The sequence below is a fragment of the Bos indicus genome, chromosome 29, assembly GCF_029378745.1.
Source record: "Bos indicus isolate NIAB-ARS_2022 breed Sahiwal x Tharparkar chromosome 29, NIAB-ARS_B.indTharparkar_mat_pri_1.0, whole genome shotgun sequence".
In the NCBI taxonomy this organism is placed as follows: domain Eukaryota; kingdom Metazoa; phylum Chordata; class Mammalia; order Artiodactyla; family Bovidae; genus Bos; species Bos indicus.
Window position 1 is genome coordinate 9,844,333 of NC_091788.1, and position 140,680 is coordinate 9,985,012.

At 38.2% G+C, this 140,680-nt stretch overlaps 1 protein-coding gene across 18 annotated transcripts; it reads left to right on the forward strand.

The window, feature by feature from the left end:
* Positions 1 to 16,029: 16,029 nt before the first annotated feature.
* On the forward strand, positions 16,030 to 119,501 carry PICALM (phosphatidylinositol binding clathrin assembly protein). 18 transcript variants are annotated; one of them, XM_070782965.1, is made up of 23 exons: positions 16,030 to 16,259; positions 48,754 to 48,896; positions 51,991 to 52,066; positions 55,868 to 55,970; positions 63,340 to 63,433; positions 70,318 to 70,429; positions 71,650 to 71,756; positions 73,869 to 73,910; positions 77,279 to 77,364; positions 79,072 to 79,195; positions 79,470 to 79,606; positions 82,045 to 82,148; positions 87,136 to 87,285; positions 90,043 to 90,123; positions 92,783 to 92,890; positions 94,520 to 94,651; positions 94,747 to 94,777; positions 94,957 to 95,056; positions 98,228 to 98,251; positions 99,604 to 99,663; positions 101,172 to 101,276; positions 116,650 to 116,752; positions 118,004 to 119,501. In XM_070782965.1, exons 1-22 carry the CDS (start codon positions 16,130 to 16,132, stop codon positions 116,740 to 116,742), a joined length of 2,142 nt encoding a protein of 713 aa, XP_070639066.1. In that variant the 5' UTR covers positions 16,030 to 16,129; the 3' UTR covers positions 116,743 to 116,752; positions 118,004 to 119,501. The 18 variants fall into 18 exon arrangements, with proteins under 18 accessions (XP_070639066.1, XP_070639067.1, XP_070639069.1 ...); XM_070782966.1 differs by having other exon boundaries at positions 94,535 to 94,651; XM_070782976.1 differs by lacking the exon at positions 16,030 to 16,259 and adding an exon at positions 16,947 to 17,701.
* Positions 119,502 to 140,680: the final 21,179 nt, after the last annotated feature.

Here is a 140,680-nt window from a genome sequence, read left to right on the forward strand (position 1 = left end):
CTTCCGGAGTTCACTCAGACTCACGTCCATCGAGTCAGTGATGCCATCCAGCCATCTCATCCTCTGTCGTCCCCTTCTCCTCTTGCTCCCAATCCCTCCCAGCATCAGAGTCTTTTCCAATGAGTCAACTCTTCGCATGAGGTGGCCAAAGTACTGGAGTTTCAGCTTCAGCATCATTCCTTCCAAAGAAATCCCAGGGCTGACCTCCTTCTGAATGGACTGGTTGGATCTCCTTGCAGTCCAAGGGATGCTCAAGAGTCTTCTCCAACACCACAGTTCAAAAGCATCAATTCTTCGGCACTCAGCCTTCTTCACAGTCCAACTCTCACACCCATACATGACCACTGGAAAAACCATAGCCTTGACTAGACGAACCTTTGTTGGCAAAGTAATGTCTCTGCTTTTGAATATGCTATCTAGGTTGGTCATAACTTTCCTTCCAAGGAGTAAGTGTCTTTTAATTTCATGGCTGCAGTCACCATCTGCAGTGATTTTGGAGCCCAGAAAAATAAAGTCTGACACTGTTTTCACTGTTTCCCTATCTATTTCCCATGAAGTGATGGGACTGGATGCCATGATCTTCGTTTTCTGAATGTTGAGCTTTAAGCCAACTTTTTCACTCTCCACTTTCACTTTCATCAAGAGGCTTTTTAGTAACTCTTCACTTTCTTCCATAAGGGTGGTGTCATCTGCATATCTGATTTCTCCTGGCAATCTTGATTCCAGCTTGTGCTTCTTCCAGTCCAGCGTTTCTCATGATGTACTCTGCATAGAAGTTAAATAAGCAGGGTGACAATATACAGCCTTGACGTACTCCTTTTCCTATTTGGAACCAGTCTGTTGTTCCATGTCCAGTTCTAACTGTTGCTTTCTGACCTGTATACAGATTTCTCAAGAGGCAGGTCAGGTGGTCTGGTATTCCCATCTCTTTCAGAATTTCCCACAGTTTATTGTGATCCACACAGTCAAAGGCTTTGGCATAGTCAATAAAGCAGAAATAGATGTTTTTCTGGAACGCTCTTGCTTTTTCCATGATCCAGCGGATGTTGGCAATTTGATCTCTGGTTCCTCTGCCTTTTCGAAAACCAGCTTGAACATCAGGAAGTTCACAGCAAAATGGTGCAGCCACTCTGGGAGACAGTCGGCAGTTTCTCACAAAACTAAACATACTAATGCCATGTGACCCAGCAGTTGTGCTCCTTGATATTTACCCAAATGAACCAAAAACTTGTGTCTACACAAAAACCTCTATACAGATATTTATAGAGCTTTGTTTATAATTACCAAAACTGGAATCCACCAAGACGTCTTTCGGAAGGTGAATGGAAAAATACACTGTAGTTCATCTAGACCACGGGATATTACTCAGCACTAAAAACAAAGGAGCTATCGAGCCACAAAAAGACATAGAGGAAACTTAAATGCCTATTACTAAGTGGAAGAAGCAAATCTGAAAAGGTGACCCACTGTATGATTCCAACTACATGACATTCTGGAAAAGGCGAAACTACAGATAAAAAGATAACCTCTGGTTGACAGAGTTTAGGGAGGAGGAAGAGGTCAAAAGGGAGAGCACAAAAATGCTTAGGGCAGAAACTACTTATTATGATACTACAATGGTGGATACTTGTTATTATCATTTGTCCAAACCTATAGAATGTCAGACTTTATATTTTTGGGTTCCAAAATCACTGCAGATGGTGATTGCAGCCATGAAATTAAAAGACACTTACTCCTTGGAAGGAAAGTTATGATCAACCTAGATAGTATATTGAAAACCAGAGATATTACTTTGCCAACAAAGGTCCGTCTAGTCAAGGCTATGGTTTTTCCAGTGGTCATGTATGGATGTGAGAGTTGGACTGTGAAGAAAGCTGAGCGCCGAAGAATTGATGCTTTTGAACTGTGGTGTTGGAGAAGACTCTTGAGCATCCCTTGGACTGCAAGGAGATCCAACCAGTCCATTCTAAAGGAGATCAGTCCTGAGTGTTCATTGGAAGGAATGATGCTGAAGCTGAAACTCCAATACTTTGGCCACCTTATGCGAAGAGTTGACTCATTGGAAAAGACTCTGATGCTGGGAGGGATTAAGGGCAGGAGGAGAAGGGGACGACAGAGGATGAGATGGCTGGATGGCATCACCAACTCAATGGACATGAGTTTGGGTAAACTCTGGGAGTTGGTGATGGACAGGGAGGCCTGGCATGCTGCGATTCATAGGGTCGCAAAGAGTCGAACACAACTGAGTGACTGAACTGAACTGATAGAATGCACACCACCAAGAGTGAACCTTAATGTAAACTTCGGACTTTGGATAATAATAATGTGTTGGTGTAGGTTCATTGATTGTCACAAATAGTAATAGTGGATGTTAATAAGCGGGAGAGGTTGGACATATATAGGACCAGGGGTGTATGCAAATTCTCTGCCTCTCCACTCCATTGTCTTTATTTATTTATTTGGCTGTGCTAGGTCTTAGTTGTGGCACGTGGGATATTTTTCACCTGTGCCTGGAAACTCTTAGCTGTGGCCTGGGGAATCCAGTTCCCTGACCAAGAATGGAAACCAAGGCCCCTGCATTGGGAACATAGAGTCTTAGCCACTGGACTACCTGGGAAGCCCCTCCATTCCATTTTGCTGTGAACCTAAAACTGCTCTTAAAATATGTTTTATGAATTAAAAAATAATTATATTCAAATTGAATGCATTTCTCTCCCTGCCAACTTCCTCTTCCTCCAAGATCATCCTTTTCAGTAAATGGAATCATGATGTATCCAGCTAAACTGTATCAGGAAATTAGGAATCAACCTTTACTTTGGGTTCTCTCGTGTATTTCATGCAATCTATTTATCAGATTTTATGCATTTTATTAATGCTTCCTATCTCTAGGATCTATATCCTTCTTCCCCTCTCTAATACCTCTACTACAGTGCCCTTTACCCACTGACCAGTTTTCCCTTGCTCTACCCTTGGGTTAAGTATTATGAACAAGTACAACTATTTTTACAAGATTTTTGTTTTCTCAGTCAGGCCCAATGCAGACCATAAAATGTAAAACTTAGCTGTTCAGAACTTTTTTTGATAACTTCTCTCATAATGAGGCTTTCATTAAATTAAAAACCAAAACATCACACAGGTAGAGAATGAGAAAGTAGATGGAATAATGGTTTATGGGCCTGGGACATCTTTTAATGTATCTGTTGAGTTTAAAAAATGAAAGGGACACAGAGGTTGATTAGATGTTGATGCCATCCTGGACTCAGAATTTGTCAAAGCACTCCCATTTGCCTTCAGGACAATATCCAGATTCCTAAGCACAGCATACAAGGTGTTTCATGACAGGGCTCCTGTCTTCATTTCCACTTCATCTGCCCCTATTCTGCATTCACCTAAGTTGTTCAGGTCAAAATTTAGAAAGCATCCTTGTATTATCTTTTTCCCTTGAGTCGCTGTCCTCAAATTCTCTCCCTACTATTTGATCCACCAGCAAATTCTGTTGATCCTACATTAGAAATATACCTAAATCTATCTACAGTTCATTTCTCTGCCTTCCACTCTAATCTAAGTCACTGTCACTGACTATTCTTCTTGTCTCTAGCAATTCCTTCCTAACCACTTTCCCCGCTTCTATCTTGCTCAAAATTCCATTCTCCAAACAGCAAGATTGGACATAAAAAAGATATATATTTTGAGATCATGCTATTCCTCTGTTCAAACCCTCTGATAACTTCTCATCTCACTTAGAATAAAATCCAAATTCCTGCCAAAGCTCTGTATTAGTTTCCTATTGCTGCTTTAACAAAATTAACACAAACTCAGTGACTTACATAACAGAAATGTATTACATTGTCTTATTTTAGACCTTATTCAATTTGTTGTCGTATTTTATTTATTCGTTCATTTGTTTATTTTTTAGGCTGCTTCAAGTAGCATGTGGGATCTTAGTTCCCAGACTGGGAACCAAACCCACAGTCCCCTGCAGTGGAAGCACAGAATCCTAGCCACTGAACCACCAGGGAATTCCCTGTTGTCTTATTTTAGACCTGTAACTTCCAGAATTCACTTCAAGCTGTCAATAGGGGTGGTTCCTTACAGACGTGCTAGAGAGAACCCATTCCTTCTTTCTTCCAGCTTCTAGAGGTAACTGGCATTCCTTGGCTTGTGATCACATCACTCCAAATTCTGTTTGTGTTGTCACATAGCCTTCATCTCCTTCTGACTTCCTGCTTCCCTGTGGGTGCTGTGATTACCTCGGACCCCATCCTTAGCTTATTCATATCTGCTACGTCCTTTTTACCATGTTAGATAACAAATACACAGGTTCTGGGAATGAGGACATAGACATCTTTGTCAGGGAGGGGTTATGACTTAGTCTGCCACATTCTATACAGAAACCATGAAAAAAACCATTCATCAATAAAATCTGGATTTGTTAAAATTTCTGTTAGTGGGGAGCACCACAGTAATAGAGTCCCAATAACATCTCAAAGGGGGTGACAAGGGAAAGATATTTACAGAATTGGGAAGGGGGCTGGTATTAATCATAGGGTGTCTTGGTGGTGGATATTAGGAGCCTGGGCAGAAATTGGTTAGAATTTGTAAGCTAACTGAATTACTAGAATCTATGAATCTGTGCAGAGTTACAGTCAAACCACTTCATATGTGGTCTTATATTGTAACAAACAGCGTAAACAAGCTAGTGTTAAACAGTAGGAGCTTAAATAGCTTTTGTTACATATCATGGAATGGTACAGTAGATCATTTCAGTTTGCACTTCATTTCACTTTGCACATAATGATCATTCTTGCCTCATTTCTCAGTCCTCCTTATTTTGATCAGTTTTCACCCTAAACTGGGAGAAAGCCTTTTATTTTTCTGGGGATGGGATCAACGCAGATCTGCATTGCTATTTTGTAAGTTGCAATTATGTATTGAATTTTTCACCAGTCATATCGACCTCTACAAGCATCAGAGTTTTTTGTTCTTTTTGCTGGTTGATCATTTGTAAATGATCAATGTAAAGCCTAATGCAGCAATGGCTGTGCAGCAGCATTTAAGACACTGAAGATCATATATCTGGTAACTGCAATGCAGATAGACACTAAGACAAAGATTGTTAGTTTGAAAGGCGTTTCAAATCCATAGTCTTAGATTTTGATGTGACATAATCTATTTGGATGTGTGCTAAGTCGCTTCAATCGTGTCCGACGGTGCGACCCCATGGACTGTGTAACCCCCAAGGCTCCTCTGTCCATGGGATTCTCCAGGCAATAATACTGAAGTGGGTTGCCATGCTCTCCTCCAGGGGATCTTCCCAACCCAGGGATCGAATCTGCGTCTCTTATGTCTCCTACATTGGCAGGCAGGTTCTTTACCACTAACGCCACCTGGGAATCCAATCTATTTGGCTTCCTTACATAAGGAAGGAAGATCTATTTGGATCTTCCTTACATAATCAAGTTTCTTTTTTCCTTTAATATGGGTAGGGTTTATTCAACCTTACCAGTATATTAGGAATGTAAGTCTTAGGAATACCAGTAGTCAAGGCCACAGATGTCCATTAACTATCTAGGACCTTAATCTAGAAGTTGGGGGAGAAAATAGCTGACAAGATAAACATGCAAAGCCAAGGGGATACATGCACAAAGAATAATATGGTGACCAATGGGGTCTTGTTCCAGTTGTCTTGGCTGGAAGCAGCCAACTTCATGCAGTTATCAGGTTGTTCCAAGGATCTAGGGTTGTTTGTCATGGGATAGCTACCTCTAGATGTTACTTAGATTCCTCAACATACTTTATGAAGCCGTTCATAGTCTAGTCATATCTCTGAGATCATTTCCTAAATCTTTTTTCTTTTCTTCACTCTTTCTTCAGTGGCCACACTGGCCTTACTGTTCCACAAACAAGTTAATCTTGTTCCTGTCTGAGGGCCATTGTTTTCACTGCTCCCTGCACACAAAGTGATCTGCCCAATATTTGCACTGCTGATCCCACAATTCACTCAAGTCACCATCTTAGAAAGACTTTCCCTTGTCATCCAGCTTAAGGTCCTCTTCCCCTGTCCTTCTTGATTCATTTTGCTTAATTTTTCCTCATAGCATTCTTCTCTCCCTGTATCTGTTTCATATTTATTTGTTCGTTGTGTGTCCCACTTGAATATACACACAGTCAAGAAGGCAGAAAGAACACTTTCCCACTTTGTTCACTGATGTGTTTTCAGTGCCTAGAACACTATTCAGCATATATATGTGCTTAGTAACCACTTGATGATTGAATGAATAAATAAAAACCTCACATACACTTAATGTTTCAGCCATATATAACAATTTGTAATTCCCAAATGGCTCATTCTCTTGCATTTGTGGTTTTCCTCTGCCTGGAATAACTTTTCCTTTATTCCCTCACAATTTCTAATCACCTTCAAGACTGTTTACATGTCACTGTCTCTGATAAACCTTTATTGATCCCACCAGGAAGAACTAGGTGTCATCTTTCTTTGTTCTTATAGTACTGTAGGCTTACTTCTATCATACTACTTAATACAGTGAGTTGACTCTTGAAGAAGGCAAGAGTTACCCTCTGCCTTCCACCCCACTGCCAAGCTGAAAATCCAAGTATAACTTTCCAGTCAAACCTCTGCACTGTAGATTCACACCACCAAAGATTGTGTAGCCCTGTAGGTGTGTTGATCGAAAAAAATCTAGGTATAAGCGGCCTTGTGAAGTTGAAATCCATGTTGTTCAAAGGTCAATTGTACATTACACTAACATTTTGTCTAATCTATGTCTACCAGACCACCTGATCTGCCTCTTGAGAAATTTGTATGCAGGTCAGGAAGCAACAGTTAGAACTGGACATGGAACAACACACTGGTTCCAAATAGGAAAAGGAGTACGTCAAGGCTATATATTGTCACCCTGCTTATTTAACTTATATGCAGAGTACATCATGAGAAACACTGGACTGGAAGAAGCACAAGCTGGAATCAAGATTGCCGGGAGAAATATCACCACCCTTATGGCAGAAAGTGAAGAGGAACTCAAAAGCCTCTTGATGAAAGTGAAAGTGGAGAGTGAAAAAGTTGGCTTAAAACTCAACATTTAGAAAATGAAGATCATGGCATCCGGTCCTATCACTTCATGGGAAATAGATGGGGAAACAGTGGAAACAGTGTCAGACTTTATTTTTCTGGGCTCCAAAATCACTGCAGATGGTGACTGCAGCCATGAAATTAAAAGACACTTACTCCTTGGAAGGAAAGTTATGACCAACCTAGATAGCATATTCAAAAGCAGAGACATTACTTTGCCAACAAAGGTCCGTCTAGTCAAGGCTATGGTTTTTCCAGTGGTCATGTATGGATGTGAGAGTTGGACTGTGAAGGAGGCTTGAGCCCCGAAGAATTGATGCTTTTGAACTGTGATGTTGGAGAAGACTCTTGAGAGTCCCTTGGACTGCAAGGAGATCCAACCAGTCCATTCAGAAGGAGGTCAGCCCTGGGATTTCTTTGGAGGGAATGATGCTGAAGCTGAAACTCCAGTACTTTGGCCACCTCATGCGAAGAGTTGACTCATTGGAAAAGACTCTGATGCTGGGAGGAATTGGGGGCAAGAGGAGAAGGGGATGACAGAGGATGAGATGGCTGCATGGCATCACTGACTCGATGGACGTGAGTCTGAGTGAACTCTGGGAGTTGGTGATGGACAGGGAGGCCTGGCGTGCTGCGGTCCATGGGGTTGCAAAGAGTTGGACACAACTGAGCGACTGATTTGATCTGATGTCTGTATCCTGAGACTCTAGTAGAGGGCTTTGCTCATAGCAAATTCTGAGTAAATGTTTATTGAATGAGTTTATTTCCTGAGTAACAACTGTGTGTCAAGCACTGTACTAGTTTTTTATGTACATTTCATTTATTTTTAAAAATCTTTATTGGTGTATAGTTTATTTACAATGTGTTAGTTTCAGGTGTACAGCAAAGTACATCTCTTATACATAAACACATATCCACTCTTTTTAAAGATTCTTCTCCTGTATAGGCTATTACACAGTGTTGAGTAGAGTTCCCTGTGCTATACAGTATATCCTTAATAGTTATCTGTTTTATATATAGTAGTGTGTACACGTCAATTCCAATCTTCCAATTCATCCCTCCCTATCCCTTACCCACTGGTAACCACAAATTTATTTTCTACATGTATAACTCTATTTCTGTTTTGTAGATAAGTTCATTTGTGCATACATGCAATGGAATATTACTCTGCCATAAAAAAAGGATGAAATAATGCCATTTATGGAAACATGGATGGACCTAGAGATTGTCATCCTGAGTGAAGTAAGTCAAACAGAGAGAGACAAATATATCGCTTATACGTGGAATCTAAAAAAGGCTACATATGTACATTATTTTAATCCTGACAAGAAATCTGTAAGATATCTGCTATGATTCCTGTTTTATATATGAGGAAGCTGAGTAACTTGCCCAAGTTTTGAACTTAAGTGTGTCTGACTCCAAATCTGATATTTCTACCATTGCCTCAAATGAATGAATAAATCTCCTTAATTTTATTGACACTTACTGGTCAAAATTTTAATATACTAATTTTATTATTAACATTGAAACTCTGATCTATTTTTGCATCTACAGCATGCAACATGATCAGTGTTGCATGCTATAATACAGTTTTACTTTATTCAGCCTCTTTAGATTACAGAGAAGAATGGACCCCAGGTACCTCAACAGCTCAAGTATCCTATTTTCATTCTGCTTCACGATTAGAGTTTTTGATGATGATTCAGGGTAAAGGTTTGGTTAGTCTTCCCTTTTAACAGAAGGATTATATTTAATAGCTAGTCCACATGTCATTTTCAAGAGGTATAAAAGGTCCCAATACACTGTAGTTCATATTGAGATTATATAATTAACGTACCTGGAAGAAAGGAGAATGTGGCAGGAGTGGGTTAAAGATATAGTAAAAGACCCTCAGATACGTAGAGGAACCTGGTGGTCACCCTTATTACTGTCTTTTCTGCATGCTACGTGAAGCAGTGTGTCCTAAAATTTTAATAAAACTTTAGAAGTACATAAAATAGTATCATGAGAAGCTCAAGCAGTGAGATGCCAGCCTCTAAAGTAAGACAGACCTGATATTTAACCCTTGCTTTCCCACCTAATAAAAGTGAGAAAGTGAAAGGTGCTCAGTCCTGTCCGACTCTTAGCAACCTCTTGGACTATACAGTCCACGGAATTCTCCAGACCAGAATACTGGAGTGGGTAGTCTTTCTCTTCTCCAGGGGATCTTCCCAATTCAGCGATTGAACCCAGGTCTCCCACATTGCAGGCAGATTCTTCACCAGCTGAACCACAAGGGTGCTTAACTTTTCCTAAGCAACAATCTCTTTATCAGTAAAATGGAGAGAAGAGTATTTGGTAGGGTAGTTAATTACTACTGTGATTTTGTTGTTGTTCAGTTGTGTCCGACTCTTTGCGACCTCATGGACTGCAGCACGCCAGGCTTCCCTCACCTCTCCCGGATTTTGCCCAAGTTCATGTTCACACTGCATCAGTGATGCCATCCAACCATCTCATCCTCCTTTCTCCTTCTGCCCTCAATCTTTCCCAGCATCAGGGACTTTTCCAATGAGTCGTCTGTTCACATCAGATGACCAGAACACTGGAGCTTCAGCTTCAGCATCAGTCCGTCCAGTGAATATTCAGGGATGATCTCCCTTAAGACTGACTGGTTTGATCTCCTTGCTATCTAAGGGACTACTATAAAACACAGCATCAAAATTTTAGAGGCGTAATTTAATAAAGTAAGTAAAATCCAACACAGGTGTTCCTGCTCATGCAGTTCTGTGGGGCAGGATTCCTCTAAAGATTAACTTGGGGCCCCAGGCTTCTATTTTTCCATTTTGACTTCCTCTAGATTCTTTGAAATCTTCATTCCGCTGGTAGGTAAATAAAGAGAATATGATGCACTTGCAGGAAGTTTTAGAGGTTTTGTGGGTTGAACCATAAATGGCTTTCGTTGTTTCTGTCCACACTCCACTGTGTATCAGGGCAGTCACATGACCCCAGCTAATTACAAAGGAGATTGGGAATCATATTACGTGTGCTCAGCAGAAAAGGAAACAGACTTTGGGGGAATTCAAAGGTGTCTCTGCTACTTTCCATCATGAGGTTGTTTCAGGGTTTCACTGAGAAAAAAAAATGTAATGTGCTTAGCACAGGCTAAGGAATCAACACAGTAGCATGTAATTATTAATATCACAAGGATGTAGGCTGAGAGCCTGAATAAGGAAGTCAGGTTGGAAGTGAAGTCCTTGCTTGGAGGTTCTAGCCAGAGAACTCAGTCACATTCAAAGAAAAGTACTTACTTTTGTGTAAGGTTATATAAGATTATAATCTTTAACTGATTCAGCAGCATCAGGAAGCATAAACATAAAAAGGCAAGGGGTGAAGAGGTTGCCAAGGTGTTCATGTCAGCTTAGCTAACAGAATGTCAAAAGATTATAATTTAGTTTACTGTTAATGTCTAAGAAGAGTGGGAACAGGGAACTGGTAGATTCTTTGGATTTGGGAACAGGCTTAACTGAAATAATGAAGGGTAAAAATTCTGGTTAATCTTCTCTTCCATATTCTTTTTCTCCTTCACTTTCTTACTTTAAAAGTTATAGACCTCATAAAGATTCTTTAGGTACAGCGTATTTTCTTCTCCCCACTTATTTTTCTCCTCTGTTGTTATCTAAAATAGTGTAAGAATCCTGAGAACGGAGACCATGTTTGCCTCACACATTATTATATCTTAGCATCTAGCAATGCCTAGCACAGATAGGCCAGCAAGTATTTGTTGAATGAACTTAATCTATATGGTAGTAACTTCAGTCTCAGTGAAAGGATCTAGATAAAGTAAAGGGAAAGACAATGAGGTTTGTTGTTGTTGGAATATAGTTGCTTTACAATGTTGTGTGAGTTTCTGCTATTGTTAAGTCACTTCAGTTGTGTCTGACTCTGTGCGACCCCATAGCTGGCAGCCCACCAGGCTCCCCTGACCCTGGGATTCTCCAGGCAAGACCACTGGAGTGGGTTGCCATTTCTTTCTCCAATGCATGAAAGTGAAAAGTGAAAGTGAAGTCGTTCAGTCATGCCTGACTCTAGCGACCCCATGGACTGCAGCCTACCAGGCTCCTCCGTCCATGGGATTTTCTAGGCAAAAGTACTGGAGTAGGGTGAGTTTCTACTATACAGCAAAGTGAATCAACTATATGGATACATATATCCAATCTTTTTTAGATTTCCTTCCCATTTAGGTCATCACAGAGCGCTGAGCAGAATTCCCTGTGCTATACATTAGGCTCTCATTAGTATTCTATTTTATACACAGTAATGCGTATATAAGACAATGAGTTTTTAAATCTTGCTTCTATCTTAAATCTTGCTTCACTTGAGTATTTGTGGAATTCTGAGACTTTTAAGATTCTTTTTAAGCAATAGAGTAAAATTGCATAAACATTTAAACTCTCAGACTTTTTCTCTCCTTGTATTAAGTGGCACAAAACTTTTTAGAGTTATAGTTGTTGTTGTTGTTTATTTGCTCAGTTGTGTCCAACTCTTTGCGACCCCATGGACTGGGTAGCCTGCCAGGCTCCTCTGTCCATTGGGTTTTCCAAGCAAGAATAGTGGAGTGGGGAGCCATTTCCTTCCTTTGGGGATCTTCCTGGACCAGGGATTGAACTTGAGTATCCTGAATTGGCAGGCAGATTCTTTACCACTGAGTCACCAGGAAACCCAGAGTTATAGTAATGAGAGTTAAATGAAAAAATTCATGTAGTGTTCCTAGCACACAAAAAGCATTCAAAAAACTGTTTCTCCCTCCTCTGTCCCTCATACCTCTCTACAATATACTTTATAATTTAGGGAACCTTAGGAAATATCATGTTCTATTCAAATTCTTCCTTTCTTCTGTTTTTGGTTCTGTTCATTTATAATGAAAGCACAAAGACTTTCAAGTTGATGATCAAAGTTGAGTTATTAGTTCCCAAAGAATTAATGGGTTCTCTGTTAGAACAGTGCTCAGCACCCAGAACAGTGCCTTACACACAACAGCTGTTCAATACATATTTTTTGAAAGAGTGAATGAATTAATACAGTGCTGAAATATGGATGATGCTCCATATGGATAATGATAGGATGGACATAACTACGTTTCCCTGCTGCCCATAATACATAATTATTGTCCATAACCTGACAATTATGCTCTAAGTGTGAAAAAATGGGCAGGTTTTATTAAGTGAGAGGTTTGGAGTGGTGTTTCCCAATGGGCGACTTCAGAATGTTTTCATTCATTCATTCAACCAGCATTTGACTATGTCTACTATGTGTCGGGCTTCCCAGTTGGCTCAGTGGTAAAGAATTGGGCTGCCAATGCAGGAGACGCAAGAAATGTGGGTTCGATCCCCCTGGGTCAGGAAGATCCCCTGGAGGAGGAAATGGCAATTCACTCTAGTATTCTTGCCTAGAAAATCCCGTGGACAGAGGAGCCAGGTGAGCTACATACAGTTCATGGCATTGCAACAAGAGTCAGACATGACTGAGTGACTAAAACAAACCTAAAAACCTACTATGCATCAGCCACAATGCTACCAAGAAGGTATCTCTGCCAGCACCCCTGCTAGTATAATCAGTGCTCAGTTACTCAGTGGCTAGTGCAATAAAAATTAAAATTCGATAGCAGAAGGATGTACAGAATACTACATGAGCAACAAAAGGAAACTGCTGAGTGCATGGCATATCCAAGTATGACCAGTAGTGTGATACTGGCTGGAGTGCATGTGGAGGCCTGGAAAGACATGACGCTCAATGAGCAGCAGTTACGCAGGGGCTACTGATCATGAAGGGCCTGTATGCCAGGCTGAGAGCCCTGAATTTTTATCCTGTAGAGTAGCGACAAGGATTATATAGAAGGGTTTTCATGAAAAGAAAAGATAATCAGATTTTAGGTTCAGAATGATCTGGATTGGAGAGTTGAGGTATGAGAGAGATAAATCAGCTAGAATGGTCTACGTGGGAAAGAGATCATAGGTTGGAACTAAGGCGACAGAAGTGGTGTAGGAGACAGAAGATGAGTTAGAGGGAACGGAAGTAGCTAGATGAGAAATAAGAGAGGAGAGAGCTGAGAACGAATCACAGTTTTCTGGCTTGGTCTTCAGGCCAGGTGGTGAGGCCATTAACAGAAACAAGGAATACAGGAGATCACTATGGATTCAGGATGTAAAATGGGCAAGGGCAAGAGAAATTCAGCTCTGGCCATAGTGGGTTTGAGGCACCCGTGGGACTTCAGGGAGAGCTATTTCTTGACTAGAACAAGGAAAGTGGAACATACAGAAAAGCATATAAGAAAGAGTAGGTCAATAATTCCTATTCTTATAGCACTTCTCCACCATCTATATCGCTTCATATAGTCCACAATTCTACATCTCTCCAATGATCACTAATTATTTACATATTTGGAAATTTCTAAAATATATCCTTGAAAAAGAGTATGGTGATATTTCTAATAGAAGCTAGTTTATTAGTAAAGGGAATATGTCCACAGTTATTTGAATAAAGGCGCTTTGTACGAATCTCTTTGGTAGAAGTAATGGTGAAATATTTTGCTAGGATGTCACTCATAGTGTGCAAAACATAAGTGTTGCCTTCTGTGTGTTTAGGAATAACTTCTAGATTTTCCCTAAAGATGAAATATTTATCTACTGATTTAGCTCCTGTTGACCTCACTGTGGGAGAAGGCAATGGCAACTTACTCCAGTACTCTTGCCTTGAAAATCCCATGGGAGGAGCTTCGTAGGCTGCAGTCCATGGGGCCGCTAAGAGTCGGACAGGACTGAGGGACTTCCCTTTCACTTTTCACTTTCATGCGTTGGAGAAAGAAATGGCAACCCACTCCAGTGTTCCTGCCTGGAGAATCCCAGAGATGGGGGAGCCTGGTGGGCTGCCGTCTGTGGGGTCGCACAGAGTCGGACACGACTGAAGCGACTTAGCAGCAGACCTCACTGTTGGTGTACCAGCACAGAGGCCATCCAGTAACTTATTAAATAGAACCCGGAGAAGAATAGCAAGGATGTCTTGAAAATTGGGTAACTCCATGGCCCAATGGACACAGGGCAGCAAACTGGGCACCAAAGCACAGGCGGACTGCAGATGCAGTGAAGGAAGTCATTACAGTTTTGAGAAATTTGGGTTGGCTCGACAAAGATGAAGCCTGCTGGTTTAAGTACTTTATGTTCTTGGCAAAAGCACAGTGCTGCAGAATTTCACCAGCCATCATGAAATAAAAGAGGGGAAAGGGAATGAGAAGAGACCACAAAATTCATGATGACACACAAAATGTTAACTATCTATTAGCTTTGCATCTTCTGAGAGTCACCAGACTGAAGCACAGTATTCCGGACTTGGCTGGCAGATGGTGTACACAGACTCTCGAGTATGTTAGCATTTCACATGAAACTAGCAAGACTACAAAGGACTACATGGTGCATTAACGTTCACAGAGGTTTCAAAATTTATCCTTAGTGTTGCAAGTGGGGCCCTAATAACATTTTAAGACTTTAAGAGGTCTGGATCTCATGTAACAGATTCACAGGATATAGTAACTCTTCTAAATGCCCACAGGACGGTTTCAGTGTCTTCTTTCCCTAAAAATCTGGTTTATGCAAGAGAAAAGAGGCCAAAGAGAACAAAGACTAACCAGGGGCAGATGCCAGGTGATGATGTCTGGGTTCTCTGAATGGGACGTCTCCATTTACCACCTCTCACTTCCTTCTATGGTCTGGACCTTTAATCACCACAGCAGTCAGCCCTTGTAGGGTCAAGCTAATCTCTGGTGACATCATCCTACTACTTCCCTTTTGAAATTCCAGTGAAGCTATGTGTTTCCTGTCGTATTTGACGCCCCAAGAGAACCCTGGTCCATTAGTATTCAAATATAGACTGGCATCAACGCGTCGCGTTTTCAGAGAAGCGATAAACAAAAACAGGTGGTATTTCCAAGCGTCTCAAGAAAAAGGGTGGGGAAAGAAAAAAAAGAAACAAAACACAAAACCCAACCTTCCTGGGTCAGGAAGCAGGGAGAGCTTCAGTGCCCACTGAAGGGAGAGACCTGAGAATGGGTCGACGGAAGCCTTGCCCTTAAAGTCAGGAGAATGGCTTCGGAGGGGCGGCGGGGGGCATCACTGAACACCCCGTTCTGATTCTACAACGAAAAAAAGCCCCGGGAGCTCCGACACCCGCTTCCTCAGGGAGGGGCTGAGGAGGCGGCCGCACCTCCTCTTTGTCACACCGTCGCTTCCGACCCAACGCTGGGACACCCCGGAGGCAGGCGAGGGGCGCAGCCGCACGCCCCGCCTCCTCTCCGTGAGCCCGCCCCTCTTTGTGACCCCGCCCCCTCACAGTGACCCCGCCCCCTCCCTGTGACCCCCCCCCCCCCCCCCCCCCGCGAGCCCGGCCTCGGGCGACCTGTTGGCAGGGAGCGTCACGTGACGCGGCGGGCCGCGCACTCCCCCTCCCCCCTCCCCCGCGGGCGGGCCTCCTGTTGCGCCCGCCGGGCGGGTTCCACCACGTAACGCGCGGGCGCCGCCCCGCTCTGCCCTCGCCGAGCGAGGGAGGGCGGGTGCCGAAGAGGACGGAGAAGGGAGAAAGGGGGCGGGAGGAGGAGGAGGAGGACGAGGAGGAGGAGGAGGAGGGGCGGCGCCCGCGTCACGTGACCCGGGGCAGCCCGGAAAGCTCCGAGGAGGAGCCTGGCGCCGCCATTTTCCTGCAGCCGTCTGTGCCTCTCGCCCTGCCGGGCTCCAGCTGACCAGGGGAGGGCTGGGCTGAAACTGAGGCGGGGGCCGGCGGAGTAGACGACGCCGCGCCTGACCCCGTGGCGGACCGGAGCCGGCTCTTTCCGGTCCGGGTGGCGGCGCGCGGCCCTGAGCCCCGCCCCGGGCCGGCAGGCGGAGGAGGAGGGGGGCCGGTGCGGGGTTAAGGGGGTGCGGTGGGGGCGGGGGGCGGTGGGGGGCCCTCCGGCGCTTGGGGGTGCCAGTTCCCCACCGGCTGCCGAGCGGGAGGGCTGGCGGAGGAGCCGCAGAGATGTCCGGCCAGAGCCTGACGGACCGGATCACCGCCGCCCAGCACAGTGTCACCGGCTCCGCCGTGTCCAAGACAGTATGCAAGGCCACGACCCACGAGATCATGGGGCCCAAGAAGAAGCACCTGGACTGTGAGTGACGGCCCCCGCGCGTCTCACGCTGCCTCTTCCCTCAGCTGCGGTCTCCTCGGGGCCCGGCGGGTCCTGGGTTCCCCTCCCGGAGCCGTGTTCTCTCTCTTTCTCGCCTCCATCACACCTGCCCTCACGGCTTCCGTTCCCGGTCTGGACCGTGCCTGACTAGCCCGTCGCCCCCCCGGGTCCCCGGGGCCCCGCCGCAGCCGGCCGCCCGCCCCCCACCTCGCCCCTCGCCCCTCGCCCCCCGGCCGCCTCCGGTCCTGGCGCAGCCCTCTGTCCTCTGTCCTGTCTCCGCACCCAGCCGCCCGCTCCCCGGCGTCTCCCCGCCGCCGGCTCCCGGCCTCAGCGCCCCATTGTTCCCGCAGCAGCCTCCTCGGGGTTTCCGTGAGCGCCCGGACCCCCCCGTTTCTCCGCAGCCCCCGAGGGCTACCTTCCCCCCGAAGGGACAGTCCCCACTCTCTGCTCCGCCAGCCTCTCCCGTCCCTTCCCTCCCCCCCGCTTTCTCATCCACCTTTCCTCCTTCTCTCGGGTTACCTTTCTTCGCCTCCGTAGCTTAAGTTCCCCTCGTCTCATTGTAAATATTATAACTCAGTCCCCGACTCCCCCCCCCCCCCCCCCGCCTTCCCCTGGACTATTTTTCTTTTTAGAATCGTGAAAGTAAAGGGATTCCGTTGGTGTGGGGACAGCATTGTGGGAAATTCGGGATTTTTAATCACCCCTGGTGGAATTTAGCCATTGTGTTTTCTTGCTTCGGACTGGAATAAGTTGTGAATGTCAGGCGCACCCCCCGTCCCTTTTTTTTTTTTTTGGTCTGATGGGGATACAGAAAAATGTTTGCTGATTTTGGTGTCAGTTCTAGTAAAGCTGTTAAACCTGGCGGTTTCAGTTTAAACGCTTTAGTGAAGCGTAGACTATTGGAATTCAAAGTGGATAAGTAATCAAACCCACAAATAACATACGTCTTTTAAAAAACTGGTGAAAAGTATTTGGTGATGCTTGAGTTTGGACTCCGCTCTATTTTATGCTGGTTGTCTTTTGGGACACTAGCTTTTCTTACACGGCATAACATTACACCGTTCACTGACAAATACAGTTACTCCAGATAACTCCTCCCAACTTTTTCCAAACCTGGAAGCCACCTGTAATATCCTTTTTTATTCCACTCCTTTACCTCAAGGTACAAAGATCAGTGGATTACTCAATCTTTGACACGGTGGAGCTTTGACCTGAAACTTTAAGGGAAACATGGGCGAAAAGGCATAGTTAAGAAATAAGTTCCTTTTTTTTTTAATGGCTCTTGGACACAGAAGCCTGACTGACTTTTATCCTCGATGAAAGTTACTTTGCTTTACTGTTTGAAGCAAGAGTGAGCATGTCCTGAGAGAGAATTCACTGACGGGAGTCCTGTTTTGATTTCTCGCTTGGACTTTGGCCCTAAGGTTTGCGCTTTTATTTAAAAAAAATGCACAAAATGTGAATTCTTCCAAGACGCTTTGCTCGTGAAGTACTGTTAGAACAAGTTATTGCTACAGACAAACCCATTATTCATTGTGACTTGTTCCTTCCTTGTGGAAAAGTTTAAAAAAACATTATTACTGCTCGGTGGTTCTTTCTGATGTGCGGTTCTTGCAGGTTGCTTGTTAAACCATCAATCCTAGACTGTTTTAAGGAATTCAGAATGTTATTTGGTGACACTTTCGTAAACGGAAAATTGTTTAAAATGCATTATGAAGCCGTAAGTGCTTTTTTGATTATCTGATATTTGGAATAGACATTTTTACTGTTCACTTCTCTTCAAATAACTACTTGGATTTCTCTATTCAATCTATGGTTGCCCTAACAATTCTTTTGTGAGGTTGGTTTCTGTTGCTTTTCAGTGTTAAAGAAACTACTTGTGACTTTGTGAACTGTTACCCTCGTCTCTCATTTCAAAATGATAAATTATAACAAGAATAGATACCGGTTTTAAAAGTCCTTTTAAAGATTTTTGTCTTATTTCAAATGTTGCAGTTCTAACACATTGTGGAAAAGGTCAGAAAATAGGCTAGGTAAGTTTAGGAGAGTGAGACTTGCTTGTGGTTTTATGAATGTGAAATGTTGGCCTTTTCTCTTATAACGGAAGCTACTGCAGAATCGAACTGGGATTACGTTTGGTATGGGTAATGGCACATTTGTAGTTCTTTTTCTCCACCACCGCTGTGTTTATACATTCCTACTTGTTTAGAACTTGAATATTGCTGATAATGTTTGATTTTTTTTTTTTTTTAATCTGTGTAGATAAGGTGCCACTACTCTTATTTCTTTCAAATGAAGTTTTAAAAATACACTAATACTGTCTTCCCTATATTGTTTAAAACACTTATATAACCAGTTCCATTAATAAAGTACACTTAACTAAAGTTTGACCAATGAGTGGCTTTTCTAAACACCCTCTTGCCTTACACACTTTAACATAGTTTGAGGAAATTCAAAAGGCTTTCACAAACACTTTTGGGTTTTGACATCATGGACTTTTTTTCCCCCCAAACTTTAAACTTTTTATTTCGTATTGGAGTATAGCCGATTAACATATGTAATTAAAAATTATGGTAGTTTCAGGTGAATAGTGAAGGGACTCAGCCATATGACACCATGGACCTTTAGGGCTTTAATGCAGATATAATTTTTCTTCTTTTAGGAATTTTTCTAGTGAAGGCTTAGTTCTGTTGTTGCACCTTTTAATATCCTGAGAAACTGTTGCCTAATTAGTTGAGCCTAATGAAAATGGTTTCATTTTTTAAATGTTAGTAGTTAATAAAAATATGCTTAGAACTGGTTTTTTTTTTTCCTCTAAGCCTTTAGAGTGTGGAGGTGGTTTCTGTGCACCTTGCCAAGGTCTGTCCATATTAGGAAATGATTATTGTAATCCATGAATTATGGCCTAATGCATACTGCATTGTATATATGTTTAAGAAAGAGCTTTTGCTTTGCTTATAGAGGTCAATAGATAATAATGTTAACTAGTGTCCACAGTGGGAAAAGAGTTGTCAAACCTCTGAAACACATTTTTAAAAATAAACATGATTTGCATTTAATTCCAGGCCTCTAATGTCCATAATCAAGGTAGGAGAATAGCAGCCCTTGTACCTGAAGGACTTCTGTTTGCCAGGCACTTATTAACCATTATCTAATTTAATCCTCGCTCATAGCTATGGGATAGGCAAGTCATAGGCATAGAAGGTTGTCTCTTACTCCATTTAAAGAGATGGATGTAGAATGCTGAACACATTGATTGAAGTACACAGAACAATTTTATAATTTACAATTTCTTAAAAACATTCTTAGCAGATTTCACAGCCTTCACTCTGCTTTTGACAAGAACACTTTTCTTTTTTCTATACTAGTTTTCTTTCCTTGGGCATTTATGTTGTAACATGTTTCACTGAAATGAAATACTATGTTAACAGATCTAATGTCTACACTTTTATATCCATGTTTTTCGCGGTTAATTTCAAGAGGCATTTCATCCTAGCCACCATCTGCCTTCCATTTTGCACAACAAAATCAAAATCACATTCTTATTAAGTATTCATTGTAAGCGTATCTCTAAGGTAGATACAGTGTGGGTATTTGTGTGTTGTGTACTGGATTTAGACTCAGCCTAATTTTAATTGTGAAATTTGTGCATGCTTTTAAAGTAAGAATTTGTGAATGCTTTGAATTTATAGAAGGTGTAATTTGTATTTGGGTTAGTGGTTTTTATAACATTGAAAATACATATAAAATATTGACATGCAGCTGAATAATGGTCTTTTAAAGCAAATTATTGGTTGATTTTTAATGTCTTAATGATATTCAGTGGGTACTTAGGTTTTGTATTATCAAGAAGATGTCTGGTAACTGAAATCTAATCTGCAAGAAAATACATGCGAAGAAGGTAGTAAGTGGAAGATCTGCCTTTGATGGCTCTTGTTTAGAAATTAGGAAGCTGAGGCTTTCCAAATGGACAGTTATTTTGTATTTATGTTTGGGCTTACTGTTCTTTCTCATAAGAATCACCATAAGAATTGTGGTTTATATTTTCATTTTCATTATATGACTTATTCTGTCCCTTATTCCTTTAATAGTTCTGAAATACAAAAAATGGTGATTGAGTCATCAAAGTGGTAATAGTAAGATTTGACTACTTCTGTCAATGCAGGAGGTGTACAGTAGAACTCCACAAATATAAGTTTTTTCCTCCTCGATATATTTAGTTCTATTTCTGGATAGTATGTATTCTAAAAGAGAAACCCAGAAAAGAATCTGATCTCTAGCCATTTCAGTACCTGCCTTATTTGTAATTAGCAAATTAATTATAAAATATCTTTGTAAAATAATTAGGCATCACTGGTGGACTTGTTATTTTAAGAAATAATGTTTAGATTTTATTCATCTATTTTTTATTCGTGTACCAGTGCTTTTTATGTTTGTATATTCTGTGTATCTGAATAATTTTTAAGGTGTCTTTGAATTTAATTTTGACTCATTTGATTATCTCTCCTTTGATTTGTAGAATACTTGTATTTAATTATATGTTTTTTTTATTAGCTTTTGAAAGCTCTTCTACTTAATCCTTTAGTTTTTTGGCTGTGCTGAAGGCTTGTGAGATCTTAGTTTCTCAACCAGGGATTGAACCTGTACCTCCTACAGTGGACGCGTGGAATCCTTACCACTGGATAGCTAGAGAATTCCCTAGATGTTTTAAAAATACATTAATACAATTTATTTGAAATAGTCAGAATTGCTTTAATTTAAATAAAATAGTTTATTTTGATTGATTATCACTTAGAATACTTAATGTGAAAGTTCACCTTTGTAATACATGGAAATCTCTTTTGTTCTGTGTTTTTTTTTTTTTTTCAGTTTCAAAGTGCCTAGTTCCATGATTTCACCCTTAAAATCAAAGAAGTAAGAAAAATAAAGATTTCTTGGCCAGAGGTTACAGCCCTACCAAGGAGAAGTAGGGTTAGATTTTCAAAGTAAAGGCTTACTATTTGCTCTTCCTGTTCTTTTGGTGGCTGAAGTGGCATTTCCGTTACTTTGTGTTCTGTCTCAGTATGTTCCCTGTTAAATGGCTTTATATATTTCTCTAGAGAATTGAAGTTTTGGATTTAACCTTTTAGAATTTTGTATATTCATTGTGTGTGTGTATATATATATAGTACTTTTCATGGAGAATTGTTTGTGGACAGTTAGAATTTACTAATGATATTCCTTGAAAAGGGTATTTTGATGACCCTAAACCTTTGTGTTAAAAATTACTTTCAGGATTGTAGTTTGCCAGATTATAAGAATACCAAGGGTTTTTGAAGTTACATTAGAATATAGTAGCAGTACTCATAGCTAGGCATGTGCTTTGTGCTTATGCCTGGATTGTGTTTATATTTATTTAACAAATGTTTATTTGTGCGTACTTTGTGCTGGGCACGCACATTACTGAACACTTTGTATTTATTAACTTGTTTATTCCTTTCAATAACTTTGTGAGAGAGATTTGTATTATTATTACCATTTTGCTGAAGAGGGAACTAAGGCATTGAGTTTAGTAATTTGCCCAAGGTTGCATAGAACTGGGATTTGAACCCAAGTGGTCTGGCATCAGGTCTGGGTTTCACCTTAGTGTGACTTTTTATGTAATGCTTTTCTATTCCAGGAAATGGATAAGCCATATTTATTTACTCAAGGCAATGTTTTTCTTTTTCCTGGCCATGCATGTGGGATCTTAAGTTTCCCAACCAGGGATCAAACCCATGTCCCCTAATGTGGAATCACAGAGTCTTAACCACTGGACTGCCAGGGAAGTCCCTTGCAGTGTTTTTTGCAGTGTGGTCCTCTGCCTCCTGGGAGTCCCCAAGACCTTTTCAGCATATTTGTGAGGTCAAAACTGTATACATATGCTGAGACATTGTTTAGCTTTCCCATTTTCATTCTTCCACTATTGCACAGTGGAGTTTCCTGGAGGCTATGTGATAGTGCAACAAGTTGAATGTAGTAGCAGATAGAAGAATCTGTTTTTTATTAACCCAGATAGTAAAGAGTTTTGGAAAAATTATGAAGCAGTGCTACTGTTCTAAATTTTGGTTTTGGAAAATAGTTATTTTTTATGAAAAATGTTAACATGATGAGTTTTATTATTTTAAAATGAATTAATCTTTAAAAATTTCTGAGTTTTAATTTCTAACCCTCACAATAAATATCAGAGAAAAACCACATAAAAGCTCTTTGGAGTCCTTAATTTTTAAGATTGTAAATGTTCTGAGACAGAAAAAAAAATGCAACTTGAAGGAAGAGTGTATGTTAAGGAAAAGAAACTGAGTAACTAGATTTAAGTGGTCCTTGCAATTCTCAGAGTAATTTTGCATTTGATTTGATGGGTAACAGTGACCCAGTCATTGTTAAGACTGAGCAAGAGATGTGACATAATCCTTTGATTATGCCATACTGTTGAGTAGAGTGGAAAGAATGTGATGTGTGACTTTCAAAGGAGACTGCACTGGGGCAAAGAGTTCTAACAGTCATAATGTAATTTTTCCTAAAAGACCTTGATAAAGTCCGTCTTTAGTTGACACTCTCGATCCTCTTTTTCCTCACTTTTTGGTTTTGTTGTATTTTGTTTTAAATATAGCTGAGCTGTTTATTTTTCAGCTAAGCAGGTTGGGTACCAGTTGTGCCAAAGTAAGTTCTTGACTCCAAAACTGTTAGCCATCCTTTGCAGATACCATTCCTAGGACACAAAATATCTTTGCGCTCTGTGTCAAAACAGATCCATCCTTCCTCTTTAACCTTCTTTAAACTAACTTGCTTTTGTTAAAGTTCATGTTTTAAATCACCTCTTTCATAAGGACACTACTGAACAACTCCCCCTGGTTATTCTGATTCTCTGTATATTTTGGGTTCATGCGTATTTTAATTGTGAATAGAAACTGTTCTTTTTTGTACTGTTGTATATCTCTTCTCACAGTACCTAATCAGTGGTGCTTTGGGTACTCATTAAATACTGAATGCACGCTATCTCCTGTCACAGCTCAGGCTGTTGAATGAACCACTTATGGACATAGTAGCATCGAGATCTATTCCAGTAGATATTTTAACAGTGTTTTTATGGGCATTATCTTAGTTCCAGTGAATGATAATCACTTGGTTACAAAATTATATATAAAGTCGTTCAGTAGCATTGATAAAAAACATATCAAATTGCTGTATTTCATGGGACCCATGAGGAATTGAGGTTTAGTTTTGTTTCAGTATTTTGTGATTTTCTCAAAGTGGTGGTATAGTAAAGAAAAAAATTTCATGGTTACAGCTACTCAGTTTGAAAGCTCTTTTAAAATGCATGACTTTGAGGATGTGGTCTTAAAAGAAGAAATTAATTTTAAGAATTATATTTGAAATATGTATCAGAGTTGCTTCCTTGTACAGCTCCAGGAGGTGCTGATCACATTATAATCTATGTGGAGGCTGCTTCCTGTATATAACTGTATCGCAACTTCACTTTAGATATAGGAAAGGTTGCAGTACACGTTAAGTAGATAATGTCAGAATGCAAAAGAGATGACTGTTTTAGAATGGAGGTTGGAGTGATAATAGTGATGGCTGTGATAGTAAGACCACTAAATCTAGATCATCAATCAGTTGATTCCAGGGGCTGGTACGAATTGCTGAAAGTCTTCTCTGAATGCTTGGAATTCCAGGAGTGATTTCTGAAATGGTGCTGGTATTTATAGTCATAAACTTGGTACTTGAAAGCTTGCTAGGGGCCCTGATTTACTCAGGGGAAATTTTTTCCAGGTAGTGATTGAAGTGCTTTTCCAAACTTCTATCCTCACTTAAAGAGAGCAGGTGTACTTTACAAGTGACTTCATAGGGTCTACTTAGTTGCTGTATTTTAACGTATGGTGGTGGTTTAGTTGCTCAGTCCTATCCGACTCTTTCGTAACCCCATGGACTGTAGCCCGCCAGGCTCCTCTGTCCGTGGGATTTTCCAGGCAAGAATATTAGTGTGGGCTGCCATTCCCTTCTCCATAGCAACTTCCCAACCCAGGGATTGAACCTGAATCTCCTGCATTGGTAGGAGGATTCTTTACTACTGAGCCACCAGGGAAGCCCCATTTTAATGTATTGGTTCATCCAACAAGTTCAGCCTACCCAATACATTTTTCTGCTAATTATAGGTCTTTATAGGTCTCCTCATGTGATTTATAAGCTCTAAGAAAAAGCGTCATGATGTGTGTGTGTGTATTAAGATTTTTATGTGCTGGTAATAGAGTTGGACTGTGAAGAAAGCTGAGCGCTGAAGAATTGATGCTTTTGAACTGTGGTGTTGGAGAAGACTCTTGAGAGTCCCTTGGACTGCAAGGAGAGCCAACCAGTCCATTCTGAAGGAGATCAGTCCTGGGTGTTCATTGGAAGGACTGATGCTGAAGCTGAAACTCCAATACTTTGGCCATCTCATGCGAAGAGTTGACTCATTGGAAAAGACTGATGCTGGGAGGGATTGGGGGCAGGAGAAGAAGGGGACGACAGAGAATGAGATGGCTGGATAGCACATCGCTGACTCGATGGACATGAGTTCGGGTGAACTCCGGGAGTTGGTGATGGACAGGCCTGGCGTGCTGCGATTCATGGGGTCGCGAAGAGTCGGACACAACTGAGTGACTGAACTGAACTTAATAGAGTTCGTTATCTTGTGAAAGCTTGAGAAATACAGAAGTAACATTTTAAATACATCTCCTGTGCAGAAATATTACTTTAGTTCATGCATATATCAAAAGTAATTACAGTGATATTCACTCTGGAAAGGGTTTGCAGACCTTTTTGTTGTATTTGAAACAATTCTTTACAGAAATTTGATTTCATGCACGGTATTGAACAATTTGAGATTTTGTCATTTAAGTCATACAGAGCTATTGTGAAAAGGGGGATTGTGAGGTAAAGGGATTCTTTTATGCAAAATTTTTGGGAAGTGCTGCACCTCATGGCATGTGGTATTTTAGTTTTCCAACCAGCGGTCAAACCTGCTCCCCGTGCAGTGGAAGTTGGGAGTCTTAACCACTAGACTGCCAGGGACGTCTCTTGTATGCAAGTTTTAAATTGAGATGTAGTTCACATAACATCCGATATTCACAATGTTGTGTGTAACCTTTACCACTATCTAATTCCAGAATATTTTCTACCACCTCAAAAAGAAAATAGCTATCTGTTCGCAGTCAGCTCCCCAATCTCACCACCCTCTTTCACTGGCAACCAGTAATCTGCTTTCTATCTATGGATTTTCCTTATCTGGACATTTCATATAAACAGAATCATACAATTCTTGGCCTTTCATGTCAGGTTTCTTTCACTTAGCATAAAACTTACCAGGTTTGTGGATGTTGTAGCATGTAACAATACTTCATTTTTTCTAGAACCCCTAATAATATTCCCTTTATGGATAGACCACATTTTGTTCTTTCGTCCATTGATGGACATTTGGGCTGTTTACCCCTTTAAATCCACCAAGGATAGTATTGCTATGAACATCTGTATAAAAATGTTTGTGTTAACACGTGTTTTCAGTTCTCTTGGGTATGTACCAAAGAGAAGAATTTCTGATAGTTAAATGTTTAACTTTTTGAGGGTTTACCAGGTTGTTTTCCACAGCAGCTGTACCATTTTATATTCCCAAGAGCAATGTATAAAGGTTTCAGTTTCTCTGTATACTTTCTAACACTTATTATTTTCAGGGTATTTAAAATTTAATTAAATTTTTTTCATTGTAGTCATCCTAGTTAAATACATACATACGTGTGTTTATGTGTGTATAATGATTTTGCTTGAAGTGAAGTGAAAGTTGCTCAGTCGTGTCCGACTCTTTGTGATCCCATGGACTATACAGTCGTTGGAATTCTCCAGGCCAGAATACTGGAGTGGGTTGCCTTTCCCTTCTCCAGGGGATCTTCCCAACCCAGGGATTGAACCCAGGTCTCCTGCATTGGCAGCAGATTCTTTACCAGCTGAGCCACAAGGGAAGCCCGAGAATACTGGAGTGGGTAGCCTATCCCTTCTCCAGTGGATCTTTCCGACCCAGGAATCAAACCTGGGTCTCCTGCATGGAAGGTGGATTCTTTACCAACTGAGCTATTAGGGAAGCTGGTAATGATTTTGCTTAACATTTTCCAAATGACTAGTGATGTTAAACATCTTTTTAATGATGTTGAGCTTACTGTCCATTTGTATATTTTTGAAAATATGTCTATTCAGATCCTTTGCCCATTTGAAATTTGGCTCTTTATTTATTTGGAAGCCCAGAAGAGTTGTTTGGTATTCTGGAGAGTAGGTCCTTATGTGACTTCTATGACTGTTTTTTCCCATCCTGCGTTTTACCTTTCTACTTTTTTGATAGTAATCCCTCTACACCCTGCCCTTTTAAAAATTAATTGAAGTATAGTTGATTTACAATATTTTATTAGTTTCAGGTATGCAGTATAGTGATTCATAATATTTTTATAAATGATGTGCAAACCTTTTTAATTTTGAAGTTCAGTTTTTTGTATTTTCTGTTATTTGTGCTTTTGCTATTTCATCTTAAGAAACCGTTGACTAGTCCAAGGTTATGCAGATTAAGGCCCTAACTACTCCTGAGAGTTTTATGTTTTTTAGCTCTTTTAGGTTTGATCAGTTTTGAGTTAATTTTTATATATGGTGTGTGGCGGCAAGGTGATAGTAAGGAAAATGGAGGATATTTGAGTTTTTCCCCTTCTTTTGAGGTTGACATGGGGTACAACTCTGCTTCTTCTGTGTGACATAGAAGTAGAGACTAATGAGGGACAAAAAATTTTCCTTAATGCATTCTCCAGTACTGGTATAATTCATTGACTGTGGAAAATTAATGTCAAACATTTTTAATTGGGTAGAGCACTTAATCTAATCCAACAAACTTTTTTTTTTTTTTAACGTTTTCAGGGTAGTTTAAATGTGTGAAGAGATAACACATAGTTGGATGAGGATCAATAAGCAGTTACTTTTGTTGACACAGAATGGTGTGTATGATTCCATAATATCTTACACTTACCCATAATGACACTTTTCATGTGATGCAACGCTCTATAGCTTCTATAATTATAAATTTATAATTGCATGTCTTCTTTACTGTGCTAAATAGAGCATATAGCAAGTTTGTAATGAAAAGATGCTTAAAGAATGAAGGAGGGATATCATTTTCTTGGGGGATTGCTAATGTGTTACCAAACAATGTTTTAGGTTTTTTCTGTGAAGGAAGAGAAAGATTGTTGTAGGGGTAATGTCTTCACTATGAGTAGTAGTTGTTCGGTTAACCTTTTTTCTGTTTTCATAATGAAGCTACTTTTTATTCTTTATGGTTTGAGAACATGAGGAATTATGGATGTTAAGAAGTAGACTTCCGGAGTTAGATTATATAAAATTAGGGTAGTTTGACACACTTAAAATATTTATTCCAGGACCTATTTAATATTGATATATTTGACTTCAAATGTTTCTTATGCTTTTTTTTTCCCCCTATTATGAATTTTATTTGCTAACGTATGATTGTTGTGAGTGTATTCCTGGCAGCCTTTGACTTTAGACTCTGTGTTATCTGCAGTAGTTCACTTGACCGCAGAATGCTGTAAATGCTTTCCTTGCTACCTGCTTGTGTGTCTTGTTGTAAGACATTGGCAGAACATGTAAAGTGCAAAGGAAGATAGTTAGAAATGAAATATATAACTTTAATAGGCTATATAATGAATGAACTGGATGTTGACCTTGATTGACTTGTTGAAATCCAAATTAATTTTTTGGAAAGATAAATCTTAATTCATTTGTGTACCCACAGACTCAAGAACTGAGCATTTTGTTTGACTTTATGTTTCTTGGAGAAGGCCTTGAATGGAAAAAGAATTATATGAGCAGATTTTTTTTTTTTAATTTCATATATTTTAGTAAAATTATCTAGTAAACTATATTATGATCTTTTGCTTGTTCTATGAGCAAGACTATGGGGTGAAGGTTCAGAGATTGAGTTGTGTTGAGTTGCACAGTGCCAGCAAAAACCCTGGTTAGAAAGAAGCATTAAGTGGGTGGAGTGGTAAAGAAAAGTGATTGAAGTCTAGGAAATATTGGAAAAATGAATGACACTTGGTCATTACCCTAAAAGGAACATGAGAGCTAATGGTGAAAATGTGTAAACAAATAACTAATACATTGAGATAAATGCGTAATATTATTTACATAAAGTATGAGAATATGGGATGGAGTAATTAATTTTGAAGGAGTTAGTGACAGCTTCGTAGAGGAGGTAACAGATATTTTAAGGATGAACAGAGATTTGCCAGACGGACAGAGAAATTCCTTCTAAATAGATTAGCACATGCAGTGACACAAAGGCAAGAAAGAGCATTTTGGTGTGTTTGGTGAAAACTGTGAGTAGTGAGTGTCATATGGTGGAAGGTAAACTGTTAATGAGAATAGGGGGTGATGAGGTTGGAGAGAGAGCCCTTAAGTGTCTTGAAACGGACAGGAGTTACCTTGATAAACTGGTCTCTTCTGCCCAGATCTTCATTTTAGACTCCCTTTCCTTCTGTTAGCTGCTCTCACAGTTTTCCATGCCAGTGTCAGAGAACTGCAGAAGTACTGAATGTTGTTATATGTGGTCGTTTGGGTCGCTGAATGAATAGAACCAGGTACACTGATTGAATGACTTTTGTGGGCTTGTCTGCAGGTAGAAGTTTTTTTGTTTCAACTTTATGAATGAACTTAAACACAAACTATCTTATTATCTGATGACAGTCAGTGTGAATAGGAAAAGTTTGCTAAGATTCTTGGGGGCATGTTTGATTTATGTGATTTAACAATTGATAGCAATTTGTTACATAGGATACATTATTAGTTTCTTTAGCTTTTTAAAGGTCAATTTCTCACGAACAAGACTTTATTAGTCTAATGGAAATTAATACTCATTAGCAATTACGTGTTGTCTACTAGTATAAACAAGCTACTGTGTTGAGATTATTGAGAAATCTAAAAGTGAAATTATTTGTTTGATCATGTCCTTGGTCTAGTAAGGAAGACGACATATACAGATAGTTACATTATGGGGCAACAGTGTAAGATAAGCTCAGAATAGATGTCATTGAAAATTAGAGGGGAGAGAGATAATTGCTTTTGATAAAGGAGGAGAAATGGACCTTAAATGGCAATTAGGAGGGGTAGGCATTTCAGGTGGAGGAAAGAGCATGAGCAAACTTTGTAGGTAGCAAACCTGGAACTGTGTTTGGGAAACAAAGGAATCTAGATGGTAAACAGGAATCTACCTTCCTTGTAGATGATAAATGGGCTGCTTTGAGGCCAGAGGAAGGACAGGTCAGGCTTGAGGGGAAGTATAGTTGGAACAACTGTCTGGGATGAGATTGTGGAGAGAATATGGATTTTAATCCTGTGACCTTTAGATATTTCTCATTTCCTGGCTTCCCTGGTGGCTCAGAGGATAAAGCATCTGCCTGCAATGCAGAAGACCCAGGTTTGATCCCTGGGTGGGGAAGATCCCCTGGAGGAGGGCATGGCAACCCACTCCAGTATTCTTGCCTGGAGAATCCCATGGACAGAGGAGCCTGACAGGCTGCAGTCCACGGGGTCGCAAAGAGTCAGACATGACTGAGTGACTTCACTTTCTTTCTTTCACTTTGGGCTACTGTAGGTAAAGTGATGAATTTGTGAATTAATGCCTTAAACCTTATTTTTATCCCTTATTTTTATTTCATAGAACTATAGAAATCTAAGCATTATTTTTGTTTCAAAGATTCTTTGTTTGATGGAGAGACTATTTCTTGAAGTATATGTATACTGTGAATATATATTGTGGATGGAGGTTGCATCCTGGAACTTATATTAGGCCAACACTGCATCCATTTTTGTGATTGTAGCTGCTTACTCTTTTTTGTTCGGCAACCATCTGTGTACTTGGGACCACCACTAAGAGAAGATCAGGGAGTTTCCTGGCTGTGAGGTTAGGACTCTGCACACTAATTGCTGAGGACCCAGGTTCAATCCCTGGTCAGGGATCAGTCAAAAAAAACCACAAAGTTTGCTTTTATTTGCAGGTACATGTATGTATAGTTGCTCTTGAGCTAACTTTTCAAATACAGCATGAGCTATCTTTATTTTTGGCAATATTTTCACCTTTTGTGACTTTAAGCAACTTATTGGTATCATTTAGAATAATCCTTAGTTGTATACAATCTAAATTACATTAGGAAACTTGTAATATTTATTGTGCTGCCATCCATGGGGACACAAAGAGTTGGATATGACTGGGTGACTGAACAACAACAACAGTATTTATTGTACCTTTTTAAGTGCAGTTTGCCTATCTTCACATAGCAGTTTTGAAAAGGGAGGGGCAAGATTTTGGAAGTGTGTACCATTTTTATCAGGAGAGTAGAAAACAAAACATCTCACTAATTGTAGTTCCTAGCTTTGTTTCAGGTGAGATACTGAGAAGTTGGTCTAGTTTTGATTTATAAGGCCACTGTGAAGATAAATACAAAATTGAATGGATTGCTCTACATGAATTTGTTTTTAAGAACTGAATATCCAAGAGGGTTACAGGATAGCTGCATTTGATCTTTTGAAGATCTGGCTTGTTCTTTACATGAAAGACATTATCTTCTGTTTTCAAATCTGGGAGATACAATTACATTATCCTTATTCCCATTTGTACATTTGTTTTTAGAAGTAAAACCACTCTTTAATAATCACTGAGAAGTTAAGGTTTAACAGGCAGTATTTCCTTTTTTATTTTTCTTTTCTCAACATTAGCTTTTATAACTTTTCTTCACAGAACTGTATAGTTGTATATTAGTTAGCAGGTTTGGAATTAGTGTTAGGTGTTAGTTTAGTATGAGGTTTTAGATTTGGTATAGGATAAACCCTCCTTTATTTTTGTTTTGCATATTCTTGCAAAAGGTTGTTTCGAATTGGTGACCTGGAGTGGACAAAGGCATTGTTTTCAGGTGACTTGGGTAGCACATCCCAGAGACACTGCATGAACATAGCTGAGTGGCAGAAACAAGAAGGATAAGTACTGACGTAAAAGTTAGTTATAGAAAAAGAAATGAATTATAGAGTTGCAACTGGCAGCTAAGTTAGAAAGGTATTTATAAAGCAGCTCAGGCGCCTGAGACACTCCTTGACTGATTGCAGAAAGAAAACCGCTTCTTCCTATCAGGAGGTGGAAACGATTTTAAGAGTAGCTTAAGCTGCTTCTTATCTTTATGCTTGTAGACTTAACCTAAAAATGCTTTTTCTTTTATTTTCCTCATCAGTTAGGTTTTCCTAACTTAGCCAGTGACCAACCAAGAAGGTGTTGTAGCTTTTGAGGCCCTTTATAAACATAGTTTACTTGCTCTCCTATTATTTAGAATTAGTAATGATTACATCTCTGGGGCCGAAACCTTGGCTTTTTAACCTTGCATATAAATGAAGGCTTGTAGTAGTTAAGGCATTTTGAGATGGGAATACCAAAAATCTTGAAACCTGTTTCTTGTGAACTTGGGTTGAATATTATGATTCCTTCGGTATACCCTGTCAACTTCAGTTTATTGCAGTCAGAATGAAAATGAGGATGCCAATGCACAGAATATACATACCAGATAAGAAGTGGTTACTGTCTGTACTAGAAATTAGGTTTGTGAGGGCTAAAGAGAAATGTGTGAATTTTAGAATAATTGGAGTAGGTGATGACAAGACTTGAACCATGTAGAATGAACAGAAAGAGAATTCAGAGAAAATATGTATATGTCTTCATCTATCCTCTAGTGGAAAGATTACTGTTTTAAATAATCAGCTATTGGTTTGTGTTAACTTAAGGTAGGCAGGTATTTAAAGTTTTTCAGTGGAGATAACAGCATCCCTTGTCTTGTCAAAGTGTTAGTTGTTCTGTCGTGTTGGACTCTTTGCCACTCTGTGGACTGTAGCCCACCAGGCTCCTCTGTCCATGGAATTCTCCAGGCAAGAATACTGGAGTGGGTAGCCATTCCTTTCTCCTGGGGATATTCCAGACCCAAGGGTTGAACCTAGGTCTCTTGCATTGCAGGCAGATTCTTTACTGTCTGAGCTACCAGGGGAAGCTCTTTGCCTTGTCAAAGGCACCAGTAATACAGAATTAAAGGACTGAGAATTGAAAGAACTTTTTGGCAAACCCAATATGAAGAAATCCCCACATATAAAGATTTTGCCACTCTTAAGATTGAGTGCAAGTATCTGGTTAACATTTCTCAGTGGGAAGAGGTTGGGCTTTATAAATTTTTTGAAGGTTTTGTAAGACACCTTTTGGAGGTGGTTTCATAGTACTATTGGAGAAGGAAATGGCAACCCACTCCAGTGTTCTTACCTGGAGAATCCCAGGGACGGGGGAGCCTTGGTGGGCTGCTGTCTATGGGGTCGCACACAGTCGGACATGACTGAAGCGACTTAGCAGCAGCAGCAGCAGCAGCAGCATAGTACTATATTGGAAAAGTGATGGAGGAATAGTCTACTAAAGTTGACTAATAAAATATGATACTAAATAAAATAAGTGATATCTAATATTTCATGGTGCTTTAAAGTTGTAAAGTATTCTGAATATGTTGTCTTACAATATATTCTTGTGAAAATTAATGACTGCTATCCCTGTTTTTAAAACAGAGAACTTGAAACTGGGTGAGTAATTAACATGCCTTGAAGTTATAAAGGTGTAGAATAGTGACTCTAGAATTTGGTTCTAGAGCCGCTAGTTATTCTGAGTCACTTCATCCTGTAATAGTATAATCCTAGCACATGGAAATGGATTTGACCAAGCACGGAAGTGTTGGAGAGACAGTCTAGAGCAGAATTTTAGTGATGGGGGAATTAGCATCCTCATGATTACTGTTCAAAGCAGATTGGAAACAAATTGGATATCTTAGGACAGACTGTCAAATAAGTGTGCGTCAGAGAAGGATTCTTAATAGGGAAAAATGAACTTCAAAGAAATAAAAAGAACTAAAAACCCCACACCCCCTTCTCCCCACCTGCCAATCAACCCTTCTGGAAGGTAGCCAGTATAGCAGTGAAAGGGAAAGCTAATGTTCTCCAGTATTTGTCAAATTTAGGCAAGGATTATGCTCTAAAAGTAGCAGTCTTCACAGTAGTAGTGTTTTAGTTGGGTAGAAGGCTATTTGGGGAGTCCTTGTCACTATAGCGGAATGAAGCAGGGCAAAGACTAAGAGTTTTGCCAAGAAAATGCACTGGTCATAACAAACACCCTCTTCCAATAACACAAGAGAAGACTCTATACATGGACATCACCAGATGGTCAATACCGAAATCAGATTGATTATATTCTTTGCAGCCAAAGATGGAGAAGCTCTATACAGTGAACAAAAACAAGACCAGGAGCTGACTGTGGCTCAGACCATGAACTCTTTATTGCCAAATTCAGACTTAAATTGAAGAAAGTAGGGAAAACCACTAGACCATTCAGGTATGACCTAAATCAAATCCCTTATGATTATACAGTGGAAGTGAGAAATAGATTTAAGGGCCTAGATATGATAGATAGAGTGCTTGATGAACTATGTAATGAGGTTCGTGACATTGTAGGGGAGACAGGGATCAAGACCATCCCCATGGAAAAGAAATGCAAAAAAGCAAAATGGCTGTCTGGGGAGGCCTTACAAATAGCTGTGAAAGGAAGAGAAGCGAAAAGCAAAGGAGAAAAGGAAAGATATAAGCATCTGAATGCAGAGTTCCAAAGAATAGCAAGAAGAGATAAGAAAGCCTTCTTCAGCGATCAATGCAAAGAAATAGAGGAAAACAACAGAATGGGAAAGACTAGGGATCTCTTCAAGAAAATCAGAGATACCAAAGGAACATTTCGTGCAAAGATGGGCTCTATAAAGGACAGAAATGGTATGGATCTAACAGAAGCAGAAGATACTAAGAAGAGGTGGCAAGAATACACAGAAGGACTGTACAAAAAAGATCTTCACAACCCAGATAATCACGATGGTGTGATCACTGACCTAGAGCCAGACATCCTGGAATGTGAAGTCAAGTGGGCCTTAGAAAGCATCACTACGAACAAAGCTAGTGGAGGTGATGGAATTCCAGTTGAGCTATTCCAAATCCTGAAAGATGATGCTGTGAAAGTGCTGCACTCAATATGCCAGCAAATTTGGAAAACTCAGCAGTGGCCACAGGACTGGAAAAGGTCAGTTTTCATTCCAATCCCAAAGAAAGGCAATGCCAAAGAATGCTCAAACTACCGCACAATTGCACTCATCTCACACGCTAGTAAAGTAATGCTCAAAATTCTCCAAGCCAGGCTTCAGCAATACATGAACTGTGAACTTCCAGATGTTCAAGCTGGTTTTAGAAAAGGCAGAGGAACCAGAGATCAAATTGCCAATATCCACTGGATCATGGAAAAAGCAAGAGAGTTCCAGAAAAACATCTATTTCTGCTTTATTGACTATGCCAAAGCCTTTGACTGTGTGGATCACAATCAACTGTGGAAAATTCTGAAAGAGATGGGAATACCAGACCACCTGATCTGCCTCTTGAGAAATTTGTATGCAGGTCAGGAAGCAACAGTTAGAACTGGACATGGAACAACACACTGGTTTCAAATAGGAAAAGGAGTTCGTCAAGGCTGTATATTGTCACCCTGCTTATTTAGCTTATATGCAGAGTACATCATGAGAAACGCTGGGCTGGAAGAAACACAAGCTGGAATCAAGATTGCTGGGAGAAATATCAATCACCTCAGATATGCATATGATACCACCCTTATGGCAGAAAGTGAAGAGGAACTCAAAAGCCTCTTGATGAAAGTGAAAGTGGAGAGTGAAAAAGTTGCCTTAAAGCTCAACATTCAGAAAACGAAGATCATGGCATCTGGTCCCATCACTTCATGGGAAATAGATGGGGAAACAGTGTCAGACTTTATTTTTCTGGGCTCCAAAATCACTGCAGTTGGTGACTGCAGCCACGAAATTAAAAGGCGCTTACTCCTTGGAAGAAAAGTTATGACCAACCTAGATAGCATATTCAAAAGCAGAGACATTACTTTGCCAACAAAGGTTCATCTAGTCAAGGCTATGGTTTTTCCTGTGGTCATGTATGGATGTGAGAGTTGGACTGTGAAGAAGGCTGAGTGCAAAAGAATGGATGCTTTTGAACTGTGGTGTTGGAGAAGACTCTTGAGCATCCCTTGGACTGCAAGGAGATCCAACCAGTCCATTCAGAAGGAGGTCAGCCCTGGGATTTCTTTGGAGGGAATGATGCTAAAGCTGAAACTCCAGTACTTTGGCTACCTCATGCGAAGAGTTGACTCATTGGAAAAGACTCTGATGCTGCGACGGATTGGGGGCAAGAGGAAAAGGGGACGACAGAGGATGAGATGGCTGGATGGCATCACTGACTCGATGGACGTGAGTCTGATCAACTCCAGGAGTTGGTGATGGACAGGGAGGCCTGGCGTGCTGCGATTCATGGGATTGCAAAGAGTCGGACATGACTGAGCGACTGATCTGATCTGATCTTATCTGTCACTATAGCAAAAGAGAAATTGGTGCAGGGTTGGTATTGTGAAATGAAGGGAGAAAGGGGATTAAATTTTCCTGCTGCTTGTCTGGACCATTTTAAGGTTTATATCATCTTAACAATCAAGTGAAAGATACATTCTTTCAAATTTGAGGAGTTCCTCAGATACCCATTCAGAAACAGAATGTGAGTATTGAAAACTATTTGTGATATTGCTGCTAAGTTACTTCAGTCGACTCTGTGTGACCCCATAAATGGCAGCCCACCAGCCTCCCCCGTCCCTGGGATTCTCCAGGCAAGAACACTGGAGTGGGTTGCCATTTCCTTCTTCAATATTTGTGATATTATCTGTACCTAAATACAGATACTTGCATGAAAGAACAAACTTTTTATTCTTACTCTTTTATTATTAGTGTTTTTGAAGTTGGTACATAAAAGCAGAACTAAATAAAAACGTACTGTAATTACTATGTACAATATATGTTGTGTTAAATCCATTGTTTCCAAATACTGTAGTAGTAGAGGTCAGTTTATCAAAGTGTCTTATATTGAGAAATACTTAAAGTCTATATTTAGGGGAAATAAATCCATGATTAACTGTTCAATGTGCAGAATAAGTTATGATTATGTCAAATTTTAATAGAACTATCTTCAAAACACTGATTTTTGCTTTAAAATACTTAGGTTAATGACTTTTAAACATAGAGTGATTCAGATACCTTTATTTTGGATTAACTTCCCTATTCTCTTGCATAGTTCTGAGAAAAATGTTTTCAGATCAACAAACATTTAAACTGGTGGGGTTTTTTAATTCTTTAATATTACTGAAGCATAGTTTACATGGGATTTTTAAGTTGAAAAAATAATATCTTCAATTTTAGCAGTTTTATAAAGTAGATTTGAATCTCAGAATATATTATGCTTTGTATGAAATTCATTTGTCATGAACTTTTCAGATTCTTTTTTTTAATATGAGAAATGGGCAAACATGGGTTTATAGTGAATTTTATAAAAACAGCTGTATGGTTATGAAATGTATGAAAATGGAGATCTTTTGGCTGAAATGTTCCTAGTAATCACTAGGAAAAATACTTTGTCCTTAGTTTAGAGTGATTTATTAATAATGTATTATTTCCTCACATTTTTCACTTACAGAGCATTATTTCAAAACTTAAAGGCATGTAGATGGGCTGTTATTTGGTGGTTACTATTTTGGGTTGTATCTGTCATTACTGTTTATATCAGTTAGAAAAAAGATTTTTCAGAAATGGCTTTTACTCTAAGAAGGGTGCCTGCTTCATGAACTGTAGTAGATGACTGGTGCTGCTTTGACTCACTGAAGGGGAACATACTGCTCTGCTTTAATTTTGAAGTGTGTGAATAAATGAGATTCCCACCGTCTCTTACTGAACTATCTGGGTAATGCTAGAGGCTTTTGCAGGATCAACAAGGTTGCTGTTCATCAAGACTTAGGTTTGGCAAGGGTGAAGCAGACAGGTGATGGAATGAATGCCTCCGTACTTATGTGTTACGTGGATGATGGTAAATGATCATGGCAGTCAGTTCCATAGGCCTCCAAGCCACTGGAGTAACACTGTCATTGTTACTGTAATTTTCAGTAGTCTTTATCCAAGGCTCCTGATTATCGTATAAATAACAGCCTCCGCCTAATACTTGGCCCATTCTTTTTAAGGGCTAAGAAATCCTTTGCACTCACCATTTGACATGCTTTTGTTCGTTTATTGATTGTTTCTCTCACTAGTATATAGTGGCAGAAACTTTGTCCACTATTGTGTATTTCTTAAATATTTGGCATATTATGCAATGAGGGTTGTTGCTGTTCAGTTGCCCAGCCATGTCCAACTCTTTGCGACCCCATGCAATGAGTATTATAGAAGAAATGAGATTTCTGTTCATACTGAGGTTTGCAAAGTTGTGGGAAGATGGAATATAAAGATTCTATTGTTCTAATTGCATTGGAGACATGAAACTTGTGTTTTCTGGATGAGGTAGATTCTGGCACAGAGGCTAACTACAATTTATTATTCTCTCTGTCTAGACAGATTTAAATTCTTAAGAGAAGCCATTAAAATTCTTTTGGATTCCTACTTTCTAGAAGTGGGCTTGGCTGTTACTGAGTAACATTAATCTAGCTGTGGGGAGGACTTTTTGCCTCCTCGTCTCTCCTCTCTGGATCTTAGAGTGGGGAAACGGACTTTTGTTTCACCTGTAAATCTACAAGTATTTATCCCATCATATCAATGCATGTACAAAATAGCATGCCACACATGTGAACAATAAAAGCAAAAAAAGATTACTGAATTTATTTTAACAAATCGAAGAATGAATCTTGATCACTTAAAAATGGTGGGACAGTCTTGTAACAGTTGAGATTATATTTCTGTTTTTTAAACATAAGATATTTTTGGACATAGAGGTGAAAATTTCTAGTATTTACAGTTTCCCAGAGAAGAAATCTGAGAATCATTTACATAGAGGTTTTTGTTGGGGATGAGAGGACAAAATAGACTGGAAGCATGTTTGTGTAGGAAGGCTAGGACCAGAATTTAGCCCTCAAAGAAAGAAAAATGCAAATACATTGGGGGTAGATGATGATAGTGTGTTAATTCCTTAGCTGCATGTAGACTTATTAGGTCACTTATAACCAGGGTGACATATAATTTATATTCCAAACTGGGGCACTGTTGAGAGTGAAAGTATATGCTGTCTGAATGGAACACTGGGACAACGGGTGTAAACCAAGACTGTTTCAGGAAAACGAGGACATTTGCTCACCCGCTGGTAATAACATACTTTTCTCCAGACTTAGTCCCAGTTATTTGAACTTCTCCATGTAATTTGTTTTCTCCTTTAGTGAACTCTAACGTGCATTCACAGAGTCTCTTACGCTTTGGTTCCTTTTACCTGGTCTCGGTGGAATGAAAGAATTCTTTGCATATTTTCTGCAGTCCTGGACTGTTCTGACTTACAGCATTGGTAGAGGTAAGTACAGAGCTTGTTCTGTGTTGTTAGCTAACCTTTTATTCTGCTTAGGAAATCAGCTTTTGTGTGTTTCTGATCCAGTGTTTGAGTGTTTTGAGAGCTGTGGTATGTCTCCTTAACTGGATTGATGAACTGTTATCAAGTTGTTAGAATGTAGTGAAAAAAAGAGTTTGTAATTTTGGCATTTACTCTTAAATTGCTTGGTACATATTTAATAACATATTGTTTTCTTTTCTATAGGTGGGATTGTAATTCTGAAATTTCAGATCTTCAGAGAAGGGAAGGAGAACACCTTGTGCTTATACCACGGACATGTAATTTTTTTTTATGTTGGAACACTGTAATGCTTTTGTTTTCCTATTCAACTTAAATAAAAATTTTTATTCTTATATTAAGTGATGTGTTTTTATTCTATTAAGTAACTTCTTATTGTTATCTTACATTGTGTGGAAAATTAGACATTGTAATAGTACCTCTGAGATAGTGCTTACCAAAATGCGATTCTCCTCACCTATGAAATCTTATTTGAAATCTGGGTTGGGACTAAAGTTATCTAGGTTTGGAAACTGCCTGAAATCCTAAACAGTCTAAAAATTAAGGTGTTTGTTTATAGCTAAACTTGGAGCCATGACTGTTCTTGTGTGTGTGTGTGCTCACTCGCCCACTTGTGTTCAGTTCTTTGTGACCCGGTCCGTAGACTGTAGCCCACCAGGCTCCTTTGTCCATGGAATTTTCCAGACAGGGATACTGGAGTGGGTTGCCATTTCCTCCTTCAGGGGATCTTCCTGACCCAGGGATCAAACCCGTACCTCTTGCATCTCCTGCATTGGCAGGTGGATTATTGACCCTCGTGCCACCTGGAAAGCCCCATGTCTGTTCTTAACAGAGGCCTATTGTTTCTCTGTACAGTCTGCCATCTAGTGGTAGGAATGCAGAGTACACCACAACAACATGGTTTTCAGACTTTTCCTGTTACAAATGCTTTACATAGGAGGCTGAAGCATTTTCATAGGGGTGAAACGACTATTTCAGTTGAAAAAGAAGGTAGTGGCTTTGAATTCTGAGAGTGTTCCAAGACCATGTTTTTCTATATAATGCTTTCATGACTTGAACTTTCTTCTGTTCTTGTTGTGAGATTTTTATGTATTCATAACAAGTTGATGTCATAAAGAGACAAATGCCTAAATAATAATAGATAATTTTAAGAGACAGTAGTTTGAGCTGATTTGAAAAATATGCTTTGTGTGTGATTAAAATTTTAAGGCAACTGTTTGATGATGGCATTAACAAAAACAATTTATTTTAAACTTTATGGACAGTTTAGCAAACTTGGCTTGTATAATCGGTGATACAAGAGGTAAATTTCAGCAAAGTATTAATGTAGAGTACCTTAGGGTTGGCTTTGTTTACCTAGCTCCATCTGAATTCTTTCTTCTCTTAGATATACCTTTGTTAGTTCTACTTCTTTCCTTTGCTACAGATGTACAGGAGACCAGTCCTTTCTATTTTTTAAAGTGTTCTAAAGATGCTAGTAAAGTAATGCTCAAAATTCTCCAAGCCAGGCTTCAGCAATACGTGAACCGTGAACTTCCTGATGTTCAAGCTGGTTTTCGAAAAGGCAGAGGAACCAGAGATCAAATTGCCAACATCTGCTGGATCATGGAAAAAGCAAGAGAATTCCAGAAAAACATCTATTTCTGCTTTATTGACTATGCCAAAGCCTTTGACTGTGTGGATCACAATCAACTGTGGAAAATTCTGAAAGAGATGGGAAACCAGACCACCTGACCTGCCTCTTGAGAAACCTGTATGCAGGTCAGGAAGCAACAGTTAGAACTGGACATGGAACAACACACTGGTTCCAAATAGGAAAAGGAGTCCGTCAAGGCTGTATATTGTCACTCTGCTTATTTAGCTTATATGCAGAGTACATCATGAGAAATGCTGGACTGGAAGAAACACAAGCTGGAATCAAGATTGCCAGGAGAAATATCAATCACCTCAGATATGCATATGATACCACCCTTATGGCAGAAAGTGAAGAGGAACTCAAAAGCCTCTTGATGAAAGTGAAAGAGGAGAGTGAAAAAGATGCCTTAAAGCTCAACATTCAGAAAACGAAGATCATGGCATCTGGTCCCATCACTTCATGGGAAATAGATGGGGAAACAGTGTCAGACTTTATTTTTTTGGGCTCCAAAATCACTGCAGATGGTGACTGCAACCATGAAATTAAAAGAGGCTTACTTCTTGGAAGGAAAGTTATAACCAAACTAGATAGCATATTCAAAAGCAGAGACATTACTTTGCCAACAAAGGTCCATCTAGTCAAGGCTATGGTTTTTCCAGTGGTCATGTATGGATGTGAGGGTTGGACTGTGAAGAAAGCTGAGTGCCAAAGAATTGGTGCTTTTAAACTCTGGTGTTGGAGAAGACTCTTGGAGAGTCCCTTGGACTGCAAGGAGGTCCAACCAGTCCATTCTAAAGGAGATCAGTCCTGGGTGTTCTTTGGAAGGAATGATGCTGAAGCTGAAACTCCAGTACTTTGGCCACCTCATGCGAAGAGTTGACTCATTGGAAAAGACCCTGATGCTGGGAGGGATTGGGAGCAGGAGGAGAAGGGGAAAACAGAGGATGAGATGGCTGGATGGCATCACCGACTCAATGGATGTGAGTTTGAGTGAACTCCAGGAGTTGGTGATGGACAGGGAGGCCTGGTGTGCTGCGATTCATGGGGTCGCAAAGAGTCAGACACGACTGAGTTAGTGTCTGAAATGAACTGAAAGATACTCAACACTTCTTGAATCTTGTTACATTTTTTATTCCTCTTTCTAAAAAAGTTGATTTCTTTTGGTGGTCTTCATAAGCACCTGAAATTGCACTCATGAAGGTGTTTTCAGGTTAATATATCTTCTTCAAAAATTTTGTTTAAAATTGAGAGCTAGATGATGCGAGAATTTGTGAGGATTTATAGCAGCTTTTCTGTTGAATAGTTTTTAAGGGGGGCAAAACCTCTTATATGATTTTAAAAAAAACAGTTGAAAGAAAAACTTACTACTCAATAACCAGATTAAATATAACTATACTATCATGCTCTTAATATAGCTGTCAGTTCTGTTCAGTCGCTCAGTCGTGTCCGACTCTTTGCAGTCCCATGAACCACAGCACTCCAGGCCTCCCTGTCCATCACCAACTCCCGGAGGTTACGCAAACCCATGTCCACTGAGTTGGTGATGTACTGATATATAATTATCAAACTATCAAGTCATCTTTACATTTTAGTTTTCGCCAGTATGAATCTTAATTTTCACCAGTGTGAGTCCTTAGTCCATTTATTTTTGCAGAAAACACACTGGCAGAAATAGCACACCTAGTTGTGCCAACAGGCTGATTTCTCCCTGCAGCTGCAACTTGTTTTTTTTTTTGTTTGTTTTTTTCAGTAAGATGGGAGTTTGCCTTACTTTCTTTGTTGGTTCTGGAGTTTCCTCAAGACTCACCTACATTGGTGTGAGACTGAACTTGTATTCAGAGTACTGGTCTACCTCTGCAACAGGGGCTACCAGATTTCCAGCTGTTATACTTGCAGCTCTTGTGCTTATACCACCTCTTCCTCATCCTTGAGGAAATAAAGGAAGAAATCAATGCTGTCTTTTCTGCCAGTGATCATGATATGCTCTAAAGGGTCTGGAATTAGTTACAGTACATGTTTGCTGTGTGATGTGAGAGGTCCTTACTGAAATTTGTGAAAATATGGAAATAATAGTGATATAGTTCCTTTACATACTGGTTTTAACTAGCCGTTATACATGTAACTTAGTTGCTGAGTGATTTTGAAAGTGTTCAGTTCTTTTGGCATCACCCCATATTTGGGCAAATATGCTATACATCAGAAAATAGAGTATATCTGACATCTTAATGTTACTCTGCATTATTCTTTAACATGGTTTTGGTATAATATACTGTGAGCGTTTTCCCCACTCAGCTTTTTTTCTTTTCTGTGTATTTGTTGGCCTCATAGTATTTCACTACCAGACTGCTGTCATTTAATGAGCTAGTATTCCTCCATTATTGAACGTGTCCACTCACATTGTGACTTAGGCACCTTAGCTTCATAGTACCCTTATCAAAACTTTTGGGATATCATTGTCATTTCTTTTTAGTGCTTTGAATGCGTCTTTCTCTCCTCTTTCGAGTTAACTCAATCCTTATTATTTGTACTGAGTATTCTATATTATGTGAGTCTTTCCCTAGTTTTAATTTTAAATCCAGTTAAAATGTTGGTTAGATTTCTTAAGGTATAAATCAGTCTGTAAAGGTTGTATTTTTGAATTAATGTGAAAGTCTAACACATTTCTCACAGAGGATCCCAGAAACTTTAAAGAAAATAGCTACATCTTAATTTGGACCATATTTTGTGACCGTTTACACAAAAAATTGAATGATGTAAGATGGTTCATCATTCTGTTTCCCAGACATCTTTTGGCTGAGGTCTGATTTCAACTTGCATGTTTTCTAAATACTTTCAGACTTTTCCTAAGTGAAAAAAACTGTGCTGATACTTTATAGCAAAAGTTCAGAAGCTTTTCTTTATCCTCTCATTGCTGTTTCTTGGTGAATATTTGTTTGTACTCCTACCCAGGAAAAGTTTCGAAGATCTGATCAGCGAAGCAACATATGATGAACCACTTAATTTGCCTTCCAAATTGAGTGTGTCTCCAGTTTTCTAGATGATTGAAGAGATCAATCTTATGCTACTAAAATAATTTCTGAAGGCAGTTGCAAAAGGAGTGTCTTTCGAAATGACCCCTTTGAAAGAGACAGTAATATGTGGCTAAATGATTGTGATGCATTGTGCTTTTTTAAAAAGACTAGCTTTAGGCAAGCTCTTTTATTAGAAAATCTACTTTGGGTATCAGTGTAGTTTTGATATAGCCTAGTGAGTGCCTGTTTAGATGAGAACTTGAGGCTTTTACATTCTGCTAATGGTGCATGTCACTGACTGGGTTGCCTGACTTGTGGAAATCTACCCTTCGACAAGTCAATACTGATCTGTGGCTATCTGGTAACTGGCTATTTCTTAATTTTTGTACTTTACTGAACATGTCCTGGTGAATACAAAAATATATATTTGCATTTCACTGCTTTTCTTATTATTTTTAAATTAGCTAGAAATTTAGAACCTGCATTAAATTGGCTAGTTGGGTATTTGCTTTGTATATGTTTCCAAGCATCCTTATGTTTTACAAAAAATGTAATTCTGTTACTAAGTCTGGTATTTAGTAGTGAGCTCCTGTGACCTTACCTATGGGTCAGTACGTTACCTGTGTTAATGCAGTAAACATTTATTTTATCTACCCCAGACCTTGTTTGTTGGAGAGGCATATTAAATAATAAAATAGAGCATTTTGTTTTAAAGGTTTAGATTGGTTCCTTCTGCTGTCTCTGTGTGGAAAAATGCTCTTCATTTCCATAGTAGGCCTGTTTTCCTCTGCTCTTAAATACTAGAAATCCTCATGAATTCTCACCTATACTTAAAGTAGAGAACCAATATGCCATATAGTTTTTTTTTTTTTTTTTTTTTGAGTGTGGAGTTTAGGATTTGTTACTGATGTAATATTAAAGAAGGTTTTACATTTTTTATATTCTCAAGGTAAACAGCTAAATGAAAATATGAGTTTCTACTTTGGAAGCCTTTTGATGGTAAAGGAAGTTTACTTTCAAGTTTGTGCTTTTTAAGAAATGAAATCTGAATTGAGAATGAGAAAAGCAGTAGCTATCAAGGTTTCCATGATATGCTTGATATTTGTTTGAAACAATTGGCTTTTGGTTGATTAGAGGTGTGGAAAACATTTTCCTTCCTGAATTGTTGGGGCTCAAGCTTAGAAGCATTTTCAGGTTACTACTATAGTAGAAACATTGTTCAGAGGAAAAATTACCCCTGCAGAAAATGACTGGTTGAGTTAAAGTACTACGGGCAAGTGTGTTCTGCAGGGTTTGTGTGACCGTGCAGTGTATTTTCTCCCAGAAACGTTTGTATATCTTTGGTTTTTGCATTTGGTCTACTCTGAATTTATGCATGAACTCTTATCCTATTTTTCCTGTTATATATGAAGTGTTACATTTTAGCTTCTGCAGTTTCCTTCCATTTTTATGTGGTCATTTCTAAATGCTATGAAATATAGTTTTCATAACATTACAATAAACCATTACTTGCTGGATCCCCTTTAACTTTGAAGTTGAGAATTTTCTCATGTGATGGGCTTAGGTCTGTTTTTAACCTTTTGGGGATTGCAGGTTGTGCAAAGAGTTGTAGATCATTGGTGTAATTTGTGTAAAAAATACATTTTGAATGGTCATGTTAGGGCTGTTCAAGTGCATGCTAAAATAAATGTTATTTATTAAAAAAGTGTGAGTGACCATTGTATGCATTGCACTATTCTTAGGAAATCCAGCAGAGAACATAATAGAGCCCTCCCTACATGGAACTTATACTTTAATTAGGAGAGAAAGACATTAAACACGTTATAATGAGTTAGGTGATAAGTGCTTTGGAGAGAAATAAAGCAGAATAAGAGGATATAGTGAGGGTTTGGAGGTAGAGGATTGCCTTAAGGCTTTGTTACTTTTTATAAATATTCAGAGATGTTCATCTGATAGGTGACATTTGAGCAAAGATCTATAGTAATAAAGGAGTAAGAGAAGTGTGGATATCTGGGAAAAGAATATTCTAGGCAGAAGGAACAAAATACACCTGAGGTTAAGAGTGCTTGGCTCGTGGAAGGCATTGCAAAGAAGACAGTGTAACTGAAGCAAAGTGATGAGGAGAGCTGATCACAAAGGGAATATACCATAGATGCAATATACGTAATCTACTGTATAACATGCTCATTGAAACTGAAATCTACACTTTTCCCTTCATTTAGAATCAGGCTGTCTCTGACTAATCCAGCGATTTACTTACCTCCCTGATTAAGAATATGGAAAATTACCAACAAAAGTATTTGCAGATTCGTTTTAAAATCTCTGATTCTAGACGAGAGTGATGGGGAAGTAAATAATAAAAGAATAGAATTGTGTACCAGCTTTAGTGTCTGTGTGGTGGGTACCTTAGTCTGTGGAGAGGAGAATTTCACAAAGGAAAATACATCATTCATTTTGAGGAATGAGCAAGAATGGAAGGATTTAGGTGTGAAGCAGCAATATGTGTATGTGTGTGTGAGAGAGAGAGTCGCTCAGTTGTGTCCAACTCTATGGACTTTAGCCCTCCAGACTCCTCTGTCCATTGGATTCTCCAGGCAAGAATAATGGAGTGGGTAGCCGTTCCCTTCTCCAGGGGATCTGCAGGACCCAAGGATTAAACCCAGGCCACCTACATTGCAGGCAGATTCTTTACCATCGGAGCCACCAGGGAAGCCCGTCTTGGAAGTTAAGGTTCAACAAGGAGGATGGGAGATCATTGAGGTTAGTCAGTGTCATGGCCAGTTTTTATTTGGGCATGTGGGGTAGGTGAGACCCCAAATGAGATCTCATTAGAAGTGAAGAGGCCAGTCAGTCCAGCATTTTCTTAGTGGGGACAATTTTGGGTGGAGCAGCTTTTTTTCTTTTTTAATGTTTGTTTATTTTTGGCGGTGCTAGGTCTTTGTTGACGTGGGGGCTGCTCTCTGGTTGAGGTGCATGAGCTGCTCACTGCGGTGGCTTCTCTTGCTGCGGAGTGCGAGCTCTGGGCGTGCGGGCCTCAGTGGTTGCAGCTCTGGGCTCTAGAGCACAGGCGCAGTAGGTGTGGCGCGCAGAGCCATGTTGCCCAGCGTGGGGGAGATTTTCCTGGATAGGGACTGAACCCATGTCTCCTGCAGGTGGATTCTTTACCGCTGAGCAGGGCGGGGCAGCTTTTAATTGCGGAGAGTCAGTTGCGCATGGCATGCCAGTCTCCCTCAACTTTGTCCTCACATGCCAGTAAAGCCCTTCAGAGGGTATGATAATTCCTCCCTAACTTGGTTCTAAATACTCCCAGGACTGGTTGACTTCTAGTTAGGGAAACATAGGATCTTCGCTCTGGCTTTGTCAGTGATAGTGGGGTGGAGAGGAGAAGGTGGGATATCTAGAAGTTCAAGAGACTTGGTTCTTGATGGGCTCTAGGGAGTGTTCACAAAAACATGTGGGTGTGCGAACACATACACACATGTAGAAGTGCCCTTGGGCAAATATTGTGACAAAAAATTTTGTGACAGGTTCAGTTTTGCAAAGTAAGATTCTGAGGAGTAAAATGATTATTGACATCATTGTGAGAAGTAACTGTTAAATGAATAACTTACAAAGATAATTTCTGGAAGGATAAAGAAAAATACAGATACATAAGAATAAATCCATGGGAAAACAGGAAGCTAGGAATATAATTTCATATATTAAAATCAAAACTTGATCACTGTGTTTGACGTTTTAAAGGGTTCAAAATGAGCAGAACATAGATAGGGCTTGCTCCCAGTAAATTATATTTTGAGAGAGAGTATCTTTGGAATAAGGCAAGTACAATATATTCAGTGTCTTGGGGCAGGTATAAAGTACTATTTAAGATCAAATTTAAAATAGGAGAAGTAAAATATCAGAAGCTGAACCATTCAAACCAAGTTGGATGAACTATTTAATTTTTGTTGCAAGTAGTATCAATTGTGAAAGCCTTGTGTTCCATGGGCATTCTGTTTGACTGTCCTGTGCTTTGTTCTTCAGGCATTGTTGGCCAGGGTAACTGCTTATCTAAAATGCATTTGCTTATCAAATGTTACTTTGTACAGAAATTGGCCCTATTAAACAAACATTTTTGAAAGATTATAAGCAGATAAACGGTCATAGTTGCATTGTTTCTTTTTAGCAATCACAGCCAAGTTAGATCACTTGAGTTCATATTTAATCATTAGGTACTAAAGGTGAAAAGTGGACAATCTTTTAATGAGTCACAAATAAATAATATTTTCCCCCTTAATGGTACTTACAACTGAGGTAGTTATTATACATTTTGTTTTATGCATACTTTTAAAACAACTCATCTCTTGATCTTCTTCATTACATGTCTAAATTGGATCATTTTGTATTTTCTTCATTGAATTTGCCAATAATATCTGTGAAGCAGATATGAGGTGAAATTCTGAGAGGTATATTAACTTTTTCTTTTAGTTTTGGTGCTAGAACAATTGTAGATTAGACTATTTTATGGTAATGTTTTCCAGTTATTTATATTTTAAAATATAAAGTTAGAACTTACATTGTTTTACTTGTTTTCAGAATAGTAATTGAGTAGAGTTCCTGAATCAGTTCTTTGGAAATTCGTTGCACTGAGAAACTTTCAGCCATTTTCAGTTTTGTCAATATTAGCTAGTTGCTATCAAGTGAAAACTGAGCTAACTCAGAACTGAAGGGAGAAAAGAATGAGAATTGTTTTCTATAAACAAACTGAGAGTCCTGTCCACTCACAGACCACATATCTGCTCTATTAGTACAAGCACAGCATTCTAGGGAGGATTTTAATAAAGGTGTTCGACCTTCAGCTTGTGTCTGTTTCTATATGTATGAGTTAACTGTAAGGATGAATATTATTAGTATTGTAGTTCTAAATTTTTATAAGAAGTAAGAGAACTGAGAGTTACTCGAGGCCTTGAAACAATAAAATGTGCTTCAGGGTGAAGGAAGTGTGATTTACTTTCTGGTATTATTGATTAATTATGTGATATTTATCAATGCCCTGTTTACTTCTCAGATAGAAGTTCTGTCTCAGTTGTTCTCTTGGGAGGATTTTTTAACAACTTTTCCAAACTATCCATTTTTGTTCCACTCTTGTTAAACGTTTACTCTATTAGTATGCAGACCCACCGTTAAAAGTAAAGCAGAGTAAATTAATCTTTTTTTTTTTTTATTGCAGACTTAATTCAGTGCACAAATGAGATGAATGTGAACATCCCGCAGTTAGCAGACAGTTTATTTGAAAGAACTACTAACAGTAGTTGGGTGGTGGTCTTCAAATCTCTCATTACAACTCATCATTTGATGGTGTATGGAAATGAGGTAAGCAGTATTTTTGGTTAACAAGTGTCCTGGGGTGTTGACTGGTTCAGGTTGCTTCTCCCACTGACACCTCAGAAATGCCTATAGCAACTGAATAATATATATAGGTCAAAAGGGCAGAAATAGAATTGTAGACCCTACACTTTTTTTTCTGCCTTTTAAGTCAGAAAGCAGAAAGTGGGTCAGAGCACGGGGGACTTTCAGTAATGGGATCGAGAAGCAAAGATTAGTGCCCGGAGATGGGTTCTGTAAGCAGCTCTGGTTTTGCAGGCCTTTGTGTATAGCTTATATGTTTGTCTCTGTTCACTTGGTTTTTCATTACAGCCCAGTCAGGTTTCTCTCTGATCTCATATAGTTTTTTGTAGAAGCCCTTTGCCTAGTTCAAGGCTGTGATATTAAGGACTAAGATGGCATTTTGCTGAGAGGGTCTGATTGAAGAATACCTTCTTCAGCAGAGTTGTGTCTAAAGTCTTCATTACCCAGAAAGGGTAACGAATAAGATGCATAAACCTTTGCAATTTAACGTCTGGAGAGAATCATGTTGTTTTCCATGATAGCCCAGTAGCTGATTTTTGAGTTCTTGATTTTCTCAGCCTAGTATGCTTACTTGTAAAATTGTGTCAAAAGGAGTATTTAAAACTGTGTTTAAAGAAAGTTTGAATGGAATTAGATAAATCTAGTACCTTGGTATGTGCCTTAGAAAAATGCAGATCACGGATTGCTAGGAGATAGTTCCCAGTGAGATGAGGAAGGACTTTTTTGATTATATTTGTAGTTTTTAAATTTTAAAAGTTATTTTCAGGAGTGCTACCTGAAGTATGATTACTTAAGTAACACATGTGACCCATTTTTAGGACATGTTACTCAGTTGCTTTCTAACTCATTATTAGCAATATACAGAGTCAGTAGAAAAAATTGAATATACTAGCTTCAGTGTAACCTAAAACATTTTCATCTTAACTAGAATAATAGTTTCTATTTTTATTCGGAATGTGTTTACCTAAGATCATGATCATCTGTTCAGAAGAATTTCAGGCTTGTATATATTTTTTTACCTTAAAGAATAAACTATGCAATGCTAAAGAGGCAGACATTCAGTGGTGACTTTCAGAGGTGAATAAGGTAATAATTTGCCCAGTGCTCAGTCGTGTGCAGCTTTGTGACCCCATGGACTTGTAGCCTTGCCAGTCTCCTCTATCCATGGAATTTTCCAGGAAAGAATACTAGAGTAGGTTGCCATTTCCTGCTCCAAAGACGTTTCTGACCCAGGGATTGAACCAACATCCCTTGGGTCTCCTGCGTTGGCAGGCGAGTTCTTGATCGCTGAGCCACCTGGGAAGCCCCAACGGTGATAATACCAGAAACAAAACCTTTTTAAAAGGCAAAAAAATAGAAAGTTGACTGTCATTCCTTACAACTGACTGACAGGAAGAGAAAGGTAGCATTTCAGTAGTGGTTTTCAGATAAACTGTTTGCCTTCAGTAGCTGAGAGAAATTTGGCGCTCTGCTCTTTTTTGGGTGCTAGTTTGTACAGCCCTCAAGTTTTTGCATTGGCAGGCGTTACTGGTCTGTGAGAGTATGCATAGAGTTTCACTATGCTGTGGTGATGGAGATTCTCTAGAACAGTTGTTCTGAAATAGGGCAAGGCAGGCGAGTGATTTTCACCCTCAAGGGACATTGGCATAACTGGAGGGGATGCTACTGGCATGTAGTAGGTAGAGGCTGCTGGCATGCTGAACACTTAGAAGTGCACAGCACAGCCCCTCACAAAAAAGAATCATCAAAACTTACGAAAATCATAGAGTGTTACATTGTCTTAGGATTTTTTTTTTTTTTTGGTCTGAGGATATTTGAATGCATTTTGAAACAAGTTGTTTTAGGATAAGTGATGAAACAGGAGTCTTTGATTGTCAAATTGTTTTTCAAAATCATGGTTGTTAGTTTGTGGTGATCTCTGATGAACACTAATGAGTCAGAGAAGTGATCATGTACATAAAATTGATAGTAATCCTCTGCATACATTTACAAAAGTAGTCCTTTTAAAATTTGTCCTACAAAGTTGAAAAGAGTTTCTTTAGCTGTTTTAGAGGTTGTGTGTAAAAGGAAATTAAGGCAGTGTTCTGTGGTAAGCATTTTGGAGAGGGGCTTGACAGTATTTTGAGAAGATGAATTTTTATACACCTGCTGAGCCAACAGTTCAGCCCTAAGTGTATATCATGAGAAACCCTTGCATGCCTGCAGGTGGAGACCAGTACAAAGACGTCAGTGAAACATCGCTAATAACAGTAAAACTGGAAAGAACTTAAGTGTCCATGTAGAAATGGATATATAACGGATGCAGTAGTTTGTTGAAATACTCACACATTGTTGAAAATGAGTGAACTAGATGTGCATATATTAAATTGATAATTCTTGGGAAGAAGTTATTAAAAAACACATTGGAAAAGAATGAGTACAGTATAGAATTTCTGTAAATTTAAGATAGAAACCAAAATTATGTACTGTTTTTAGATCCTTATATATGTAGTAAAATTTTAAAAAACATTCATGAGAATGATAAAAACCTACTTTAGAAAAGTGATTGCCTTTGCAGAGGGAGGAAGAGAAGGGAATGGTGTCGAAGGCGTGTGTCTTTAGTAGTGTGTAATTTGATTCTGTAAGGGGATCTAAAGTGATCTTTAATATGGACTGTGGGTAAAAGGATGTCTGTTCTGTTATACTCCAGTATGATTACTGATATTCTGTTTTTAAAAAGAAATAATAAAAATTTGGATCACTAGATACCTGTTTTAAAATAAAGGCACCATCTGAATATGATTAGCTGTAGCTATAATATGCTATAGTAAAGCACTTCTAGTTAAAAGTGCCTGTTTCCTTTTAACTTTAATACCATAGCTGTGGGCATTAGACTTTAATACATTCCTGCATGCTAGTGAAAAATATGTTTTATGTTTTTGGGAGGACTGAAGATGATAAATTTAAACTAGATAAGATTAATGTGTTAACCACCACTTTCCCCCCTAATTCTCAAGTTAAAGTTTCTTAGATGGCAGTACTATTTGACATAATCATTTGTTGTCTTTTTTTCCCCCAGCGTTTCATTCAGTATTTGGCTTCAAGAAACACGTTGTTTAACTTAAGCAATTTTTTGGATAAAAGTGGATTGCAAGGTAAAGACACCTTATTCATTACAGAAAAATCAAGAGTGACCCCATTTGAGGATTACTGCAAAGTTGAACTCTGTTCTTTAGAACATATGCTGTGGAGGAGCCTCATGTTTTAGTGACGGTTGTAGAGAAGAAAAAAGTATCTTTGCATAAGAAGATTGATTGACTTCACTTCTTGCCACCCAGAGCTCTTTGAGAAGCAGTATAAAGTAGCAGTTTAAGAGCATGGGTTCTGAAAGTGGACTGCCTGGATTGAATCCCATCTCTAACACCAACTGCATAAATTTGAGCAAGTTACTTTACCTCTCTGCATCTGTAAAATCAGGAGTAATGATAGCACCCACCTGTAGGATTATCATGAGGTGTAACCTAGTTATACGTGTAAGGTGCCCAGAATGATGCCTGGCACATAGGAAACACTACTTACATTCTGTTACAGTTATTCTAAATCATATACAACTAAAGATTGATAAGTATGAAAAATATTAAATTGATTAATGATTTGAGGAGTAGCATTTTGGTTCCATAGGACGTTAAATTTGAGTTTGGTGTTATCAAGTAGTATAAGAAAACAAGTTTTTTAATTCCCAGCAAATAAAATAAATAAAAGGAATGTTGGTCGAATAAAACAGAATTATTTAGTGAAGTTCTAAGGGGAAAATTTTTCTAAGCCACATATGACATATCTAACTTTAAAAATGTAAAGTTAGGATGTAACTTTACATATCTGTAAATGTAGAAAGTAACTTTTAACGTATCTGGTTTCCTTGTTGTTTTTGTTATTATTTTATACTTTATTCTAAGAAATGTTGAGAATATCATACATTTTAGTAGCAAAGGTAAGTATAATATGTTTTTCAGATGAATTACTTATTAATACTTACCAGGTATTTTATTTATTTTACTTTAATTCAGTAACATGAAATTGCTGTAGTCTAGTACTGTAGCCCTCCATGTTCGTACTGTCTTAACGGGATCTGTTACACTTAGCCAGAGCGAGACTGTTAGCATTATAGAATAACTCTAGGAAGAGCCTCATAAAGGACATACTAAGACCATACTAAAGGAGTACTCAGCGGTAAGTTTTAGCTGGGAAATATCTTTAGAAAAGGTAAGATTTGTGCTGTGCTTTGAAAGATGGATGAGAATGTGAGTTGACTTAAACAAAGGTACACAGATGTATGTGGATGGTAAAGAGCATGGGTGTTTATTTATAGAGCAAATGAAAATGAATAGAGTGTAAGATGAGGTGTTGGAGAATATGTAATGGCAGATAACCCTTGGAAAGCTGTTCGGGGCCAAAATCATGCAGAAAGGATTTTGATATATTTGGGATTTTATAATGCAGTGAGAAACCATCAAAGTTTTTGAGTTGAGGGAGGAGGAGAGAAGGAACATGTGTTATTAAAAAAACCACTCTAGCCTGTTGTATTTGAGTGAGTAACATCTTAAAGGACCTTGAGACTGCTCTGGTCATTATTTTGCTCATCTAGTAGAGAGTTAATGAGGGCTTGAATTGTGGCTTCTGTGGAGATGAAAATCAGTAGAATTTAGTGAGTAGCTGTGTGTGTGTTTATGAACTGTTCAATACTTCTTTACTTTTGGCAGTTGAAAGTACTAATTAGAATTGAATACTCAGTCTTTCAGAGATTCTGGAAGATCAGTAATCTGTGCATAGAACCAGCTGTTACAAGGTTGATTTTACTTTAATGAGAGATATCATGCCTTAAATAAGGGGGGAAAAATGAAGCCATGAAATCCCTTTTTCAAGTAAAATCTTCAGTAGAAGCTATCTGTATATATAATAGGTGAAACTGGAGCTGTTTTGTTTTCTGGAACATGGATAAAACTCCCTCATCTTTTTATTTCTGCTTTCAGCCTTATGTAGTTCATTTGAACTGTAAGAGTCTGGAAAACAATATGCAAATCACTACTCTAGAGCAGAATATATGCATATGTTCCAAGTGGGTTTTTTGTGTCTCATTAACTACTGATTTTCTACTTTCTTGAGATGGAAATTAAGCACTTCTAGTGACAGGGTTTTAAGGCTTTCATTCATTTATGTAGAGAACAGTTTTTAGGCCTTTTATTTAAAGCTTATATTCAAAGATATTATAAAGGTTAGACTGAAATGATAAGTTATAATTCAGTGATGTTTTTGTAATTTTGATTGCTGATGTATTTTGTTGGGTGGAGTCTGGTATATTTTATTCAGTATATACTGGCTGTTATACTGGTTGTATATATTATAATTAAACTTAAAGTACGTGAGATAATTGTATACATCTAATGGCTGTATTTGAAGTAAGAATAATATGGGTACACAAAGAGTTCAGGGAAAGTTTTAGAGACCGAGCCTTGAAGGATGAGAGATGTTTCTCCCCTTAGTGAGGATCTAGTAGAGTGTATTAGAGGGAACAGTATTAACTAAAGAGCTGAAAAATGTGAGTATATAACACCTTATACAATACACTAATAGCTATGAGAATATCTGAGGGCAGTGATTTCTTTCTGTTCACTGATTTTTTTCCAGTAGCAAGTTAGTGAAAGTGAAGTCGTGTCCGACTCTTTGCAACCCCATGGACTGTAGCCTATCAGGCTCCTTCGTCCATGGGATTTTCCAGGCAAGAGTGCTGGAGTGGATTGCCATTTACTTCTCCAGGGGATCTTCCCGACCCAGGAATTGAACCCGGGTCTCGCACATTGCAGGCAGACGCTTCACCATCTGAGCCAGCTACTAAGAAATATTTGCTGAATAAATGAATTGGTGATTATGTTAAATCCAGTCACTGTACTTTGTGTGTGTGCGTGCACTTGTTTTGGTGTTATATCTTTTTAAAGTAGCAGAGACCATCAACTAAAATTAAATTTGTTAGATGAAGATGAACTAGAGTAGAATGGATCTGCTTTTACAGTGAAGGTGAAAGTCGCTCAGTGGTGTCCGACTCTTTGCGACCCCGTGAACTGTATAGTCCATGGGATTCTCCAGGCCAGAATACTGGAGTGAGTATCCTTTCCCTTCTCCAGGAGATCTTCCCAACCCAGGGATCGAACCCAAGTCTCTGGCATTGAAGGCAGGTTCTTTACCAACTGAGCCACAAGGGAAAGAGCAAAAATTTGCAGACTTCTTGAGCCAGGCAGTAGCTAAAACACAAGTTTGTTTGTTTGTTTTTAATAATATTGATTAGATTTTATGGTGCTGAAGTCTTCAAATCTCATGATTATGTTGAAGCAAAATCTTAGAATGATTTAGCTATTCACTTAGAAAGTTTCATTGAAAACTGTCATAGAATTATTTTTTGTTAGGCCTTAAATTTGCATATTGCCACTTATTTCATTGTACAATGCAGTCATTTTCTCTGCTACTTATAAGGTTGGCACCCATAAGTTGTGCTAAATCATATGCAACTAAAGATGGAAAAGTATGAAAAATATTAAATTGATTAATGATTTTGAGGAGAGGGATTTTGGTTCTGCAGGATGTTAAATTTGAGTTATGGGGTTATCAAGTAGTATAAGAAAGCAAGTTTTTCAATTCCCAATAAATAAAAGGAATGTTGGTCAGAATAAAGCAGAATTACTATTTTAGTGAAATTTTAAGGGGGAAGATTTTTCTAAGCCACATAAGACATACCTAACTTTAAAAATGTAAAATATTGTAGATGTTAATGTCACTTAATTCATATCACTAAATTGAAGGTGGAATATCAAGACATTGTGGCCACTGGATAAAATGAGTTGGTTTTCTAAGCTAATCGGGTTTTTAATATTTTATGAAATCCTTTTATGTTTCTTTTCTTACAGGATATGACATGTCTACATTTATTAGGAGGTATAGTAGGTATCTAAATGAAAAAGCAGTTTCATACAGACAAGTTGCATTTGATTTCACAAAAGTGAAACGAGGGTGAGTTAAGCTTTCTTTCATTCTTTTTCTTTTTGACATCTAATGAACTTGAATATTTTAAAATGTTAACTGCAGGCATTATTTGGCAAGCTCCAGGAGATGGTGAAGGACAGGGAAGCCTGGCGTGCCACAGTCCATGGGGTTGCAAAGAGTCAGACACAGCTGAACGACTACACAACAACAATAGGCGTTCTTGATTATGAATTACAGAGTTTCCAGCCAGTCTTAAAAAGATGAACTTAATGTTTTTTTAAGTATATCAGATACTTTTGCACTAGGATTTTCGAAGTTCTTATTAAATTTTTCAACAGCTTTATTGAGACAATTCACACAACATAAAATTCACCCTTTTAAAGTGTACAATAAGTGGTTTTTTTAGTATATTTACAAATTTGTGCAGCATCACTGATGTCTAATTCCAAAACATGTGTTTGCTTTTCTTCTGGACCTTGGCAGTCACAAATCTACTTTATATCTGTAAGGATTTGTCTGTTCTGAATATTTTTTAGGTTTATAAAAGTAATAAACTATTTTTTAAAAATCCAGGCAACATAGAAATCTGACTTAAACTGTTAATATTTTGCTGTATCTCATCTGTTTTCTGTGTGAAAATAGAAATAAAAATAGGTGTATGAAGACACATAGAAAATCACGTTTGGATCACACTATTTGAAGACTGCTTCCCTCCCCTAATAGGTATTTTAGATATTCTCAGTATCTGTGCACATAGAACCAGCTCGTTCTTTTGAATGGCTTTAGAATTATGTTCTAGATGTACCTTTGATTTATTTCGTTTTTTTAATCTTATAAAAGAAATGTATTGAATATTCTTTTACATATGCTTGCATTTTTTTTTTTTAATTTATTTTTGATCACACTGCTTGGCATGTGGGATCATAGTTCCCCAACCAGGGTTGAACCCGTGCACCCTACAGTTGAAGCACGGAGTCTTAACCACTGAATCATCATGGAGGTCCCTGTGGTTGCATTTGTAAGTGAAATTTCCTGTAGAATAAATTCTTAGAATTGACAAGTCAAACAATATATATATACATGTACCATTTTAATTGGAGAAGGAAATGGCAACCCACTCCAGTATTCTTGCCTGGAGAATCCCATGGACAGAGGAACCTTGTGGGCTGCAGTCCATCGGGTCGCAAGAGTCGGACACAACTGAGTGACTTTGACTACTTTGACTACCATTTTAATAGAAAACACCAAATTGCCCTGTATAAAAGTGGTACCAAATTATTGAGTTAAATATAGTTATAAGTACCTCTTTCACTATATTCTTCCATCATCATGAAAATGTATCTCATTAGGTATTTTGTTAGTTGATTGACTAACTTTTAAATGGTGATATTGAGCCTCTTTCTCTCTTTGTAAAAATACCACTCTTGCTTTGTTAATTGCTTTTTAGTATCCTTTGCCCATTTCTCCATAGGACTTTTAAAATTCTTCTGTCTTAAAAGCTTACTGGCAGTTTAGTCAGATGAATTTAGGTTGGATTTCTAGCTTTACTCCAATTAGATGAGGGATTTTAGTAAGATACTTCAGCCAGCTTGCTAACTTTTAAAAAATAATTTTATTTGAAATAATTCACTTCCTGAAATGCTGCAGGAACAATACAGATAGCTCCTATACACTTCACTCAGATTCATCAATTTTTAACATTTATTCGTGTATGTGTTTGTTTACTTTTTTGTTTGACCCATTTGAGAGTGGATTATATATAGGGGAAGGGAAGTGGCTCAGTCGTGTCCGACTCTTTGCGACCCCATGGACTGCAGCCTACCAGGCTCCTCCGTTCATGGGATTTTCCAGGCAAGAGTACTGGAGTGGGATGCCATTACCTTCTCTGATGAATGAGTCTACCTATTTGTAAAAATGTGACTGATGAAAACAGTGCAATCACTAGGTTATCACACTGCGAGTTCAGTTGTCAAGAGGGAGCAACTCAAAGGACATCACACAATCTATAAACCAAGCTGGAAGGAGCCATCCAGACTTTGCCCTGCTGAACCCTTTCTGGGCGATGATTAGACAAGTGCTCATATACCTCATGCCGTTTTACAGTTTATAGCTCTTAACATTTCAGTGCCTATTTCCTAAGAAAAAATATCTTTTATTACATATCCATCAATTGGCTAACTTTTTCCACATCATGCCACACAAACTGATGCTATTTTTACAGGACAGTATGTTACATGGAAAGGACTACATGAGACTACATGAGAAGGACTACATGAGAAGGGTTTGGGATTAATGTGCTGGCATACGTATAGCCCATTTGTACCATAGTAGTATGGTGTGGCACAGTTGGAGAGCGTTAACTTAAGCTTCAAGTTAATTCATCTGTGAATTTCTTAAATTTTATTTATTGTTATTGTTGGTTGCACTGGGTCTTCGATGCTGTGTGTGGCATTCTCTGCTTGCAGTAAGTGGGGCTACTCTCTGTTGCAGTGCAGGCTTCTCATTGCAGTGGCGTCTCTTGCTGTGGAGCGCAGCTCTAGGTGTGCGGGCTTCAGTGGTTGAGCACGCGTACTCAGTGGTTGTGGCTCTCAGGCCCTGGCGTGCATGGGCTGCGTTAGTTGTAGCACATAGGCTCGGTAGTTGTGGCCCATGGGCTTCGTTGCTCCATATCATGTGGGATCTTCCCGGACCAGGGATTGAACCCATGTCCCCTGTGCCACTGCAAAGTTTTGTAAATATTGTTTCATTTGTAGAATGGTGATGTTAATAGCATTTATCTATTAGGATCTTTGTGAGAATTAAATGATTTATTGTATATAATGCTTATTAGCACATGACAAACTGACAAGCTTTTGGATTTATTGGGAAAATAAATTGTCACAGGTTATAAATACTGCCCCCCCCTCCCTTTTTTTTAGCATTTATTAAAATTTTTTAAAAATCTATGTGATAAAAATTGTTGTCTTTGTTTTTATGGCTACGGTCTTTTAAGCAAATTCGAGTGGGGTTTTCTACCCCGAAGTGATCAATTGACTATGTTTTCATTGGATATTTTTATGGATTCAGTATTTTTATTTAAATCTTAACATTCATTTAGAATATATCTTGATATTAAAAAAGTGAGATGGAGATTAACTACAATTTCTAATAGAAATATGGGATATTCAAAGATCAAAATGAATCATTACCCTGTATGGTTAAGTGGGCTTCCCAAGTGACGCTAGTGATAAAGAACCCACCTGCCAATGCAAGAGACATAAGAGTTGTGGGTTCAATCCCTGGCTCAGGAAGATCCCCTGGAGAAGGACATGGCAGTCCACTCCAGTATTCTTGACTGGTGTATCCCATAAACAGAGAAGCCTGGCATGCCATAATCCATAGGGTCACACAGAGTTGGGCACTACTGAAGCGACTCAGCATGCATGCACTTGGTTAAATGACTTTTCACTTAAATACACTTACTTTAGCCCCTTTTTTGTTATTCTGGCAAATTCTTAGTCATTCTTCAAGATTTCACTCAAATATTTTTTTGAGGAAGCCTTTTTTTCTGTTAGATTTTTTATGACACTCTCATCCATGAAAACAGTACAGTCTCAGATTCTTATTTTCAGGACTTTCCACAGTGTCTAAACATAGTAGATGGTTAATAGTTTTTGAAAGGATTATTAGATGAGTTTCTAAATAGTACATTAAATGGTTCTATGAAAAATGGATCCAGTAAATTGCCCATTAATGTATCTTTTTTAGTTGGTTGTGTTAAACATTGGTCCCTTCATTTTCTTTTTGTTTAGCATTTCATTTTTTTGATAGTGTTAACTTGCCGTGTAGAATATCTTGAATTCTAAATTGGTACAATTTGAAGTGGTAAGACATTGTTAGTAACTAGCAAAAGAAAGAATAATCCAGATATTGTCTGTGAGTAAGAGTATGGATGATCAGCCTTTAATTCATTGCTCTTACATTTGGGAAGTATATGAATTTAATTACACTTGATTATAGAAGTAATAAATACTTGTGTTCTGCATGGAGTATGAATTGTCATGCATTTGGTTTGAATCATATTTGAGCATTTGGGTTTGTGAATTGAGTTTTTTGAAGTCAGTTGCTGACGTAGCTTGTGATAACTGTTTGGCTTTTTCTTAATTGAGAAATTTAAAGTTCTCTGGGAAGAAATGATGTGGAGGCTAGTGAGAGAGAGAAGAATAAAAAATGTTCCCATTGTTTCTGTCCTAAACCATTGGGGAGATGGCACCTTTTACTGGTAAGGTTTTTGGAAGCAACATAGGGTAGTGGTTAAAAATTAAGAAATTAATTTTGGAAATACTAGTTTTTAGATATCTGTGATTTTTCTAAGTTAAGATATCAAGTAGGCAATTTGACAGTACTAACTAGGACCTTTGAGAGTTCTGGTCTGGGTGTATAAGTGGCGGTTTGGTAATTTCTGCCTGGGGAATGACAGTATCCTAGGGAATAAGTGTAGAATGAGAGGGGAGGGCCCAGAAACATCTTGAGATACACAGCATTTATTTTAGAGAATGAGTAGAGGATGAGGAGACAAGGAAAGAGACTGAAAAAGTAATGGTGTGGTAGGAAGAAAACAAGGAGTGACGGGTATCAGGGATGCTAAGAGAGTAGAGAACTACAAGAAGGAGGAAAAAGTTTGAATGCTGCTGAGAAGTCTAGTCAAGTAATGTTGGCCTAGTATCCACTGGAGAGGCAACATAGAGGTAAAAGTGGAGCTTACACTAGAGTACGTTGAATAATGAATGAAAATTGTGGATTTGCCAGAAGAGTGCAAGGGAAGGAGAGGTGCAAGAGGGTGAAGGGTATTTGCAAGGGCATGATAATACTTATCTTTGGAATTATGAGCTAGATGAAAGAAGGGAATACTAGAAGGGATCAATATGGGTAGTGGTAGGGTTGATACATTGGAGTTTATGATGAAGTCAAATAGTTTTTGTCATGGGACACTTGACCAAGGTAGCTAGAAAGTGAAAAGGTGATTTGTCAGGATGAGGTGTCTGAATCTTGGCTTTTTCTTACATTTGAGGGTAAGGGAGTGGTAATGGGGGCTAGGGATAATGTGGTTTCTTGGCAGGCAGAAAGGTCCATCTAGTCCAGGCTATGGTTTTTCCAGTGGTCATGTATGGATGCTAGAGTTGGACTGTGAAGAAAGCTGAGCACCGAAGAATTGATGCTTTTGAACTGTGGTGTTGGAGAAGACTCTTGAGAGTCCCTTGGACTGCAAGGGGATCCAACCAGTCCATCCTAAAGGAGATTAGCCCTGGGTGTCCTTTGGAAAGAATGATGCTAAAGCTGAAACTCCAGTACTTTGGCCACTTCATGCGAAGAGTTGACTCATTGGAAAAGACTCTAATGCTGGGAGGAATTGGGGGCAGGAGGAAAAGGGGACAACAGAGGATGAGATGGTTGGATGGCATCACCGGCTCAATGGACGTGAGTTTGAGTGAACTCCGGGAGATGGTGATGGACAGGGAGGCCTGGCGTGCTGCAGTTCATGGGGTTGCAAAGAGTCGGACACGACTGAGCGACTGAACTGAACTGAACTGACGGTCAGGACATGACTGTGAGAATAGGGGATGTGGTTAAGGGCCTTTGAGATCAAGATGTTGGATTGATTGTGCATGTAAGATGTTGAAATTAACTGAGAAAAACTGAGCCAATGTTGAAGTCTTTGATGATACAGGGGAAGTGACCAGAAGGTCAAAAAATCACTTAGCAAGGAGAGGGAGGGAGAACTAAAGGGACCAACAGTGACTGATAAAACAGGGAGTGTGACATGTGTGGGGATAAAGAAAGGGCTGCAAAGAGGGGGTGAGGTCCTCATCCCAAACCCCTGAAGCTGGTACCAGTCAGTGAGGACATGGGTATGTATGAGTTAACACATCTTATTTGCGAGGGTTGTTGGACTAAAACTGGTCAACAGCTGCCTACATAAGGCAGTCCAATGTTTGTTCTTTAAACTCTTGTCCTGCAAAGAACTGTTTTTGCTTTTCATAGCTTAATTGTTTTTCTGGTATCTGGAGTTGTGTTTTAAGAGATAGCTTAGGGTAGAACAGCTATTTCTAAGTATGGATCATTTGCAAATGAGGGAACATCCATACATTTTTTTGAAAGGGCCTTGTTCCTCTACCAGAAGTTTATGAAAAGCTCTGCTTTAGAGTCTTATACACTTGGGTTTACATACACACTGACCCTAAAATCAATTTGTTTTCTGACGTTAGATACTCTCATAACCTCAATGAACCTAAAATTTCATTGTCTATAAGATGGGACAAGACCACCTGCAGGATTTTTCTGAAAATTTGAAAAACATACACCAAGCCCATAAGACAGAAGCCTGGTCTATAGTAAACATATTGGTGTTAGTTGTGTGTGTTAACTCTATTGCCTCTTATTTAATGTTTTTGGTGTCAGTTTCATAAAATTCTAATTTATTTGGTACTGCTGATATTTATCTTTCTTTGGAAATATGTAACAGAATATTTTATTAAAAACAATTTCTCTTAAGCATCACTTATTTCAATGGCCCGATTAGAATGACTTGGTAAAACTGTCCTTTATATTGTAATAATTTTTTTTTTAATTGTATATATTTGAGTATATAACTTCATGTTTTATTTATGGCTATGCTGGGCCTTTGTTGCTGTGCACAGGTTTCTTTCGTTGTGGAGAGCAGAGGCTCCTCTTTGTTGTGGGGCACGGGCTTCTTGTTCCGGTGATCCCTCTCGTTGAGGAGCGCTGGCTCCAGGGCCCGAGGCGTTAGTAGCTGCTGCACTTGGGTTCAGTAGTTGCAGCTCACAGGCTCCAGAGTGCAAGCTCAGCCGTTTTGGCACAGGGGCTTAGTTGCCCAGTGGCAAGTGGGATCTTCCCAGACCAGGGTACCAATCAGCATTCCCTGCATTACAAGGAGGATTCTTAACTACTGGACCACCAAGGAATCCCTAAAATAATTTTGATTTGAGCACAAGTAAACTACTTTAAATAAAGTGGTACTTGCCAAGACTTGTATTCAAGTGCTGTGTCCTCTTTAGTGATTTGAGGGAAATGCCCTTTAGATGAATGAGTAGTGTGAGCATCAGATGATTTCCTCATGTGAAAAGTATAGTATAAACCTGGTTATATATTGTAAGCTTTTATTTTTATGTCTCATGTTTTACATCTTTTTAGTTTGAAATGAGCACTTTAATATTGGACATACGATATTTTCTGTTTTTGTTTTTCTATATGATTTCTACTTGAGGTTTCAGGTTCAATAATGACATAAAAACGTGTGAAGTTTGGTAACAACTTGTTCTCTGTTTAAATAGAGAACCAGTTGGGAATTTGAAATATAGATTTAATAACAAACTCAATTGTTTTTTTCCTTAAACAGGGCTGATGGAGTTATGAGAACCATGAACACAGAAAAACTCCTAAAAACTGTACCAATTATTCAGAATCAAATGGATGCCCTTCTTGATTTTAATGTAAGTTGATTACATAAATGCTTTTGTAATTGGGTATTTTAAAAATTTCATCATTTTAATTAGATTTTTTTATCTCAAGTTGTCATAGACTAATTTTTTCACACTATTATCCTATTTGGCTAAGGATTTTCTGTAAATGTAGCCCCAAATCAGATTACTTTATATTTTAATAATTGCTTAAGATTTACTCTGATTTCTTTGGTGGTGCTTCCATAATCCCCGCTATATTATAGGGTATTCAAGCCAAAGAAACCCAAGTAAGACGGTAGGTGTTGCAAGAGGGCATCAGAGGGCAGACACACTGAAACCATACTCACAGAAAACTAGTCAGTCTAATCACACTAGGACCACAGCCTTGTCTAACTCAATGAAACTAAGCCATGCCCACGGGGCCACCCAAGATGGGTGAGTCATGGTGGAGAGATCTGACAGAATGTGGTCCACTGGAGAAGGGAATGGCAAACCACTTCAGTATTCTTGCCTTGAGAACCCCATGAACAGTATGAAAAGGCAAAATGATAGGATACTGAAAGAGGAACTCCCCAGGTTAGTAGGGGCCCAATATGCTACTGGAGATCAGTGGACAAACAACTCCAGAAAGAAGGAAGGGATAGAGCCAAAGCAAAAACAATACCCATTTGTGGATGTGACTGGTGATAGAAACAAGGTCCAGTGCTGTAAAGAGCAATATTGCATAGGAACCTGGAATGTTAGGTCCATGAATAAAGGCAAATTGGAAGTGGTCAAACAGGAGATGGCAAGAGTGAACGTCGACATTCTAGGAATCAGTGAACTAAAATGGACTGGAATGGGTGAACATAACTCAGATAACCATTATATCTACTACTGTGGGCAGGAATCCCTCAGAAGAAATGGAGTAGCCATTATGGTCAACAAAAGAGTCTGAAATGCAGTACTTGAATGCAATCTCAAAAACAACAGAATGATCTCTGTTCGTTTCCAAGGCAAACCATTCAGTATCACAGTAATCCAAGTCTATGCCCCAACCAGTAACGCTGAAGAAGCTGAAGTTGAACGGTTCTGTGAAGACCTACAAGACCTTTTAGAACTAACACCGAAAAAAGATGTCCTTTTCATCATAGGGGACTGGAATGCAAAAGTAGGAAGTCAAGAAACACCTGGAGTAACAGGCAAATTTGGCCTTGGAATACAGAATGAAGCAGGGCAAAGACTAATAGAGTTTTGCCAAGAAAATGCACTGGTCATAGCAAACACCCTTTTCCAACAACACAAGAGAAGACTCTACACATGGACATCACCAGATGGTCAACACCGAAATCAGATAGATTATATTCTTTGCAGCCAAAGATGGAGAAGCTCTATACAGTCAGCAAAAACAAGACCAGGAGCTGACTGTGGCTCAAATCATGAACTCTTTATTGCCAAATTCAGACTTAAATTGAAGAAAGTAGGGAAAACCACTAGACCATTCAGATATGACCTAAATCAAATCCCTTATGATTATACAGTGGAAGTCAGAAATGGATTTAAGGGACTAGATCTGATAGATAGAGTGCCTGTGAACTATGGATGGAGGTTCGTGACATTGTAGGGGAGACAGGGATCAAGACCATCCCCATGGAAAAGAAATGCAAAAAAGCAAAATGGCTGTCTGGGGAGGCCTTACAAATAGCTGTGAAAGGAAGAGAAGCGAAAAGCAAAGGAGAAAAGGAAAGATATAAGCATCTGAATGCAGAGTTCCAAAGAACAGCAAGAGATAAGAAAGCCTTCCTCAGCGACCAATGCAAAGAAATAGAGGAACACAACAGAATGGGAAAGACTGGAGATCTCTTCAAGAAAATTAGAGATACCAAGGGAACATTTCATGCAAAGATGAGCTTGAAAAAGGACAGAAATGGTATGGACCTAACAGAAGCAGAAGATATTAAGAAGAGGTGGCAGGAATACATAGAAGAACTGTACAAAAAAGATCTGCACGACCCAGATAATCACGATGATGTGATCACTGACCTAGAGCCAGACATCCTGGAATGTGAAGTCAAGTGGGCCTTAGAAAGCATCACTACAAACAAAGCTAGTGGAGGTGATGGAATTCCAGTTGAGCTATTTAAATTCTGAAAGATGATGCTGTGAAAGTGCTGCACTCAATATGCCAGCAAATTTGGAAAACTCAGCAGTGGCCACAGGACTGGAAAAGGTCAGTTTTCATTCCAATCCCAAAGAAAGGCAATGCCAAAGAATGCTCAAACTACCGCATAAGTGCACTCATCTCACATGCTAGAAAAGTAATGCTCAAAATTCTCCAAGCCAGGCTTCAGCAATATGTGAACCGTGAACTTCCTGATGTTCAAGCTGGTTTTAGAAAAGGCAGAGGAACCAGAGATCAAATTGCCAACATCCGCTGGATCATGGAAAAAGCAAGAGAGTTCCAGAAAAACATCTATTTCTGCTTTATTGACTATGCCAAAGCCTTTGACTGTGTGGATCACAATCAACTGTGGAAAATTCTGAAAGAGATGGGAATACCGACCACCTGAGAAATACCATTTCTCGCCTCTTGAGAAATCTGTATGCAGGTCAGGAAGCAACAGTTAGAACTGGACATGGAACAACACACTGGTTCCAAATAGGAAAAGGAGTATGTCAAGGCTGTATATTGTCCCCCTGCTTATTTAACTTCTATGCAGAGTATATCACGAGAAATGCTGGGCTGGAAGAAGCACAAGCTGGAATCAAGATTGTCGGGAGAAATATCAATCACCTCAGATATGCATATGATACCACCCTTATGGCAGAAAGTGAAGAGGAACTCAAAAGCCTCTTGATGAAAGTGAAAGTGGAGAGTGAAAAAGTTGGCTTAAAACTCAACATTCAGAAAACTAAGATCATGGCATCTGGTCCCATCACTTTATGGGAAATAGATGGGGAAACAGTGTCAGCCTTTATTTTTGGGGGCTCCAAAATCACTGCAGATGGTGACTGCAGCCATGAAATTAAAAGACGCTTACTCCTTGGAAGGAAAGTTATGACCAACCTAGATAGCATATTGAAAAGCAGAGATATTACTCTGCCAACAAAGGGCTGTCTAGTCAAGGCTGTGGTTTTTCCAGTGGTCATGTATGGATGTGAGAGTTGGACTGTGAAGAAAGCTGAGTGCCGAAGAATTGATGCTTTTGAACTGTGGTGTTGGAGAAGACTCTTGAGAGTCCCTTGGACTGCAGGGACATCCAACCAGTCCATTCTGAAGGAGATCAGCCCTGGGATTTCTTTGGAAGGACTGATGCTAAAGCTGAAACTCCAGTACTTTGGCCACCTCATGTGAAGAGTTGACTCATTGGAAAAGACTGTGATACTGGGAGGGATTGGGGGCAGAAGGAGAAGGGGAAAACAGAGGATGAGATGGCTGGATGGCATCATCGACTTGATGGACGTGAGTTTGGGTGAACTCCGGGAGATGGTGATGAACAGGGAGCCCTGGCGTGCTGCGATTCATGGGGTCGCAAAGAGTTGGACACGACTGAGCGACTGAACTGAACTCAACTGAAGCTGAAGAAAGTGATGGAGAGGTGAAGAGATTGATGTGAAAATCTGCTTTTTTTGATAATGGTTTTTAGATGTTAAAAATGTACAAAAATTTTCCTTATGACTGTCTTAAGATTTCACTTTTTGTCCACTTTGCAGAACTCAAAGCATGACAGTTATTAAGAAATAAAGGGAAATTCAAATATACTTGTAACAATGTATCGTATAGCTATTGCCCAAGGACTCTGTTTTCCCTGGGATTTTTGTTTTAATGACTGCTACTTGAACTGAGTTTCTAGCTTTGTTATTTGTAGTATGTTGGGTGTTGGAAGGAATGATGCTAAAGCTGAAACTCCAGTACTTTGGCCACCTCGTGGGAAGAGATGACTCACTGGAAAGGACTCTGATGCTGGGAGGGATTGGGGGCAGGAGGAGAAGGGGACAACAGAGGATGAGATGGCTGGATGGCATCACTGACTCGATGGACGTGAGTCTGAGTGAACTCCAGGAGTTGGTGATGGACAGGGAGGCCTGGCATGATGCACTTCATGGGGTCGCAAAGAGTCGGACATGACTGACCGACTGAACTGAACTGAACTGATGTTGGGTGTTAGCATTTTCAAGTCGTCTTTTTTGGTGCATCTAGCTTAAGATATTTTATTTTAGACCTTGTAAGTGTAAGTTAGTGATTGAAACTGTGACAGTTTTATGCTGAAATTGATTTTCCTTTAATGCTGTGCTGTTACTTGATAATCTTTAACTTCTGGAGGCCAGGGACCAGCTTTGCTTTTCTCTGCAGTGTCCCTGTTGTCAGTACTGTGTGGCACATAGATAGTGTTCAATAAACATTGAGTAAATGCATCCCATAGGTACTTTAGAGACTAGAGCAGATTCTCAAGCTACTGTTTTTTTATGTGGCTTGTGAACTGAGAACATTTTTAAATGGTTGCAAATAATAGAAAAGGGGTATTTTCACATTTTTGAATGGTTGCTAGTAATAAAAGAATTTTTTAAATAGGTGAAAAGTATATGAAATTTATATTTCAGTGTCCACAATAGTGGTTTTAGAACAGGCTCATTGGTTACATGGCTGCTTTCTTTGTGGTAATAATGGGGCCAAGAAGTTGTGACAGATCCTGTGGCCTGCACAGTCTGAAGTACTGAGTCACGCCCCTAGTTTGCTGGCTCCTAGTCCAGAAGACAGGGGATTAATGTGACTGCTAAACTTAATTTTGATTTTTATAGAGAAAACATCCAACCATGATTTTTTTTTCCACTTGATTTATTGTGGATATCTTTATAAAATTGCATGTTCTTTTCAATGTATTATACTGTGTTGTATGTAATAATTTATTGCTTTCCAGATGGCTCAGATGGTAAAGAACCCGCCTGCAATGCAGGAGACCTGGCTTCAATCCCTGGGCTGGGAAAATCTGCTGGAGAAGGAAATGGCAATCCACTCCAGTATTCTTGCCTGGAAAATCCCATGGACAGAGGAGTGTGGCGGGCTACAGTCCATGGGGTTGCAAAGAGTTGGACACAGCTGAGCGACTAACACGTTACTTGTTGATAAATGTTTAGGGCATTTGGTTTTTTAGTTCAGAAAATGGGAGGAAAAAACAGAAGGGAGGGATACTAGATACTCCATGTGTGTATTAGATAATAGTGTATCTATACATTTATACGGAGAAGACAATGGCACCCTACTCCAGTACTCTTGGCTGGAAAATCCCATGGATGGAGGAGCCTGGTAGGCTGCAGTCCATGGGGTCGCTAAGAGTCAGACACGACTGAGCGACTTCACTTTCACTTTTCACTTTCATGCATTGGAGAAGGAAATGGCAACCCACTCCGGTGTTCTTGCCTGGAGAATCCCAGGGACGGGGGAGCCTGGTGGGCTGCCGTCTATGGGGTCACACAGAGTCGGACACAACTGAAGCGACTTAGCAGCAGCATACATTTGTAAGCCTATTTATATAGAATTAATGCCCTAGACAAAGAATTAGATGGTCAAAGGCCATAAACATTTAAGTTTTTAATAAATATTGCCAAATTATACTCCAAAAGGGGTGAGCCAGTCACTAGTCAATAGGTACCTGTTTTTCTTTGTTCTTATTGGTGTAGAGTAATACCTTGGTTTTGACTGTCTTGATACCTACTAGTCTGGTAGTCAAGAGAGGATAGTTCAGTAATTTAATTTGATTCTTTTAATTTGCGTATTGGTGAAGTTGAACTTCTTTTCACATTATTAGCTATATGTATTTTTTATTTTGTGAATTGTCTTATAGAATTCTCTCTATAATGCAGATTGATCTTGTCAGATATTCTGAAAATATTTACCAATTTGTTGCTTACCATTCAGCTTATATTTTTCTTTACCTAACAAGTTAATTATCATGTACTTAGTTGTCTAGATGGCAACCCAGTCTAGTATTCTTGCCTGGACAATCTATGGAATGAGAGCCTGATAGGCTAGAGTCCATGGGGTCATAAGAGCCAACACAACTTAGCAACTGAACCACCACCACCACAGTTATCTTAAAAGGAACTTAAGTAACTTGTTCTATCCTTTTGATTATTTTCTTGTTAAGCTAAAGGTATTTCTCATATATCTTGGTAGACAACTGCTTTTTTTGTTTTATTAAAACATGAGTCACTAATAATATTGATCATTGGATACATGTATATATATGGGTGAGTCCCTTTTCTTTTCATTTGAAACAAGCACAACATTGTTAATCAGATATACCCAATACAAAATAAAAAGTTTAAGAAAAAATAAATATTGAACATTTATGTGTAAAATACTGCATCAGACTCTACATGAGTATGTCAGTTAATTCTCCTGTAACCATATGAGGTAGAATATTATAACCATTTTGAAGTTCAGTTTGTTTGTAATATTGGGAAAATTATTTCTTTTAAAAAAATATTTTCTACCTAGCTTAATTCAGTTCTTTGGTGATTATAGTAGCCATTTAATAAATATTTTTTTTATTTAGAAACATTCAGTAAATTCTTCATGACTGAAGTGAACTTAGAAATGGGCTTTATTTTGTAATTAGAAGTATTTAATGTTGAAATGAACTTAAAATACTTCTGAGATGTAGCCTAAGAATTTCAAGAGTTGAAGGGTACTTTTGTTCTCACTGACTTATTTCTGAACTAAATTCAGTGTTATAGGGTTTGTGTTGTGGCTTTTAAATAAATCTGAATTCTTCGATTAATATTTTTGCACTGTATGGCTGTGACTCTGATTGCTAGAGATAAATGTCTTTTTCTGTCCTACGCCTAAGTGTTTGAATTCATTGTATTTTACTTTGAAGGAAGTCATTGTCATTTTAGAACAGAACATTAGCTAATGTGTTTTTTTTTTCCAGGTTAATAGCAACGAACTTACAAATGGGGTAATAAATGCTGCCTTCATGCTCCTGTTCAAAGATGCCATTAGACTGTTTGCAGCATACAATGAAGGAATTATTAACCTGTTGGGTAAATATTTCTATCATTTAATAACGCTTTATTTCTTATCTTGTGTCATTGATAAATAATATTGTCTTAGTTATTACTTAAAGCTGCCTTAAAATTCATTGAGATATAGTTATTCATTGAACAGTTTGGAGAAAAGAATTTTATACCTGACTACACATGCTAAGTGATTAAATAATTATACAATTAGAATGTTCAGCCAGATGAACTATGCACTTTTTAGATACATCTGTATTTTTTTCTATCAGTTTTATTTTCAGAAATAGAAAAATTTCTTAAAAATTAAGTTGGAATTTTCTGTCTCAGGAAAATAATTTCCTCAGTTTATTCCAAAATGAATTTTTAATTGTAAAATTGGTACTTTTTTCGAAACCTAATTTTTAGATTGATAATTATTTTAAAATAAATACTTTTTTAAAGGATGTTTTTTACATTTGAGGCATTTTAGGAGTATGTGGTGCTTTGTTGTGTATTACGTATATAGGGCATTCAGTTTTGCCTAGAGATGCTACTTTTTTTCAATGGAGTTTGAATGGAGTAGAAAAGTAATACTGCAAAGAGTGTCAAAGTATCAAGTGTCAAGATGTCAGATATATTTACTCAAATATATATGTTCTCCCTTTTCAGTAATTTTTTTAAAAGAATTTATTTAAATTTGATTTTCATAGGCAGGGGTAATACAAACTCATTTAGGGATGCTTTAATCCATGGAGATAGGGAAACTTTTTTTTTTTTCCCACAAGTGAAAAATGGAAAGTTTTTTACAAAGTTTTAGAAAGTATAGTCTCCCACCTTGGTATAAATTAAGCTCTTTACTGCTGTTTATGTAGGTTAAATTAGTTTTCCAAGTGACATCTGGACTTAGAAAAGTTGCCATCTTTCTTAATATTATTTAGAGTATTTGGAAATAGGCATTTAGCACTGTTTTAAATGGAGTCAAATGTGATCTATATTAACATGCAAATTATACTTAGAGAATTGTTAGGGAAGAAGTATTGTAGGAAAAACTGGTAATAGTAAAATCATAATTTCTTAATTTTTAATATAGCAGCATCTCTATTTTAACTTGCTTTGAATACCTAAGCTAATTTAACACTTTTTTCTGTAGGGTGAATGTGTTTTCTGAGACATCAGTATACCATCGGCTGTTTTAAATCTTTTTTCTCTTTTGAGTATTATATTTTGATATGAATAAAAGTATGTTTATAATCTGTTTTTGGCAGAAAAATATTTTGATATGAAAAAGAACCAGTGCAAAGAAGGTCTTGACATCTATAAGAAGTTCCTGACTAGGATGACTAGAATCTCAGAGTTTCTCAAAGTTGCAGAGGTAAACTGTGTTTAAATGACTGTATCTCTTAACTTGGTTTCTTTGTCTTTAAGTGTACATTTCAAAGAAATCAGTCTTTACCCAAGTGAAAGAAGTGTCTTAAATATAGTAAGGTACATATTCAGTTATAACACTACACTATATCGCATTCTGTGCTGTTATGAATACATTATATGTATTCATACATAAATACATATACGTTATACGTATACATATTCATGTTATCGTATGAATACGATATAACATTGAGTATTACCCTGTGTGTTTAATCTAGTATTGAATACGAAAAAGTAACCTAATTTTTAAATGCTTTCTCTGTAAAATCAGGTAGATGGTGGTGATTTTTATGTTTGGAATTGGCTGTATATCGTAGAAGATTTATTCTATTAAATGTGGTAAAGAATATTCTATGTTAGTGCAGCTCTCCTTCCTTCAGTAAGACTTGCAACCAGAGCCATATGGTTCAGAATGTTTTCTTCCCTTCAGAAGTGAACTTAATGCATTTATTGTTTGTCATTGTTTATGAAAGCTATGAATGTAGGTTATAGAATAATTAATTTTGTAAATCTTTTTGAAAAATGAGTTTCTGAGAGTCACAGAAGGTAGTTGTGGTAATGCTTATAGGCATCATCTTGCTTCCACAAGGGCAGCACTTAAAGAGTTTTTGTTTTCCCTTTCTCTTCCATCTACCTATTATTACCAGAGGTGTCTTGTTAGGGTAATTCTAAAAGATGAATACATTATATTATTGATCAGTAATATCGAAGTAGTTCATCTGAAACTGGCAAGTTGGTGATTCTGCCTCTATTACTGTAGTGATGTTTTATTCTGTAGCAGGTGGAGTAAGATATAAAAAGATGATGAGACCTTTGAAGAAAATAGCTTTGTGGTGTTAAAACTATTTTATGAAGTATACTGAAATTTATTTTGATTTAAAATATCTCTCAAGGAGAAATCAATTTTTCCCCCATATCTTTAGGGTCAGTCACGTGCAAAAACCAGAAAGAAGTAGTATTTATGATGATTCTAGTAAATTCTTTAAATACGTTTACTTTGTTGACCTTTCCCTTTGGCTTTTGTTCTTTGCATTTGATAAGTTGTATATACTGACTTAAGTTTTAAGCCTTTATTCGCCTCCAGATCTGCTGGTCGTACCCTGCAATGGAATGGACCATCCACTCCATAGGAATACTCCCCTACCTTAAGAATATTCTTTGATGAAGTGGTCTTTGGGCTCGCAGTTTCATTATGAGACCTTAGTTCTTGGAGTGAAGACTCAAGTAACTTTTTCAAATGTGTTTGAAGATGACAAATATATCATTCAGTGATTAGCTTTGAAGATCTTAGTATGAATTATTTTATCAAATTTTCTACTGATACCATTCTGGAATTGGCCCTTAAAAGGTTGAGAAAAGAAAGGGAGAGTGATTAGAAAATGAAATAGTCATATAGCATAAATATGACTATTTTCACTGGAGGGAAAAGAATTTTTAAATTAGGGTTTTGGAATAAATAAGAACGGTTTTTGTCTTCTTTGCTGGAATTTGCCTAGTACCTGAGCATCATGAAAGTGTGTTGGGATTGCTTTGTGGGGACAGTTATATCCTGGTTAAATATCACTTGGTATTTGTATAAAACCTGTCCTGCTTGAGTGAATGTAGGTTTGAAATCTGTGGTGACTGCAGGGAAAGTGTACTTTATGGTGAAAGAGTGAGTCATTGTTGTTAGGTTTGTTCCGTAACTTCTTCTTATGCTCCAACAGGCTTTTTCATGGTCAGCCTTTCTAACTCTTGGTGTAGTGTTTTTGTCACAGAAATGATGAATTTTTCAGATTGTGACAAGGTAGCTTCTTTAGGTGTTTTGAGGATGTGGAGATGGTAACTTAGTAGCCTTGTTGAATTTCCAGCTCTCCTTCCCCTCCTGTTAGAACTTTTAGAGCCATCACATAATACCTAAGTCTTTAGAAGTATTGAATGATATCTGTGGGGATTAAAGAATTCTTCCTAAAATATTGCTTATAGTACTAGTCATAAATGTTATTTTCTAAATTTTACTTATGAAACCCCTTATTGTAATTTTGTCTATTAAATACGATGCTGCTTCTTCTTACAGCAAGTTGGAATTGACAGAGGTGATATACCAGATCTTTCACAGGTAAGTATTGTTGTAATGTCAGTCTGTGTCTGCTGTGTTCTACTAGGTCTGAAGGGTACAAAGATGAATAATATGCAGCTCTTGCTGTCAAGATCAGTGGAATTTTTCTTGATTTTTAATGTTTTGATATATTGCTGCTGATTGTTCTAACATTATAACCATATAAAAGTCTACTCATTTCTTCTTGGTGGAACCAGCCAGTACTCTGCTGTTCTTCTGGTTTATTCCCTTTTAGTCTCTGTTTCTCATCATCATTACCATACCCGCCCCCCTCCCCCCCACAAAAAGTAAGAACTGAACTTAGAGAATGGTGTTTTAAAAACAGAATCTTCACTGTACTATTGGTAGAGAATTATCTTACACAGGATTTGTTTTTCCAGTTTGAAACCTTCCACTTTGGCTCTTTGACTCAGGTAGATAGATTCAGTTCAGTTCAGTCTCTCAGTCGTGTCCGACTCTTTGCGACCCCATGAATTGCAGCACGCCAGGCCTCCCTGTCCATCACCAACTCCCAGAGTTTACCCAAACGCATGTCCATCGAGTCGGTGATGCCATCCAGCCATCTCATCCTCTGTCATCCCCTTCTCCTCCTGCCCCCAATCCCTCCCAGCATCAGGGTCTTTTCCAATGAGTCAACTCTTCGCATGAGGTGGCCAAAGTATTGGAGTTTCAGCTTCAGCATCAGTCCTTCCATTGAACACCCAGGACTGATCTCTAGTCCAGGATGGACTGGTTGGATCTCCTTGCAGTCCAAGGGACTCTCAAGAGTCTTCTCCAACACCACAGTTCAAAAGCATCAGTATAAACCTCAAAACATTGCTCTTGAGTCCTGCCTGTGGCACCAGCTGGCCCTGTGATCTAGGGAAGTTACTCTCTGCTTCAGTTTCATTATTTCTAAAATGTAGATATTACAATACCCACCTGCCTCAGTTGGGAGGATTAAGAGTTAAGACTTAAAAAACATTTAGCACATTAAGCACTCAGTGTTAGCTACTATAATATTATTTTTTATTATCCTTATCTTAAAAAAATTTTAGGAAGGAAACTTTAAACCTGCAGTTTTTTCTGGCCTTTTCTGGTGTTTGTTTATTGAGTATTAAGAATGAAAGGACCTGGCATAAACTACCCTTATGTATTAACTCTCTCCTCAGTAGTTATCTCTTTTACCTTATTTTCAGTCATTCTGGGATTCTTTTAAATACTTTGCTTGTTAATGGTTCTTACTGTTTTTCTCTGTACTCACTTGTTCTGATTCATCTCTTTGATCTCCAGGCTAAGGGTATATACTAGATCTAGTTATGAATTGTATGCAAATAAAAATTTTTGTATATGCCCACATGAAATAATTGACCTGATTAAGATTGAGCACATTATTGCTATAGGCTAAGAGTCATTGTTTGAACAGTATAAGCTGATTTGACAGTTTCAGATGGGAAGGGAGTTTGGGTGAGAATGGATACATGTATATAATATTGCTGAGTCCCTTTGCTGTCCACCTGAAACTATCACAGCGTTGTTAATGGGCTATATGCCGATATAAATAAAAAGTTTAAAATAAATAAATTTAAAAGTAAAAAGATCAACCTCAGGCCATACTATCATATGTGTCTGTACTTTAGTATGCATGGTATTATACTTTAGGAAAGATGGTAGTTATACACGAGTGGAAATTTTTAAAAAGTGGAAATAGTTGGGCTGCTGATTTGTTGGGGTTGAGGGATTGCACATGTGTCCTCAGATCAACACAGAAGTTCACGTTTCCTACCATGTCTGTCTTGTGCTAAGGGCTTGATATAGAGAGAGAAAATACAGGATGAAGGAAGTTGTTCAGGTCATAGTTGACACAGAAATTAGCTAGCACTGTCTCTTCCAACTGCTTTTGGATAGGTGTAATTCAGAAACTTTGTATCAAATCCTAGAGAATATTTGGTGTAAGTGAATGCCACTGATGTATTTGCTTTACTTAAAAAGTAGTGCACAGTTCCTTTTCAGCTCACTGAAAAGGTTTCCTTTGGAAAATAAGTAATTAACTGTTCATATTCAGTTGAGATTTGACACATAGACGGAGGGTTTCAAGCTAGTCTTTAAAAAAAAATTGAGGTAAATATCTGTTTGAATGAGGATTGATAACCGTAAGCACTCGTATAATCAACACACCACTTAAGATGTAAATTGTTTCCATCAGCCTCTGTCCCCCTCTAGTCACCCCTAATCCGCTCCACACAAATCACTATTTTGAATTCTAATAGAGTAATTTTTATCAGTTTTTGAATTTAACATAAATGGAATCATGTGACTATTTTTATGTGTGGCTTCTTTTGCTCATCATGTTTTGAGAGCTGTCTATATGTTAGATATACCATTAATTAATTCTTTTTAATTGCTGAATAGTATTCCATCATGTGAATTTACCACAGTTTTATCTCTTTTCTAAATTGGAAAATTTGGAAATTTTTGGATTATTTACAGTTTTTTAACTGTTGTAAATAAAGCTGGAGCTTCCCTGGTGTCTCAGCAGTAAAGAATCCACCTGCAGTGCAGGAGATACAAGAGACTTGGGTTTGTTTCCTGGATTGGGAAGATCCCCTGGAGAAGGAAAATGGCAACCCACTCCAGTATTCTTGCCTGGGAAATCCCATGGACAGAGGAGCCTGGCAGGATATAGTCCATTGGGTCGCAAAAGTCAAACACATCTTAGCTACTAAACCATCAAATAAAGCTGCTTACAAGTCTTTTCTTGTGGAGATATGCTTATCTCTTAAATAGTTAGAAATGGAATTGGGTAATTAAGGTAGGTGTATATTTAGCTTTCTTTAAAAAAAAAAATCCATGTCTTTTTTCAAGGTAGACGTATTCCCACCAGCATTGTATGACAGTTATATTTGCTCTGTATCCTCAACATTTGATGTTGTTAGTCTGTGTAACCATCTAGTGAGTAAGAAGTTGTATCTCACTATGATTTTTTGTTTCCTTGATGTTAATTTTCACTTTCATTTGTCAGTTTCAAAACAGTGTTTGGACACTTTGAGTTACTCAGTATTTATTGGAGCTCACTCAACGATACGTCCAGCTTTTAGGATTGTTTTTATTTAAAATTTAAATAAGTTAAATATTAAAATATTGCGGGATTTTCTTAATGTCTTATGTTCACATAGACTTAGTTTTTATAGCTTTGATTGTTTGTTAATACTCTTACCAGATGATGCTTATGTAATAAAAAAATAGTGTCATTCTTAGATAGCTAAAATGCCGCTGTTAATTCATTCATGGGGAATATACCTATTTTTCTTTCTTGTATTAGATGATTCTTGATTTACTTTGAGTAATGGTGTGATTATCATGAAAGTCTTAATATTTGTACAATTTAGGCCCCCAGTAGTCTTCTTGATGCTTTGGAACAACATTTAGCTTCCTTGGAAGGAAAGAAAATCAAAGATTCTACAGCTGCAAGCAGGTACATTATTATTCTTTGTGGGGCAAAGAGAGGTAGTGCTGTTTCTGAGAAAGTAGTAGATGAGTCTAGCTGAAGTTACAAGTTATTTAATTTTTCTTTATCTTGATTTCACCATTTATAAGTCAAGTTTATTAATAGTATCAACCTCAGAGAGTTGCTCTTAAAGATTAATACATGTAAATTTTTGTGGCAGTTTCTATTTTCAGTAAATGTCAGCATTTGTTAAGATGATGACAGTAACTGTGGTTTAGAATGATGTTCATAATGTTAGTATTTCTCTTAAAGATGAAATGCATGGGTTCATATGGTATATTATAAGCCTCTTTTTACAGATTTGATTGACCCTCACAAATAACCCTGTGAAGTATGCAGTAGTAATTCAGGGACTCAGAACTAGGATGTCCAACATAAGATTTCACCATCTTTCTCTAATGCCAGTTCTTGGGGGTGATTGGTGACATATTTTCATCATTCTTTTAAACTTTTAGCTGATTTCCAAGGCTAAGACCAATGAACCTGGCAAATCATAACTAATATAGATCATCTCATTGACCTTGTAATGTTGTTATTGTATTGGTTAGTAGAAGAAAAACTTTTGTATAATAGGTTTTTAGAAATATAAGGCCCAATTATTTGAGAAAGTAATGGCAAAACATAGCCAAGTAGCTTCAGGTATACCAATTTACCTTGTGTGTTTTTTTAGTCTCTTAATATTTTCAAATCTCTTTAGAACAGTATTACTCTTCCTTTGTCTTCAGAGTTTTATCTTTATATTGGCTTATTTATAAAATTGATTTTTATATAAAACTTAAGTAGTTTTTCTACTTGTTTACTTAGAGTAGAAATTAATGGTGTTTGGTGTGTGATAAAAAGAAAATTAATAGCAGTCACTGAGGAGTAGTTTCAGGTTAGAATTCTTTACCACACATGTTTATTTTGCCTAGAATTAACATATGGAAATTAAATGTTGGGGTTTATGATCTTAGTAAGTTTTTGATCTAAGGGAAAGGAGATGGCTTGCTGTGAATCCACTAGTGAGGAATGAGGAATTACATATGCATGTGCAAATATAGTATGTTTGAAAAGAAAATTCCAGCTTGGCAAAAGGGTAGCAGATAGAAAGGAGGTGCCAAATGGACTGGTGACTGGGATGACATTAGTCTTCCTTTGGGAGAAAATGTGGGTCCTCTGGGAATGACATCTTTGGGGGATGTTATAAGGGAAGCATATCTACATATGCATTATTTACTGCCACTTCTTGTATTTTCATGTTCTGTAGTAGTACTGCCAAAACCCAGGTTGTAAATTAGTGGAAGGTCACTTCTTAATGAGAAATTCACTATGTTTTACCTGTCAGGGTTTTCCCTGAAGTATGTGAACTCTTTTCCAGTGCATTGGATCCCTCCCTCGGGCTTGGAAGAGGCAGTGTCCTTCACCTTTATTGTGAATCCTTTCCAAATCCTTTCCAAAATCTACCATTTAGTTAAAAATATTAATAAATGAATGTATGTGTAAATCAGCTAATTTCTTAATAATCCTCTAGATGAGTGGGTAGAATATTTCTTCTGAAGTACTGATGTTGACTCCATAGGTTTAGTTCATAATTACAGTATCTATCCATGGCTAGCCTGCTAAACCATTTTGTAACCAGGATGTAATGTGAAATGTTTGGCCAAAAACTGAATTACTTTTGTCTGATTATCCTAGGGCAACAACACTTTCCAACGCAGTCTCTTCCCTGGCAAGCACTGGCCTGTCTCTTACCAAAGTGGATGAAAGGGAAAAGCAGGCAGCATTAGAGGAAGAACAGGCTCGTTTAAAAGCTTTAAAGGTAGGTGTATGCATTCTCTTAAATTATTTGGAAAAGCAAGTATAAATGCTCATAAAGTAATTGGGACTTACATACAGACTAAGAGTATTTAATAAATATTTGTACAAACGAGATGAAATTTAGTAGTCTTAATTTTTCATCCTGACATTGAACAATTGACAATACAGAGAATACCTTTCTGCTATCAAAACAAAATTAGAGAACACTTTCTTTCAAAGGCCTTACAGATCAGTCTGGTTTCTAGGTTCCTTATGGTAGTGCCCTTTCTCAACAGGAGCAGCGCCTAAAAGAACTTGCAAAGAAACCTCATACCTCTTTAACAACTGCAGCCTCTCCTGTGTCCACCTCAGCAGGGAGTGTAATGACTGCACCAGCCATTGACATATTTTCTACCCCTAGTTCTTCTAACAGGTAGGTGGAGTAGTTAACGCTTACCTTTGAATGCCTAGGTTTAAAGATTTATATCAATTGTGCAGAGCTTTTCAGGTTTAATTTGATACCAGATTTTCATAATCATGAATTCACACAAAGAAGGTAGTAGTAAACGGTGGTAGTGAATAATAGCTAAATACAAAGTGATGAGAGTTTATATTTTGAATATTTAAAAAATGGAAGATGGCTAAATGATAAATTTATACCAGTTAGAGAGTGGTGGTTTTTCTCTTGGCAAATGTTTCATTGTAAAAAAATTAAAATTAACTATTATGCACATTTGTGAAGCTTCTAATGGTTCAAGACCTTGTGTATAACTCTTGGATATGTATGTATGATATGTAATTTCAGAATATCCTTTCATTAGATACTTATAAAGTTTTTCACTTCTAGTCCCTTAGGTAACTTGAAACACAGTAAGAGTTAGTTGCCAGATTTCTGTGGTATTGAACCCTATCAACCCAATTTCAGTAATCCTGTTGCCTAGTTTAAGCTACTTAACAATAGAAATATTTTAATTCCAGGCAAATTAAAATAATTGGCTTTTTAAAAATCCCTCCTGTGTTTTACCTTAAAGTGATTTAGAGTATAAGAATCCTGGTTTGTTTATTTCTTATATCTCTTTTTTTAAAATCTCAGTTTCCAGACAAGATAATGTACAGATCATGGTTCTCAGTCTTAGACAACATCAGAATCACAGATTTATGAGCCCCACCTCTAGAGTTTCTGGTTCAGTAGCTGTAGGGTAAAGACCAAGAGTTTTCATCTCTGTCAGGGTCATAGTATCACTAATATAGGGTTTAACATGGTGCTTGTTGTTCATTTGCTGTCATATCCGACTCTTTGCAGCCACATGAACTATAGTATCCCAGGCTTCCCTTTGTTTGCTATCACCTGAAATTTGTTCAGACTCATGTCCATTGAGTCAGCGATGCCATCCAACCATCTCATCCTCTGTTGTCCTCTTCTCTTCCTGCCCTCGGTCTTTCCCAACATCAGGGTCTTTTCCAGTGATCAGGCTCTTCGCATCAGATGGACTAAGTATTGGGAGTTTCAGCATCAGTCCTTTCAATGAATATTACGGGTTGATTTTCTTTAGTTAGGATTGACTGGTTTAATCCCATGGACACAGTGCTTATTGCATGGTAAATGCCACATGGAGAGTGATGCTTGCTTGTTTTTCTTTGATTTTGTTGTTGCTGTTTTAACTTATTAACTTATCCTTAAACGATCTTCCCTTCAACTTAGCTACTCCTGTCACAGTTCATTGTAACTTAACTCAACTGCTGCCTGCTCCCAAAAGTCTTAGTAGATGTTGTATTTCGTTAGGTGTTTTTCTTTCTTTCAGTTTTGTCTTTTTGTTTGTTTTGATTTTTGTATAATACTCTCCTTAATCCCCAATAACATCAAACCCATTAAGTGTTAAGTTTTTGTCTTAGGGATCTTAGAAGCCTGTCTAAGCAGGGTAAGAGGATGCTGGTAAATAGAAAAGAATGTTAAATATTTGAGGATAAAAATCATTTGATAAAGATCTAATATTTTTATTTCACTTAATACATTCAACATTTTCACCTTTTTAGTAGTAATTAAGGGCAAATCTTACAGCCTATTACGTAACACTTACTGCATAGTCTGTATTTTTCTCCAAAGCACTAAATACATTTGTATTTTTATCTACTTATAACACTATGTTTTACATCTAAAAGATACATCTTCAAAACTTTTTATTTTTGAATAAGTGTAAGTAAAAAATAAACTATGCTGAAGTACAAATAATGCCTCAGTTCTTAGAAATTGGAATCTTATTTGAGCTGTTTCTTAATCACGTAAAAGTCTCATGGTAAGATATATATAAGTTGTATTGTGTAATGGGGTGGCTCTGTTACAAGTTTATATCGTATATGCATGTTTAATTTTTTCCCTGTATTACTGATATGCTTGATATTTGAAGCAATAGAGGTAATGTTAATAGGTATTTTATTTTGTGGGTGTTTTGGTATTGAAAATGTAATTGGAGTCCTTTAAATATTAAAAAACACATTTCTTTAGAAAAACTAATTTGTCATGTATTTCATAATTTAGAATTATGTTGTTTAGGTTCTAGGTTCTTTTCAATAAAGAGACTAGTTTTTTCCTGGGCAAGACCTTGATTCTTTCCAAAATGGCTATTATTACTTGAATCCTCTCTAAACTTGATACGGTACTTGAATCATTTTCTAGGTCTCCTTTGAAATATGCTGTTATATGAGGGATGTGCAACTCTTATCTTGCTGAAACTCTTCTCCCTTTTGAGATTTATATTATTGGGACTTTTTTCTCACTTTAAAAAAATGTTTTTATTTACTGGAATGGGTGAGAGGGGTGACTAATACAGCAAAGTCTAATAAATAAATCATATTTTCAAAATATCTTTCTAGCACATCAAAGCTACCAAATGATCTGCTTGATTTGCAGCAGCCAACTTTTCACCCACCTGTACTTTCAATGTCAACTGCTTCTCAGGTAGCAAGTACATGGGGAGGTAAGCATGAATGAATCTACTTTGTATATTGTATAGGCATCTCCCTTCCCCATTTTGTGGGATTTACTTGCTTTCACTTGACACATGAGAACTTGAAAAATATTAATATGACACTGAAGTTTTGCCCCTTGAAGACATTTTCATTTATTAATAAATACAATTTTGGAATATATGTTCAGTTAAATTACGAATGAGATTTAATGCAGATGAAGAAGGACCAAATATGTTTAAGTGTGAAATAATTGTTTCCATGTTGAATTTCTGTTCTGTTACCAAGAAATACATAATGGGTATTTTACTTTTGGTATAGAAAAAAAATTTACTTGCAGAGGGGAAAACTCATCTAATGAAGTTCTAATTAAGTTCAGGTAGTATTATCAGGCAGTGTACTATCTTCTGTAGAGGAATGTCATGACAAACTTTTGCTAATTATATTTAAAATGTTCATTTAATTCAGATTTTGGTATTCAAAGAATTTTCCCCTAGTACCAACAGGAAAGTTTGCTGCCCTTGAGTAGTTCTTCGACCTTAAGCTGAACATACTATGTTCATGACCTGGCATTTTTGAAGAGTGAGCCACGTTAGTTTTTAAGTTAGACATTTAGTATGTTTTCAAATCATTTCCTTTGTTTGGTTTTGGTACTTCTGTTTGTATTTATATAAATAGTATTTTACAAACACTCAAAAAATTTTATGAGAGGGGAAGATAATTCTGAGAAAGGACATTGTCTAGAAAACTGTTAGAGAATGGCAGACTACCTTAAACTTTGTGCTGGCTCACATGTAAAGTCTAACTTGAGTGGCTTACCTCTCAGAGCAGGGATTCATTGTTCTAGTGGGGTTTTATGATATATTAGACTTTTTTCCTTTATTTTAATAATTTGAGTTAATAACTTTTTTGGGTTTTTTAATAGTTATTTCTTAAGACCCAATTTTATATAATGGAACATAAACTATGTGAAGGGAGGAGCTCTAAAATATTTATGTTGAGTGTTATGTCCCCAATGGATTGAACATTTCTTGGTATAAAGCAGGTACTTTGTAAATGTTTTTTGAGTCAGTAGATGTTTTCCTTTTAGGAGGCAGATTATTTCTGGTTCAGGACAGGACAGGGAAAAGGAATAGTAAAACACTAAAATACTAAGGTTTTAGATGAATTTTGTGAGCTATCACTTTATTTTAAAAACTAATTGAGCTAAATCTTAAGATCTGGGAGTAATTTCTAAAAGGAGTAAGCTAGTTCAAAGTCAGTGAATTTTTTAGAATTATTTAAATGATCTGTAGATAGCATATTAGGGTTAAGAGAAAGGAATTTCTTAATAGCCTAATGATAATTCCAATTTTAGGGTTTTTAATCTGGCAAAATTTGCATGCTTATTTCCTGCTTATTGTGAAGTGCTTATTAATAGGATTAACATGACCATTCAAGCAGTTTTAGTTTGCTTACCTTTAAAAAAACAAACTATAGGTTTTCTAAAATTAAGGCTGAAAAGTTGTATTACTGGAGAGATGAAAAATTTTACAGAAGACTTAGTGAGAACTAATATAATATTTTAGTGAAACTGAACTGGGTGTTAGTTTTATCTGGATACCATATACAGTTGTAGTGTTTGGAATCATTGAGCTCACATATGAAAGCAGATAGACTGTTAGTGTGGGAGAATAATTTTAAGTAATTTCAGTATGTAAAAATTGTTTTATAATCTGTTAGAAGAATTATCTGATAGTTTGTGAATAGAATGTTGGAGTACATTTAATTATGTTTTACTTTTCTGTTTTAGGTTATTTTGGTTTATGTACCATTTTTGTCAAAATTTCCCCCATATTTTAACATTAGGCTTGCTATCTAAATGTGGCACTGTAAAAATTGTTTTGAAAAAAAAAATAAGTATTATCAGGTATAAGGTATAGTTGGGAGCAGAGGCAGTAGCAATTGACTACAGTTTTTCCAAAAGCTTACAGTTATATATGAGGAAAGCATGGTGATCTTACTATAAGCCCTTCAATTTAAGAAAAATGAAACTTTGTTTTGTATTTGGCTTCTGAGTTGGTAATAACTTCAAAGTTTTGACTTATACATAGATAGCCAAAGAGTATTTTAAGCCAAGAACTCTTAATACTTACTCATTGTATTGTCATATCCATGACATTCAGATTAAGATATTTTCCTTTGTTTTTAAAATTAAAGTTACTAAGATAATAAGTCCTTTATATAAAGCTTTGATCATAACAGTAAATTCCAGAAGGTACTTTTTGAAGTTAACCATTTACCTGAACATTTGAAATATGTGGCATTTTGTATCATGCTTTTATAGTATGTGACAAAACAAAGATTAGATTTTTTTTATAATTCTAAAATATTATTTAATGCTTTTATTGCTCTCATTTGCTGAAAATGAATGTCAGCAACAGATTTGTTATTTAATTTAGTTCTTATCATAAGCACCACAGAAATGATGTGTATTTCCATTCACAGCTAGGTTAGTGATAAACAGAGTTAAGAGGAAGTAAGATTTGCCTGTTTATATGAGAGGTATGTAAGTAAGATTGTACCTAAAAATGAACATTGAAGAGAACACAAGCTCGTTTGTTTCTTTCATTCCATTATTAATGAGCCTTTGATTTTTCAAGAAATGGTCTGGAGTTGAACACGCAATTGCTATTGAATACTAATAGCTGAGATTTCAATTTTTACCACCTTAAAAACTGAGTTGCAGCAAATCTAGAGATACACATTATTTTCAGCTTAGTACACTGTTGTATATTTTAAGCAAGATTTCAAAATTTATTTCAGGCAAAAAAGAATGACCCATTCTTAAGTTTAATTTATTTCTTTCTCAGCTGGCATAAAACACACATTATGAAAACACTCATTAAAAATACATTATGAAAACACTCAATTTTCTGTGTGCAAATGTAGATATCAGATATTTATCTCAAGACTAAAAAAATGACTGGTACTATTTTAATCTTTATTTTAACTTTTTGGATTATTTTTCTACATAAAATTAAACATTCAAGTGAATAATGATAAAAAATAATAGAAAAAAGTATTTAATTAAAACATACAGAATTTTAGAGTTGCCAGGCTGATTAAGTTGGAGTAACTGGAATATTATTACTATATTTTTATCTTTAATGAATTTGAATTAATTTTTGTGGTATAATTAAATCTAAATGATGTTAATCTACTATACCATAGTAGAAGTGTTTTGTCAAGGTAGATTAAAAGCTGGTTTTTCTTATTGTGTGATTGATCTAAATATACAGATGCACTTACATTTTTCTGCATACTCTTTAGGATGTTTCATATAATAGAAAATGATTGATATTAAGTGCTTAGGTAAAAAGTATCAGTCAACAGAGTAGCAGATAACTAGTAACTTTTTCCAAACATGTTTTTTCTCAAAAACCTAATGAATCTGTTGTAGAAATGTGCATACTCTTTTTGAATGACTTCTCTCATGGTTGCTTCTGCAGGGATAACTAGAGAGAGTTTTTGTGTTACTTGTCCAGCAAAGTATAATGTACTTTTAAAGCGCCATGCCACTATCAGATATTTCAGAGTAGTATTAATACTTTGAACCGAACTGATCAACTCTAAACTTAATGCAGCTCCTTTCTTATACAAGAAGGAGTTAGAGTGGTCATCATCGCATTTGTATTTTAGTACAAAAAGTGAATCTTATTTCTGACTCTTTTCTACTTTTGTTTCTGAATTATTTTTTCTGATTCTTTCCCCCATTTTTCCATTTATTGAGGATTTGGAGAGATGGGAAAGATGTTTATGATCATTTGAGTTAGAATAGTGTATCAGTGAGTTTTGGTATGTTTGTAAGATTCAGTACAGTGACCTCAATTTTATTTTGATGTTTTTCTTTTTGAAGTTACAATTGGAGGATTTGCAGAACACTAGCTTTCAGTTTATTGACTTTAAGGATAAAGTGTGCCTGTATTGTAATGCAGAAGCTGTTTCTTTGGCCATTGCCTCCTTATTGTTCTGCCTTACAGCCTTAGAGTAGATTAATAGTGAATACTGTATTCTTAAATTAGGACCACAAACCAAAATACACAAAAATGGGCTACTGGTTAGAGTACAGGAGTACCTTTCATTTTTAGTTGTGCCAGATAAAATTATGAGAGTTTATTTTTGCTGCTCTTTATTTTTGCTTCTCCCCATACTTAAGGATGAATGACTTTCAGTCATTACAATGTTGGCTATCTTGAATGAGGAATAGATACAGTAAATATGTGGTTCTAAAATAACTTCAATTGTAGGACTTGATGATAGTATGTATTTGATACATTCTAGTAGGGAATAGTACATTTGTTATTCCTGCCAAATCGTTTAGGCTTTAAAACTTACAGCCAGGCCTTCAAAGCTAATCCCAGTCTACTACACGGCCAGTCTTGTGTCTTTGTTCTTAATTTTTCCAAAATTTCTTTTTCCATCATTAGACATTTGCTTCATCTTTATTATTTTGTTTCCTACATCTGAAGCTGTACAACAGTTACATGGACATGTTAGAAACTCCTAATCCCTTTTGGCTTTTTGAAATAACTACTTATTCCATATTCATATCAATTATTTATATCAATTATTTAAGTATGCATAGCTATGCCCCAGTGCCAATACACTCCCATCTTGGGTGGGGAACACGGTTCAAGTTAGGTGGCTCATTTATAGAAACATTTTGTTGTTATTCTCTTTTTAAACTACCGGACTGTTGTCTTTCTGATGTTGTAGAGCAGATCCATCCTTAGTATGCTGCTGTTGTTATGGACACAAAAGTATTTTTTTTCTGAGGGTTCATTTTAAAATATGTTAAATGCATTTCTTCCATCTTGGTGATTAGATTTGATCATTTGCATTTGGATTAATAATGATAATAGCTACTACTTTTCACTTTGCCTCTTTTGACTAATTACAATACTAATTAATTTACTTCCTTTCTCCATTTTGCTGTAATGCACTTGGACTGCACAGATCCTTTCTCTGCTACTGTAGATGCTGTTGATGATGCCATTCCAAGCTTAAATCCTTTCCTCACAAAAAGTAGTGGTGATGTTCACCTTCCTATTTCTTCAGATGTATCCACTTTTACTACTAGGACACCTACTCATGAAATGTTTGTTGGTAAAGTACCATTTAACCTTTCTTTCCAATTAATGTTTATACTGCCTAAGTATTTTTTAACGTATCCATTATTTTTAAAGCACTGCAATAATTACTTTGGATTTTAATAACAAACTTTAAAATAAACTAGCAGTAGTGTAGTGAGGTTTTTTTTACACCAGTATCCCTGATTTTATTTGATGCAAGTTTTTAGGACAGAAAATTTCCTTTGAAATTGAATTTTGTTTTGTTCTCTGTCATATTGTAGCATCACATGCTACATCCTGTTTATAGTTCAGAGAGTTGGTTATTAGAGTTGGATGAAGAGTGACATCTCCTGAACTCACTTGTTATGTGTGCTTATATTTTTCTCTTTCTGTTTGAGAGAGAGGGTGGTTATCACCCTTAGTAGCTTTCTTAATCTTTTTCCCCCTTTTTAATTTCAAATAATGGTATAATTTTATATTGTCTAAAACCTGTACATACCCTCTGTCTAATCTTAAGGGTCTTCATTGTTAGCCTGGAGGTAAATGAAAAATAGGAAATGAAAAGCAACTTGACTGAATAGCTTTAATTGTGATATAAAAATCTATTAAAAAAGGCAAAATTTCATACCAAAGTTATACTAGGAAGAGTAAGTTTTTAAATATATACTAAACTGAAATAAATGTTTTTGAATCCTGCTAAAATGATGCTAAACCCCCTTAAAAGATGATGAAAGTGCTTTTATTCAATTCATAGATAAACAGCGTAAGGTGACACAAATTTAAATCTTTGATTGAAGCAGCATGCATAAAGTCATCTGTGTACTCTAGATAGAGCAGGTGGCCACATTCTGAATACTTAGCTATATCTGAGAGAGAAGAAGGGAAAGTGACTGGAAAGCAGTAGTTGGAGATTTGAGAAAGTTTCAAGGCAGGTGCTCTAATTACATAATTAGTCTAATAGTTCTAAAGGGTAATATTTGGTGGCTGTAATTCCTTTATTGTAATACATTTAAAAATTAGATTAAAAGCAGTTGAAACTAAATTATACATTTTGTTACTCTTAGAAATATGTCAGATGGTGTACCTTTTTGCTTGGTAATAAGGGGTAACAAGAGTTATCTTTGGAGTGTTCTGTCAATAGTCTTTTACAGGTTGTATCTTTTCTTCATATTTACTGAATATCCATGGTATGTATTTAGTAAATATAACTGTATCTTTTTAAGTCTGTTCCCTTAGTTTGAGAATATGAAGCAGATATGACTTTGATTTGGGCTGTATATTTCCATCTTTTAAGTCAGAGCAGTGCATGGGCTTCAAGATGTCACATCTGTGTCCCCTGAAGACACAGGGGACTTAACTTCCTGTTAAATACTTTTTCTTTGTATTGTTACAGAGTATTGTTAAATACTCTTTCTTTCTAAAACTTATTGTTACGTACTTTTATGAAAATACAGAAGGGAAATTAAAAACCACTGCTATCAACCAATTAGGCATCTAGAGTAGGGGTCAGCAAACTTTCTCTTAAAAGGTTGTTAGATTGTAAATATTTTTGGCTTGTGAGCCACACAGTCTTTTTCACAGCTACTGAACCTTGACATAGCATGAAAACAGCCATAGGCAAGACACAAACACATGAGCTTGGCTGTGTTGCAATAAAACTTTATTTACAAAGACAAGGAGCTATAGTTGATTCCTGTCATAGAAGAGGCCTTTTAGTAAGTCTTTCAGTACAAGTTGAAAGTTCCTAAGAAGTACAGTTGTGTAATAAAAATTCCATTAGTTTCTTACTCAGTAGTAAGAGCATGAAAGGACCACCCAAGGTGTGTCATTGCTTACACTGCATCATCTAACTAGCCACATGTCATCCTTTAAGGCTTGATTTATTAAAATTAAGTGTTAAATACAATTAAAATTTTTCTTTCTCACTTGTACTAGCCACAGTTCCACTCTTCAGTGGCACAGTGGCTACCATAATGTACCGTATTCACATATCTGCATAATGTGCAGATTTATAAAGCATTTCTGTTGCTAGAAAGCTCTTTTGGATCATGCTGCTCTAGAATAGTGATCAGGAAACTTACTGTAAAGAGCCAGGTAATAAATACCGTAGGCTTTTATATGATGCATAAAATCTGTGAGTCATCATCTTTTCTCTCTTTTTTTAAACCCTTTCAACATGTAAAAACCATTTTTAGCTCTCATGCCATATAAATAGGCCATAGGCTGTAGTTTGCCAGCTCCTGCTCTGTAGAGTTAAGCATGACCAGGAAAAATCAGAGAGTTAGATATGTAGATACCTTCCAGATCTTTCAGAGCAGGACCTTGATTTGATATAGTTCTCAGTGTAGTTTGTAGCTTGCCCTCATTAAAGCCCTAGGGATACTGGGATGTGTAAGTCAGGTGAGTGGGTCGTGGTCCCAGCCATGCCTCCTTCCTCATCTGCAGAAGACGACATTAGAAGAGATGTTAGTATTGGCTAACGAGCCAGCTGGTTCATGTTTTTTCATCTGAGGATATGCAGTGTTGGTTGTTTTTTAAAATTTGTTGTGAGTATTATTTATATATATGTTTTAAATATAGTACTCATAATGGAGCCTTAAGTTAAGTGCTTATTTTTAGTAAGTTGTAAATTAAAGAACACCAAGGGCTTGTACTCCTCTGTTTTCTCTTTTGTTTTTGTTCCTGTTTTTGCTTTTAATTACTTCATTCCACTCTTAGCTGTTCCTCCTCACTTTCTCACTTTTCTCTCTTTTTCCTATCCTTTCTTTTCCTCCCTTATATGCCTTGTCAGATACTTTTTGTGGCACTCAAGCTTATCGTAATACTACCTTTATGTGCCATGAGCCTTCTACTGTAGCTGGTTTATTTGGAGGTAGGTAACAATAATCTCTAAAATTTATTAGTTTGTTTATGCAAGAGGTATTTCTTTTTGTTGTTTTCCTTAAAATGAGTTGGTAAGAAAATAAAAACTTGGTTTAATAAATAGTAGAGTTATTTTCTCAAAAAAGTATGAGGCCTATTTGTTACCGAACTACCACCAAAATCTCCTAACAATCTAATTTTTCTCAGAGGTGTTTGGAATACCTCTCTGTCCCCAACACTTGTTCATCTTGTACCTTTCAGTCAGCTTATTATTTTCCTCTTGAGATTGTTCCTACAGTGCAGTATTAATAAGTGTTAATCTGTGAAGTGGCCAGTGACAGACTTTACACTGGGTTTTGTGAAATGAAAGTTAGGCAATTCAGTTTTCATCAAGGTAACCTTAACTTGGTGAGCCTATTTATCTTTTGCAGGGAATCCCTAAATCTTCTCTTTTGAAATGGTGATATTTTATAACTTTTCTTTAAGTCACTTTTAAAAATTAAAGGTTGACAGTCTAATCAGCTATTATAATTTATTAAGAATTTCCCTTTTACTTTTTTCCTCTGCTAGTTGAAGCTGTTGAAATTTGAGGTACTAGCTCTGGATTACTTCGTATCTTTTCAATTCTTTTATACTTTTAGGCAGTAACATCATAATTTCACAGATTGGTGCCCCTAGGGACCTCAGGAGATGGCTCCTCTCTTTACAGAAAGTTATGAAGTTGTTTTTGTATTATTATGAAGGATAGGCTTATCTCTGATACGAGCAAAATTCTAGAAAGAATTTGGGACAGGATATCAGAGGAAAATAGAAATTTGATATACTGTCCTAGTTACAAATTATTGTTCCCTTTGTTTTCTTATTAAATGATACCATAGCTCAGACATTGTTTCCAGGATTTAAAGAACACTGTAAGCTTCTTACACTGTAATGGTGTAGCATGGGGATGTAATTATAAAGCATGATAGATTTTTGTCTTTCTTGAGTAGATACATCTGTTCCTTTTGTAAGGAGCTTTGAGAAGAACTGGCAAGCCTGTGGTGTATTTGTTGAACAGTTTGTATACTTCAGAGAACTGTTAAATCAGTGTATGTAATTATATTTTGATAATGTTGTATTCTCATTGTATGGTCAGTGTCTTTGAGTTAAGAGTATTTTACAGGCTAAATGACTATGGCATAAGATCAAACTTGTACATTTAAAAATCTTTGCCTCTGCAGAATACTGATACTCTGATGTAAAATGCTACTTTTACAGTAGTATCATTGATGTATACCAGCTTGTGTGAGTCACTGTTAATAAAAAGTCCTTTCTGGCTTCTCTGACTTTGAGGACCTTCTTGAACTTCTCAACAAATCTTGTCCTAGTTTTTCTTTAAGATCAGTCTTTTTAGTACAGTGTTGTTATACTTCCTTATATCCTGGTCATGTGCATTAAGAGTTCAATGTGAGATTCTTATAGACTGAAATTGCCTTTAGCAGAAAGATGGGACAGGAAGAAAGGGTCTATGTTTACGGCTCAAAAGTTTAATTTCTCTCTAATATAGTTATTAATCTTCTAATACCAGATATTTAAAACTTTTTAACATTATGAGTTTATAAAATTTAGAGATGGAAGAGAATTCCTTCCACAAGGAAGGAATTTATTATTGCCATTTATTCCAGCCTTCCACAAGTGAAAGAATCCCTTCTTTGTGATCCTTGCTAGGCTGTTCTCTACTTGAATATATACTCAGTGATTGAAAGCTCCTCAGGTCATGTGACAGCCATAAAGGTCTAGATGATTTTAGTTCTTCTAGTTATCCTGTAGAAATTCAGAACCTCACTTCACAAAAATAAAACTTTACACAATTGAAAATCTTATATTTACCTCAGCATTACCTGGTTTCTCTATAAACTGGATGTCTTGGCTGAATGCCACTAGCATCAGTGTAACATTGACAGAAGAGAAAAAACTTTCCCTTTCTGTTCTTGTGTTTCAGCGTAGTTAAATCAGTATATTTGATGACATATGTGGCGACCCCCTATGGAAGTAGTTAAGTTGAACTTAGAAGATGGTTGAAAATAGTCCTTTTTTTTTTTAATATTCAAAAAACACCTGGACACAAGGGGTTCATAAGGATTAGTGGGTTATAACTTTTAAGAATCCTGTTACTTTGCAAATCAACTTAAACCGTATAGCTTTTGATTAACCATCGAAGGAAGGGAGGCGAGAAATATGGAAGGTGAGTAGGTAGAGGGAGAAAGACTTTTTGGGATACTAAGTTATTTTTTTTTTAAACACCACAGAATTCTTATTTTATTCCCAGATGATCCTTTTAAATTTTGGTTTCGTACAAGATCCTAGAATTTTAGATGTGTTTGGTTTTTTAAAGATCATTAGCATAAAAATTTAAGGTAAAAAATAAGCAAAAATGTTATTTTGTAATGAAACAAACTAGTAATTCAACTTTACTTACTTTTTTATTTTCTTAGTGGGGTGATTTTGTTTTGGAAAATGTAATCACTACAAGGAGATGTGGTAGTCTAGGAAACATTTTGCTGGAAGGGTTGGCTTTGTTTTTTGTTGTGGGAATTTAAGGCTTTTTCCATTCTATTTTCTTCATTATTAGATATTTATAAATGTAGAGTTACTAAAGACTGAGCTTCTTCCATTTTGGTTTCTCTTAGGGTTCACTCCTTCTCCAGTTGCACAGCCACATCCTTCAGCTGGCCTTAATGTTGACTTTGAATCTGTGTTTGGAAATAAATCTACCAACATTACTGTAGATTCTGGGGGTAAGAAAAAATTACTTTATTACCTTTACTCTAGTGTTCTAGTTTAGAGTCTGTGTAAGGACAGATAATGGTACTTTTACCATGTGTAAATAGATGGAGTTAGGATAGCCAAAGAAGTGGGTCCTCCTCCCTCAACGACTGGAAGAAAATTTCAAGCGACTATTAGCCTTTATTCTTTTCTTAGTGGCAGTTTTGATTCTGGGAAGATCTGTTTCTCCCAGAGCTGTTAAGAGAGAGAAAAAAGAGATTTTCCTTAGATTAGAGTTCTCAATTACTAGTGACTATGTGTAGAATGCTCTGTTTTTTACTCACTATAATTTTTACTTTTACTGAAATAAAATTGGCTTTTTTGAAAACTAGGAAAGTATTACCTGTGGTACCTTGACGTATTGAAATAGTCTGTGTAGTGAACAGCTGGAATAATTAAATATCAGAGCTATGGGTGCAGGGGCTTTTTTTTTTTTAATCATTTTGTAGTATGCTTGTTCATTTGTCTTAAGACAGCTTTATAGACCTCTAGAGCTAGGTTTCCATTTGGTATCTTGTTAATTTGAAGTTTGTAAAAATTGAATTCCTATAAAGTTGACACTAAATTATGTTCTTAATCGTAGAGTGGTAAGTGTAGTAATTAAATTCAGACCATTTAAACATTGAGATACTCTTAATTTCATAATATACAGTTATTAATAGTTATCATAAGTGTTATACAAAAGTAAGAAGCAAGCTTATAAAGAGTATGTATGGACTAGAAATTCATTTTTTTCTGTGCACTGGTAGGTTTACAATGATTTTTGATGTATTTTAACTTTTTCCTCTTGAGTTTGTCTTACTGGGAGGAAGGATAAAGGATATAGAAACCAGTTTATAATTTCTAAGCCCCCATTTTTGGTGACTTTCTTTTTCAAATTCTCTAGTATTCCTAGGTTATGCTATTGAGTCGTTTGGTGGCTTGGTTGATTGGATTTGTTTTACCTTTTACCCTTCAGGAGAGAACCTTAAGGGATTTTATTTTTAAGCAATGTCCTAATTTACTACATGATTCTGTACAATTAGAGTGTAGTTTAGCTATTTCTTAGGTATAATTTAGGCTGTTTTTAGACAGAAAAAAAGAAATAAGCTAGTGGTTCGTTTTCACTTGATTCTAATATACTGTTTTACATATACCTTACATTCTTCACTTTAAAGAGTATAAAAAGGTCTATAAAATACAGTTCTTAAAAGAAACGTTTTTTCAGAGATGTATTTTTTACTTGTATTTCTTCAAGTGTGAGTGAGTCTTCAGAAGACTTTGTCGGCTGAGGGGGAGGATTAATTCCATCCTTCTCATCCCAGTTTTGGAATACGAGTAGTTTACTTGAATGCTTCTTTCTTCATTCCCTTTAACTTTAATGTAATTTTGTTATGACGTAAGACAAATGAATTCTGCCAAAGTACATGCAGCCTCCTCAATCGATTTACTTTGAAATGGTGGATTTCTCCTTTTTCACTTAAGGGCATTTATTAGTGCCCATTTTCTTAAAGGATTTTCCCATTAAACAAACAAGGAGAAAACGCAGAGACCTCCTTTAGAAAGCTGTAGCTCTATAAAGTTCCTTACAAAATCCTATTTCATCTGTTTGTAACTTTAAGGCTTTGATGAACTAGGTGGACTTCTCAAACCAACAGTGGCCTCTCAGAACCAGAGTCTTCCCGTTGCCAAACTCCCACCTAACAAGTTAGTATCTGATGACTTGGATTCATCCTTAGCCAACCTTGTGGGCAGTAAGTATTTTTTGAATTCTTGAATCTTCTTTACAATAAGTTGTTTTATAAAAGTGAGTCTAGTTTTTAAATGCTTTCTTTTTCTCGTGTCCTAGATCTTGGCATTGGAAATGGAACCACTAAGAAGTGAGTGTTAAATTTGCTTTTTTTTTCCCATGTGCCATCTAGAGGTTGGTTTGGCTTTTATCTCAAGAAAGTATGTGTATAAATGTCATCTGCATCTTAAATGCTCTGTTCAATCTAAATTTATAGTAAAGAAACTTCATAATTACAGACATTTATATCTCACTTGTGTTTATTTAAAGTGATGTAAATTGGAGTCAGCCAGGTGAAAAGAAGCTCACTGGAGGATCTAACTGGCAACCAAAGGTTGCACCAACAACTGCGTGGAATGCTGCAACAATGGTGAGTTGTAAAATCTCATGATATACTAATATGAATAATTTAGGTGAATATGTACTGTGAAAGTGTGTTTAAAGCAGTGATAAAGCGTAAGTGCAAAGGTCGTTACAAAATTTAAGAAATAAAAGTAATTTTTATTCCTTTCATTTAGCTTCTAAAGGAAGCTGGGTTGACACTATTTGCCAGGTACATTTTTGTAGCTAACATTTACTTAAGGGTTATTTTGTGCCAGGCATCATTCTAACATAATACGTGGTTTTGTTTTATATAATCCTCAAATTAACCTTATATGGTAGTAACTATTATTATCCCATTTTACAGATAAGGAAATGGAAACATAGGATTATTAAGTAATGAGCCCAAATAAAAGAGATGGGGTGGGTTTTTAGAACTCAGGCAGTGTTACCTCAGAGGCTGTGTTCTTAACCATTATTCTCTATTGCTGGTTTCAAATCTGTTATTTATTTGTCTGACACTGAATCGGTTGCTGATTTCACACACACAGTGTTTCCCCTAAAAATGGCTCAGTGTTCACTAATTCAGTGTTCTGGTGACTTTAAGAACCTTTAGTTCAGTTCAGTCACTCAGTCATGTCCAACTCTTTGCGACCCCACAGACTGCAGTACGCCAGGCCTCCCTGTCCATTGCCAACTCCTGGAGTTTACTCAGACTCATGTCCGTTGAGTCGGTGCTGCCATCCAACCATCTTATCCTCTGTTGTCCCCTTCTCCTCCCTTCAGTCTTTCCCAGCATCGGGGTCTTTTGAACCTTAAGTGCAGCAAATAAGGAGAATCAGCTATAAAAATTAGATGACAGTATTAACAAAAACCAAGCAGGTATAGTTTCAGCTGTGTATGTATACACACACACACATCTCACATAGATTATAATCTTAAATCCTAAATAAATTTATTCTAGTAGATGATATATTCTTTTATTTTACAAAAGAGAAAAGGAGATTCAGAGGTGTTAAGTTGACCACCTTGCTAATTGGTACCTAAGTTGAAACTCCAGACCTGCCCACCTGGCCCCAGAGCCAGAGCGTCTTCAGGTATTCCGCATTGTTCCCTAGTTCTCCATCCTCTGGTTATTTCTTGTCAGAGCTGGATGTATCCGGTGACAAATTCTTCACTGCTTTGCACATGTATATGAAAGACTTCAAAAGCTTCACAAGTATTGATTTGGGGATTACAAATAAATTTTAGTTTGTAACAAATTTGCAAATATAGAATCTATGAATAATGAAAATTAATTGTACGATAATTAATGTCCATGAGATTCTCCAGGCAAGAATCCTAGAGAGGGTTGCCATTTCCTTCTCCAGGGGATCTTCCCAACCCAAAATCAAACCTGGGTCTCTCCTGCATTGCAGGCAGATTCTTCACTGTCTGAGCCTCCAGGGAGGACCAATGAGTTGGAATCTAATACTAAAGAAGTTCTAATGGTTTTAATTACCGTAAGGTATGGTTGTCCTTGAGTAGTTTGTGGCTGTACCACTACCCTTGGTCAGCTATTGTTTTACCAATCCAATATGTCTTCCTGGGTCAGAGAAAACCAGTTTCTTTTTTGTAGAAAAATTTGAAACATGCTTTCTTGCAAACTTGGGCTAACAAGCAGCATTTTGATTATGCAAGCTGCACAGTGTGTCCTTCCTGTTGTTAGAGACCCTCATACCCTCATTATAGCCACTTTTGTTACTAAAGCTCTTCCAGAGCATCCTGCTGTTTTGCTGTTTTCCTTGGGTTAATTGTAAAAATTAAATATAGGGCTGAGATAAAAATAGTGTGCAATTAAAGTTTTCCATGACATTATCTAGAGAGTTCTATTAATCTCAGTCTTCATTAGTGGAAATTAATACTAAAATTTAGCCACCTTTTAAAATCAGTACTTTTTCTCTGGGCTTCCCTGATGGCTCAGCAGTAAGAATCTACCTGCCAATGCAGGGGATAACGGGTTTGATCCCTGGGTCAGGAAGATTCTCCTGGAGAAGGAAATGGCAACCCATTTCTGCTTGGGAAATCCCATGGACAGAGAAACATGATGGGCTCTAAAGAGTTGGACATGACTTAGTGACTAAACAACAACTTTTTTCCTGGTAGTGGTCACTACCATCACCAATAATAAAACCTTACATTTTAAATAGTTTACATTTTACACACACACACACACTGTCCTGACTCTATAATTAGTGCACTCTTGGGAGCAGCTGTTGTCCCAACTGTAGGGGTAAACTGATTTTTTTTTTTCCCCTCAAGTGGAAAGCAGCTCAGAAGCAGATTTAAATTGAAATCCATCCCTTCTGACTCTGAATCCAGTGTTTTTCCCACTGTAACATACCTCTAGGTGTGAATCATACATTGATATAACATATGAACCATGATATAAATCCGCATGCTGATAGGAAAATACAATGACTCTTTTCTTATTTTGTATTAAATTAGTATTAATCTATATGAAATAGTAGAAATTTGCAAATAGCACTTGACCTTAGATTGACTGTTAGAATGTAATAGGCATCTAACCATCTAGAATGTTGATAAGAAACCATATCTATGGTGCTGTGTTGTATATGGTAAGGTGTGTCATCTCTTGAGGACTTGGTTAAAATATTTGTATGTATGTATTCCATAGAGGTTCTTTTTAATGACTAACATTTAGGGCTGGTGATGTGATTCACTACCTAGATAAAATGCTGCTTATGACATTACATTTCTAACCTTTTTATTAATCTTTAAACACTGTCAAGGTTTTTAAACTTTTAAAAATTTAAAACAAATTTATTGATATTTTATTAAAATATATAATGATGTTACACTATCAACTCTTTTAACTGCTTGCTTTTTTTTCTGTGATATTCATTGTACAGTGCATCCCGGTTTATGGTATGCACTGAACTTTACACTGTTCATACTACTGATAGGTTTTATATTTTAATGACACTTGTAATTCTTACGTAAGTAAGGTGATGATGCCAAAGACTAAATTTCCCTTGTCAACCTTGATAGTGTTTTGGTATAGATGTTCTTCCATTAGATACTGGAAATACAAGGAATTCTAGGTAGTTAATGAATGTACATGTGAACTAAAATGCTCTCTATGTATTTTCTGTTGTGTAAGTACTTGTTCTAATCCAGTGTTATTGCATTATGTAATTGTTCTCCCTGGGAAAAACAGAATGGCATGCATTTTCCACAATACGTAAGTGACCAAAAACTAGCCTTTTTTGCAATAAATTGGCATGCTATTAACCACTGCTGTAGCAGAATCTCATAACCTTCCAGCTATTACTTGTTTTCACATTCAAATTTTCACTGTGCCAAAAATTCTTCCTAGCATCTACTGATTTCATGGGTTTGTTGTAGAATTGATTCTGATGATGGTAGCATGGGAAATATAAATTTTTTTTTCTTGCTTAATATTCTGCCATTTGCTGCCAGATGGCTGGGCGTCTGTGTTTGTATCTGTGCTTCCACTATGCACTTGATGACTTCTGAATGAAGGGAAATGGTGATTGTGGTAATGTTGAAAATAACAATTGCATGAAATCTTACAGGCTTCTGCTGTACTTGGCAGTTTGTCTACTGCTCTTGCAGCTCTTGGTTTTTAAGTAGGGAGAGACCAATAAGTTCTACATGCTCACACAAATACTAAACTTTTAACTATTCACTTTAGTTATGCTTTATTTAACTTCTCCATGTGTATGTTCAAATTGCCATATAATTTATGTTTTATGTTTTAGCAGTGTTATTGGTCTTTCACCTGTATTCATCTGAAGTTTTTATTAAAAGATAACACATAGGGGAATGTTGTTAAGACAGCAAATGTATCTAAAATGATTCTTGCTGAGGTCGTATATTTCAAAGCATGAATTGAAGTAGGAAGAGGAAGGACCTTAAACATCTTAGTGATAGATCATTCTTTTAGACATTTAAGCATAAACAGACTTGAAAATGTATTACTCCTCTGAATTGGTGCTTTGCAGAACATATTTTAAATAATTTACAGAATAAATTAGAATATTAATATATATATTCTACATACAAACTTGAGTCATACTCCATAGTGGTTTGAAATCTTTGGGCTTATTTGAAAGAAGTGAATGAGGTCCTTAGAAACCAGTCTTTTGGAAGATCAGATTGTTCACTGATTTGAAATCTTTAAGTTTTGTCTTTGCTGCAGAAGTGAAGCACCTAGGAACATTCACTCTGCTGCTTTTTCTGGGCAGACATCTTTATGGGAGAGACAGACGTTACATTGCAGGATTTGAGTGTTTCTAAAAATCTGAATATTTTTAATGCTGTAAAAGCACATTGAAATCTTAGATCACTGTTGCATATAAGTTTAAATGGTATTTTTTCTTTCTAATAATTCTGCTTTTCTGCTAATTTCAAGACACCTTTTGTCATTGAGCTTGACACAGTTATTAATGAACACAAATATCACCTTTAATCACAGCTGTCTTAGCAATTCTTTTTAGCTATTAATTACCTGGACTCCATTGACATATGTGGGTTACACTTGCTTGTTTGTTTTTTCTCTTACCATGTCAGGCCCCCCCTGTAATGGCCTATCCTGCTACTACACCAACAGGCATGATAGGATATGGAATCGTAAGTATTTTTCCCAACACAGCTTTTTGAAAATCGATTGACCTGCATTTAACATGTATTTATTTCCAAACTTAACTGAAAAAAGAGTTAGTGCCACATATACCCTTAGTAACTAGCACAGAACCTTGCACCACAGCGTAGGTTTCATAAGTATTTCTAAAACAGTTATTATACAACAAATATCATTTATTAATGTTAACTGTATTACTTGGCTTATTTTTCCTCTCATAAGTTTTGTTAGGCATCTATGCTTCATTGTGAACTCATTTAAACATTAATGTTAACTCCAAGTCTCTGTTGCTTTGACCTTATATTAATACCAGTGAGGTCTTAAAACCTTAATACTACTATAGTGGATGTGGGGAGTTGATATTTCTTGCATTGTGTAGGGGGTAAATTTAGTTTAGTAAAGGCCAGAGAAATTTTCCTATGACATGATTGGTATAGTACAGAAACAGTGTTTAAACTTTTAAGCTGCCCACAACCCACATTATAAACTGCTCTTACTCTCCCAGCTCTCTTAATATGCAGACTCAAATAAAAATGAAGGTGTAGTAGCTTCAGCCCACTACACATTCTGGGAAACTGTTGCTGGTGGGAGGCAGTGTTCATCCATTGGTATTGCTGTTGTGGCTACTTCTGCTACTTCTTTATTTATGTCTTAGTGAAAGTAGCTCTTTCCCTGCATATGAAAAAGTTTCATAAAAGCTTTTGGATTAAGTAGTCATTACATAAAAAGGGTATCTACACAGAAAACTCATAAAGTGAATCACTGAAAATAGGAGTCATCTTAAAAAGTTAAGTAGAACTTGCAGAAAGATAAGATTTTAGAATATTGCGTTTTAACCAAAATAATGTAATGGTGTGTGTACTCTGTTCTGTCACTTATGTTAATTTTATATTGTGGAGTGGTAATTTCTAAAGAGATGGTTGTTTGAGATTTATTTTCAATTACTTAAGAATGAACTAACCTCTGTGTGTGAATTTAAGCCTCTTCTTGGTTTTCTTTAAAAATGTGTTAAGATAAAATGAAAGAACTGTTGAAGGTAAACTTCTTCAAAGAATCAACTATTTTCCCTTGTGCTTACTTGCATTATGGTATAAGAACTGGATTTGATGAACAAAGGCAATTTACTTTGAAATGTCTTAACCATTTTATAGTTTTAAGTTTCCCTATGTCTAAAGATGGCAAGTTTGGAAATTTTTTTTGGTCTAAATTATTTTGTATGTTTATTGTAGTTTGAATTTTGCAATTCATACAGAAAAAGTTGAGTTTTTTGGTAAACGTTAAAAAATAAGCACAAGAAAGATTTTCCATACCAAAACAATTCTCTTAAAATTTTTAGCTGTCAGTCTTATTTGCATTTATAGACATTTCCCCTTTGAGTTAATTCAGATGTACTAATACTAGTACATCATTATCATCCTTCTTGTTTACTTACTCATAATAAGGAAAATGTGAGTCAGCATCCTTTAACTTGAGAATTTCTGTTTTTTGTTTTTTTTAGCCTCCTCAAATGGGAAGTGTACCTGTAATGACACAACCAAGCTTAATATACAGCCAACCTGTCATGAGACCACCAAACCCTTTTGGCCCTGTATCAGGAGCACAGGTACTAATTAACATGCTGCACGTAACTTGTACTGTGCTTGATGTGGAAGAAATATAATACCGAAAAATCCTTTTATGCAGTTCAAAAAAACAAGTTGTTAGCATTTTTTCCCTTCACGGAGGATGATACTTTCTTCATGTATCTTTCTCGTGTTAGAGCTTTTAGGAATGTTGACTATTTGGAAAGAAAGGATAAGCGATTACAAACAGGTAAAGATGGAAAAGTCTTGATAACTTATAGTTGGTAGGGCCAGAGGTTAAGAAACCTTCTTTCTGATAACACTTCTGATGTGCGCTCTCCTGTGTTGGCCTTAGAAACCTTGAGCTCAGAACTCAGTTCTTGGCTTGAATGCTACAATGAAGTGTTGCCGTTGAGATGTCTGTGAAACTTGACAAGTCTTCAAAAGTTGTGAATGCTATTTTTTCATTAGATAACTTTCTCCTGCTGAAGATCATATTTAAAAACAGATAACCCTCTCCCCACAAAAGAGCAAAAAAGCTTGAAATGCCATCCTGACCTAATTTCTTCACAGGAAGGACTTTTCTCTTCAGATGTTTCTAAGGCCTTCTTCAGTTCATGAAAATTCACCTGGATATTCACTCTTTCTTTTTCATCTCACTATTGTTAGCATCAGGGAAATCTGGATTTTTTTTTGAAAAATGCTTCTCCCATTATGGTTAGGAGAGGAGATAAGAAGTTTCTCTGTTGTTTACCTCTCTGATGACATCTTGTGGGACGAGACCTTTGTAAAGAGATAGGTTGGCTTATCCCTCTCTATTACCCTGCTCATATCATTTAACAGTTGGGAAGTACTGACATGTGATTGTAAAAGTCACCCCCTTTCGTGGCTTCCAGTGCCAACTGATTGATTATTTTATGTATTTAATGCTGTTTGAAAGCATTCATGAGCATGTTTGTTGATGGACTTGTTATTCCTTTTCCACTTGAACACAGGTAGTTTTATACTTGACAGTGTATACAGTGTTATATTGCAAAAATTAGTTTGTATTGATCCAGTTAAGTTAGTCTATATGTATCTCATAGACCAGTGAAGCAGAAGAGACCGTTTCATTTTTCAGCCTTTTTGAGTATTGACCATTTAATAAATTTGAGTATTTATCATTTAATAAATTGATTACTTGGGCAGTGCCAGTGACTGGGAGTGGATAGTGAATTTAATTCTGATTGAGAGGTAAAATCTATGTTCTTTGAATTTCATGTATTTCCCCGGATGCCTCTTTTTATTCTCATTTGTCCATGTTAAAGTGACCTTTTCTTCCTGCTCCTCAAACAGTTAAGTATTCATAATGAAGTTACTTGGTAGATGAGGTAATTGATGCAGTTATCTTTCTTATGCATTTGTTTTTATAAATTAGATTATGGGTATTTATAGTTTTCTTTCTTTTCCATCTTTTACCAGCAGCAGTTCTGAATATTGGCTGAATACTGTTAAAGAAATGTATAGATTTTGATAACATTAAGCTGTTGATGATTTCCTTAACTTTTGATGTAGATCCTTTAGTTTATATGTCTTCCTGTTGTTTTTTTAGTTTTTTCTTTGTTACCCACATTTTGAACTTGAGGTACATGTAGTTTATTTTTAAAAATTGCCTTGGGTTTTTTACTGTTACAAGACCAAGTGATGAAGAACTTAAATGTATTTAGAGGAAAAAAAAACAACTGTATTTTGGGGCTGTAAATTTACTGGTAACCACTACCTACCTAATTTTCCCTGATGCATAGCTAAAACCCAGCACCTAATGTGGGTGTTGTCTTGCAAGCTCCTAGCTCAGAAACAGAATATATTGTTACTAAGCTTGGGTGCTACCTGGCAGTTTGCAAACACTTTCACATACATTACCTCATTCTCAAAATAATGTTTAAGGTAGATGGGCCTCCTGTCACTAGTGTCACCATTCTTTATTTTAAAAAAGTTGAGATTTGGAAAGATTCTTCAACTAAACTAAACAAGTGGTGAAATGCAACTTAGCTCCTTCCTGGCCCGGTGCTCACTTGTGCCACGTTACCTCTCTCCTGCTCCTCAGCCCATGTGGCCACTATGGCACCACTGTCTTCCTGTGCCCGTAGTGAACCACTCTGCTAATTCCTTGGGTTTCCTGTTGGATTATAAACTATATTTATGTATCTAAGATATAACTGCTGTAGTTGTCAAGAGCATCCTATACAGTTTTGGATAATACTTTAACCTTGAAACATTATGCATGAGGGGTTTTGGTGTGTGTGTTTTTAATATAGTTTAAAACAAATCTTAGTAAAAAAGAATCTGCCTTAAAAATTGCTAGCCCCCTGGCATCAGTTCTTAACACAGGTTTTATATCTTGTTTCCTTTTGAAATCCATGTTAACTGTCACTAAAACACCAAAACAATGCAAGAATTTCCAAGTATATAAATGAAATAGTGATAGAACTGCACTTTTCTAATTACTTGCTCCCAGAAGAGAATGAGAACATTTGGGAACAAGCTTCTAGTTGAGAAATCAAATTTGAAGTCAGTAGTTAATTTTAAATATTACTGGTTGAGAAAAGGAAATGAAGAAGGCAAATTGATGACGAGGAAAAGACTGGGTGGCAGTGAAGTGGTTCAAAGAGGCTTTGGACTTCTCCTTGCAGAGTTATTTGAACCAGTTGAAAGTCAGAGTCTTAAATGTTATGTTGTTGCTTTTGATTCCTTTCCCCTCTTTGTTTTCCCTGTATCTTGTGATGGTGTCCCACTGACCATTCCTCTGCTATTCTTAGCCCCTCCCCTTTTGCAGCCTATAATCCTTGATCCAGATTGGAACCTTTCTTGCCTTTCTAGTTTAATCCATGTGTAGATACTGGAGTAAACTTCTGTAGGCAGTATTTGTAGCATCTTATGTCCAGACTCAAAAATCTAAGGAGATGAATTTAATATAACTGAACATGTAAGATATACCCTCAGCTTTTCTTTTGTCTTAAAAACTTCCTCACAGAATTTCCCTCTTTGAAATAATAATGAATAAGCAGAACATTCATGTTCTTCCAGCTCCATGCATTCACAATTCTCAGTAATTATCCAGTATTGTTCTGCTGTCTTGTCTGTTCTAGAAGAACTTTGTCTGTCATAAAGTGGATTTACTCTTCGCTCGTTCTAAGTTATCTCTCATCCCTTTTCAGCTCTCCTGAGATGTGAAGCTCTTTTCCCTGTTCTGCATTACTTCTCTTCATAGAATTTGTCACTGCTTAGCATCCATCACTTCGTCCTTTTGTCCACTTATCGCTCCTCCATCCATTTGATATAGTGAGAGTTGCCTGTATTAGACTGTAACCCTCACAGAGGCAAGCGTGTATATTTTATGTTCATGGTTCCTAAAATGGTGCCTGACTCAACAGGTTTTGAATATTATTTGTCAAACAAGAGAATTTGGTTGACAAATAATTTTCCATTGTGTCACTTACTCTGTTTCTAATTGATATATCTTTTTACTTACTTATAAACATTGTAGTAATTTAAAGCAGTGTGCAAAATCGGTTTAAATTCTTCGCTAATAGACTGTAAGCTAAAATGTTAGGTGACTAACCTGAGGAATGAAAATGCCTTTAATTTCATGATTGAATATTTTTAATCATTTAAGAATTAAACTGTCTTTGGAGTAGGAAAGATTTTTCTCATGCTTTAGTTTTTAATAATTCTTAGTTTCTTCTGGTCCCATCACTTCAGGGCAAATAGAGGGGGAAACAATGGAAACAGTGACAGATTTTATTTTCTTGGGCTCTAAAATCACTGTGGATGGTGACTGCAGCCATGAAATTAAAAGACGCTTGTTCCTTGGAAGAAAAGCTGTGACCAACCTAGACAGCATATTAAAAAAGCAGAACCTTTTTATGCCAACAAAGGTTCATCTAGTCAAAGCTATGGTTTTTCCAGTAGTCATGTATGGATGTGAGATCTAGACCATAAAGAAAGCTGAGCGCCAAAGGATTGATGCTTTTGAACTGTGGTGTTGGAGAAGACTCTTGGGAGTCCCTTGAACTGCAAGGAGATCCAACCAGCCCATCCTGAAGGAAATCAGTCCTGGGTGTTCATTGGAAGGACTGATGTTGAAGCTGAAACTCCAATACTTTGGCCACCTGATGCAAAGGCCCAATTCATTGGAAAAGACCTTGATTTTGGGAAAGAGAGAAGGCAGAAGGAAAAGGGGACGACAGAGGACGAGATGGTTGGATGGCATCACTGACTCGATGGACGTGAGTTTGAGCAAGCTCCAGGAGATAGTGAAGGACAGGAAAGTGTGGCGTGCTGCAGTCCATGGGGTTGCAAAGAGTTGGACATGACTGAGCAACTGAACAACGGCAAAGCTAGTTTCTTTTATTAAGTTTGGCTGTTCAGTGGTAGCAGTAAACAGAATAATTTTTCTTAATGTTTAATTTAAATCTTTTAGTTCTGTCATTGCTATGCTTTCTTTGTTTAATAAAAATTCTTTGAGGCAAAGATGTCTCTTTATACAGTATAAAATAAATGATCGTTTATAAATATAAGCAAACCATCAAAATAGAATCTTTTAATCAAATCCCAGTTCTACTATTGTCAGAAGTCTTCCTATTTCTTCAAGTATTTCTTTTGGGAGCCATTACTTACTAAAGATGTAACTTATAGCTCCTGGTCTCTTACCTACTTACTATGAAACCAAGTTAATACTCTTTTTTTTTCCAAGTTAATATTCTTGAGGGTACCTCAACCCTGCCATATATATTTATCATATTACCATTAATGAAGTATTCCAAACAATGTGTTGTGTGTTGTAAATTATATTTAGCTTTCTCTTAGTGCTATGTTAGTGCCTGCTAGCAAGAAAGTAGGTAATACCTTCCACATGGCTGTTAGCTCAGACTATTTTGTTCTTCAGTATATTCTTAATTTATTTAATAGACATTACTGTAATGTTCCTATAGACCTATACACTTAACTCTGTTCTGTTCACATTTTGTGCTAATTCTATATTTTTTAAAATATTATCACACAGCTTAAAGATGTTCTGTTTCATGACTAATGTCGTAGCCTTTTTTTTTTTTTAATGCTCTACATGAGTGCATATTTCTGTATGTTTGACTGTATGGAGAATACTAGAACCGTATGGCTAATGCTTTTTTTTCTTCACTTCTGTGCTTCCTCACACTATTTGATTTCCTGTTACCAGTTACTAGGGTGTTTATTAACTTGGGGAGAATGGGGACTCTTACTGTCCTCTCTTGCTTGTGCTTTATATAAACACTGGTACACGTTGGTATATAAATTGAAATGTACATTGCTGATTAACAGTTTGTAAACTTGTTCCACTGTTGCAGTAATGCAGCAATTATGTTACTAAGCCTGAAGACAGTTAACCTGGTTTTGCTTTCTTTTTTTTTTTTAAGTTAACTGTGATGTGAAGTAACAGTCTCTTAATGAATGTTCATGAAACAGTTGAGATGTTGAAGATTTGGTGAGGGGGCGTTGTGCTTATGTTCTTACCACTTTTTATATGAGAATCTCATACTGATCCCCGTATCAATCTGTTTTCCAAAAAGCAATATGAAAACCATAGAGTGTTATATTTGCAGATCTGATTTTTAAAATAAGCATATTAAAAGTTTTACTGTTTTCCTGATTGGTATTGGGAGGCTTTGAGGGTTTTTTTAGTAGAGGATATGGATAAAATGTAAAATGGCTGCTGTGTTTTTGTTTGTATCTGCCAGATCCAAGAAAGTATGACATCAGTTGAGTGTCTGAAAGGACACAGTGGCTGGTTGTGAGTGCCTTTTACCAGCCTAAATGGGGGTACTGTTAGCTTTGGCTGTTGGAATAATTTAAGTCTTACCAAAAACAAAAAATGGCCTTTTTAATGACTTTCTTGTGTGTGAGAACTAATAGCTCTCTTTGCTTTTAGGCTTTACGTTTTTTGTTTGTTTGTTTGCTTTAACTTTCTTGGTGTGTTAATTGTGGGTGTTGGCAGTGCCTCTCTGTCAGCTGATCTGCCCAGCTGCATTTCTGTGGAGCCTTTTGCCTTGTCAGCAGTGTGTTGTGGTCATTCATCCTTGCTTAGTAGAAGATCCCATGGCGTGGATTTACTTTGGGAATTGGGATTTAGTACCATTGGTGAGACTGTTTCTGTAGTCTCCTGGGCCTACCTGAATCAGTCAAAAGAAAAATTGGAGGAGTCCCATCTGCTGACCATTATCATTAATAAGACAACATGTAGAACCAGGCCTTTTTGCTGGATTTGTGCTGAGGACATTTTTTTTCCTAAAAGGTGGAAATCTAATTCTTGTTTTCAACAAAACTGGAACATATCCATAAAGTCTTGGGTGACTGTGAGGTTCTACAGAGTCTTCCTGATGAACGTCAGTGACTGTACAGCACTGTGAGTACAGAAGCCACGCAGTGTGCACTGACTGACAGAGACTAGAGAAACCCTTTCTAAAAAATGATCTTTCTAATGTTAAACTTTTTTCTGTATATTAAATATAACCATAAATTCTAGCTGAGTGGAGATTAATAGAGACAGCAAGTTTTAGAGAGGAAGCAGTCACACTGCTTTGGGAACTGGGACTGCTTCAAATCTGTTACTGGTGTCTTAGGGCTGCCATAACAGAGTGAACCGCAAAGTTGATGGCTTCAAACAACAGGAATTTCATCTCTCGCAATCCTGGAGGCTTACAGACCAGTAATAGGGTGTCAGCAGGTCATGCTTCTCCCCTAATTCTCTAGAGGAGGACCCTTCCTTGCCTCTTCCAGCTTTTAGCAGCCCAAGTCATCCTCTGCCTCTCGCACGTGGCGCTCTCCTTGTGTCTCTGTCTTCACGTGGCATTTCCCTCGTAGAAAGTCATTGAATTAGGGCCTACCCTAATGACCCCATCATTACTTGATTACGTCCGCAGAGACCCTATTTCCAAATAGGTCACTTTCATAGATTCATTCATAGGGGTCAGGACTTTAACATATTGATACCTTTTGGGAGGATAGTTCAACAGATTCGTCAGCTCAACTCCCCACTAACCAGGTGTTTCAGAGAAAGTTGCCCTTGGAAATTTGATGAGCCTCAGTTTCTTTATCTATAAAATGATGATTTTACCTTATGTATTTTAGCATTTGTGGAGGTAGTGTTACCATAAACTACCAAACTTGATTTTATATTAAAATTTTTATTTGGCCCAATTTAGTATAGTTTATATGCCCCCTCCCCCCGCCTTTTTGGTGGAGGTAGCGAACCTTTTGTGAAAATGTCCAAGTCTAAGGAGCTCTCTCCTTAGATGTTTTAAATTGAAGCTTAGTAGATGAATCAGGTAAAAGCATAAATCAGGTAGTGGATAAATCAGGTAATAGCCTCAAGCTCATATATGGAACACAGTTTGAAAGTTTTTTTGACTGAAGAAAAGTGCCATATTTTCAATAAATAGCAAATAAGTGGTGCATTTTAGGTATAATTACTATTTTGTCTCCTTATGTACCAGTTAACATAAACCTAAGCTTTTCATTTCCTTTGGTTTTCAAGGGATAAGAAGTTAAAGTCTTATATGAATGAGCCATAAACATTTTATTCACATAAGCTGAGCCAGCTTTCAGGATTTCCATCCATCAAATTGAACTTTAAACAGACTTCTCTTACCCTGGAAACACTTCTTGTATATGGAAATGTTTATTTTTAGCTTTAGCAGTTAATATTTCCTTCCATGAGTTTAAGAAGTCTTGCGATCCATTTCCCTCTGCAGTTTGGTTTTCTATAATTCTTTGTCAGTTTACGTTGCCATGATTTTTTTTTTTTTTTCTTCCAATTTTATTTTATTTTTAAACTTTACATAATTGTATTAGTTTTGCCAAATATCAAAATGAATCCGCCACAGGTATACATGCGCTCCCCATCCCGAACCCTCCTCCCTCCTCCCTCCCCATACCATCCCTCTGGGCCGTCCCAGTGCACCAGCCCCAAGCATCCAGCATCATGCATCGAACCTGGACTGGCAACTCGTTTCCTACATGATATTTTATATGTTTCATTGCCATTCTCCCAAATCTTCCCACCCTCTCCCTCTCCCACAGAGTCCATAAGACTGTTCTATACATCAGTGTCTCTTTTGCTGTCTCGTACACCGGGTTATTGTTACCATCTTTCTAAATTCCATATATATGCGTTAGTATACTGTATTTATGTTTTTCCTTCTGGCTTACTTCACTCTGTACAATAGGCTCCAGTTTCATCCACCTCATTAGAACTGATTCAAATGTATTCTTTTTAATGGCTGAGTAATACTCCATTGTGTATATGTACCACAGCTTTCCTATCCATTCATCCGCTGATGGACATCTAGGTTGCTTCCATGTCTTGGCTATTATAAACAGTGCTGCGATGAACATTGGGGTACACGTGTCTCTTTCCCTTCTGGTTTCCTCAGTGTGTATGCCCAGCAGTGGGATTGCTGGATCATAAGGCAGTTCTATTTCCAGTTTTTTAAGGAATCTCCACACTGTTCTCCATAGTGGCTGTACTAGTTTGCATTCCCACCAACAGTGTAAGAGGGTTCCCTTTTCTCCACACCCTCTCCAGCATTTATTATTTGTAGACTTTTGGATCGCAGCCATTCTGACTGGTGTGAAATGGTACCTCATAGTGGTTTTGATTTGCATTTCTCTGATAATGAGTGATGTTGAGCATCTTTTCATGTGTTTGTTAGCCATCTGTATGTCTTCTTTGGAGAAATGTCTATTTAGATCTTTGGCCCATTTTTTGATTGGGTCATTTATTTTTCTGGAGTTGAGCTGTAGGAGTTGCTTGTATATTTTTGAGATTAGTTGTTTGTCAGTTGCTTCATTTGCTATTATTTTCTCCCATTCTGAAGGCTGTCTTTTCACCTTGCTGATAGTTTCCTTTGATGTGCAGAAGCTTTTAAGGTTAATTAGGTCCCATTTGTTTATTTTTGCTTTTATTTCCAATATTCTGGGAGGTGGGTCATAGAGGATCCTGCTGTGATGTATGTCGGAGAGTGTTTTGCCTATGTTCTCCTCTAGGAGTTTTATAGTTTCTGGTCTTATGTTTAAATCTTTAATCCATTTTGAGTTTATTTTTGTGTATGGTGTTAGAAAGTGGTCCAGTTTCATTCTTTTACAAGTGGTTGACCAGATTTCCCAGCACCACTTGTTAAAGAGGTTGTCTTTAATCCATTGTATATTCTTGCCTCCTTTGTCGAAGATAAGGTGTCCATATGTGCGTGGATTTATCTCTGGGCTTTCTATTTTATTCCATTGATCAATATTTCTGTCTTTGTGCCAGTACCATACTGTCTTGATAACTGTGGCTTTGTAGTAGAGCCTGAAGTCAGGTAGGTTGATTCCTCCAGTTCCATTCTTCTTTCTCAAGATCGCTTTGGCTATTCGAGGTTTTTTGTATTTCCATACAAATTGTGAAATTATTTGTTCTAGCTCTGTGAAGAATACTGTTGGTAGCTTGATAGGGATTGCATTGAATCTATAAATTGCTTTGGGTAGTATACTCATTTTCACTATATTGATTCTTCCAATCCATGAACATGGTATATTTCTCCATCTATTAGTGTCCTCTTTGATTTCTTTCACCAGTGTTTTATAGTTTTCTATATATAGGTCTTTAGTTTCTTTAGGTAGATATATTCCTAAGTATTTTATTCTTTCCGTTGCAATGGTGAATGGAATTGTTTCCTTAATTTCTCTTTCTGTTTTCTCATTATTAGTGTATAGGAATGCAAGGGATTTCTGTGTGTTGATTTTATATCCTGCAACTTTACTGTAGTCATTGATTATTTCTAGTAATTTTCTGGTGGACTCTTTAGGGTTTTCTATGTAGAGGATCATGTCATCTGCAAATAGTGAGAGTTTTACTTCTTCTTTTCCAATTTGGATTCCTTTTATTTCTTTTTCTGCTCTGATTGCTGTGGCCAAAACTTCCAAAACTATGTTGAATAGTAATGGTGAAAGTGGGCACCCTTGTCTTGTTCCTGACTTTAGAGGAAATGCTTTCAACTTTTCACCATTGAGGATAATGTTTGCTGTGGGTTTGTCATATATAGCTTTTATTATGTTGAGGTATGTTCCTTCTATTCCTGCTTTCTGGAGAGTTTTTATCATAAATGGATGTTGAATTTTGTCAAAGGCTTTCTCTGCATCTATTGAGATAATCATATGGTTTTTATTTTTCAATTTGTTAATGTGGTGTATTACATTGATTGATTTGCGGATATTGAAGAATCCTTGCATCCCTGGGATAAAGCCCACTTGATCATGGTGTATGATCTTTTTAATGTGTTGTTGGATTCTGATTGCTAGAATTTTGTTAAGGATTACGTTGCCATGATTTTAAGGAGATGTCTCAGATGCCGTTTTGCAGTAACATTGCTTCTAGGTAAAGAGGTTTAGAAACAACGTACATTTAAAGAGAAATCCTCTTAGGTCACTGTTTTGTGCCCCTAAAACAAGATGAGTAGCACTTTGAAGGCGACAGAAATGTTGGCATTACTTTTTGGTGTTACTGATGGGCCAAAGCCCATGATGGGTTTGTGTTGAACATAAACCCAGGAAACAGTTATCAGAGGTATTTGCCTCAGCCTCCAGGACAGGCCCTTTACCTTGTGCATAGAGAAGTCTTCTCTTTGTAGCCATGCTTCTCAGAGGCAGCTGAGAAGAGCATTGTCTGTAGTATAAAATATTGCAGGGTTATACTGTATGTTTATGTCTTACTCATCTGGATTCAGTAACATTCAAAATCAGCATATCTTTCTGTGGGTTAGTTTTGTAGGTAATGTCTCGGTAAAATCATATTAAGTAGGGCTGAGGTTTCTAAAATGTTTTGATTACACAGCAGTATCAGGAAAGTGGTCTTTAAGCATGTCCCCTCACTGTATTTATACTTCTGTATTCTTATAGCAGTGTTATGTACATTAAAAACGTGGAGAAATAGACATTTTAAGAGGGTAAAAATAGGGAAGTTCTAATACTTTCTTCTAATGCGCCACTTTGATGATCATTTTTATACAGAGCTTGTTTTATCATCAAAAATCATTTTAACTTAGCATGTTATAGAATGTGTAAATTTTACTTAGTTTTACTTTAAAATATAAGTTTTATATTTTTAACTTAGCATGTTATAGAATGTGTTTACTGTGTGTAAGTCACTGCTAGTTGCTGAACAAGAGACAAAATATATTTCTTATTCTTAATGTTTCTGTACATTTGAGGAGCCTGAAGGTGAGTGTAGTATGGAAGCACAAGTGACTGGTTGATGGTAAAATAAAAACTCTTAAAAGAGCAATGCAGATTCAGTGAGATTTGAGCTGATCCTATTATATAAAATTAGATGAGTATTTGATTGTAGTGGGTAAGGAAGGCTGAACTAATATTTGAGTGACTAATGTATGCCACTCAATGAGCTGGGCGCTTTTTGTATATTTCAGTCCTCAAGGCAGCTGTTAAGGGAGGTTTGGGTATTGGGTCTTTCTTAACCCCATTTTACAAAAGAGCCAGGATTAGATTCATCTCCATCTTTCCATAAAACTGCTCTCATCCTTGGCAAAAGAAGTACACCCATTTTTCTCCTAACTTGCCTCTTGAGCAAAGACAAAATGAGTCTTTACAGTGTTGCTATTTGCTATCCAGGCTTTTGAATTCAAATTCAGATGTAAAGATGTGGCAGAGTTGCTCCTTCTCTAAGAATTTTAATACATACACACAGCCAGTATGTATTTCAAGAAGTTTGTCCTAAAATGCCCAGTCCTTTATTCTCCTATAAGCTTTCAGTTGCACTAGGCTCACTTTCTGAGACTGATGCTATTTTCTTGTTCTAACATGAAATTTTCTTGTTTGGTGTTGAACATTGTAGAATGAAGGAGTAGTAACCATTTTTATTTTATGGTCTTTAGTATATTGATAGAACTCTATTTTTCAAAAATTCCTTTATTAGAATATTTGCTTTTTTTTGAAGTTAACTTACAATTTCTGTACTGTTGTCTTTACTATGCTAAACACACACTACAGCCAAAAAGGGGGAAAAAAACCCTGCTTTTTTGCAGCATTTCTATAAAGGTTGATTCAGGTGGAAAAAGAGGGTGAAGGAGTATCAACTGAGTTGCCATCATCAATTACATGTACATTTTAGTATTTTAATTTATATTCAGCTCTTATTTCATTGTTCAGTATTTCATTTTCATATAAAATGAGAAAAAACTTAAGTATGTCTATTTTAGACTAGTGAGACTGACCATTTGTTTAAATGGCATATTTAGTTGTGGGATAGGTCAGTTTAATTTGAACAAACTGGTGGCTGTACTAATTTTTTTTAGCTCTGTGGAAATTGTGGTATAGAGAATGTTACTGACATAAATAAGTGAAAGTCTTTCTTTTGTTTGGATGTGTGTGTGTGTTGGCATATTTGTAGTGGAATATGACTGTAGGGTCAGTTGCAATTTGTCTTATTGCTACCTTGTAAAACACAGTGATTTTGCAGTTAACAAAGGTCATTGGATTTTTCTTTTTTTTTTTTTTTAATTAAAAAAAAATTATTTATTTATTTTTTGGAGGCTAATTACTTTACAATATTGTATTGATTTTGCCATACATTGACATGAATCAGCCACGGGTGTACATGTGTTCCCCATCCTGAACCCTCTCCAGTACGTAGCAGCCGTACATATTCTTTAACACACTCTCAAGAATGATACGTAAAGGAGAGCTAACGCTTGTAGTTTTGGGTGACTTTCTCAGGCTCCTTAAATCCTGCTGGTTCTCAGCCACCAGGATCCTGTTGCCCTTTGGTGCACTCTGTTCTTCCTTCTTTCCTTGAGCAGTGACTGGGCTTTTGCAGTGTATTTCCTTTCCTTCAGCTTCCTTACTTGCTCTCTGAACTGACTGCTTTCTCAGCAGTGCATGATGTGCGTGTCCTTTGGTGTGGGTGCTGGAAGGGTGGGCCAGGCGGTGAAGGACTGCTGCGCGGCCCAGCCCTGGGCGCTCTGTGCAGTCAGCCTGTCCAGTCTGGGCCGAGGTTCCGTCTGCTTGAGATGGGTGTTGCTGATATGCAACTTAACTGCGGGGCTATTGAGTCTTATTTTCTGAAGTTTTAATGTAGCTACATATTTTTTAAATAGGTGTTGAAGACTTATGTATGTGTTTATTTTGCCAGTTTAACAAATAATAGAAGTATTAGAAACTAGCAGTTTTTCCCCCAAAGAAAACTGATGCTCTTCAACATTATTATTAAGCCTCTAGGACTTTTCTCTAGCAGTGTGCTCACATATGGAAAAGAAAAGAATTCTGATGTTCCATTTTCCCATATTCTTCAGAGTGCGTTTTCCTCTCAGACTGCTGCCGTTATGAAAATGTAATACAAGAATATGTTTTAGTGAGAGGCTTTCATACAGGACTGTAGATTTTGGATGATTGGTGTTCTGCAGTGAGCAGGGACTTTTGTTTTAACATCAAATGAAAAAGAAAACGTGTTTTGGAGAAAAACCCAGTTAATCTTTAACTCCCAAGCTCAGTGATTACTTTACTTAAAATCATTTTGCTTCTGAATGGTTGTCCTGGTTGGTATGAAAGGTGGAGGAGAAGCATTTTTCCAATTAAGCTTCTCTGCCTGGAGAATCCCAGGGACAGGGGAGCCTGGTGGGCTGCCGTCTATGGGGTCGTACAGAGTCGGACACAACTGAAGTGACTTAGCAGCAGCAGCCTGGATGATATTTGACTCTCCAAAGCCAGACCTACTGTCCTGTCTTCCTGTCCATAGCTGCTTGTGTAAATTCCATCAACTTTTCCATTGTCTCTTCCCATTGTCTTTGAACATTTATTTCTGAGAACAAGATCTGGATTAAGAAAATGACTCAACCACTAATATAACTGGGCTTCCCTGGTGGCTCAGAGGGTAAAGCGTCTGCCTGCAATGCAGGAGACCTGGGTTCCATCCCTGGGTCAGGAAGATCCCCTGGAGAAGGAAATGGCAACCCACTCCAGTACTCTTGCCTGGAAAATCCTATGGACAGAGAAGCCTGGTAGATTGCAGTCCATGGGATCGCAAAGAGTCAGACATGACTGAGCGACTTCACTTTCTTTCACTAATATAACTGAGAATGATTTCTAAACCTGTAAATTAATCTTGGCACCCAAAACAACAAATGGCATATGCTTGAGGTGTAATATTAATATTTGTTGAAAACTCACTGGCTATTCATGCTCTGTAGTGCTAAAAAAAATAAAAGGCAGAAATGGGATCACTTTGAGCCAGCAAAGACAGATTTTGACCCATGAAATCCTTTACATGAATTCAAATGTTGAGGTATGAATTGAAACTATTTCTACTTAGCTTTGATTTAATGCTCAGTTGAATATTCCTGTGCTTGTGTGCCTCTGCAGTCTAATGCAGGTGGAGGAAAAAAATTAAAAGTTTGTTCCAAAATATTCTTGCCAGGAGAATCCCATGGACAGAGGAGCCTGCAGACTACAGTCCATGGGGTCGCAAGAGTCGGACACGACTTAGCAATTAAAAAGAGAAAAAAATAGCTTCATATTTGGTTTAAAGTACTGTTCAAGTAGACTTGATGAAGGAGATATGGATGGTACTTCAGGAGTTGTCTTTACTTGAGGAAATACTAAAAATATTTTATTGATTTCAGCAGTCTATTTACCTTACTGTATATTTAAACAATAGGAGCAAATTCCAAGAATCAAGTAAATGTATTCTAACAGGAAGCTGAATCAAGGATCTTAAGTATTCCCTGTATTCAGGGCAGTATGTGGGTAGTTCGACTATGATAGATAACCTCTGAGCTCATTTCTCCCTCCGGAGTATAAAAGCATCAGCTGCAGCTTCTCCATATAAACAGGCAGGAGACAACTCCTTGTCCAAAGTGTGAACACTGAGTAGGACAGGACTTTGCACCTCTGATGAGGAAGGAAGGAAAGAGTATTGCAACTAGATGTGTTGGGTCTGGACAGAGGTCAGATTTTGCACACCGTTTGACAAACAGCCTCCACCCCGGAAGCCACCATCTGCAGCTCACAATTGTACTCTGGCTCCCTTCTTCCCCACTCCCACTCACACATATAATAGAAGTCTTAACCATGGGTCAGCTCATTTTGACCTTTTTGGGTAAAAGACTTTATTCCTTTGGAATTCAGAAACAAAAATTTGTTTTCTGAAAAGCACATGCCATTGGATACCCTTTAACTTGACATGTGACTGAAACTTTTGTTTTAATGATTCTGCTTTCTGCAAAGGCTGCCATTATATATTTATTAAAGATGACAAACAAAAACCACCTCCTCTTTCATTACATTTTCTGCCTTCATGTTCTGTCGTTCTGAGATCTTTTTTCTTTCCCTCTCTCTGTCTCTTTCCCCCAGCTGTCGGCAGCCTCCAGCCCCTCCAGTCACAGTCCTCACAGAGCTTCAGGAAAGGACCCTTTTGCAGAGCTCTCTTTGGAGGATTTCTTATAAATCACTTTAGGTATTGCTGCTTGTTGGGGGAGACGGGGACTGAAATAACTTTTAAAAATTACCAAACATTAAGCACAAATGGCTCTTCTCTTTTGTTTCTAAAGGAGTCTAGGTTCCCCCTCTTCCTCCTCTTCTGTTCTTGCAGTGAAGAGTAATAGATCCAAATAGGGCATGAGGACAAACTGCTTTTGGAAAATGTCTGTAACATTGTTAGAAGGTGTGAAACCAAAGGACTGTCTCATGTGTACATATAAGCATCCACTGCTCACAGCAGATGGATGAGATCAAACACCACCCATTAAAAACTGGGTGTTTGTATTCAGTCTTAAAGGATTTATAGAGAACAACAGCAATTTTATACATTGGATTCAAGCTTAATAAGGAGCATCTTTAGTTTTAATGTAATGGCCAGGATTCATTGTGAAGAATTCATTTTTAACAGTTTCTTTAAAGGGTTATTTTTTTTTATGTATGCCTTTTCACTTTAAAATGGTAATATTTTCCCCCTCCCCCAAAACCAGCTTATTATTATTTTTCTAAGGTAAGGGCAAGTGAAGATGCAATGCCCTTTTTGATAGAAAGATTCTGCTTTTAATCCACACCCCCTCTTTTCCTGGAAAGCAGTGTCATTTTTCTTCTCGATGCTGGAGCCCCAGTGTAGATACACCTTGTGGATCTTTGAGAGTTTGTACTCTTCTGATTTCACAACAGTTCACTAGCATATCTATTCCAGTAATTTCTTTGGATGAGCAGTTTAAAGGATATTATGAGTGAAGAATCTGAGTGAAGAGAAAGTAGATCTTTCAGATTTTGATTTATATTAGTAAAGAAATTTTTAGCAAATATCATACTGTTCCCTTAATTATCTCTAATTTTGCTATAATCTTTAGAAGTAAAATTTCAAATTTTGCTTGTTGCCTAAATGAGATTTTTATGTGGCATATTTGTGTTCATGGAGAGATTTTCTGAACTTGTCATGGAAAAATTGTTCATTCATCTTCCTTCTTTCCATACCCCTTGGTTTTTAGTAGTTAGAAAGAAACTTGGAAGGCCCTGTAATTTTGCTTCAAATACTGAGTTCTGGCTCATGATAAGCTGATTATACTGACTTTGTTTTGTAATCAGGGTTTGTGATAAGCATGCTATGAACACTTCCAGGCAAGTTGGAATGGTAAAAGACACAAAGCATTTTCACTTATGAGAAGGTATCTCTTAATGCAGTGAATTAACTCACACTCTGTTTTTTTTTATTTTTTTCCAGATACAGTTTATGTAACTAGATGGAAGAGAATGGAATTATTCCAAAAAGACAAGTGCTCAAGCGGCAAATACTTACTTCCAGCAAAATCCAAACTGCTGTCTCTTAAACTCTCTTCTTCCATTAGAATGCTACAGTAACCCAGTAAAGGCCCATGAAGGAAACTGGGACTAGTCTATAGGAGAACGTATCAATACAGTTTATAAAGCCAAGAAATGCCATGATTTCAGACTAAGAGCTGTCTTTTTGGTGACTAACCCTTCAGTTCTTTCAACTCCTATTAATACCCATAATCAGTAACCTACCAAGAAAAGCCCTTATTTGGAAAGTGTGAAATTTGTATTTGGAAAAGCTGCCTGGAGAGAAGAGCTGTGTCCTTTACGCTAATGCACCAGGACTCCTTTGGGGGGATCAAATCATAATTCTTCATTATGCAGTATCTTTCTTTTCTCCAGTCCTCACAGATACAGAAACAGTAACTAAAATTAACTTTTCTTTTTAAAAAAAAAATTATATATTCAGTTTGCAGTAGACATTCCTTAAGTATTTGTATTTATTTATGATTATCAATTTACGTAACATTAATATTGTATCAGACCTCCTTATGAAAATGAGTATGGATGTACACAGTATGTGTGATTGTTATCCATAAGAATGAACCTGATTCAGAATGCTTCTCAGCTGACATACAGAGCACTAAATATTTTAAGGCAAGTCCATAGGTCTGAATCGCTTAAGAATTCTCAGTCTCTATGGGATTTAGGGAAGCATTATAAATGCATTAATCCTTATAGTCAATTCTGTGCCTAGGATTTTGCAAGGGAACAGTTCACTGAACTAGGAAAAGCACTACATTTTAAATTCAGCATTAGTGCATTGGGAAGGAACTTTACTGCTTTGTGCTTGGCATGTCATTATTTTCCATTTGACATTAGGGCCTTTCCAAAATGAATGTGAGGAATTGCTTTCACTTCAAGACTTTCCTTCTTTTCAGTAAAACTCTAGGAGGTATTATAGGGGGAGGGGAGGGGACAAAATCCTTGAACCTTTTATTTGGCTCATGCCATGTTATGATCATGTACCTTTTAAATAAGGGGAAATAGTATCTTTAAAACTAATGTCTAGCCAAGAGTTTAGTTAATGAAGAATTAAACTGCACTGTTGATCGGTGCTTTGTGTAAATACATCTTAACATTTGGGTTGAGAGGGGCCTTAAGAAGGACAGTTTGTTGTAGGAAAGCAATTCTGTACATGAGTTTAAGCATACTTGTTGCATTGTCTCTGCAGATTCTATTTTTGTTTACAATATTAAAATGTATGTTAGCAAAAATGGGTGGATTTTCAAATAAAATGCAGCTTCCACAAAACTTTTGTTATGGTATTCTGGTCTGAGGTGCATTTTCTTTTTTCTGTTTTTCTTTATCATTGGTATTATTATTTTTTGCTAATAAAAGTATATCCCAGTGATTATATTTGATGATTTAATAAAATGTAAAATTTATTTCTGTTTTAACTTAATTTCCAAAAAGCTTTATCTTTGTACTTTTGTTACCTTCTAGACATTGATACGCTGAACTATTTATTAAAATTGTTCATTTTTGCATTTTGATCAGATGCCTTCAGTCAGGTAAGTTTAAGGGAGAAAATGCTGTGAACTTGACGTATTGATGCATGTGATCTGTCTGCCATAAAAGTCTCTGACTGTATCGTGTTTCGTAGTGAATAGTAAGTAGGATTCAGAATACATGGTAGAGGGACCAAAAGCTTTGCATTGATAAATGTGTCTGCATACTATTTGCCATGGTTGGAAAAAATAGTCTTTAACCGATACACTTTGTGAATATTACCACTTTTTTAAGTTTCACTGTTATTAAACCATTTTCATACAAACTGGAAAATGTACTTTTGTAAGTTAACTTCCTTACCATTATGACGGATTTTGATTTGTCTCTCCTGGTGTTCGAGTGGATGTTATAGTTGAGGTCTATGGCTTGTTCCTTTTATACTGTGTGTTTTTTCTTCCCCCCACTATATTCAAGCTTGTGAAATGCTTCAGAAACATTTCCATCTTATGGTTCAAAGTTTGGGGCTTGTTGGGTTGGTATTATCTCCATTATACCCAGTTCACAGATTGGAATTAGAGCCTTGCACAGGTCGATTAGCTAATAGACCTTGGAGTCAGGCCTTACATGAACTGAGAGGGGAATTGTTTCCTTCTGTGGTCTAGCCTGATGACCGCTGTTTATTCTCAGATGGAGCACATTTCCCACTTCCTGCTCTGATGTCTAGACGTGATTGACAAGGAAAAGCACAAACCACACACCCATGTTAGCTTTCTAATCAGAATGTAACAAGTGAGGTAAATCAGCTGTTGAATACATAAAAAAACACAAAACTGAATCAGGTTATAAACCTGTATATGCCCACACCATCTTACAGTCTAGGTAGCAAGTTGGAAGTGGCTACAGAGATTGTTAGCAGAGGGAAGCTAGCCCATCCCAAATAATTTTCAAAATTTTAGGCTTTAACATCTCATTATTACTATTCATTACATTTTCTTAAGATACATTTTTCTTAATAAGTGACTATGAGAATCCGTATTTAGGAAGAGGCATTATGTTAGAGCAGGAATTGTTTACTTCTCCACAAGCCGACAAAACATTAGTCCTAGAATATAGGACTTTATGGGATAAGTTTCTCCTTGAACTAAAATAATTGCAAGGCTCTTCTGTTGTTTAGATGATAAAGAATCAGCCTGCATTGCTGGAGACCTGGGTTCGATCCATGGGTTGGGAAGATCCCCTGGAGAAGGGATTGGCTACCCACTGCAGTATTCTGGCTTGGAGAATTCCATGGACAGAGGAGCCTGGCAGGCTACAGTTCATGGGGTTGCAAAGAGTCAGACACGACTGAATGACTTTCACTTTTTTTCCCCCACGTTCTCTTGCTTACCGTCACTAATAAGCATGTTTCCAAATTCTTAAGAATTCAGATTACTGATGTCATGCCTGTTCTCCAGCACTGCATGGAGAAAACCAGAAAGTCTTGTCAAGGTGAGGGTGGCTCCTGTGTGTGCAGCAGTGGTTGGCTCACAGTCTGTGGAGAGGCCCCCAGCAGTCATCCAGGTGAATAATCTTTTTCCTTGAGAAAAGATGACTTCACAACTTGCATGAGTCCTTTGCACCTATCTTCGATCTTTTGTTCTGTCGCATTTGCTACCTTGCATGGATCTGACTAGACCTAGAATTCTGCAGTCTGAATAGACTCTGAGTGGAAAGGCTGCTGTGTTACCTAACATGCAGTCTCTCTCAGAAGAGCTCAAGCTTACTCCTTGCTTTTACTAAGCAGTGGCATTCTGTTCAGTGTGTCACCAATCAGGTTTTCTAAGTCTCTAGCTAGTGTTTTGGTCTAGTTTTGCTAAAAGCACTTAGGAAATGCCCCATTTGTTACTGATGTAGCAGGCAGGTGTCGTTTTTATGCTATATGGAACTCCCCACATTGTCAAAAGTTAAGGTCTTTCTGTGGTTATTTTTGGGGCAGATGTGATGGTTTTGTGGCAGAGTAGGGTAGGCTGGTTGTAGGCATTCAGCTAGAAGAAGCAAAAAGAGAATGTTTTATGGAAGCTTCGCTTCCTAATAAGTTCTCATTCAGAAGAACTTTACTATAAAAGCTGATTTCAAAGTTGGTTTTGAAATAGAAATCTCTGCATGAGAGTCACCTGGGGAGCTAAACGTCACCCTGTCTGAGCTCCTTCTGTCTGCCTGCTGTGGTCACGGGCACTTGGCAGCCGTCTTGTACACTCCCCATGAGTGAGCAGCAGGCTGTTGTGCCGTGCCTGGGACTGTAGGCAAAGAGATGCCCAAAGGGAAGGAAGCAGCCCCCTCTCTCCTTCACACACCGGGACTCCAGGGTCTGCACTGGTGTGCAGAGCTTGCAGTTAGTGTACCTGACGTTTCAAGAGCACTTTAAATGGAAGAGTCAGGCTCGCTGCACTGGCACTGTCACCCAGCCTAGTGGCTGTCTTAAAAGGCGCGGTGAAATCTGCTTTTCTCATCATCATGTTTTAAATTTTAAATTATTTAATTGGAGGCTAATTACTTCACAATATTGTAGTAGTTTTTGCCATACATTGACATGAATCAGCCATAGGTGTAACATGTGTTTTGTCTTGACGTAGGGTAGGAACTGAAAAGCTTTTTACTCCCATGTAATTACTCATCGGTGGCAGAGTTGAAGTACCCAAAAGAGGCAGAAGCACCGCAGTAGGAGGGATAAGACTCAGTGAGAGATTCCCCAGGGGCCCAACCACAGGGTTGTCAGAGGCAGGTGCGGAATGGCAGCACCACTGGCGCTCATAGCAGCTCTTGGGAGGAGCCAGTCTTCTGACAGCTGTACTGATAGGTAGAACTTGGAATTCACAATGGACAGAATTGACAGCACTGTAGGTCCAAGGTGCAAAGCAAGGCATGACAGCTGCATCTGAAAGCAGTAACATAGATTAGTGTCATATTGATTTAAAAGCAAGCCAAACAGAATAGGATAATGTGAAACGACAGAAAATACATGTAGCAATAATAGTCTGTGCCCCTGGTTCCTGGCACAGAGCTTCTAAAACCTCTGTTATTTCCCAGGTCATAGGAGAGCACTAAGAGCGTCTTTTGTTCTAATAGTTGGTCTTTGGCCTAGTTCCTCACTCAAAGTTTATAAATCCCTTGGCATTTCCTGGGTGATGGGAGTGCCTTCTGTTCTAATGGGGCAACTCTTGGTAGATTCCCAGCTAGCTTCAAGATGGAGCTAGTCATCAGAAAGACAAAGCCATGTTTAGAAGTTTGGAAATTTCAGCACCAACCTCATCCTCCAGGAAAGGGGAGGGGAGGGGGCTAGAGACTGAAGGATCAATCTTGTCCGTGTCATGAAGCTTCCATAGAAATGCTAATCTGAAGGAGTTTAGAGCTTCCAGGTGGTGAACACATACATCCATGTGCCAGGAAGCTGGTGCACCCCAACTACATGGAGACACAAGCTCTGGCACTTGGGACTCGTTCAGAAGACTTTACCCTCTGTGAGTCCTCATCTGTCTTTTCTATATCCTTTATCATATCATTTTAATATAATAAATTGGTAAAATTTAAGTGTTTCCTTGCATTTTGTGAGCTGTTCTAACAAATTGTCAGGACCACATAGGGGGTCACAGAAGCCCTGATTTATAGTTCAGCGGAACTACAGGTGACTACCTGGACTTATAATTGGCCTGTGAGCGAGGGTAGGGAGAGGCAGTCTTGCGGGACTGAGCCTGTAATCCATGGTGTCTGTGCTAACTGTAGTTAGTATGAGAATCGTAGGAGCCCTGACCAGTGTCTTAACTGGTGTGGAAAACCTGTACATCTGGTGTCATATTGTGTGAGAGTAGACACTCAAGAGTTTTTCTTATACAAATAATATGCCTAATAACCAAGGTGTTTATGTGATTGAGAGAGAGCATTTCAAAATATATGTCCGTTCTACTAGCACGTATCTATTTGGGTAAGGAGGGTGGAATTGCCTCCAACCTAGTACCAGCATAAATTCCAAATGAGTTAAAAAGTAAAAATGTAAGGAGGTAAGGTGACTTACCTCAGTCAAGTAGAAAAAGGGAAGGATATGATAAACAGTTCACCAAAGATCTAATGACCAATGAAAAAATGATCATTAACACCTCGGGTTGGGCACAGTCCTTGGCCTGTAGAGTCTGGCTCCAGAACTGCCGTAACCACTGTGCCGTATACTGTGATAGTGGACCCATTCATAGCGGATGCCTGCCTATCAGACTGCTTCTGTGTGACACCATGGGCAAGAGTACAGAGTGTGATGGCTAATCTAAAGCTGAAGTGAGTATATATAAACCAGTACAGCCTTTTTTTTTTTAATTGGTGAGATGTTGTCAGAGCACTTGAGATCTTATCCTGCACCTAGTAATTATACTTTCAGAAAATATGTCTGGGTAAATCATTTGGGGGTGGGATTTTAGCTGGGTGACTTCAATTGTGGGGGTGTGCTAAGTTGCTTCAGTCGTGTCTAACTCTGTGACCCCATGAACTGTAGCCCACCAGACTCTCCATGGCATTCTCCAGGCAAGAATACTGGAGTGGGTTGCCATTCCCTTCTCCAGGGGATCTTCCTGATCCAGGGATTGAACCCTTGTCTCTTAAGTCTTCTGCATTGGCAGGTGGGTTCTTTACCACTAGCACCATCTGGGAAGTGCTCAACTGTTGTGTAGTAAGTTTAAAAATAGGAATTGTCCATATCACAGACTAAGAGGTCAGATTAATGAATTGTGTTCTCCCGGAAGCCACCCCACCACCCCAGACCGTCCCTGCAACACACAGCAACCTGAGTCTCATGGTTGACATCAGCAGACAGTGGACAATTGGTGACTCAGACCTTAACTGTTATCGTTCCAGATTAGAAGCCAGTGTATACCACTAAGCTCTGCCAATTCCCAGGCCCACCAGCCAAAGGTAACAGATGGTTTCAACCCTCAGGGGAGGTTTGGACTGCTGATAACAAGGCAGAGGGAAGGTGTCTCCACTGAAGACAGGAGGAATACTGGTCTGATGTGCTTAGGAGAACAAGATTCCTTACCCCTCACTCAGTAGAGAAGAGGGGCTTCCGTTCATCAGCATGGGTTCTACTTTCATGAGAAATTGAGAAGGTAAGTGGAACCCCCCAGGAAACTTGTCCTATGTTAGGGGCAACTAGAGGGCCCACAAGGCATTTTTAGTTTCACACTTAACAAGTAGCTTCTCAGGCATAGTCTCTCAATTGCAAGCCTTAGTGTACATGTTTCATAAAGTTTCCACACTTGATAATTTTCTTCTCAATGTGTAGCTTCCAGAGATGGGTGGAGTTTACCCAGTACTTGCTGGATCCATCTGTCGGTTGGCCAGCCTCTCCCCGTCAGTCCTGCATGTTAACTGCTGGAACCCTTCAGTCTGCCTCTGTGGCTCACTGCTCACCAAGCCTTAAAGTCTACGTCACTTCCCACCTTTCTCACGCTTCCATTCCGGATGTTTCTGCTCAGGATTTTCCACTGAATAGAACTTGAGCTTTCTGCCCCTTTGCGTTTATATGGTTAACCGATTTTGACTGTTCAAATTCTGTCACTCCTGGGAGGAAAAACTAGCAACTCTGGTCATTTTTAGGGGCTCTATAAATTAGGCAGCCCTTTCAGAAAGCCATGAAAGCATTTGTGGTGTTTGCCCTGTTATCCCTCTTCTGGAAATCTAAAGAAATTAACCCAGAGTGTGGAAAATACTTTATGCAAATGAATACATTACAGTGATCGAGATTACCAAAGGAACAACTGAGTCAAGTAAGAATAAAGTCAGTGACAAGTCCTGAAGAATATTTCCATTAGAGATTAGTAAAGAATTCATCACCAGATGGTCAACACTGAAATCAGATGGATTATATTCTTTGCAGCCAAAGATGGAGAAGCTCTATACAGTCAGCAAAAACAAGACCGGGAGCTGACTGTGGTTCAGATCATGAACTCCTTATTGCCAAATTCAGACTTAAATTGAAGAAAGTAGGGAAAATCACTGGAGAAGGAAATGGCAAGCCACTCCAGTGTTCTTGCCTGGAGAATCCCAGGGACGGGGGAGCCTGGTGGGCTGCCGTCTATGGGGTCGCATAGAGTCGGACACGACTGAAGTGACTTAGCAGTAGCAGTAGCAGTAGCAGGGAAAACCACTAGACAATTCAGGTATGACCTAAATCAAATCCCTTATGATTATACACTGGAAGTGAGAAATAGATTTAAGGGACTAGATCTGATAGAGTGCCTGATGAACTATGGATGGAGGTTCATGACATTGTACAGGAGACAGGGATCAAGACCACCCCCATGGAAAAGAAATGCAATAAAGCAAAATGGCTGTCTGAGGAGGCCTTACAAATAGCTGTGAAAAGAAGAGAAGCAAAAAGCAAAGGAGAAAAGGAAAGATATAAGCATCTGAATGCAGAGTTCCAAAGAATAGCAAGGACAGATAAACTCCTCAGCGGTCAATGCAAAGAAATAGAGAAAAACAACAGAATGGGAAAGACTAGAGATCTCTTCAAGAAAATTAGAGATACCAAGGGGACATTTCATGAAAAGATGGGCTCGATAAAGGACAGAAATGGTATGGATCTAACAAAGGCAGAAGATATTAAGAAGAGGTGGCAAGAATACACAGAAGGACTGTACAAAAAAGGTCTTCACGACCCAGATAATCACGATGATGTGATCACTGACCTAGAGTCAGACATCCTGGAATGTGAAGTCAAGTGGGCCTTAGAAAGCATCACTACGCAAAGCTAGTGGAGGTGATGGAATTCCAGTTGAGCTATTCCAAATCCTGAAAGATGATGCTGTGAAAGTGCTGCACTCAATATGCCAGCAAATTGGGAAAACTCAGCAGTGGCCACAGGACTGGAAAAGGTCAGTTTTCATTCCAATCCCAAAGAAAGGCAATGCCAAAGAATGCTTAAACTACTGCACAATTGCACTGATCTCACACGCTAGTAAAGTAATGCTCAAAATTCTCCAAGCCAGGCTTCAGCAATACATGAACTGTGAACTTCCAGATGTTCAAGCTGGTTTTAGAAAAGGCAGAGGAACCAGAGATCAAATTGCCAATATCCACTGGATCATGGAAAAAGCAAGAGAGTTCCAGAAAAACATCTATTTCTGCTTTATTGACTATGCCAAAGCCTTTGACTCTGTGGATCACAATAAGCTATGGAAAATTCTTCAAGAGATGGGAATGCCAGACCACCTGACCTGCCTCTTGAGAAACCTATATGCAGGTCAGGAAGCAACAGTTAGAACTGGACATGGAACAACAGACTGGTTCCAAATAAGAAAAGGAGTTCGTCAAGGCTGTATATTGTCCCCCTGCTTATTTAACTTCTATGCAGAGTACATCATGAGAAACGCTGGGCTGGAAGAAACACAAGCTGGAATCAAGATTGCTGGGAGAAATATCAATAACCTCAGATATGCAGATGATACTGCCCCTATGGCAGAAAGTGAAGAGGAACTAAAAAGCCTCTTGATTGAAAGAGGATAGTGAAAAAGTTGTCTTAAAGCTCAACATTCAGAAAACGAAGATCATGGCATCTGGTCCCATCACTTAATGGGAAATAGATGGGGAGACAGTGGAAACAGTGAGTGTCAGACTTTATTTTTTGGGGCTGCAGAATCACTGCAGATGGTGATTGCAGCCATGAAATTAAAAGATGCTTACTCCTTGGAAGGAAAGTCATGACCAACCTAGATAGCATGTTCAAAAGCAGAGACATTACTTTGCCAACAAAGGTCCGTCTAGTTAAGGCTATGGTTTTTCCAGTAGTCAAGTATGGATGTGAGAGTTGGACTGTGAAGAAAGCTGAGCACTGAAGAATGGATGCTTTTGAACTGTGGTGTTGGAGAAGACTCTTGAGAGTCCCTTGGACTGCAAGGAGATCCAACCAGTCCATTCTGAAGGAGATCAGCTCTGGGTGTTCTTTGGAAGGAATGATGCTAAAGCTGAAACTCCAGTACTTTGGCCACCTCCTGCAAAGAGTTGACTCATTGGAAAAGATTCTGATGCTGGGAGGGATTGGGGGCAAGAGAAGGGGACAACAGAGGATGAGATGGCTGGATGGCATCACCGACTCGATGGACGTGAGTTTGAGTGAACTCCGGGAGCTGGTGATGGACAGGGAGGCCTGGCGTACTGCAATTTCATGGGGTCACAAAGAGTCTGACACGACTGAGTGAACTGAGCTGAACTGAAAGAGTTCATGGAGACCAGGAAAAACCAGTCACCTAGAGAGTAACCAGGGAAGAGACGTCAAGGATATAGATGAAGAAGTCAAGAATGATCCACTCAAGTGAAACAAAGCTCAACCCTGCCTATTGGACTGAGCAGGTAGGAATATAAACGTTACCCTAGCTACACCCAGGCTTTGGCAGGGACAGAAGCCAGAGTGCATGGACCTGAGGAGATGGGAAAAATGCAGAGGCATTAAGCAGCTCGGTTACGAACTTAAAGAGGTCGAGGACAATAAACAGGGCATACAGGCACAGGAAGAGATTTCTTTTAAGATGAAGGTAAATTTACTTTGTTCATGCACTTGGCACTTTGAGTGCCTTCTATGAGCATGTAGTTCGAAGTGTGAGAAACTATCAAAGTGGGATTTGTGGGCTGTGATGGGGCACTCAGCTCAGCACACAAGTCTCCCCAGGTCTCGTGGGGAGAAGAATGCTCTTTATTTAATTTGAGAGAGGAGGGAAAGGATTTCTGACCTAGATGCCAACAGCTTGGGTGGCCATCAAAGCAGGATCGCGGGGAGCAGTGCTGACCTGCCCAGCCCCCACTTGCCACCACTTCCTGCCTGTCATTCAAATAAACAGTGTGCCTGCAGCAGGGGAAAAAAGAGTTTTGCTTTTATGGAATGTATTTTCCTGTGAGAGTAGTGAATAGACAAATTTTATGACGTGAAGAGTACTATAGGAAAAAAGGTGACGAGATAAGTGATGTGATCATAGTATGGTTGGCATTCAGTCACTAAGTTGTGTCCAACTCTTTGCAACCCCATGGACTGCAGCACGCCAGTCTCCTCCGTCCTTCACTATCTCCCGGAACTTGTTCAGACTCATGTCCATTGAGTCGGTGATGCCATCCAACCATCTCATCCTCTGTCACCCCCTTTTCGTTCTGCCCTCAATCTTTCCCAGCCTCAGAGCCTTTTCTGGTGAGTTGGCTCTTCGCATCAGGTGGCCAAAGGATTGGAGCTTCAGTTTTTGTATCAGTCCTTCCAATGATTACTCAGGGTCGATTTTCATTAGGATTGACTGGTTTGATCTCCTTGCTGTGCAAGGGACTCTCAGGAGTCTTCTCCAGCACCACAGGTAGCACTGCTGCTGCTGCTAAGTCGCTTCAGTCGTGTCCGACTCTGTACGACCCCATGGACTGCAGCCTACCAGGCTTCTCTGTCCATGGGATTCTCCAGGCAAGAACACTGGAGCAGGTCGCCATTTCCTTCTCCAATGCATGAAAGTGGCAAGTGAAAGTGAAGTCGCTCAGTCGTGTCCAACTCTTAGCAACCCCATGGACTGCAGCCTACCAGACTCCTCCATCCATGGGATTTTCCAGGCAACAGTACTGGAGTGGGGTGCCATTGCCTTCTCCCACAGGTAGCGCAGAGTATGGTAATACTTTTCTATAAGCTATCAAGGAAAACCTTGGATGAGATGACATTTGAACCAAGACACATGACATGAGGAAGCAAGATGGTACGATGTGGAGACTGGCTGCCTTCTCCACATACACAGGCAAAGGAAAAGACTGAATATCCTAAAGGAGACGGTGCTGGGCTTCTCGGAGCAGCATCAACGATACCAGGAAGGCTTGAGCAGAGTGGGTGAGAGGGAACGTGGTGGAAGCTGAGGTCAGGGAGATGGCAGCAGGCCATGGCTTTCTAGATCACCCTGAGGTTTAGACTTCATTCCGAGATGGGATGCTGCTGCTGCAAATGTTGAGCAGAGGATTCTTTAAGACCTTTTGTTGGCAAAAAGAGCACTGTGGTTGTGTATTGAGAGAGAAAAGAAGGAAATGGCAAATCATTAGGAGACAATCGTAATAGTCTCTAAAGCATGAGCAAAACTTAGGCAGTGTGTAGTATGGCTGGAAAAGCTGGCCAAAGATAGGACACAAACAGCAGAAGGAGAATGTCCTGGAAGTTGACCACGGTGACAGGAGACTTCTGAACACCCCTCCTTCTGCGGGCACCGTGAATGTACAGCAACACACGGGGCAAGCACCTCTACAGGAAATCCAGATACAGCTGAGCAGCGCTTGTGTGCCGAGTCGTGTCTGACTCTGCGATCCCATGGACTGTATAGCCCAGCAGGCTCCTCTGTCCATGGAATTTTCTAAGCAAGAATACTAGAGTGGGTTACCATTTCCTCCTTCAGGGGATCTCCCTGACCCAGGGGTCGAACCTGCATCTCCTGTGTCCCCTGCATTAGCGGATTCTTTACCACTGAGATACCATAGAAGCCCTCTGAACAACTTTACACATCAGGTAAATGAGGAAATACTCACATCAAACAGGTAAGGCAGTTTCGCCATAAACTCCACCCTGGCCAGCACAGTACCATACAATCGAAATTTTCTCTGAGGAGCAAAGGGTTTGCATCCCACATTTAGCACCTCAACTTATAAGATTCCTGTGCAAGAGATGGCTTTACTGGTGAGTTCTGCCAAACATTTAAAGAATGAATACCAACACTTTTCAAACTTCCCAAAAATAAAAGAGTAGAAAATACTTCCAAACTCATTTTTTTTTTTTTGAGGCTATCATTATCCTGATACTAAAACTGCTAAGTCACTTCAGTTGTGTCCAACTCTGTGCGACCCCATAGACGGCAGCCCACCAGGCTCCCCTGTCCCTGGGATTCTCCAGGCAAGAACACTGGAGTGGCTTGCCATTTCCTTCTCCAATGCATGAAAGTGAAAAGTGAAAGTGAAGTTGCTCAGTTGTGTCCGACCCTCAGCGACCCCATGGACTGCAGCCTTCCAGGCTCCTCCATTCATGGGATTTTCCAGGCAAGAGTACTGGAGTGGAGTGCCACTGCCTTCTCCGGATACTAAATAATGGTTAATATCCAAAATATATAAAGAATCCATGCACTAAACATCAAAAAAAAAAAAAAAAAAAGCAATTTAAAAATGGGCAGAAGACCTGAATAGTTCTATTTTCAAAGAAGAAATACAAATGGCTGACAGGTACATGAAAATGTGCTCAGCATCACTAATCAGGGAAACAAAACCCAAAATCACAATGACATCACCTCACACCTCTTAGGATGGCTATTATCAACAAGATGAAAGATGACAAATAGTGGTGAGAAACTGTAGAGAAGGAAACCCTTGTGCACTGTTGGCTGGAATGTAAACTAGTACAGCCACTCTGGGAAGCAGTGTGGAAGCTCCTCAGGAGATTAAAAATAGAACATGGTGCAACAATTCTTCTTCTGGGTGTGTCTCCAAAGGAAACAGAACCATTATCTTCAAGAGACAGCTAACTTCTCATGTTCACTGCAGTATTCTTCTCTATAGCCAAGGTATAGAAACCACCTCAGTGTCTGTCAACAGATGAAGTGACCAAGAAACGAACTGTGATAAATGTATACACACAATAAAATATTACTCTATCTTTAAAAAGAAGGAAATCCTGTCATTTGTGACAATATAGATGAGACTGTTAGGTCATTCTGCTAAGTGAAATAAGCTAGAAAAAGAAAATTACTGTATACTATCCCTTATATGTGGAATCAAAAAAAAAAAATAATAGGAACAGAGAAGTAGAAAATTGATTTGTAGGGGCTGAAGGGTGGGGGAAATCGGGAGAGGTTAATAAAAGGGTACAAAGTTTTAGTTATAAGAAGAGTAAGGTCTGCAGATCTAATGAGTAACCTGGTAACTAGAGTTGATGACATTGTATTGTATAATTGAAATTTACTAAGAAAGTAGAACCAAATGTTCTTACCCTTCCCCTCCCAAAAGGTAAGAATGTGAGGTGATGGATATGTTAACTTTATGGTAGGAATAATTTCACAATGTGTAATATATCAAATCCCCATACTGTACACTGTAATTATCTTATAATTTTTTTGTCAATTATATGTCAATAAAGTTAAAAGAATGCTAATAGCATTAATTACTTAGAGTAGGAGTTAAGGAAGTTTAAAAAAAGAGGAAATAAGCTGCAAAATCAACAGGAGGAAGGGAAGAACTGAGTGGTCAGGAGTGGAGGTGGAAGAAAGGCAAATGGAGAGCCTGGAATACAGGCACATACAGAGGGCACTTTGCAGAAAATGTCTTTTTCAAAAAGCATCTTTCCTTTCTGAAAGCATCTCCATCGTTGAGGGAAGCACTGGCCGCTTGATGAGAAAATGAAGCATAGCAATAGCTGTGAACTCTGCAGCCTTGCTGTGGGTTTAACCCCGACTTTACACAAGTAGAGAATTCCATCGACAGAGGAGCCTGGTGGGCTACAGTCCATGGAGTCACAGAGTCGGACTTGAGTGAGCGACTAACACTTTCAACCTTTTTCAACTTTGGACAAGCATATACTCTCCCTGTGCCTGAGTTTCTTCATCTGTGGTGGTGGTGGTTAGTCCCTAGGGCGTGTCCGACTCTTTGACACTATGAACTGTAGCCTGCCAGGCTCCTCGGTCCATGGGATTTTCCCAGGTAAGAATACTGGAGTGGATTGCCATTTCCTTCTGCAGGGGATCTTCCCAACCCAGGGATCGAACCCAATCAAATGGATTGGGATGGATTCTTTACCACTGAGCCACCAGGTGGTATAATGGTGCCTACCTCATAGGACTGTTGTATTTAATGAATTAATAAATGGAAGCATTTAAAAATAGCCTGGCACACGATAAAGGTTTAGTTCATAAGTACTATTCTTACTGGGATGCAGAATAGCTTGTGACTGATTAAGAGGCTAGATTCTGGAGACAAAACCCCTGTCAAATCCCGACTCTGACCTCTACTCGCTGGGGAAATTCGGGAAAGTTACTAAATTTCTCTCTGCCTCTTTGCTTATGTGTGAAGTGAAAATGATTAAAGATCCTTCCTCATAGGATTATGTGAAGGATCAACTAGGTTAATATAAGCAAAGTGCATTTAAATGCATTTAAGAGTTTGCTCTTATTAGTGTTACCAAAGAACTTTGAAACTATCAGTGTTTGTATCTATCTACCCTGCTTTGTTTGAGTAGTTGATATCAGCCCAGTGCTCGTGGAGGTCTCATGAGCTGCTTCTGGAGTGGAACCCTGACCCCCTTACTCCTCATGACCTCAAGCAAGGAGCCTTTGGTGCTGAGGCAGCTTCAGTTCAGTTCAGTCACTCAGTCGTGTCTGACTCTTTGCAACCCCATCGACTGCAGCACGCCAGGCCTCCCTGTCCATCACCAACTCCCAGAGTTTACTCAAACTTATGCCCATTGAGTCAGTGATGCCATCCAACCATCTCACCCTCTGTTGTCCCCTTCTCCTCCTGCCTTCAATCTTTCCCAGCATTAGGGTCTTTTCCAAGGAGTCAGTTCTTCACATCAGGTGGCCAAGGTATTGGAGTTTCAGCTTCAGCACTTCCAATGAATATTCAGGACTGATTTCCTTTAGGATGGACTGGTTTGATCTCCTTGCAGTCCAAGGGACTCTCAAGAGTCTTCTCCAACACCACAGTTCAAAAGCATCAATTCTTCAGCACTCAGCTTTCTCTATAGTTCAACTCTCACATCCATACATGGAAAAACCATAGCTGTGACTAGATGGACCTTTGATGGCAAAGTAATGTCTCTGCTTTTTAATATGCTGTCTAGGTTGGTCATAGCTTTTCTTCCAAGGAGTAAGCATCTTTTAATTTCGTGGCTGCAGTCACCATCTGCAGTGGTTTTGGAGCCCCCCAAAATAAAGTGTCACTGTTTCCATTGTTTCCCCATCTATTTGCCATGAAGCGATATTAAAAAGCAGAGATATTACTTTGCCAACAAAGGTCCATCTAGTCAAGGCTATGGTTTTTCCAGTGGTCATGTATGGATGTGAGAGTTGGACTGTGAAGAAAGCTGAGCACTGAAGAATTGATGCCTTTGAACTGTGGTGTTGGAGAAGACTCTTGAGAGTCCCTTGGACTGAAAGGAGATCCAACCAGTCCATCCTAAAGCAGACCAGTCCTGGGTGTTCATTGGAAGGACTTATGCTAAAGCTGAAACTCCAGTACTTTGGCCACCTCCTGCAAAGAGTTGACTCACTGGAAAAGACTCTGATGCTGGGAGGGATTGGGGGCAGGAGGAGAAGGGGACAACAGAGGATGAGATGGCTGGATGGCATCACTGACTCAATGGACGTGAGTCTGAGTGAACTCCAGGAGTTGGTGATGGACAGGGAGGCCTGGCGTGCTGTGTTTCATGGGGTTGCAAAGAGTCGGACATGACTAAGCGACTGAACTGAACTGAACTTATGGAATCAGGTGCCATGATCTTAGTTTTCTGAATGTTTTCTGAGGCAGCTTCAACAATACTATACTTTGAGGTGGCAACACTGTTTTGAAAACTGCAAGCCCCACAAATCTAACCCTAGGTTTACTTAGGTTGGCAGTTTCAGGTGCCCTCAGATAAAGCAGAATACTTTCTACAGTAATTTGTGTGCATGTGTGTTCAATTGCTTCAGTCATGTCTGACTCTTTGTGATCCCATGGACTGTGGCCTGCCAGGCTCCTCTGTCCTTGGGATTCTCCAGGCAAGAACATTGAGTGGGTTGCCATGCCAGGAATCTTCCTGATCTGCCTCTTCCTGACATCCAGGGTATCTTCCTAACCCAGAGATCAAGCCTGCATCTCCTGCACTGGCAAGTGGATTTTTTTACTACTGAGTCACCAGGGAAGCCTTAAAGTAGTTTGAGCCCTTTTTAAAATTTGTGACATTTATACAATTTGTAACAATAAATTTATAAAATTTATAAGAATAGATACCTTGAAGCCTTATTTAGTGTCCTGGAAACTACACGGTACTATCGAAAACATTGACTTCAGCGAGGTGAATATTCATGTCAGTCTCTGTTTTTGGATTAGGTTTGGCTGTATGTAATAAAAAGTTCACACTGACAGTGATTCAAATAAGACTTTAATTGGAGTGACCATATTCTCAACTCAAACAGCTAAATGTATCATTATAGGAGCATGGGGATAATAGATTTGAAGGAAAACCAGCAGCAACTATCATAGTCACACATTAACTATTAAAAGAACTGCCAATTTCTTGAACCTTTTCTGCTCAATGACTTTAAAACCCTACCATGTCACATGTTGTAACTTGAGATCTGAGATATCTTCGAGAGAATTACAGCTTCTAGCTTTAGAATTTAAATATTTCAAAGGAGTTAAATGCAAAAAAAAAAAGTTAAAAGCTTATAAAAGGAAAAATAAGCTGATGGAAACTGCTTGTGCTCAGCCAATGTTAACAAGGCGTGTTGAAATGTGTACCCAATGTTACAAGGCGTGTTGAAATGTGTACCTTCTCACCAGATTTTAGGCCCAGCTGTATCCCACGTTGACATTGTTGCATAAATAGCAGAGAAGCCGCAGAGGACACTTTTCAAGTGGCGAGGAGAAAATGACCCGTGCAAAACGACATGGAAGAGGCAAAGAATATCAGAGATCTGAAGTTAATTGCACGCTTGAAACCAGAAGCTCAAGTGAGGAGAGACTGCCATGCCTCTGATTTGGTATCTGAGGGCTTGAAGGTAAAAGTGCCTTGCTGGCCTCTTAGTCATGCCGAGGGGAATCCAACAGAGTTCATTTCCATTCCTCTTAGGAAGGGAATGTTGCAAGGCCTAGCATATTTTTATAGCTGAGACTATACAAAAATATGGCCCCAACCCAAGAAGGCAAGAGGTCAGTGAGCTGAGCACAGGATTTGAGGAAGGAAATGCTGACAAAAGCTTTTACTAAGAATCTTTGAGAATATCTGAATCTGCAGTCCTTTGAAACTCGTTTGCTGGCTGGAAATCTGAGAACATTTCCATATGAAGAATTTTTGAGTATCTTGACGGGTTTTTACCCTTTCGCAGATTGTAAGAACAGAGTGAACTAAAACGTAACCAACCTAAAGAGTCACGGTCCAAAAAGCAGCTTTTCTGGGAACTTGAGCCTCGCAAAGTCACAGGAGTAGGAAATGGAAATACTTAATTGAGTTAAAGTCACTAATGTTTAGAAAGCCTCCGCTGCTCAAGGGCACGGTTCCTTGCGTCTAGTGCAAAAGCCAGTTTTATTCCAAGAAAAATACAGAGAGCTGTTGTTTTGAGATCTAGTAAAGCAAGCATGGATCAAGCAGGCCTTTAACAAACAGCCCTTTACTGCCACAAAAATCCCCTGATCTCTCTGACCCTGAATTGCTCCAGTGTCCAACTCTAGGACTCAGAAACAAAAATGTTACCACTGACCCACAATGTGGAATGCCCTCCCTCCCCCGTACTCAGAAGAATTTTGGAACTGGGTTTACTATTTGTCCCTACAAGCCTGATTAAATCAGCAGATCCAGGGGATGACTTCTTGGAACCCTCACATCAGGGAGTCTCTCTCTCCAGACACCCTGAAACCAGTCCCCTGCTAAAACTGAGTTCCTCTGCTGAATTTCTAGTTACCCGCTCTGTCCAAAACTATTGTATATTCCCTTTCTCATTCCACATTTGCTCTCCCTCAAGACAGAGGAGCTTCAAAGGAAAAGGGAGCCTGTAACTGAGCAGGATCCTATGAGGCCTTCCCACGACAGACCCTTCCTATGTCTCCCATCTACATCTTGTTTGTAGAAAAACTAGACTCCTAGGCTCTCCCAGAGTCCCAAAGAGTACGAAGAAGTGAGAAAATGCAGAAATAAAGGAGACAGTCAAGCAAGACAAAAGAATAACTGGTCAGGCATTAAACAAAGTCAAGGAACTTTAGCTCCTCTTCAAGGGCTATAGATAATATTCTGAGCCACATCTTTGAGCTGTTTGGCAGATACTGAAAGTCCTCCCAGATGGAAGAAGTTAACTGCATGTTGACCACAAGCATGTTGAACCCAGACAGGCTGGAACCAGAAGGTTGATAACGTTGATTCCCAATCACCATCCCAACAACCCATCAGAAGAATGTCCACAAGCTGGTCACAAACCCTGCAACCCTGTCCCTCACCCTCTCTTTTAAAACCTTTCCTGAAAGCTATCAGGGAATTTGAGTCTCTTGAGCGTTAGCTGCCCATCTTCCTTGTTTGGCCCTGCAGCTAACACTGTACTTCACTTCGTCACAGCCTAGTGTTAGCAGATTGGCTTTACTGCACCCAGGTGAGTGGACCCAAATTTGGTTTAGTAACAACCTCAGGACAGAGTGGGCCCCTTGCTACAAGCGTTCAGGGCCCAGCTGTCATCAGAGCTCTGTTGGTGCATTACAGCATGTGATGGATCAGACACAGGCACTCCCTATGCGCCTTGGGTGGATATACTGCAACTGGCAGGCGTCTTGGGCCTTCCTCCCAGAGACTGCTATTAAATATCAGTTATCATTTCACCTGCCATGCATTGCATTTTTACTGTGTGCAGGTTACAGGCACTCTCCGTAGTCCTTGAAACAATCCTGCAATACAGGGATTAGGTTCCATGTAATACGATGAGGAAACCAGGCTTGAAAGAAGTGAAGGTGACGACCCAAGGTTCAAGGCAGCCAGCCTGGTTCCAGAGTGTTTCCCCATACTCCACTGTCTCTTCACACCTTCTTAATTTCTTCAAACTTATCTCATTCCTGGGCCATAAGAAGTAGCTTATCAGCCTGTTGCTAAAGCTGCCACCACCCAGTCGCTACTTCCCCAATCTTGAAAGGCAACGTAGAAAACTCACATGCTTGTTTACTCTGAAACCTTCAAAAAATTCTCCAAAACTCATCTTGTTTCTTTTCCAAACCTACTGCTGTAGGTGTTAAAAATTTAATATTTTGAGTTAAACACAAGCACCTAACCACCTACAATATCCTGTTCTGCCATCTTCTACTTTCCTTTCTTCCTTCTCTGCTGTTAGAGTTCAAGAGTAAGAGCAGGTTGTACCAACCCAGAGAGGCTCCTTTGCCCGTCAGGCACTTTTCCTGGATGAATAACTTGAGGAAAGGGGCAATTTTATTTTGCCTCCCTAATGTCCTATGCAGGAACTTTCTTGGTGGCTCAGTGGTAAAGTATCTGCCTGCAATGAGGGAGACATGGGTTTGATCCCCGAGTCGGGAAGATCCCTTGGAGAAGGGAATGGCAACCCACTCCAGTATTCCTGCCTGGAGAATTCCAAGGACAGAGGAGCCTGGCGGGCTACAGTCCATGGGGTCGCAAAGAGTCAGACACGACTGAGCGACTAACATTTCACTTTCTTTTACTAATGTCCTATACACACAGTGCCTGGATACAAGGGCTGATTTCATAAATGTCTTATTGAATAGTTAAGAGTGATAGGAATTCACAGGGGGTACAACTTTATTGAGATTTGCTTTGTAATGTAGTCATCTAAGAAAGCTACTACACTAAGCTGTTAAGAGGGAGAAGGCTATGGCACCCCACTCCAGTACTCTTGCCTGGAAAATCCCATGGATGGAGGAGCCTGGTAGGCTGCAGTCCATGGGGTCGCTAAGAGTCAGACATGATTGAGTGACTTCACTTTCACTTTCCACTTTCATGCATTGGAGAAGGAAATGGCAACCCACTCCAGTGTTCTTGCCTGGAGAATCCCAGGGACGGAGAAGCCTGGTGGGCTGCAGTCCGTGGGGTCGCACAGAGTCGGATACAACTGAAGTGACTTAGCAGCAGCAGCAGCAAGCTGTTAAGAATCTGGGTTGTCAGGAAGATCCAGATGTGTTTTAGAGATACCACTATCTGCAAAGTCTAAACACACACACAAATGATATTAACAGAATAAAAGAACATTCTTCCCTTTCTTTTTCCAAAGAATGCCTTTTCCACTCTGGCATCTTGGCAGCAAACAGGAGTTTTAGTCATTTGATATTTTCTTCTGATTCAAATTCACATTGTGAAGGAGAAACTGCCACAACTAACAAATTAATGCTGGAATCCTACCATGTTATGCCTGGCTTGTTTTAATAATCTCATGTTCTGAACTTTCCAAGTGTGAGAGAAAAACAATGTCAGTTTCTGCTGACCTACTGAAACCAGTGAGCTGTCACACAGGCTATATTTGTTAGTTACTGGAAGTTCTTTGGTTTGTCCCAGGGGAAAGTCAGTCAGTTTTTTTTGTTTTTTTGTTTTTCCCTACTTGAGAAATGTAAAGATAAATCTTATCTATAAAAAGTTTACCTTTCTTTTGCAAAAAGAAAATTGGCCAGTTCACTCCATATTGTTATTAACTTTTTCAAGGACATTTCTGTTTCTCTTGACCTTTGAAAGATTGTCCTAACAAAGTATTCTGTCTTCCTGTCACGAAGCTCTTGCTGCCATTCACTCTGTCAAGTTCATGAAATAGATTGGAATATGGTTATTTAGTGGGATACCTTTTTTTTTTTTAATCTTTTTGAATTATACAACATATCAGTCTAGCACACAAATCTTAAGTGATGAATGTTTGCAAAGTGAACACATTCATGTTAACTGCCATTCATTAAAATGAGCAGAAAACTCCTTCATATACCCTTCTCATCATTCCTCGCCACAGAAGTAACCACTCTTCTGTCATCAGGGTTAGCATGCTTGTCCTGTTTTTGAATGTTGTGTAAATGAAGTCATACTGGATATGCTCTTTTCTATCTGCCTTCTTTCACTTTGATGTTATGTCTATAAGATTGATCTCTATATTAATAGCTACATATGGAAGTTGTTTATTCTTGCACTGCTATTTACTCAACTGAGTGAGTATCACACACTTTACTTACATCTACTGCTGAAAGTCATTTGGGTTGTTTCAAGTTTTTGGCAATTATCAGTAAATCTGTTAGGAACGTTCTTATTCGTGTCTTCTGGTAAGCACAAGCACTTGTTTCTGTTCCATATTACGATAAGAGTGAAATTGCTGGATTGTAATGTGTGTGTATGTGTATGTGTGTGTGTGTGTATGGATACACACACACACACACATATATGTTCAGCTTCAATAATTATTGCCAAACATATTCCAAAGTGTTTGTGCCAGTTTATGCTCCTATCACAGACTGTGTGGTGGTAGTGCTCAGTCGTGTCTGACTCTTTGCCACCCCATGGACTGTGGCCCACCCAGCTCCTCTGTCCATGGGATTCTGCAGCCCAGAATACTGGAGTGGGTTGCCATTTCCTTCTCCAGGGCATCTTCCCAACCCAGGGATCAAACCCGCATCTTCTGCATCTCCTGCATTGGCAGGTGGATTCTTTACCACTGAGCCACCTGGGAAGCTTCACCAACCATGAGGAGTTCAGATGTGTATCCTTATCAATATTTACTAATTTCAACTTGACAATTTTAGCCATTCTAGTGGGTGTGTAATATATCGTGGTTTTAATTTGCTTTTCCCTCATTACTAATAGTGTTAATCTCCTTTTTAGTTATTTAGATATACTCTTCTGTGAAGTGTCTGTTCAAGTCTTTTTTTCTGCTGATTTGTTCAAGTTCTTTATATATTTAGGATATGATTTTTTGTTAGATACATATATAGGAAATATATTCTCCCAGTATGTGGCTTGCCTTTTGACTTTTAACAGTGCCATTTAACCAAAAAAGATATTTTTTAAAATTTATTTTTAATTGAAGGATAATTGCTTTACAGAATTTTGTTGTTTCCTGTCAAACATCGCATGAATCAGCCATAGGTAAAAATTGCATAATAAAATGCAATTTATCAATCCTTTTATGAAGAGTTATTTTCTATTATGACTTCTATTTTCCCCAGGAAGGTGGTTAATTTAGGGAGCAGTAGGCTTGGTGGGACCTTGTGGAACATTGCTAAATCCACATTTACCCATGTACCAATGTTGTTTAAAATTTCAAGCATAGGTTTTGTGGATCTATTGGATATGCATGGGGGATATGAAGATATTGTTTTATTTTCTACTAAAAGCTTCATTGTTTTACCTTCCATATTTAGGTCTCTGGTCCACTTTGAGCTGATT

Coding starts and splice junctions, on each gene's coding strand:
- PICALM (XM_070782965.1), top strand. CDS start 16,130: ATGTCCGGCCAGAGCCTGACGGACCGGATCACCGCCGCCCAGCACAGT. Junction 79,607..82,044: donor ACCCCTAGTTCTTCTAACAG/GTAGGTGGAGTA, acceptor ATATCTTTCTAG/CACATCAAAGCTACCAAATG. Junction 98,252..99,603: donor GCATGCATTTTCCACAATAC/GTAAGTGACCAA, acceptor TTACCATGTCAG/GCCCCCCCTGTAATGGCCTA.